This window comes from Channa argus, chromosome 3 (assembly GCF_033026475.1).
Source record: "Channa argus isolate prfri chromosome 3, Channa argus male v1.0, whole genome shotgun sequence".
NCBI lineage: Eukaryota > Metazoa > Chordata > Actinopteri > Anabantiformes > Channidae > Channa > Channa argus.
In genome coordinates, this window is record NC_090199.1 from 23163388 (window position 1) to 23307566 (window position 144179).

The window sequence follows — 144179 nt, forward strand, 5'->3', positions numbered from 1 at the left end:
AAAGTGGATAGGAGAGGTGCAGTGAGCCTGTTGTGTGCCCTGTTACAAAAATGTTCCAGTGGAGTGATTCAAAATAAAGTGTTGTGTGGGGCGGCAAGTTGGAGAGATTCACCCTTGAGCCATCTCCTGGTTCCATCTTTTGTGGGCACAGGAACGTGAACACTGACCGCAGCCTGGAGGAAGTTTAAGAAGACTGGGCTGGGAGGTGGCACATATCTGGGTGGAACCTCCGAGGACACGTCCACAACGTCCTTCAGTCCTCTAATCTATGTGTACACACGTATACACACAGACACGCACACACAAATGAACTGGCTCCAATCTTCTCTCTTTCCGCACCATCTTGTCTCCCTCTTCCAGGAAATGTGTGGTGTTGTGTTATGATCGATGGGTTGCATTCAGAAGCGGAGCAGCCCCCTCTGTTTGTTTGTCTCTGTTTCGCATGGCTGCGGAATGACAGCTGGGACCGGAGCATGGTTTTGAGTTGGTCTGGCAAGGAAATTTGGGCTCCTCTGGTTTTTGTTCCAACAAAGGAAAGAGATGGGAGTTTCTGAGTGTCCTTAGATATAAATATCCTTTGGTAAACCATATTCACTCTTGGCATTTGAGAAATGTTTAATATTGCAAGTCACTACTACTGTATACATCAGATATATAAGCTTTGCAAATGTGTGTGTGTGTGTGTGTGTGTGTGTGTGTGTGTGTGTGTGCGTGTGTGTGTGTGTGTGTGTGTGTGTGCGTGTGCGTGTGTTTGATTAGGTTGTTTGCCATCAGATGGCTTCGGCTTGATGGACAGAATTGTGAGTTTAGCCTTTCAGTGCTTTAATTGCTCATCTGTATGTTTAATCTTCTTGTATGTATAGATCCAGATATATTGGAATTTATGCTCTGTATGTGCACTGGCAAAGTTCAAAAAGTGAGTAATAGGCAAAACACACAGACACTCACTCACAAACACACACACACAATGAGAATGGTCTTATCTGCATTCGTCGGATAATAAATTCTGTTTTTGTAGCCAAAAAATGAAATACAAGCATTTTCTGTTCATGACTGACAAGGATTCATTGATTCACTAATTATCATTATCATGGCTTGCTGCACTGGAAATGAACCAAAACTACACTAATAAAACCCCACACTGCAAACACAATACAACAGCTAATCTTACTAAAACATTTCCTGTTTAATCTGGTTCCAGAGGAAGTTTAGTCTGTCTAGTTTTTGAGGCAAAAGGGTAAATGTGAGAAATAGGTGCTTTTGTTTATTTGTTTGTTTGTTTGTTTAATTTTTGATATTTAGACTTCTGTCAAAGTTGACCACAAAGAACCATCTATGGAGGAATGATTAACTTCACATCTTCAAGTTGCTGTATTTGGTGGTGTTTGGTCAATGTGCCCATCTGTTATTGTGAAGCTACAATGCAGTATGTAATGTTTTACACAGTTTTACCAAAGATACTACTCATTCCTGATCCTCTCACTCTCCAAGATCTTGTTAAACAAACTAGTCAAAAACTCTACTGCCACCTCTCCTAGACACTTCCATACCTCCACAGGTATGTCATCAGGACCAACTGCCTTTCCACTCTTCATCCTCTTCAACATCCTCCTCACTTCACTCTTACTCTACAATCTTTGCTACTTCCTGCTCCACACCAGTCACCTCTTCTACTCTTTGTTCTCTTTCATTTTCCTCAGTCATCACCTCTTCAAAGTTCTCCTTCCATCTTCCCATCACACTCCTGCCACCTGTCAATACATTTCCATCCTTATCTTTAATCACTCTAACCTGCTGCACATCCTTCCCACCTCTCTTTGTCTGGCCAACCTGTACAAATCCACCTCCCCCTCCTTACTGTTCAACCTAGCATACAAGTCCTCATATGCTCTTTGTTTCACCTTATGCTGCATCTCCCTGTACTCCTGTCTACTCTCTTCAGTCCTCTCAGTGTCCCACTTCTTAGCTAACCTCTTTCCCTGTATACACTCCTGAACTTCCTCGTTCCACCACCAAGTCTCCTTGTCCACTTCCCTCTTTCCTGATGACACCCTGAGTACCCTCCTACCTGTCTCCCTGATCAAATTAGCTGTAGTGGTCCAGTCATCTGGAAGCACCTCCAGACCACCCAGAGTCTGTCTCAGCTCCCTGAAAACTACACAACAGTCTTCCTTTTTCAACTTCCACCACTTCGTCCTCTGCTCTGCCTTTGTCCTCTTCATCTTCCTCACCACCACAGTCATTTTACACAACACCAACCTATGTTGTCTGGCTACACTCTCCCCTACCAATACTTTACAGTCACTGATCTCTTTCAGATTACAACATCTACACTAGTTGTCGTCCACCTGAGTGCTTCTACCTCCGCTCTTGTACGTTACCCTATGTTCCTGCCTCTTCTGGAAGAAAGTGTTCACTACAGCCATTTACATCCTCTTTGCAAAGTCAACCACCATCTGTCCTTCTGCGTTCCTGTCCTGAAGAAAAAAACTGCCCATCACATTCTCATCACCTCTGTTCCCTCCACCAACATGTCCATAGAAATTTGCACCAATCACCACTCTCTCACCTCTGGGGATGCTCTGCATCACTTCATCTAACTCACTCCAGAATTTATTCTTCTCTTTTAACTCACATCCTACCTGTGGAGCATGACCACTAACAACAGTGAACATCACACTTTGCATTTTCACCTTCATTCCCCCCTGAATGTATCCTTCAGACTCACCAACCTGTCTGATACTCTTTTCACCTCTAGAACATTCCTCACAAACTCCTTTTTTAGGATAACTCCTACACAATTTCTCTTCCTGTCTGACCCATGGTAAAACAACTTGAACCCTGCTCCTAAGCTTCTAGTCTTGCTACCTTTCCACCTGGTCTTGTGGACACACAGTATGTCCACCTTCCTTCTCTGCATCATGTCAACCAAGTCTCTAGCCTTCCCTGTCATAGTCACAACATTCAAAGTCCCTACTGTCAGTCCTTCACTCTTAGCTTTCCTCTTCTCTCTGTGCCTACGAAAACGCCTTCCTCCTCTCCTCCTTCGACCAACAATTGCCCAATTTCCACTGGCACACTGTGGGTCAACAGCACCAGTGGAGGTCATTCTTAACCCGGGCCACGACCGATCTGGTATGAAAGTCATGATTCACATGTTTAATTTTGCATGTGTTTTACGTCGGATGCCCTACCTGACACAACCCCCTGTATTTATCCAGACTTGTGACTGACACACAAAGAAAAAGAAAGAAAATCCCATTTACTGAAGTATTCACCGTCTTTGATTAATACTTTGTTAAAGAACCTTTACCAACAATAACAGCCTCAAGTCTTTTTGAGTATGATGCTATAAGCTAACACACCTATTTTGGGCAGTTACTCTCATTCTTCTTTGAAGTACCTCTCAAGCTCCATCAGGTTGGATCGGGAGCATCTGTGCAAAGCAATTTTCAGATCTCTTCAGAGATGTTCAATTGGGTTCAAGTCTGGGTTCTGGCTGGGCCACTCAAGGACATTTACATAGTTGTCCTGTAGCCACTCTATTGTTATCTTGGCTGTGTGCTTAGGGCTGTTGTCCTGTTGAAGGATGAACTGTCGCCCCAGAGGTCAAAAGCGCTCTGGAACAGGTTTTCATCAAGGATGTCTCTGTACATTGCTACATTCGTCTTTCCCTTGATCCTGACTAGTCTCCCAGTTCCTGCCGCTGAAAAACATCCCCACATCATGATGCTGCCACCACCATGCTTTACTGTAGGGATGGTATTGGCCTGGTTTCCCTCAGACGTGACACTTGGCATTCAGGCCAAAGAGTTCAATCTGTGTTTCCTCAGACCAGAGAATTTTGTTTCTCATGGTCTGAGAGAATATAACACCTTTTTCCAATAAAAATAAGTTGCATCAACATAAACATAACCATCCATGATCAAGTTCCCTTGAAAAATGTAATTGCATTTTCAGTTGAATTGCATGGGAACATAATTTTCACAAATTGCCTAGAAGACATACTGTACGGTAATTAGTCCCCTTCTAAAGACAGTTGCTGTGTGGGAATGTAGAGATTGACTAATGTAATTTGCAGTGTTCTGTGTTAGTGTTCTTCTACTATTATACAGTTAAAAGAGTTGTTTGTTCAAATACACGGTTAGCATTCATTATCTACAGCTAACCTGAATGGTTCATCCTGTAGCTGTGGCCACAAACAATCCTGCAGCCAAGTCGTGTCCAGCTTTGAGGTCAATCTGATCACAAAACGGTGTTTAAGCCTGTGTATGAGGATACTTTGGAACTATCTTGAAGCACTCATTCAACTTGTTTTAATTATTAGCAGCATTTGATTTGATTTAATAAAATAGAATTTTGCACTATGAAATGATTCAAAAAATAATAATAATAAAATAATAAAACACAAAAATCAGGCTTCTACACAACAACATACAGCAGCCTCATACATTCTCACCACCACCACCGCCACCATGTTGTATGGAGACATCAAAGGATTCTTCAGAGGAAAAGTTATGAAGTTGGTTAAAATTGTACAGCTGCACACAGTTGTTGTATCATCATATCATCATCCTCATGAAACATACACACATCAATTCTGGCCATGGTAAAAAAAAAAAAAACATGGCTTCACACAGCTTTCAGGGATCCTCCTGTCAGATCACATATGAAAGGTACAACTTAACACACTAACATCAAACACTGAGGTTTTAGAATAAATAACAAATTATAAACAATATTTACATAGTACAGCATATATACATTATACAAGTGGTACATATTTACATGTTTATCCACATTCCTTATTACAGTGCCTATAAAAATCAACATGGTTTGATTTAATTTTGATAGATGGAACTGAAATATTATTTGATATACAGTATAATTGGTGTGAAAAATAGTTGTTATTTTGTGTTGGTAAAGAGTGTTTTGGTCAATATGTCCAAAATATGTACTTCATTTCTGAGTGTTCATCAGAAATCTACAAAGTAAATATGAAAGCACCAGTAATCATCCCTTCAATGTCTTCACATCAATATTCTTTAAAAAATATTTTGATATGATTTTATTTATATCACCCAGCCATAATTTATAAATAATAACAGACTTTATTTCTATTCAACCTCTACTTTCAAACTAACGTGTTTTTCAGGTGATTCTTTGTGATTACTCCAGAAAGAGGGATTAAAGCCAGCCATGGAAGGACAGGAAGAGTTGTTGAACAATCTGTCACAGTCTTCCCCAATGTGCCCAAGCTTCTGACGAACCTCACAGACTGTGAATAGAACTTAATTGAATAGAACTTCACACCAACACAACCACAGTTAGATCCAAATTTTTGTTCTAGTTCATATGTTCTTGTTCCCCTGCCTATTAAATACTGTATGCTATGCTTCACGTCAATGCGGTTATTTATGCTGTAGAACACTGAAGAAATTTGTTTACGTAAACCAGAAGGCAATATGTTCGCTTGTCCCTGGACAGGAGTTTTCTTAAATACAGTGTATTGTATATTAAACAGTCAGCGGAGTCTTGAACAAACACTTGGTCAAATCTAATCTGAAAAGACTTGGAGTTTTGTCTTTATGATAAAAGTAACCTGTTTAAGTTCATTTACAAATGCTTGCTGTGAATAACTATGTTGAGCAAAGAAGGTTGCCCTAGTTTGAAGGGATGATGTGTCTTTCCAGTGTTTTGTAAAAATGTATTGTATTATAGTGATTTGTTGAGGCACTTTTTTACATAAAGCATTATTTAACTGCGATCAGCTAAATTTTACACCATTTAGACAAAAGAAGAAGAAAAAAAAACCCAAGAAAAATAATTCAATTCTTTCATATTTTGCAGTTTGCGCAAAAGTTTCAAAATCTCTTCTTTAATGGGTTGGACTGATGTTATTTCTACATCCCACTGATAAATTGCGTATTTTGTAATAAAAAAGACTTAAACTGGCAAGATACAGTATATCAATCACCCAAGCTAGTGAACTATCACTGAGCAAACTGTTTTACATAAATATAAATTAATTAAGTAATTACGTTTTTTAGTTGGTGCTGCCTTTCAAAACGAAATGCTGGTTTACATAATTGATTTTCATGTTCTCTTCTTTTCCATATAATTTTTTCATTGCTTGCTCTAGTACTGTACAGTATATGTTGTAAAGAACACAGTAAAATTGCTACGCAAGGTTACAGGAAAGACAAAATGTCATTAACGCTGTCAGTTAAAAAACACATGGTACCGTGTTTGGATTGTTAACAATATTGTTTATTGTTTATCATCGTATTTACAATAAAGTACTACACTATACTGTGTACAGTACATGGTAATATAACAGTATTGCTGTAGAAAAAATGGTAATACTGGTAACCATGCTGTCAATAATCTACTCTCTACTACTACTATAATCAAGAAAAAAACTTGTACATGAGGTTATTACAGTAAAAAACTATGAAAGATAACTGAGAACTGGTTGCCCTCTGTTTTACTGTTCATCTGCATGACAATTGTACAACACAAATATTTACTCACATTTTATGTACATTCATATTCTATATATATAAATCCCACATTTGTGTAAGAATGTAACAATAAGCACATGTTAAATAAACATGAGCACGGATAAACACATGCACAAATAGAGTTTTTTAATAGCCTATATAGACACACAGGTATAAATAGAATTGACTGACAGTCATTATTATCACTGTACCAGCGGCTGCTCCTCCGTAAGGATAAAGAGCACATATTCACACTCACATCCAGCTCACTAATATGGACACAAGCATACCGATTACACCCACAAAACAAACATGCTTGAGCAGAACATAAACATGTATAAACACAAAAAGGCCCCCACACACCTATAAAGTGTGAATGTGCCTTTTCCACTGACACACACACACACACACACACACACACACACACACACCTGTATTTGCAAATAAATTGTCACTCTCTTGAGACTCTCATATATGAATACTTACACCAGTAACAGAGTTGCCTGGGGTTTTTCTGTGCACCTTTCCTCTTAACATTGATGTTCTCTTCAATTCCCACACATCTGCTTAACACGTGTAGCCCTGAGCACTCACTTCCGCCTGACAAGAGAAAAAGGAGAGATAAAAAGAGAGGGAGAAAAGAACTGGGGGAAGAAGTGTCTCTAGAGACGGAGTCTGATTGGCATTCACAAGCACAGCTTCCAGTCCTTGTGCCCAGCATCCCTTCGAGCTCTGATAGGCCTTCACAAGGTATTGAGACATGGACCAGGAGTCATTCGATGTGCCTTTGGGTTATCCTCTATTTTTCTAGGAAACGGGAAAGTTTTAAGGTGGTTTGTTAAGTTTTGGCGTAGCATGAAGTTCACTTTAGTTTAGTTTAGTTGGATTGTAGTTTTTTTTGTCCTTTTTTTCAGCTTATCCTGTGAGTTCAGGGTCGCCACAGCGGATCATTGTCCACATGTTGATTTGGCACAGTTTTTTCAGTGCCTTGCCCAGAGACACACTGACATATAGTCGGGACCGAACCACTGACCCTGTGGTCCATGGACGACTGGCTACAGCCACCACAACTAGTGAAGAAAATTGTTAAATTACTATATATATATAAAAATCCTCACTGTATCCTAAGTGCAAGATTTCCAAGACTTGCACAGTCCCACTGATGAATGCCATCTCTGTGGTGTGTGGGTGTAGTTGGAGCAAGCACTAGTGATGTAGTTGAGTGAAAAGTCTGAATATGTGGATGAATTTAATTCTAGTCAAATGCTTGTGAAGAAATTTGCTGGTATACTTAAATAAATTGTTAAATTGTTAAATGAGCACCCTTCTAATTTATTCTGTGGGATAAATAAGAAGGATAATTCACCCCTGGACAGAGCCAAGATATAGATCAATGTGCGGATAGTTTTGCTTTTCTCATACTTTTTGCCAGAAAACAAACAAGGGTGCTTCACCAATTTCGAACTTGTTGAACTTTTCCACCAATAACTATTTGAAAAAGCAAACGTGCATTAAAAGCCATATGAGGTACAATCAGTTTTTAGTAGTACTGAGTTTATTATTATTTTTTACACTGAAAAAACTCATGTCTTAGCCATGAGTATCTAAATTAATTTCCCTTTATCTATATAGACTATTTTCACACAATAAAACCAGCGTGTCTGTTGAACAGCACTCTGAGACATATTTATTTAATCCCTGGGAGACATTGCAGACCTTAACAAGAAAACAAGGGCAAATATTTTTTTTTTCTGCTCACAGACAGAGAACCAGTTGGAAATGTCTTTGGTTACAGGAAGAACAAACCCTGAGTATTTCTCTCACTGTATATGTGTATGTGCTTGTGTTTGTGTGTCTGTACAGAAGGGGGTGTTATTGGTGAGGGCAGAAAATCAAAGGAAAGAGAAAAACAATACAGGCTATTCTCTCCATTCCCTCCCTTGGTGATTTTCAGAGACAGTCTTCTCTGCATGTGATACACCACCTTCTCTTAATATTTTCTCTCTTTATTTTTTTATCATTTCCTCTGTATTGTATTTTTGTACTCTTTGTGCTGTCTGTACCATGTTTCCACAGTTCTCTTTCCCTCGCTGTCAGTCTCAGTCCCTTTAGAGAAAACGACTGAAACTGTCTCCCCTTACTCAGGGTTTGCAGCATGTAAGAGAATGCTGCTTGTTCCTGTAACTCAAAACGGCGCCTAAATGAACAGAAATTAAAAGTGACATCCCCCCAACACACACGTGCAGGCTAAACACACACATCTTTTTCAGTGTTTTCAGAGCATCCATATTCCTGTCATGGCCAGCTTGCAACAACACATCTTGGGATACCACCACTTCACTCCCAGCTCGGATAAACTGTGCTTGTCATCTTGTAATTTATCCTTAGTTCCTCTCTCTTTTATATCGGACTTGGACTGAATCATTACTTCATCTGACTTCATCAGTGGGGTGTGACTTTTGAGACTGTCCTCTTGTGAAATGTCGGAATGTTGGAATATAGTTTGTAATGGATGCCAAAAAACAACCAACAGATACATTTGGGCAACATCTAGTAGCTGTAGTGAATGTCAGACTGTCACGTAATATTTAGACTCTCCGTTTGTCAGGTTGTGATGGTGAAGGGGTCACAAGGCACAGTTTGAAACAACTATTATAGTTCTTGTTGCAATGAGTCACATGATGGATCATGCAAGTCATGTGACACATCACAACTTTTTTACTACCGACTAATAATTTTGTGCCTAACTCTGAATCTAACACTGCTTATGCACAATTTATAAGAAATGTTCTGGATTGTTTAAAAAACGAGTGTGAAACTGTTTGGCATTTCGGCTCTACGAAACATTACCTGCCATTTTGTTGCTAAAAGCGCTGCAATTTCAACAGACAGTTGCCTTCATGTTGGCGCTATCTCAACAAATGCTTCATTGGGCCATATGAGATGGAAAGGCCAAATGACCTATAGGGGCATAAAGGATGGAGGACAGGTTAGAGTTTAAAAATAAGGGAATAGGAGGAGGAAGAGTGAGTCCTCATGGACAGACCGGTTCCTGCCCAGCTATTTGTGGCTACCATTAGCCCAGCTCATGAAGCCTCACTGGTTTCACACTACATTTCCCTTCATTCACTTTAACGCTCCATTGGCTCTTAGAAAGAAAAGGGTGGGGTGTAATTGCATTTTGAGTGATGTTTGTGTCATTACCTTGCTTCAAAGTCAGCGACAACAACAATTTAGCAAGTTACGCTCAGCCTGCCTTAAAAGCCGCAGCTGGCAATTTCCAGTGACGATGGTCTCCATATAAAGACAATAAAGACTGTGGGTTTCAGGAGTCACTTTCAGCAGTCATCACCCATCTTCTCAAGCAAAATCTTACTTCACTGTAAGGAAAAATTAACTGTAATGATACAGCAGTTAATGGGCAGATTTATTTATACATTTTTTATAAAATTGTAAAACAGTTTTTGAAAACATAGATGGAAACAGCACCAAAACATCAGGGAGGTGTGACTGATATCTGAGAATGGCCATTACTAGAATGTATCCAAGCTGCTGCATCAGAGTTCAGTATAATCTACATATGTAGACGCACTGATCGCAACAGTAGTTCAAACTAATGTCCAATTCATGACTACACCAGGACTACTGAGTTGTCAAACTGGTTCAGTTTGAGGTTAAAACCTTCCCAATCATGATCATCAATGATACAGAAAGAGGTCTCACTTGTTTTCACTACCACTGTTCATGCTGGCCGCGTGGATACTTTTCCAAAAGTCTTTTCAATGGAAATGGTGGAGGACAAAGTCTTTTTCTGTGCAAATATGTATTCAGATGTGTATTTAAAGCTAAAAATTCAACTGAAAAGCATGCAGTGTTTATTAAATCAAGTGGGCATCTTCCAGTCTTTTTAGTATCACATTCTTGGTTGAACTGCAGTGGAAGGAAAGGAATAGAACAAAAAAAGTAATTTTGTAATGACCACTGAGTAAATACCCACTTAGTGTGACCAGTTTGGATGTCGGAAACCTTTTAGGTCTCCGGATAAATGTTTTAATACACTTTTGCACAGATAGACGATTGGGTAGAGGCAGAATTTTTATTTTAGCACATGCTAATGTAGGGGAGATGTCTATTTCCTGTTTTACACACGTTGACCTCTGGCTATTAATAGCCATCTCTCATTCAATTATCTAGATGAGTACACATGATGCCCAGCCATTTAAATGATGGGGTCGAAAGGGCACAAATTTGGAATTAAATTGAATTGTTTTCTTTTGGGTATTGACAGTTTAAGTACACAACCGTGGAAATATTTAAATCCCAAGTTCACATGACAGTATTTTGGTGGAGGTTTTCTTCATTTACCAAATTATTTCCGCACATTTCACCATGTGAAGTTTGCTCATGTTCCTTAATTTGTGTGTTCACTGCACTATTCATAAAAAGTGCGAAATTGTGCTGAGCTGTTAGTTATTCTTACAGTTGTAAAGGCTCTGTGCTGTAATCTTCTGATTATACTTGAATTTCGCATGTGACAGCAGAATGCCTTTAATCTATTCTGCTTGAATGTTGCACTTGTCCCACATAATTGTTATCATTTGGCTTGTTGTTACAATGGTGACATTTAAATCTGAGCTTCTTCTACTAATGCTGGTGTTATAGATGCTTCTGATGTTAAAATGTGATTTGCATTTGGCACAATGCGATACACAAGATTTTAACTGCTATGTCCTCTTATCAGTTGCATAAACACAGCTGTTGTTTGTTTACGTTCACAAATGCGTACAAGTGCCAATTGTTCCTTAGTTTCAGATTGAAATTATCATAAAATCATGTGCTCAATATCAACTCCAAAAAGCTGTGGAGACCTGAACAGAACTAGTCTCCCGTTTGTCAAAATTAATGAGTCATTTGCCAAGTTGCTCAGTACGACTGAGTCATCACATTCCAACCCAAAACACAGCTTTGGTTTAACCCTTCAGAAATATCTTCTCTTTTTTCGTTTGTTGCCAAGTTGCACGGACATGCATCTTCCGGCGCCATGGTAACCTGGCACTACACCTTACAGCCAGTATCCAGGTGCTCATACTACGTTGCCGCGCATGTGTATCAGTCTGCAACATATGTATGCAAACGCACGTGGGTACACTTCTACTGTTTGAGCATGGTTTTGCTGTTCTTTAAATGCTAATCTGCTCAGACAACAGGACCAGCCGTGTCTAGGGGCTTTAGGCTAAGGACAGAAGGACCTTGACAGCAATGGATCTGTGTGAGTGTAAGGCTGCCTACCCCCACACTGAGTGGCCGTTCTTCTTCTCTCCGCTTGGCTGTCAAGACAATTATGATCGCACCCTTAACTGAGAATTACAGTAGATAAATAAGGCTCTGGGGAGACGAATGCCTAAAATGTAGACAGCTATCTAAAGTGCACGCTCAGAAACGAGGAAGTCAGATTTGTTTTTGAAATAAAAAGACAGATAAAAGGCAAGGAATAAAAACTGCTTGAGTGACAGGATGGAGAGCAACATGGCAGCACGACAGGAGCAAAGAGACAGTAGAGGTGAAGATAAAAAGAGAGAGGGCGAGATAGGGGCAGCCAGTTGTGTTTCTGGAGGGAGTCTGTGATTGCTGGCAGTTGAACAGCACGTGAAGCATCTGGTCAGTTCGTGCTATTTGCTATATTGGCCTTAAAGCACTGCTGAGATGAAAGTCTCCCATGACAACAACCCACACACACACACACATGCACACCTCCATATGTCGCTCTCTTAGGTCATGCAACTGAACTCCCGTGGCTAAAAGGCAACTCCAATTATCACATAATAGATCTTTGCCCTGTTGCTGGAACAGAGCCACCTGGATATCACATGAACCAAACTTCTTCTCCTTCAGGTTTGCTACACAAAGAAAGAAAAGAGCAGGTGAGGGAGAGCGGGCAGAATAAAAAAAAAAAGAAAACAGGGAAAAAGCGGGGTCAGTCTAATATTAGCAGTCCACATGGTGCAGAAATTACATGCATCAAGTATAATAGCTCTCATTCATCACAGTGCTCGGTGTGGAAGACCAGCCTTATGCACGCAGCCCTCTTTGCCTAAGACATATTGCTCGTTGTCATTGTGAGGGGCACTTCACAGATTAGATTCATCACTGACTTCATCAAGTGCGCAAAGAAAACAAATTGGCCGAAAATGTACAATGTTTGTCATTAGTTGACACGTGGCCTATTTCCCATCCCGTCTTGTCACGCCCTAATTTGAAGAATCGACACAGCAGGCCGCAGCTCAATGCAAAGAAATGGAACAGCGCTGCTCAGCTGAGCGCGCGCTGACTTGTATCCATACAAACAAATCAATAAGTGGTCCACGCTGTTGCATTATCGGGTGGAAAAGTTAACCACCAGCACCAACAGCAGTGGGGAGCTGTGAGGTGGAGGAGGACGAGGAGGAAACACACCAATATGTTTTCCCAATTCATTTGAGAGTAAGTACTTACACCAGCAACTTATCGATTGAGGACAGGTTGGGTGGAAACCATTAGGGCTTTAATGCTGAATTCAGCAGGGCTCTCTGTGCAGGGTTCTGCCAAAATAACAGTTACGTCATTAAAGTTTGACCCCAGCGCCATTTGAAGTTCACTCCAAACTTCAGACGAACTGAAAATTGATGTGATATTTCATTCCTGTGTTCAAAAGCATGTTCCTTACCAAGGTTGTGCTTAGTATGACTATCAAGAGGGAGGACAGAAAGACAAGCCATCTGTTGTACAGTTTTTTATTTCTCCATTTGATTTCATATAATCACCAAAAACATTTATCCTGGCATGACTCCGATTTTAACATCAGCACAGATTTTAATAGATTGTTTCTCTACACAAAGGCCCAAGAAGTACTTGTTAAAAGCAGCAAAGCTCGCCCATAATATTCAAATTAGAAAACTTGAATTTTGAATGAAGTTCCGTGCTGCGCAGCTGTGATCTAAGTGTGGTAATGGCTGCCATTTGTGATGTCGCAGCCTCTGTAGCAGAGGTCGCTGCTAATCAGCCAAACCAGCAGGGGCACATAATCTTTCTCACCTACGCAGCTGAAAGTTGGGCTGCTCTGAGGGCTTCTGTGGCTGGCACATATATTTCTCAGGCTCTCTCTCCCTCATTATCTACTTCTTTCCCCTTGCACTCCTTTTTTTTTTTCTTTTTTATAAACACAGTCTCAAATCATGCTGGTGTTACTATTTTTACCTATCAAGGTTGCTCGTTCACAGAGGACTGTGGGCAGCAGCGAGGAAAAGAAATGTTAACTGAGATCGAAGATGCAGACAAGCTACTTCTGTTACACCTGCCCTCAGAGCAAAGGCCCTGGGGGTTGAAAGGAGCACCCCCCACAACCCCCACCACCACCACCACCACCACCACCACCCCAGATGGCATAGAGAGAGATGGATGCTGCTGCAGTCCAGGCGATAGGCAAACTTTTAACCTTAAAGGCCGATGAAAAAGAATCCGTCTGGAGCTGAGCAAGAGCAATGGAAATCGAGGGCTAAATCTGGGTTGTGTGGTGTCGTTTAGGGAGGAAAAGTTGAACCTTTGAAAAGTCAAAAAGGAAAAAAAAACTGTGAAGCGACAGAGACAGGTGTCTACCCTCTAACCAAGTTAATGCCATCTGGTGGCATAATTTGAGCTAATGATTGCTTTGGATTTGTTTTATCCAACTTTGAGTTTGTGTTACCTTTTACTTAACCAGACTAACCGCGCCCCCCTGCCACCCAGTCTTTGTCGCAGCAAGAATTCATTCAGCTCCATGCTGTTTTGGAATCATACTTTGTGCTACTGTGGTATTGAATTTCATTATGTTATGTGGTTTTCCTATTACTTTGTCCACGCTGAGCATTATAAATAGCACCTGCAGAGTTTTTTTACAGTCAGAGAAATATGCGTATTTGCTATCAGATGAGACAGCTAGCTTATCCTAGCATGTGGAAAACAGCTAGTCTTAACCAGTTCGAAAGACACAACAGTCCACCTACCACAACCTCCACTAAGGAGCTAGGATGTATGAAATCCAATATCTTCCTATTTACATGGAGGTCACGCACAGGGCATTTGATATAATCCACTGGCTTCCGTGTCATATGAATAACTCAGAGGAGATGCTCAGAGGAGACAAGCAGGTCTCAATTCACAAAAAGTCATTTTCTGTCAGTCAGACATAGAAACCCATTCAAACCCATTTAACTGTTGACATTATGTGTAGTCAGCACAATAAGCAGGAGGCAAAGATTCTGACAAAGATAAATTATTCAACACTTTAATGAATGCGCACAGGGTAGATTTGCTCTGTAAAATGGCATGTCCCTGGGAGAGGAAGTTGACTGAGTGACTCAGGACAAACGAAATAGCTATAAGGTCACAGAATGTCAATATTAATAGATGTAAAGCTACTGAGAGCTGCACTGTTCCCCAGAGGTTAACGCTACTGACAGGTTACATGACATGACATCCATATAGTCTGGCTCAGAGAGAGGAAGGCAGGATTTAAAGGTGCCCTCTTCCTGTGGTGTTAGTCCATCATGGTGACAACCAAGGACCACAGCCAATTACATCCCCAACAGACAAAATAAGTATTGACAGACAAGCTGCTAGATGTTCAGATCTCATCTAAATCATAAACTGCATATTCTCATTTTCCAAAATGTTTTTGGGGCATGTTAGTGGCTCTGGCCCCTTACAAAACTGTACCATGGTATTACGATGTAATAGATGTCAAATAGATCCCAAATCCTCATAGAAATTTGACTAAATTCCTTAGCTAGTTAATTTCTAGAAATGCAAAAGCAATGAAATTATTTCGTCTGATCATGCCAAGTACTTTTGTGTAACTTACTCCCACAATCATTTCTAGTACCATGAATATGACGAAAACACAGCACATTCCTTCTGTACATTTAAATGCATCCATTAAATGAAAAGGTGTACAATGTCGGATTGACAGTCCACACTTTTGTCCAGACTGCTATAACATTTTGTAGAGGCATCAATGGTTCCCAGAGGTTGTGTTCTACTCTTTGATATTGTCTCTGAAACCACTGTAATTGAAAACTGTAAAATTTTAGTGACAGTCTCTTCATGTATTTCATGGATTGTAATAAAATTTGGTGAAGACATTCAGGTTGCAAATGAGATGATTTATATAAAAATGTATTGTCCTCTATCATTTTCTTTTAGTGAGAATTTTTGTTAGCCCAACTTATATTATTGTTGTTGTTGTTATTATTATTATTATTATTATTATTATTATTATTATTATTATTATTATTATTATTATTATTATTATTATTATTATTATTATTATTATTATATAGTATTACTATTTTTCCAAAAAGGTTTAAATCTATGTTTTATTCATAAAATGGAAAAAAAAATGACTGAACAGACATACTTTTTTTGTAGAAATCACTGCATGGGCTCAGGAACACAGTTTGCACAGTTCAATTCAATTTAATTCAACTTTATTTATATAGCGCCAATTCACAACAAAGTCATCTCAAGGCACTTTACAGAATAAAGTTGCATCCACAATTTATTTTTTTTCTGTCCATTCGGCTTCTCCAGTGAGTTCAGGGTCCCCACAGCGGATCATTGTCCGCATGTTGATTTGCCAAATCACTGCATCCAATGCAAATAAATAAACATATACATATAAACAAGATCAAGAAACCCACTGCTGTCTCTTAGACTTAGTTTGTTTAAAATAGATCGTGGTAAAGTGGGACACGAGTCCAAAGGGACCATCTGACTTGTTAAGAGCACACAGTTCAAAAGCTGTTATCGGTGATGTTGATTGGGTGGATTTAGCACACAATATGTGTAACTTGCACATCTGTGAAGCCACTAATGATGCTGAACGACATATGTGCAGGTTCTGAAGCCACATCCAGGTGAAGTCTGTCTCACCAACACAATACCAAACATGTTGCAACAGGAAATTGAAAAAAACATTTCACACTGAGGCGATTAAAACCATTAAAAGAACAAATTTTATTAAAAAAAGACACTTTGAAATACAAGGACAACATGATGGATGGGATTTAAATTACAAGTAGACCATCAAGTATGCTGAAGCAAATTCAGGTGAAATTTTTATTGGTTTAGTTGTGAAAAATGATCCACATACCCACTGTGAACTGGATTAAAACCACTGACCAGGGCAGGTTATGTTAAAATCACCCCATCTCCCCTAGAGAAATGGATCGTGCACAAGAGGAGCTTCAGACTTGTTTTTCCCTTAACTCTCAAACAGAGCTGTGAGAAAGAAATACAACAGAAAACTACGCCTGACGATTGGCATGTGGGAAACCAACCAAGGGATTTCAGTGAAATCGTCTGGTCTGAGTTGCTGCTGTCAACACTAACAACACCATGAGTTGCTGCGCTACGTGCTGGCTTTTTCACTAAGGTAGGAAAGAGCAAGAAAAAAACAATTACTTATCAAAACAGAAGACTGAATCACTCCATTAAACACCACAGTCTCTAACGCAGGTCTGTTAAATTTCATTCCACATTTCCCTTTATTTTTAAAGTGACACTTTCTCTTGACTGTTGTAAGTAAGCACAAATGTTAAATGTGAGTAGGTATATTATTTTACTGTTCATGTCCCATTTCCCACTGACTGAGCATGTCCAAATGATGAGATCAGTGGAATTTGATTTGCTTCCTATTGTCCTTAATGCATGACAAGACTAAACTCGCTGATGTATTTGCAGTCAAGCCTCATTAAATTTTTTGAAATGAGCACAGATTACATATGATTGCATTTAATTAAATCGTGTGAATAGGGCTTGAACTAGAAATGTCCTTTTCTTTTAAAGGCCACAAATCGAATTCTTCTTTACTACCGCTCTTATAACCTGCTAACGTCTGTTCATTATTCAGAAGTCATAAGCCTGCTGCTGCTTCCAGAAATCTGTTTTTTGAATAACACATGTAGTAATTTACTATTTAATAAAGCCCCTATAATTTCATGGGAAATCATTTCTGTACCAGCTCTTTTCAGCTGGGATTGGACGTGGCATCATTTTTTGTTTGTGCTCTCATTCAGTATTAACTTTCCCAGAGTTTTTTTTGTGGGCACTGGACGCTTTCCAACGGTGTGAAATAGAATACAGTTAAAAATATATAAAAACACACATCCCAAATCCTCACAGGTGGACAGAAACATAAACAAAAGAAACTGAAACACTAACCCCTTTATTTCTGTCAAAGTGTATTTTTTCATAACAACACAGGTCTAACACAATTGCTTAAGCATTATGTCCTACAACAGAAAAACACAAATGGTTTATCATTTTTGCTGGTGGATTCCTCTGTGGGGACTGTGCCACATACAGAAGATCTAAGCAAACCTCTTTTGTATGTGGCAGCATCAGTAGGAAAACACCTAAATTACACTGTGCTGTTTTTTAAGTGTGTATCGCGAGCTTAAAACAACAACAATAAAGTCAGCAAAAAAATTTCAGTTGACTTAAAAATTCTGCCTTTTTGCAAGCACATCTGCGGCTTTTGTTGCTTAGCAACAAAAAGATTTGGACCAGTAAAAATTATGTTATAGCATGAAGTTGACAGTGGGTTTTGAAGAGGACACTAGGACCCAGAATGGTTGCTATTGTGTTTAAATTACAGGAAAGGTGTGTAAAACTCTTTCATACAACAAATATAAAAATCCGTCCCTTTCAAACGACACATTTGCACTCAGATGTGGAAATATGTCTCCAGGCCTTTTACCAGTTTGCAACTTTACAAAACACATGGGGGCTAAAGCACTGCCTTGTTGAAACGCTCTTTCGGCTGACTTGATTTTTTTCTTATCCATTTGCCCTTTTGAAGCTCAAGCTGCTTCTGTTGTACTGGATGGTCCGTTTTCCTTGGTGGCGATTTCAGCTCTGTACCTGATAAGAAGTGCTGTGTTCCTCTAGGATAAGCGGTTTGATGTGAGAAAAGCTCAGTATCCTGGAATACATCCATTTCCATTTCAGTGAACACACTCACATTCACGCACATGTGCACACGTGCCAGTTTAAGCTGACATGGAGCCTCTGCACAGAATAGGATAACTACAGATCACCACGCTCAACTACCCAATGGACCTATTCCAACAGCTCCCTGACATCACCGTGCTAACGGCACTGTCACATCAAGGATGTGTTATATACTGTATTTGTACCCAATGCCCAGGTACAGTAGCTAATGTTGTGAATGGACAATAACTTTTCCGGTCAAAAAACAAGCGAAGGAGGTTTGCACTACTGTCACTAGGCGTTTGACTCTTCAGGGCTGTGACATTTTCAGTCTTCGATAGAGGCAGAGGAGATTACTTGTGCTGGGGCCTTTTTATAGAACAGCTTAAACACTGAGAAAGTTTCGAGCAGCTCTTTGCAGTCACACAAAAACTCAACAAATCTTTCTCCCTTCTTGTGCCTACAGTAGCATCAGCCATATTCAAACCACATCTGCTGCTTTAGTCTCTTGTCATATCGCAGCAGGAGAAAAAAGGCTCCCTCTGGTCTCCTGTGGCATCGCTGTCAAGGACACCTGTCTGCTGCTGTGTTTCTCCGTGTTCTACTGCGTTCCAGTCGGCACGCTTACATAAAACACTGAATGCATGAGCGTGTCCTACTGCAGGACGCCTAAGGCTTCACCAGTCATGTTGTGCAGCACCCACCTGAGTTCCTCTCCCTCGTGTCCCCGACTCATTCCACCAGCTGGCTGCTCATCTTTCTCTCCCTCCACCTCTCTGTTATTTGTACATCAGAGGACACCAGGGTGTCTCGTGCTTGTTTAAGTTTCCAATCGAGTTACTCTGGTCAGTCGATGTGTGTGCGTCTGTCTCTCTGAGTGACAAAGAGGTCGGCTATAATTAAAATCAGCATTTGTTGCTGCGGGGAATGGTAACCATCTTCGTGGCGACGGTCGGCCCACTCAGTCCCCTAAGCAACAGAGCTGCAGCTAATGAGAGGGGGAAGACATGGCTCTGCTGCCAGAGGAGGATGTGCTCTCCGTCTCATTTTATTTTTCCTTTTCTGCTTTTAATCTCTTTACACTGAGCTTAGAAATGCTTTTGTTTTTCTCCTGTCTTCTTCTGACTCACTCATTGCCTCTTTTGCTCTTTACTAATTTAGTAATCCAATAGGCATCTTTGCCATGCTTTATGATTTCTATTCTCTCTCCCATTTTCTAACTTCACCCCTACTTTCCAATCATATCTATTTTTGTCTTTTAACCGCTCTTCATCTCACTCTTCTTTCATTCGGCTCTCACTTATGACAGCCCGTGCATCTTCTTACCTCTTTCTCATCGCTCGCATAATTAACACCTTTACATTTCATTCCTTTGCAGCCTCTCTCTCCTGCCCCACACTTTCCTTGATGAAGTAAGAATTAACATTTATAAGATGCTCTAATATCTTTGCAGCGTCTATGAAGACATTTTGGAATTCATTGCAACATGTAATGTGTCTATGTGCTGCAGCCTTATCTCTGTAGCGTTGGCTCTGTTTGCCTGCAGAAATACCACCATGTTAATAATTTGTGCCGCAATTGAAATTCTAAAATACTTTAAGCAAACTGTATGATGAGAATACAGATTAAACACTTAAGCATGGATGACAGAATACTTAAGCGACTCTTCTTTGTGATAAGTGGTGCAATCCAGCAGCATTGTAGTCCTGCCTAGATGGATGATTGCCTGTAGAATAGGTGACATGAACAAATTGTTCCTCCTCATTTTGCTAAACTTTGGATGGACATATTCGATAGCTTCTTGTTCCAGCTCTTTGCAAGGGGAGCCGTGCTCAGGGATAAGCTTAACAAACAGCTAGGCTGAAAATGAACAGCTATTGTAAAGAGCCCACATGTAATTCTGCAAATGCCAGGAATGTCTAATTGCCTCGTCGATTTAAGAACCACAAGGTCAGCGGCTCGCACTCTGAGAGAAATATCTTCCTTTGTCTCCTATAGAGCTGTTGTTTTGGGCTTTGCATAATATGCTTTGTCTATGTGTCAGTCAAGGCATTCCTGAAGATGAAAACCACAGTGTGGGGCTCAAAATGATAACTTCTTTTTCTGTGTTCAACAGCCACTACAATATATAATTCACTCTTCAATCCAGGGCTTATTATATGCAAAACTTTGTCTGTTGTCAAAATTTGCATCTAGTAATTTTCTTGTTTTCCTCCCTCAATTATCTTATTTTGCCCTTCATTCAACATCTAACCAGACATCAATTTGTCAGAGAGCTATAGCCAGAGTCTGTGTCAGGTCTACAATCATATTTATTCACCTCAGTGGTTTGTTGCTCTGAAACAAAGACAAAAAAGCAAAAACGACTTTGCCTATGATACAGACATGATACTGTCAATATGCTTCTTCAACATTATTAAATAAAGACTGAATCAGCCCATACAGCACTTTTACCCTTTTATATGAGAGAAACTAAATTAATTCATACGTTTTCATCTGCAGTCAATTCAAACCTTTTAAACTTGGTTTAAAAAAAACTTTTTGTCAAATAACAGTCACTTATTCTATCTTCAGCTTTTTTACTTCCCGTATTCAACACCACAGAGTAAACATGATAAATGTTAGAAGTAGGCAGTTTATTTTTTTCTATTCTTTCCAGTGCATAGAGTCTGATGTAACTGTCTCTTGTGTGTCACATCTTGGTAAATGAAAAACACTCTCCACACAGTACAGTGGCTCTTAATAAAAGCTAAAAGTTCTCATTTGAATATGTCACGGGCAACTGTAACCTTAACATCAAACCGAGTTGTCTGTTTTGAGTGATTAGCTGAACCAGTGTTACGGTTAATGGAGCTTTAACACCAGGAGGCTCAATACCTTCAGATCAATGACTCACGTCTCACAGTTGTCACTCAGGGTACGGAGGGCTACAGCTTTCGTATCGAGTAAGTCTGGAAAGCTTTACCAATAAGTATTTTAGGTAAACAACGACTAAATGATAGCTGGAAATAAACAAAATCATCAAACTCTGATGTTCTACTAAGCTGTTTTTGAGCCTCTTTCAGCTTGTTACGGGTTTAATCAACCTCATATAGCGCAGCAAAGAAGGTTGTTCATCCATCAGTCCTGGGACTCCAACTGTTCAATCCCTGTGTCATCCTGGCCATATGATGTTAGCAGCTAAAGACACAACTAAATGTTGATGCTTATGTCTACTACATATGAAAATGTTTGCTATGACCTTTTCCATGTTTTTTTTAACTGCCACTATATCAACCATTACAATTACTTGCACATAACTAACCTGATCCCCTTTTACAGTACACTGGCCATTCAGGGCTAATTTACTGCACTAAAACACTGCCTCCTCATTTTGTACTAACGGTAACATTAATCGGTGGGTGTCATCGTTGACCCGCATTTAAGCCAATGTCAACAAGATGTCAACAGCAGATTCGTTTAGTCCTCTTTTTTGCAAGATGGGCCTCCACGGATTTAACTCTTATAGTTCATCCTGGTCTCATCACTTCACCAGATGAACAGTGAACACACATTTGAAGGTCCACATTTAACTTAAAGCACGATTCATCTGACCAGGCCACCTTTCTTTTTCCAATGATCCCTTGTTCAGTTCTGATGCTCACGTATCAATTGTAGGTGCTTTTGGCATTGGACATGAGTCAGCATGGGCACCCTGAGCAGTCTGCAGCTAAGCAACCCCATACGCAACAACCTGAATGTACTGTGTGTTTTAACACCTTTCTTTTGGAACCAGCAATAACGTTTTCAGCAATTTGAGCTACCGTAGCTCTTCTATTGCATCGGACTACACAGGTGAGCCTTCACTTCCCACGTTCATCAATGAGCTCTGAGAGGCTATGAACCTTGGGCCAGTTTACTGTCTTTCCTTCCCTGGATTCATTTTGTAGATCCTGACCACTGCAGACTGAGAACATCCCACAAGTGCTGCAGTTTCGGAGTTGCGCATACCAAGTTATCAAGCAATAATAATTTGGCCCTTGTCAAAGTCGCTCAAATCCTTATGCTTGCCATTGTTCTCTGCTTCCAACACATTAACTTCATGCACAATGTATCTCAGCCAATTCCAGTTGACATTCTAACAAGATAATCAATGTTATTCAATTAACCTGTATTTGGTCATAATGTTATGGCTGATCGGTGTATTTCCAGTATGTTATATGTCAGGGAGGATGTCGAATTAAACACTGGGGTCTGGTACCTGTGCAAAATTAACATTGAACCACTTTAGGACAATGTTTTTTTTTTTAGTTTGATGTAAATAGCCAAAGGGTCAGCTGAGCACCAATAAAGTGGATTGTCTTTATTAAAATGGATGTGCTTGCTTAGTGAAACCAGGTTATTCAGGTAACATGTGCATGTAAACAAAGCCAATTGTACTGCTTGTTCCTCAGCCCCAAGAGGCCAAAAGACAAAAACTTAAGAAAAAACAAAAACAAACATCTATGTGTGCGGCTTGCAATGTCTTTGAAAACATACAGCAGGTATATTAATAGTAACTGGCACACTCAGGACAACTAGTCCTTGAAAGGAGACAGCAACATGTAGTAACTTACTAAATTGACAGGCCCTTGTTTAATACAGTTGCATTATTGCAGAGAACATGACTGGGAAATCTGAATGGATAGATATGGAAGAAAACTCTGTGTGGTACAGCCTCTATTTCTCCTATTTCTCCTCTCAGTTTGACACCATCTATGTCAAACTGAGAGATGCATTTGTCCTAAGTTCATCCCCACATTTAACCACCAACAACTGAACTGATCCCACATCAGTTCACTTACGGGTGATAGAATTACACGATCAGCTGATTTGCTATAAGGACACAGATTTTGAACGTGAAAAAAGAAAACAAAGGGAAACTGTTACAATCAAATCTACCTGATCCTTAGTGTCATTTATGTCATTATTTTTCCAAACAGCTATTTTAATGCTGACCCAAAAAAAATGATTATCATGTGTTTATATCACAGTGTAAACTCTCCTATGTTTCAAGCTATTGGAAACTATGAAACACTGGATATTACAAGTGATGAGTGGGCTTTCAGAGGTGTGTACTAAACCGTGATGAATGGTGTGATGCAGCCGTGACACATAACCTTTGGAGGCCTGTGATTGGCTGACTCAGTCTTTGAGGGAGAGCATTTTTGGTAGACATCCTAATTGTTTAACACTCTGGAGTCAGTGCTGTTAGTATTTGACTCACAGATTTTTATTTAGCTTTACATTTACTTCACCTCAAAGTGCCTAAGCCCTACTTATGAGTCAAAATTAGAGATTATTTTAAAATGGGCCCAGGTCTCATGCCTGGCAACACAATTTTCTTCCTACTAGCAAAACTAAAATTACCTTCAGTGTAGGTGAAGTGTTGGGCTCTGTATCTGGCACAGAAGCGTTTCCATCTTTGTTACTCATGGTGTTTGCATGTCAATAGAGCTCAGGGAGCGTACTTAACAAGCATCTCTGAATCACTCTGAAAGTTTGATTGGACTAAAAATATTCCCACCTCAGTGTAGAACTCGAGAGTTATTTATGAAGCTTCCTAAACAAACTCTCGGGAAGTGATAGACTGTCTTTTTGAGTATGAGTGGCATCGTCATTTTTCGACGTCTTGACGTTTTTCTTACTAATTATCACGTGAAGTCAAAACTAACAGATTTACATACATACAATATATGCAGAATTTCATGCAAGCGCTTACTAAGTGTTTCAACTCTTCACATTGAATCATTGACAATGTGGGCTCATTTTTTGCTACAGAAATGATGTTATGTGAACCATTCAGTGACAAATCCAAGGAGACCACCATTTTGAGTAGCATCTTTTTTAATCATGTTAAGTGGAAGAGAAATGATTGAATGTGTGTGCCGATGGAGCTCCAAGGTGCAATAAACCCAATCACAGCTATGAGGGAGCCAAATCATCCCTGTTGCAGATATATTTCCTTGTTACCAATTGAGTCTAAATTGCAATAATTTGCTTTCTCTAGAGCAGACATAGAATTGTTGGGTAATTACAATATCAGTCAAAAGAGATTGTAATCCAATCAATAACTTCAAAAGGTATAGCTGGTGGTTTGCTATGTTTTCAGTTCAAAGGTCATATTCAAAACACTCCAGTTCTAGACTATAAGCAACACTGTCATGTCTCTGGATCCACAGCCTGATCGAGCTTCTTCATCTGTGCCATGGACCCCCAACAGTGAGCCACACAACAGACCTGGGTTGACATGTTTCCTCACTATAAAAAAAAAATCTTCTTTTCTTATTTGTTGAATAAGAGCTTGAGAAGCAAGTGAAGAAGCAATGTATTATGGGCTGTTGCTCACTCTCTCCCTTTTAATGCATCTCTGTTGATATTTCTCTTTTAAATACTCAAACGAGTGGGAGCCTATAGATCCATCACAGCCAACAGTCTCAGTAGCAGATATTGTGAGTTTGTTGAAGAACTGTTATGTGTGTATTTTGTGCTAGAAGAGCAGCATGAACAGAGCTCTGGTCACGCACAAGAACACTGTTGACTCTTTCTTATTGCAGAAACTGTGAAAGAGTGATGTTTTTTATTAATATTTGGAGCTTTTCTATGAAAAAAGAAAGATGTTTTTGTAATGCAACAACATGTCGCCTGGTGCAGCGAAGTGTTTTTGATCATTTTGTCTCAACATTGTGGGCCTTTAGCACAGAAAAATAAGCTAAAGCAAGTTGTGGATTCAGTGAGCAAGTATTGTTGATTTTAGTCTATGTTTGGTATATTTTGACAATAACAAAATTCTATATAGCCACTGGCCCTAAAGACAATTCCTCTAAATAAGTGTGAGCTAGTAGGTGTGAATGGTTGACTATCTGTGTATTTAAACTTATGAGTATCATATGATACAAAAATATTTGGAATTACAAATTGATACGTGGCCAGGTGACTACAGTACCTATTCTTTAAATGAATAGGCTACAGAAATCCCAAATTGCCATATTGCCATATATTTTTCATAGTTTTTAACATTAGAGGTTTTACCAATGCTTTTTAAATTATATTATCCTGACAAAACAACTATTGTCATAACAACATACATACATTGTTGGAATAATTCAAAATATACACTAGAATGTTATCAACTGTGCTTTTCCTATAATGACAATTCAAAATGTCTGCAGTTAAAAATATGTCTATTGGAGAATATATGACCTTTACTGGTAAAGAAATGTAAATTATGTACATGAGGTACTCGCAAAGCAGTAAAGGCTGATAAATATGGGTCAAGGCATTATTGAGTAAAAAATCGGAGTAATGATCAGTGTCGCATATTGGCTAAAAAGACCCCCCTAACCCCCAATTATCGGCTATGTTCAACTGTCTTCAGGCACTGCAGTTAATTCTTACCAGCACAGCTGTAACATACCTCCTGGGAAGCTGGAAGAAAAAGTGAATTTTCTTGCTGGACCCCAGCTGGGATTCATCAGGTGGGGTCGTAAAATGGGATCATCTTTCCATAACTTAGAGGGACCTTACAAAGTTCTACTTCTATATATATATATAAATTAGTTAAAAGGTGCCAGAGGCAAACATATATAAGGGGTCACAAGGTTTCTAGCTGCACCCCTGGTGGGATCAGTAAAGGCCTAACAATAGGCTTCTGCTGTTCTCTATAAGGTCACGGTAATATTGATAATAATTGGATAAGATGAAATGTTTGACCACAATTTCTCTCGCACTAGGCTCCAGCAGCCTGGAGCATCTTATGTGTCACCACACGGTGGCCCTGTGTCTCTCCCTCTCGATGCTCCTCCTCGCCTGCGCCAGCGTAAATCTCAGCCTCCCTCCCTCCCTCCCTCTTCCTCCTCCTCCACCTCCTCGTCCTCCCTCTACTTCCACTCCGTCCTCCCGTCGCGCTGCGCAGAGCCACAGACGGTCCTCCAGCTCCGTGCAGCCCGGTGCGAAGATGGTCGGCGGCTTGTGTGCTCGCAGGTTGGCCCGCCGGTCGCGGTCCGCCCTGATAGCAGCCCTCACGGTGCTGCTGGTGCAGACGCTGATTGTGTGGAACTTCAGCAGCCTCGACTCCGGCGAGGACAGAGAAAACGGAGGCTCCAACGTGCGGGAGAAGAGGGACCGGGTCGCGGGCAACAAAGCGGCTGGCAGCGACTATTTCCAACACGGGGTCCAGCAGCAGCGGCAGCATCATCCTCCGCCTGGGAGGGGGACGTCTCGAAACATACAGCAGCCGGTAAGACACAGACGCTGCCGATATGTTGATATGGTTCTGAAACCCGGAGGGGTAGACAAGCAGGTCAAAGCATCTCCACATTGCGCTTTGGGGAGACAATCAGACGGCAGGGCCTCGAAATGAATGAGTGTTTGCTTGTTGGGAAACGAGCAGATGTGTGAAGCCAGATAGATGCAACCGATCCCCTCCGATGGTGGGAGACGGGCATCCTCAGCTGAACGCTGGCTTAGGGCAGCAGCCACATTGCGCCGTGTGGGTGAACGCACTCCAAACCAGACTCCAGTTCAAAACAGTGAGGCTGAGTTGAAGATTTGAACTCAGCGCGTAGTTCGTTCCGGGGCATAGCATGGCAGGGCACATCCTTTCGTTAGACAGCCGCGGAGGAGCTGCCTGAAGAGCAGAGTCACCGACTGGGGTCGTAGCCCAACGTTATACCTGTCACGGTCTGTTTGGTATTTTAAGTCAAGTACAGCAGCTGCATGGCTCAGCAGCACTGTCAGTGTAAGGCCAAATTGAAACATAACCCAATTTGCAGAGTTGTTTCTGATGAGCGTACACAGATTAGAGGCTACTGCTGTTCGTGAAAAGGCAAACAGTTTTATTGGCAGTGACAACTTGAAACACTGAGGTCAAGATAGATATGATTGTGGAGCCAAAGCAAACATGCAGACGTGCATAATGAACAAATTGAAGATGAGAGTCTGTGGAACTGTGCCCATTCAACAGAAGTTAATACCCAGCTTTGCTCATGAAAATTAAAAAATTGCCTCCATAATCCATCCAAATGTTTATTTTCCGGACTCCACTCAGTGCTTCCTGTACCCTGGAGGCTAAAACACCGAGCAGGTCTTGTGCTTGTGCGCAGGGCTTTCCACACAGCATGTGATTAATTTTCACAACCTGATGTCTGGAATTAAATTCTCGAAAATTGAGCCCCTTGTTCGCATGGTCTCTGAAGCAGTTAGGCTGCCCTGAAGAAATTGGATGCAGTTGTTCCTGGCAAGCATGCAGCACTTTTTTCCCTTCATAAAGCTGCCTGCCATTCAACTATAGTCTACTCTTCAGCCACCATGCAACCAGCAGATAACCGGCTTTGATGTACTGCGATACACTGTGGCCTCTGCTGCACAGTCGGTCACTTGGAGCCATGCACTGTATCATCTGTCTCCTCTGCAGATTTTACAGTGACTCACTGGTTTCATCTGGTTGGACTATTTGTCCCACCTGCTGGCACCTACAAAGTCATGCCAAGGACAAGCCTTAAGTGAGTCAGTAATTAATTTTTGACAGTTGGAGAATCCTCTAAAAAAAAAAAAAAAAACAGTCCTGCAGGGACACGTAACTGTGCTGCTCATTAGTGAGTTTACATCATAGGCCTTCAGAGTATTGCTGTGTTTCATTGTATTGAATTACTGTAATACTCCTAAAAATCATCATTTATGAATGCCATAATTGGAACCGTGGGTTACAACCTATTCACGCTGCATCAACAACCATTTGTCCAGTGTGATTCACTATAAAGACACACAGTGGAGCTGCACTCGTGACCTTTTAGAGAAGGGCTTTCATTCCCATCGCCTCGAGGCACTTCACACAGCTGTATGTCAGTCAGTCCACCAGCTCGTAGGCTTACTGCCTGTCAGATTGTCGACTCACTCTCTGCAGTTCTGTGGCCCCTGGACTCTTAACATTTAACCGGTCGCCCTAGGCCACATGCATCCTAAACTGGTTAATCACTTCATTTTCATTTTTTGTCTCCCCTTGTGGATGGTGTGTGTGTGCGCGCACACAATAGCAGCATTTGAATGTGGTGACTCGTGCTAGATGGAAACATTTTGCACAGCTATAGATGTGTCATCCCAACAGGCAAGAGCTACAGTTGCCATTAATGGTTGTCTCCTGTTGTGTTTCGTAAGGGAAATGCTGCTAGAGAGCACAGACGGTTTCTTCTCTAGTCCAACACACATCACAGCTTGTTGGATATAATTGCATTTATAACAATATTTTAGCAGCGAGGAATAAGTCATTTCACACTGACTGTGCCTACCTGTTGCAGATTCGCATCAGAAATGTCTAAATGTGTCTAAATAGTGCCTCTTGTTTTGCCTGATATTGGTTTATTACAGGAGATAGCATCACAATTAATATTAATAGGTTCTTATTATGGCAGCCCTAGTGATGGATGTGAAAACTGTTAATGTGCCAGAAAGAAACCATCAGCAGGAGACTTGGGTAAAGCTTTGAAAAGCGTCTGCCTCCAGGCTCCACATCTGGTCGTCAGCATTTTTTTTCCATCTGCCTTGGTAGCCATATGCTGTCCCGATCCCCATGTGCCCGTCGGGAGCCGAGCTCACACATGTTGTAAAGAGTTTCCCTGTTAGTCATCGTCATACATGTAACATTAGCTCTGATGTACACTTTCCAATGTGGCTCGATTTCGTAGTAGTTTCCTATGGCACAGATGGCATCGCAAACCATCTAAAAATGCCTGTTTTACTACCCAGCAATACACATATGACAAGCATAACCACAAAATATTATACATTATATTTCATTATGAAGATGTTCGCCACAGTGGTAAAACTGGTTTTGCTGCAGTCATAATTTCAACAAAGGAAGAGCAAGCAGATATTTTACTGGATTGTTTTGTAAAAAGTGGAAGACTGTCTCCCATCAGCTCTGTGGGGGTTCCCGTGTATCTATAAATAGCTTGATTTAAATTTTCTTATGCAGTTTTTTTAATGTGCTCCTTACTGTATTATCACATACATGTTACTTTTACTGCAATCAAAGTCTCCGAAGCTGTTTTTAAGACTTGAAAGACAAAAAATAAAGTCTCCAGATGTTTGGCCAAAGTTGATTTAAAGACCTGTTGGGGTTAACATGAAAAGTACTGAAAATTATGAGGAAATATTATGATGGGATGATTGTTTAAATTGTAATTACACAAGTAATGATGAACTCTAAATATGTTTTGCATTTGGGAGCTTTGCTGCAGTTCATTGTTGCTACCAGTCTATTCTCCAACCTCCAACCACAACCACAATGTGATTCATCCCACTGTGGTGCTGATCACAGTGCTGACTCACACACACACACACACACACACACACACACACACAGACACACACACACACACAGACACAGACAGACTCACACACCGGAACTCACACAAACACCAGAAATGATGCATGTTCGTAGATGCAAGAAAGCAGCTCTACAGAAATACGCCCCCGTGCATATTTATAGTTACCCGCACACTCACATACACGTAAAATATGAAACTTTTTTCTAATTTCCTTTTTTTAACTTTGTATATACTGTAGCGCTGCAACATCGGCTGTGAAGAGTGAGGCGTAAAGTAAGGTGCTAACAAAGCAGCTGCAGTTTGTGTGGGTGTGTTTTATGTATTAGGACGGCTGTAATTTTTTATAAATAAAAGTAAAAATTCAAGTTTATAATAATCTGTTTACATTATTAACGGCCTTTTTGTGAGAAAGTTTACTAGCTTTAAAGAAATGAAACCACATGTTGGCAACAAGAATAAGCTTGGATTCTGAAAATGCACATGCACATGGTCTGTGCCTTGTATTCAAGTGAGGGACTTTCAGAAAGCGTCTCTAAGCTTAGGCTAAAATTGTCTTTTTTTTCCTTTTGCAAACTGGTCCAAACTAGCAGGCTAACACAAATGAAACACTGCTTTGGATATAACTATTAGCCTTGCTGAATGGAAGTAATGATGGATTTAAGATAGATAAATTCCGTTCAATTTTCAATTCCACTTTATTTTTATAGTGCCAATTCACAACAAAGTCATCTCAAGGCACTTTACAGAATAATGTCAAGACTATAAAAATGTATAGAGAGAACCCAACAATTCCCCCTTGAGCAAGGCCTAGGCAACCATTCTACCTTTGGAAATTCTGGGAACCACAAGTAGGCCTGCATTCTGAGATCTAAGTGGTCTACTGGAATGATACGGTGCTATGAGGTCTTCCATATATGATGGAGCCTGACCGTTCAGAGCTTTATATGTAAGAAGCAGGGTTTTAAGTTCTATTCTAAATTTAATGGGAAGCCAATCGAGAGAAGCTAGTGAAGGTGAAATATGATCTCTCTTGCTAATTCCAGTCAGCACTCTTGCTGCAGCATTTTGGATTAATTGCAGGTTCTTTAGGGAGTTACTGGGGCATCCTGAAAGTAGGGAATTACAGTAGTCCAACCTAGATATAACAAATGCATGGACTAGTTTTTCGGCATCACTTTGAGACAGGATGCTCCTAATTTTGGCAATGTTCCGTAGGTGGAAGAAGGCTGTTCTAGAGATTTGTCTTATATGTGAGGAAAAGGACAAATACTGGTCAAACATAACTTCAAGGTTCCTTGCAGTAATTCTGGAGGCCAGACTTATGCCATCTAGAGTGATGATATGGTTGGACATCATATTTCTGAGATTTTTGGGCCCAAATACTATGACTTCAATTTTGTCTGAGTTTAGAAGTAAAAAATTGTGGGACATATAGGCCTATATGTCTTGTAGGCATGCTTGAAGCTCGATTAACTGATTCTTTTCATCTGGTTCCATAGATAAATATAGATGAGTATCATCAATATAGCAATGGAGATTTATGGAGTGTTTCCTAAGAATGTTACCTAAAGGAGACATATATAAAGTAAGAAGTATTGGTCCTAACACAGAGCCTTGTGGAACTCCATAGCTAACCTTTGTGTGCATGGAGGATTCATCATTAACATGAACAAATTGAAGTCTATCTGGTGAGTTCTTTCTCTAATAGCTACAATTTTACTTATAAAGAAAGTCATTGCTGCTCAGAGTTAAGGGAATAATAGGCTCAACAGAACTATGGCTTTTAGTCAGCCTGGCTACAGTGCTGAACAGAAACTGGGGGTTGTTCTTGTTTTCTTCTATTAATGATCATTTTAAAGAGCTTTTTTGTACATTTTTAAACTGTTTTTCCAGGCTCAATAAGATTCTTCTAAATTTCTGGAACGCCACTTCCTTTCTAACTTTGCCTGTTTTAAGCCTCTTCTGTTTTACTGCCATCTTTTTCAGAGGGGCAACACTATCAAGCATTGTATTGTATTGTAAATGTACAGTAGGACTGACAGTAGTGTTTGCTTGACACAGAATTGCTTAGGACTAAGGTTAACAACATAGGAAATTGGTGAAATTGTTTTCTTAATACGATAATTGTTTTGTTGTTGCAGTGCACTGAGCTCTTTGGGCCACCATACTTTAACCAAGTGTGTTGTGCTTCATTTGATTAAGGTCTCATTTATTTAAACTTGATTTATGACACTGACAGGCTCTCCTATGTATTGTATATAACAAAGGAGTACTTTACTCTGTGGGGGGATGTTTTTAATGAGAAATATTTGCAAGGCCGTCGCTCCCATATTTTATCTCCGGAAAGTCTTTTTATTCACTTTGTAACAAAACAGCCTTTCTCACCCATCCCGCATGTTTCAGAATCACTTCCTTCTCACATTACGTTCCTGGCAGTGACGCTTGTTCCAGTGCCATTTCTTGTGCCAGTGAGTGTCACTGCTGGTTTTTGCATCATAGCAAAGCCACTTTAGCGCTGGTAATTGGCAGTTTAATTGGCACTCCCCTAAAGAAACTCGTCCTAGAATGTGAGCAATCCTCCTTTAAACAGAGCTTTGAACATACATAATTACAATGCAGAGACACCCGGAAGATACACTGTGTGATTTAAAATTTCCAACATCCCAATCATTACATCAATAAAGTGTTACTCTGTAAAACCTGTAATGAGAGAAAAGTAAAGTACAGCCAGCCTGTCGGTCCATCCATCTGTCACAGTGATTTTGCACGTAGAGAGCTTCTTTTTTCTTCTTTTCAAGTGCCGTTAGTCTCGGAGAGAGGTGGGAACATATTCAGATCTGAGGGAAGAAGTACACACCTCAGACTTAAAAGAGACATGTCGAAAACCCGAGATACTTTGATGTAGAAGTATAATTTGTACACACAACACCATCCTTCTTCAGAACATGCAAAGCAAAATCATTTTATCATCATCGTAATACAGTTTGCAGTTAAAAACCCCGTCCTGTTATTTCACTAAGCTGATCCTGCTCATGTGCAAAATATCACTGTCAGTGTGGAATCCTAAAACTTCACACTACCTTGCCGGAAAGTTTGAGCATCCATGGCAGCTTAGACATCACAACACAGACACATCCCTGCTAAACACTCCTTCTAGCACAGGTGCTGAATGTACTGGAGGCCTCTACAGTGTGGCCTCCATGTAATCCGTTTACAGCAGAGGCAGCAATCGTACTCTGACTTTGTGTGAAGGAGGAATAGCCATTCAACTGTTCAACAGGTGTCATCATGTTAGAAATACTACACATGCACTCGTGGGAACAGAGAACACACTAGCATGACTCACACAGACCTGTCAATTATTTTGACTCTTGCTTAGGGGATGAGAGTAGAGCACGTTCCATTATCCTATTATGTTTAATAGGGCAACGGGATAACTGCATCATCAAGTTAATAGTGAATAGTGTGTTGAACATCAGCTCGATGTGAACAGCATTTTACAGAGGAGTAGCTCAGCAAGATGCAGATGTAGGGGAGTTTTCCTGACCTGACCGATCATTCACTGTTAGCTATCATAACGTAACACTTTTTGATACTCATTACTGCAGATGCAAGTTTATTTACCGTAATATTATATTCAGGTCCTGTCTGGAAGGCAGCAGTATGCTTTACAAATAAATGGTCTGCACTTATATAGCACTTTTCTACCTATTGGCACTCGAAGCACTTTACACTGATTCTTATTCACCCATTCACACACACAGTGATGGGGGAGCTGATATGCAGCTGGCCAACACTCACCAGTAACTAATCAGCAACTTGCTCAAGGACACTTCGACAGGAGCCAGGGATTGAACCAACAACTGCAGGATTGTCGGACGACCGCTCTAACTTCCTGCACCACTGTCTAAACAGTTACTTAAATGTGAGGATTTGCTGCTTTGCTCTGTTGCTCTTCAATTTCACAGTGTTTTGGTTGGGTTGGGTGAAATTCAACAAACACATCATGATCATTTTTTCAAATCAGTTGATATTGATAGATTTCACATAGTTACGTTAGGTCATTATATTTTACTAGAAGGTGCTGACAATCCCTTCTGTATTGAAACTAATTTGATTCATGTCTCCACCGTTGGTTTCTGACAAAATTTACAAATCACAAATGGATGGTTCACGTCTTATTTGGGGTCAGGGTCTTTTTTGACTATACTTTTAGTGAATGACTTGCATGTCTTAAATGGGCTGCAATATTCAGAACTTAGTATCCTTTCTTTTCCTTTTTAGACTGTGTTTATGCCTCTGTGTGCTTTGTGTTCACCTTTGAGTCACATCTGTAAAACTGCAAAATCAAAGACCGCAACTATAGTTCAGCTCTATTCTGTGGACTCTATTCACACAAACCTCACCATTATGACCAATTAAAGCTGCATCACTCTGTGTCAACACCCACTACACATTCAAATACAAAGTACACGAACACACACAAAACCATCAGCAACACTTCAGCCTAGCCTCCCTCTGTGAGACAGCCTGCCTCGCTCACCCCAAATCTTACCTTCATCCTCCCATCATCCTCAGCTGCCGTTACAAATGGTTTCATTCCGCAACACATTAATAACGCATCATCCAGATAAATGAAGCTATATAATACCTAGTGCTGCCAATAATCCCATAGGTAAGAGGCTTAAGAGACAGCCCTGAGAGAGAGACAGAGAGAGAGAGAGAGACATAAAGAAAGAGATTCGAAGACAAGGCTGGGACCGGGTGAGGAGGGGTGTGAATGAGTTTAATGAGGTAGGTTATCTATGTTGATATTTAGCGCAGTGTTAACATGCATTCAAGGCTTTGTGGTTGTCTGTCACCATTACTGAGTGGTAGTTTCAGGGTTCTAACTTTAAACAGATCTCTGCCAGCTGCCAACTACTTGAATCGCATAGCGCTGCGTTAGCTACAATCACTTTGAACGTCTCTGTAATAAGTAATTTTTAAATATTCACTTATTGCGGTGTTTTTAATTTTAAAACCACTGCTGCCGTCTCAGTGGTGGCTTTATGCATCTTCTATGCAGTGGTCCAGGGGGGCTGTGATATCACAGTGATGGACAGAAAGAGACAGGACAACCTGAAAATGAGGCCCAGGTCTCGAGGAGGTGGGAGAGAAAAGGTTGATGGCCAAACTGCTGGTCATTATGAAAAACACCTTCCACCCCCTACACACCACCCTAAGTGCCCTGAGCAGCACCTTCAGTGACAGGCTGCTCCACCTGCAGAGTGTGAAGGAGTTCTTAGGGCAGGTCCTTTGTCCTGCTGTCATCCGACTCCACAGTCTCCATCACTGTTGTAGTCTCGAGATTTTTGTATTTTATTCTTTTTTTTTTCTTAGATTTTTACTGCAACCCATGAATGTCTCCCCTGGGGGATAAAGTGTTAGCTTAGTCATATAATTTGATCCATTACTTGGTCTTTTGCTATAAAGGTTGAAAGATTCAATCTTAAAACATGGAGGAATAATAAGAATCCCGATGTGTCTCACAACTGAGACTCTTGTTTTGTCTGGGTATTTTTACTTATAATAAAAAAGTGACCTTATGACTGCTGGAACCACCTCTGAAAGTAGCCTTAGTCAATGAAAAACTGTATTTAAAGCTTCTGAAAGCTTTTTCTCAGTCAGCTTCTTGCCCCAAACATAGTTGTCTACATGAACACATGAATAATCCATGAATAATCTCATAAAGAAAGAACATCTTTTGTGAGATTTCTGTGTTTTTTTTTTGTTTGTTTTGTTTTGTTTTAATCCTTGCCTTTCCTACAGGTTTTCCAAACCTCCAATTTGTTTTTCTTTCTTTAGTTTAGTCTTATTATAAAAATTCATATTGGTCGATATTGATGGTAATCACAGTAGTAGTAGTAGTAGTAGTCGTTATTCCTCATTTAAAGATGCTGACTAGCCTTTCTGAGTCAAGGGACGTTGCTACTGTTGTTGGTTTAGCATATGCTATAGAATTCTTCTGTTGGTGGTGTTTTTATTTAAGGTATTCTGAGTTTTCTGAGTGAAGAAAGTTTTCTTCCTCCAAATCAACGTGTGAGCTTGGCCTTCAATTATGCTTGTTCTATTTGTATCTTCGGTGTGAGATATTTGTATAGCGCTATTTAGTCAATATCATGATATGACAAACTTTTTTCTTTAAGAGAAATAATTGATGACATAGAAGAAGTTCAATGGCCCTTTTTATACATAAACCCTAATGTATTGGTGTTCAGCTGGCCAGCTTTAAGGTGCCTCTATACACTAAATTAGAAAACGCCGCCTTAAAGGCATTTCAGTGTTCATTTCACACATGTGCTGGCTCACTGGTTTCAGCAGTGTGACCTTTAACACAAACGTTTGCATCTCTTTTATTTAGAAATGGCAAAAGGAGTAAAGTAAAGATAAATCATGCACTACATAATGTGAACCTAAACCTAATCAAATGAAATAATAAAACTATGAAAATATTAGTATATTAGTAAAAATATTTTAGTGCAGAAGTTTGCATCCCTCTCGATAAATAACTATAGCTTTAATTAATTATTAATGAAGGTAGATTTGTACAAGCTCAGTGTGCATTGAATATTATGATAATGAAAAATCTTTGTTATTTTTTTCTTTCAAAATAAGGGTATGCAAATTTTTGCACTCACTCGTGCAACATACACCGTTTATATATGTAATTTCCACAGTGGTTGAGCCATGATGTGCTTTTACTATTTTTCAGAATTTCCAACTTGATTCACATTCAGCAAACAAACAACATGACCTTAGATAATGGTCACATATTCAGTTTGCTGCAATAGTGTGCAGAGGTAACTGGTTCCTGGACAGATGTCCAGGTAATAATAACCCTGTCACAAATGACTAGTTGAGCTATGTCTGCCACCTTCTTTGGGTGTGTTCATCTATTCATGTGTACTTCACAGCAGCGGCTACACAATCCATGACAACTTTACTTGAGTCAAAATAATGTGAGAAATGCGGTTTGTCCTCCAGGATACTTTGGACGATCCCTCAGGGAAAACAACCCTGGTAGCTGGTATCACAACAAAACATCATTGAATGTTCATGCTCCTTCTCCCCAAATTCCCGACACTGCCTCGGGTCATTTGCACAGGGTTAATCTCAGAGGTGGTGTGAATCACCTCAGCTCTGACATTACCTTTTGAGGCAGCCTAAAGGAGAATAAACCATGACATTCCACACCAGTATGGTACCATTTGAACAGAATCCAGCCTACTGGATCTTGATCTAAACCAAGTCACAATATCTTAACCTGATTTAGACCTGTCTTCTAATCTTTGTTTCACAAATCCACCAACTTCATGCAGTCACAGCACAAAAAAGCTTTAGTTTGTCTAAAAGGCTTGAAGGTAATAAATTCTAATTAAATTTGAAAAAAAGACTCCCAAGCCATTTCTTAGCCCTTTCTTCATAATTTTCCAATTTCTTATGATGACTCACAAATGTATTTTTTGAATAAATAAATAAATTTGATAAAACATGACAATAACCGCAGTTGAGATAAAAACACTGCTGACATTTATAGCCAGCAGAGCTGACAATAATTTGTAAAATTTAGAGTTGTATTTTGTAGGGAGGTCATGTGGTTGCTGTAATGGAATGTGAGTGAATTTTCTTTTCGTGGTGCAGGCTGCCAAGCTGGGAAGATACAAGATGAGAAGCCACAGTAGCTTATTCCCATTAGTTCAGAATGCATGTAGTGGCAGTCACATCTCCTTTTAGTTTCTGATCTTTCAGCAGTCATGGTGGCTACCGTATCTACAGCATCTACAATTTAGCCCCTGCAGCATTCACCCTGAAGAGACTTATATATGGGAACATTACATATTGTGAAGTGTGTTTGTCTCTGAACCATAATGACCACATCGCACTGAAAAACACTTGACAGCCTTGTCATAGAGGAAGCATACGGCAGATTGCCCACTTCACTGAAATCAGAGCAGTGCTGCTGCACTGACATGGAACACACCGATCTACATGTAACACACAGATGCACATGAACATGTAATCACACGCACACAGACTAATGACACTGAACATGAGCTCCTGCCTCGCTATCTTCTCCTCAGCACACCATACACTAATCCGCATGTATTGTGTAATTCTAATAAGACAGGGGGGTTGGAGACAGACAGAGAAAAGACTCGGTGGCAGTATGGTGAAGACACAGCTGGGTCGAGATAGGGGGTGATCCGGCCTGTCAGGGAAAGCTTTTGTCCCTCCAGACCTGTGGAGCAAGAGGAGAGGAACTGACAGCAGTGATTTTATTCCTCTTCCTCATTCTCCTCCTCCTCCTTTTTTCTGGAGCCAATGCCAACATCCCAGAAGACTTGTCTCCATCTGTGATTAAGACAGAATGTAAGAGTATAAAGAAAGAAAGAGCAATGGACACAGGCAGAGAATGAAAGACACATATGAAAGACAGAAAAAAGATTGAGGAAGGCATGTCTTCTGGAAAAAAGAAAAGATAAACGTCTCATCCCTTCTACAAATCCGACGTGGAGTCAAATCCCAGCATAATCCTCACAGGATCCTGGTTTGGTTTGAAGGCTTGTTAGTGGAGCCTGGTCCCCAGCTGGCGCAGACTCTGTGGTCGGAGACCATTTCTGGAAACTAACCTCCAAGTGGCCTCCATGCGTGCAGGCGTCAGGTCTGTAATTTTCCCCTTTGTTGGTGAAGTTTAGGATTTGATGTTAGCGGATGCCAAGTCACTGATGACGCTTGGTTTATCGAGCATCTCTACAATGAAGGCCTCATTCCGGATTATACAGGGTTAGGGAATCTCTCCACTAATCCCAGTTCTCTATTAACACGGGTGAGTCCACTGATTTAATTATTCACCCTGATGGATATTTGTTTCCGATACATATTTATTTGTACACATCTGGATCACATTTTAAAAATCTGTCTCTTCTCACGCACTGATTTGCCAAGCTGAACAGCAAATGAGACAGCAAATGAGGATGAAAGGTGCCAACAGGGGTCCGGCTGGAGCTGAAGGTGCAGGACTAAATGCAAACACTAAGCTGATGGATGCTCACCAACTATCGTCTTAGTGTGTCACGGCAATAGGATCAACGTTATTTGGAAAAAAGAGATTTCTTTTTAGAAAAATAGGCTTTTTCAAGTAACAAATTAAAGCTGTATCTAGAATTACTGCCACAATCCATGTATTTATGTCCAGAGCAGTATTCCAGTCAGCTCAGTGATGTTTGTGCCAGATGTAAAGAAATTCCCTCTTGGCATTCCTGATATTTTTTTAACTAGAAGAGGGCAGATGTGAGGTCTGATAGCTTTGAGCACCAAAATGTAAACAGCTCCTCCTCAGGTTGAAGTGGATGTCTATGCCGAAACTGAAGTCGAATTGAGATGTTGCTTTCACAAAAGCGTGAGAGATGGACAACATGAAAACACAATAGAAGTAGAAAGTAGGCTGAAAAACCAAAACAGTGTGGCTGGAAGATGCTAGTTGAGGGTCTAAAAAATGAGCAGCGTACTTTCTCAACTGCCTAAAAGGATGGAAACATTAGGATTTAGAAGTAAATATCTACTGTGACAACAACTAAACATGGTAGCATTTTATACCCATTACGACACTGTACATTTTACGTGAAAGACTTACGGTTTGGGTTTATGGTCAAGGTCATGCTGAATAATCCCTCATTGTGAGGTCAGTCAAGCAGATCAGCGAAGGCTCCCTTTGCCTTGGGGCAGCCGCTGTACGGAAAGACAGACTGGAGACAGCCAGGATGTACTAGTTAGGCATACAAGCTTACACAAACACACATACACACACATACACACTTCCCGACACTCTTCAGCTAACCTCTGTGCTAAAGTCACACACCTACAGAATGCATAAAATCATAAAATACTCTCCTTCCTGCATCACACAAAACACTCACCCACACAGTCACAAACACACAGAAATGTGTGCATGGACACAAAGGCCTCTATCTCTCTGCCCCTTTCCATCTTGGCTCATGCACAACACACACTTTGAAAGTAAATAAAATTATAAAACACTCCGCACTCCACATGAATAGTCGCTCTTCAGTATTCATGTTAAACCACCAGGACCCAGCCGGAGAGCTCGTACTCATTACTGAACAGGTGTTTTCTGCATCAGCAGTGCATTTAGATCCTGTCTGTCCCTCCTGCCTGACACCACTCTGCTGAATGCCTCCAGTGTTGAGCACGCGCTGTCTTAAAGCAGATGCCTGCATTAATACCATTATGCTTGTACCCTTCGCCTCCACTACGTCCTCATCCTCTTCATCTCTGCATGCTCCAACTCCACGTTTCCCCGGTTGTCCTCTCCTGCCTTCTCTTCTTCCCCCGTTTTGAGTGGGGATGTGTCACCGCATATCTGAGTAGTTCACTGGTCCTCCAAGACGCCACAGGCCTCCCAAATCAGCTTCAATGAGGAGCCCTGCAGAGGCTGTCGCTGCCGGGGAGAAATTGCGCTGTAATTGAGCTGCGTGATAATAATACGTTCTTCTCTCTGATTTCCTACCAGCGGTGAATCATCAACACCATCATCATCGTGCCATCACATCAGCAACGCTCCACACACGCTTCCATGCTCCCTCCGCTGGAGCTGACCTGCTCTTTTGCTCTGTTTTCGCTCTCTCTCTCTTTTCTTGTTAGTTGTGCTCATTCCACTTATTTGAATCACATTTCCTCTCTCTTTCACTTTTTTCCCAGCCCATCCCCGCCACTACTTGCTCCTCTCATCTGTCTCCAGCCATCCTTCCCATTTCCGTTCCATTTCACTGGACAGCGTGCCTCAGAGGTACACAGAAATTACAATGTACAACAAAAAAATAAAAAAAACGTATGTGTTAGTGCACAGAGAAGGGGGCTGGTGAAGAGGGGGCAGAGGAAGAGAAGGTAATTAGGATGGGTGATTGTGTGAGCACAATGTGAAATGCTTTTTTGCTACTTAAGGCAGTCATGCTTGCATGATAGGAAAACGGGGGCGCTTGAACATTTTTTGTGCTACAGTTCACTTTTTTATACAATTATATGAACCCCTAATGTTTAATTCCTAGGTCCTTTTTCTTTCTTACTTATGTCGATCCTGTTGCAAAACTCCCTGACATTTGTGCACCCCTATGTAAAACTTTTACTGGACACGCGAAAGCGTGAAACAACTGAGACAGAGCAGGTCAATCAAATCAAACTCAGATGTAAAGAGAAAAGGAGGTTAAAGGAAAGTGAAGGCTTGCCAAGATGGATTTTAGACTATGGTGTGTGTGTGTGTGTGTGTGCATGTGTGTGTGAGCTATAGCAGGAAGAGAGTTTACACACAGCTTTCATAACATTAACCATCCTCCAGAGAATTGCCTTTCCATAGAAAAGCACCATTAGGAAAATCATTGACTGCTTATTGGTGTCAGCACTCTATTTCTGTGTGTGTGTGCGTGTGTGTGAGCTCAGACAAAGAACAATACATCTCTTTTTTCTCTCTCTCCCCTTTAAATAGCAAGTCTAGCTTTCAGAAGAGGGTTAGGCCTTTTTTTATTTTTTATTTTTTGGCTTCTCTCTTTGTCCTCAACTTTCCCCTCTTAACTGCTGCAAGTGAAATCCGTTTTTCTCCCGCAAATAGGCCTACAACAATCTTTTTATGTAACTCTCAGTTTATCCACTGGAAAGATGAATATGTCTTTTTTCACAGAGGGCCAAGTAGATCTCACGGCACTCCTCCAGTAACTTTCATACATTTTTCATGGTGCTGTGAGGTTATCTCTGGACAAGGCTTGGCTGCTTCTGTTTGGCTGAAATGTGAGTACGCCATACACCACAATTCTACATGCAAAGAAAAAGTAGCGAGTAGCTGGTGCACAAAGTGTATGGATGTAATTTAGCGTGTGAGCCATATATATAGTGTGCAGACATAATTGTCTTAACTGTTGAGAAAGAGACTTGGTCAGGGCAATTATAATTCAGCCAGGGCACGTCTGCTTGCTTAGCTCTCAGTCTATTTGCCTAAAAGACACAAATGACTGCAATTTAACAGCAATAGAGGAGGGCTGTAATGAGTCAGTAACTATTTGCCTTATGTGAGCATGTTGCTCTAAGGTGGGCAGAGTAATCAAAGGAATAGCACTATATTGGTCTGTATTCTCCTTCGTATTGTGTCCAGTGGAAACAATGGAGATTAATGAGCACAGGTTTTATTATCTTTTCAAAATGATTCTGCTACTTTTTTGTTTGTTTGTTTTTTCTGTCTGTTTCCTTTAACAGTTCTGATATAGCCTGCCTTTATGCTGCTGAAATGATTTCATTCAAGAAAGTAATAATGGAGCCAGGTGTTTAGAAACAGCAGGACTAACTGTAAAGCTCCACATACAGCTTAGTTATTGTCCGTTTGAATGCATGCTGGTAAACCTAAAAACATATACAAGTTCATCCATTCTGCTTCTGATCAAATCAAATTAACGGAATTTGTTGGGAACCTGTTTTAGTAATTGAATGAATAAGAATAAATATTATAACACAAGCAAACATTGGTTATTCTTGTTCACTGTATTACTGCACCATGTTTGAAACCAATTATGTTTCCTTGATTTATGCATGAACACGCAAAAGAGTACAGATAAAGGAGTTCACGTGCCACAGTGTGTCCACGATAGGATTTGAGCCTGAGAGTTTCTTATTGACCTTGGACACTAGCAACTGTGTGACAAATGACAAAATAGTCTCAGCTCAAGATTTACTTACTTGTTTTAAAGCTTTTGACCGTGTCCAATACCAGATTTCATCACGGAACCGCATTCCAACCATCCATTGCTCCGTCTGTTAATTTCTAACATGTTTAGTGTTGCAGTATTGCATATTTTTCCTAAAGGAGCCATAAACCCCAAACTAGTGTCTTGTACTGTACAAACAATACACTGAGTTTGTCAATATATGTCATCCATACAAAAAATGTTTTTTAACGCAATTCATTTTGAGCACAAAAGCACTTGTTTCCCCTTTTTTGTCATATCCGCATATTTTGATCAGCCAAAACTTCCCAAATTAGTACAACATGGACCTGATTTAACTTCTCTAAAGCTCGATGTTAAATTATCTATTATTATTCTACCGTTCCCTGACATCTCCTACCCTGGCAAAAACAATGAATAATTGATTGATCATTAATTTTTTATATCAAGATTTCACAAGCAGAAATTTCTGTAACTTCTCTAACTATATGTAACAAAGATTGTTATACAATATCAGTTTGACTGGTTGTGGCCTTTATCTTTTTGAGGGAAAGGTATGAGATTAACGTAAAATGCAAAGCACCTTTTTGTGCCATGACAAACACCCACACTAACAACTGAAAGTAACATGCTGCCCTTAATGCTTTCTCTGCTACAGACTCGATGTAGGTTGTATTATGAGTATATCAAATATATGCATGTAAATATTAAAACCAACAGCATTTATGAAAATATTACAAAGGATAAACATCTACATAAATACACATGACTCCGAAAAATTCAATAACATGCAAATCAGCAATTGCGTCTGCCTCCATGCCTCTGCTACCCCAATATTTACTTATTCTAGAGCTTTCAACCATATCACTTGATCCTCATAAGCAGATGGAGTTTGCTCATTTCACACATGGAATAGTAGATATTCAATCTTTCCAACATGCTGAGCTCATCTGCTACGAAGGATTGTGTGGTGATGGTAAAAAGCTCAAGATTAGGAAAGCAAGTAGATCTTGAGTTGAAATTGTTTTGTCAACAGGATATGAACATGTGCCAGCCCATAAACAGGTCAAATCAAAGCCACAGTAATAACCAGGACACTAGTCTGCCTGTAAACATATTTGGTATGAGCTAGTGTGCCCATGAAGCTGTAAATATGCAGAACCACAGGCATCACCATGGAGACGCAGCTTAGCCACAACTCCTTGTTTTCTTCTGCCATGTGTGTTAGTATACACCAGTGACACCAAAGCAAATTCCTGTACATGTATTGAAATTTTTAAATTTTGAATGTGAACATAATCGCTGTGAGAACCCGTCCAGTGGTGTAAATGCTGAATGCAATACAGTGAGAGATTTGCCTAAGATCCGACTGATTCCAGCAGTGCCAACTCTGTCGGACATGTGCACTGCGTACTGTATCATATCATGCTCAGCAGTCTGGTACAATGTTATGTTATTTATGTTTAATGGATGAAGGTTTGCGAGTTTACAATGGCCTGTGGCTGTATATACACTCTTTGTATGTGTATTGAAATGGGGTAGGGTGAGGCGATATGTGCACGCTGCATTGAACATCAAACGTCAGGGATAGTGATATGCCCCTGTATGTGTGTGTGTGTGTGTGTGTGTGTGTGTGTGTGTGTGTGTGTGTGTGTGTACTGCGTTGTGCTCCACATGGCGTCTTAGCCTGCGGCGGACCTGATGATTCAGAGGACACAGGCTGCATGATGTGCACTGTCTTTGACCCTTCTCTAGAGCAGCTGTTAATGTAAAGCTGCAGCTGCGTGTTTGTTTGTGTAGATGTGTTATGATGGGAGAGGGCCGTGCAAACGAGGCTCAAGATGTACATTTGTCATATACTTGTCACCATAAGTGCGCAATGGTTGTAAATGATTTTGTACGTGCATCTTTGTGTGTGTTTCATAACAGTGTAAAACTGTGTGTATTTAGCGGCTCCCCTGTCACCCCAGGCCCTCTGCGATCTTGCCAGTACCCCGCTTAGGCTCCTGGGGGACCCAGAGGATTTTTGCTGGGTTACGGTGACAAATTGATGCTGCCGGCCTGGGTAACTGCTCCTTCTGTGGCTGGCACTGGCCATAACGTACTCTGAATACCAAAGCGATGGCTATGAGTAGTTGTCTCTGTCTCTTTGTTTCTTACTAACACACAGATAAACAATGTGACATCACTGGGCAAACACAGAATTTCAAATGGGCCCAGCTTGAGGGGGAAAAAAGCCCAAAATCCAGCCTAAAATCTGGATCAAAAACCTAATCCTCAACTCTGGGGGATCTGATCTAAGTCACTGCAGGGTTTGGCTAATGGCCATTGATTCATTCCTCATTGCCCTCTCTCTCTCTCCCTCCCTGATTTTTCTCTCTAGCTCATGATCCCAAATTTTGGACAGCTGTTTCACGCTGAAAAGGGGGGAAAGTAGCTTTAATTTTGCCAATAATGCCTCAGTCTGTGCATCTGCTATGCCGGAGCGATTAGCGCAGCAGAAGCTGTCTTTACTATGGTGACAAGACCATATGGTTTCCGTATGTACTAGTAAGCATTAGGCTTGATCTGTCACTTTGTATTAGAATTTGTTTTACATACAATCATATAATCTTTCCCAGAATGCAGAGTGAGTATGCAAAGTGAGTGGGTTTGATTGAGGTACGTGTGTGTTCATGATGGTCCGGATGACTTGTGCTGGAGGTCAGAATGCATTCGAAAAAACAAAAGACATTAATCGTGTGTTTGGGAGAATATTAGTTAGTGATTTGGTGAATTTGTGTCCGATTGCATTTCCAGTGCTTTATTTGCAAACCACTAAACACTTACACACAAAGGAGACTTTGCATTCACATTATGTCTGCACTCAGTGAACCATAGCTCTCCCCGTACTCCACAGTGAAGGTACTACTTCTCGCTGCATCACACACTCTCACAGAGGAGGCTCTGTGCGGCTCTTTAACAGTTTCCTCTCAGACTGAGGGAGTTTAGCCTCAGCCTGGTTTCAGTTTACTATACAGTGCAGCACTGTAGCCAACTAGCTGTGCCTTCAGCTTCCGAGACCTCAGCTGTACCAATAATCAGCTATAGCCTCCACCACTTGCCAAGGCTAACCACATAATTACTGCACTCAACTGGTCAAATGTCTACGCAATGCAGCGCAGAAGAGTGATCCTGCAGTCGCACAGAGCTGTTCAGTCAAACCCTCAAACACATGAGACTACAAGGCTATAGCTCCTCATGGCTCTTACTGTTGCGTGGGGAAGATAAGCCACTTTCTCAGCTTATCTTGCTCAGAAGGTCATGGATTAGTAATCCTTGGGCATTGTAGCTCTGACTCTTTCCTATGGATCGGTATCGACCACATTCAACAAACCAGTATGGCAAAAAGAACTGCAAAAAAATCTGACTGGTGGTGGTCAGGCTGTGGTGGAACAGGATCTTCCAGGCATTCCTCTGGAGGACTGGAGAGTCACTCTGTCTGTAAATTAGAGCAGGGGTAAGAGCAGCTACACTGATGACCCTAATGAACACATTTTGAGGTGTGTGACAGTAACAGGTATGTTCCAGAGTGTCTGAGCCATTTCGAGGAAGCACACTGTATGTGAGTGGATGGCAGAATTTCCCCTGTCTGCATTCTTTCCCCAGAACTGGGAAAGAATAAGCCGGCAAAGCCCAGGGTAGAAATACCTAAACCAAACGTCTCTTGGTTCACAGGTTTATGAAACATTGGGAGTTCCCTAGCTTTACCTTTTTCCTGCATTGTGCATCAGAGAGTAACAGCGGACTATTCAAAAATGAGAGAGCTAAAAGAACTGGATTAGTGCCTCATCTAATTAAATCATTTCTTTCTTTTGCATCTCTTAGCTTGATTAAATTTGTCTCCGCTCGAGCAGGGTTTGGAAATCACAACAGAATTGTTATAGGGTTAGATGTACTTGTACTGGCTGGACCATCTGGCCATGTCAATATATTTTTCTTTTTTCTTTTGGCTCTATATTTTTGTTTCCATTTGTTGTCACTTATCTAGGGCTTTTCTTTAGTATGGATTTATTATGTCTGGCCTGCAGGCCAAAAATATTTCATTTGCTATCAACGAAGTCAAAGAAAACAAGCAAATATAGACACACGTTAAGCTAAAATCAACAATGAAGTAATGATCACATTTCCTGCAGAACCGTGTTCTTTAGACTAACTTCATTTATTGATTAAACATTATAGCTCTACACCCAGTGTGAACCCAAAAACTGGATAACTTGTGTACCTGTTCTGCGGTTTGTTCTGTGATTATATGGAACTATGTGCAATAAATGGCCATTTCGATGCCTTAGAAATGTTGCATGGTCAGTTTGTTCCTTTGATGACAGCCTTCTTCACCTCCTTTCCATTCAGCTTTGAATTAGTTTGGTCGACGTTCCTGGCACGGTGTTTGGAAAAGATTATCTTCAACAACTGGTGCATTCAAAGACCATTGGTTGAATCTCCTTTGAATTGATGTTGCACTAGAACACATGACAAACACCAGAAGTGATACTGTCTGTAAGTGACGCTATAAAACATAACAAATGCGTAGTACAGCCAGTAATACTTCTCAAAAGCTACAGTGGCTACATGTTCAAAGATCAAGTAGCTGACAGTCAACTGTGTGTGTGTCAGGAACGTACAGCTACTGACTGACTGTAAAGGAGAATTGCAACCAGAACCCAAAAACCTCGGCCGTGTGTTACATCCCTTGAGCAAAGCACTTAAGTCATAGTAAATGTCCTGCTGTGGCAATAGAAAATGTGTAAAAGATTTTTGCCTTGTCAGACCCTTTGTAGAAAAGTAATTTCCTCTTGTTTCCATTGAGGTTGGAGATAAGCCAGGACACCCTGCACACTGCGGAACAACTTACAGATTAAACACACCTTTTGTTACGAAAAAGAACAAACCCTCTCATATTGCTCTCCAAATGTACAACAAAAACATGACTCTAAACCCACAGGTAATGCACACACTGACCTCACTAAACATATTGCACAGGTGCACGCAAACACAGTACAGACATTTTTCAGCAGATATCAGCTGCGACATCTTCATACACAAAATTTGGCAGGAGCACTTCACTTGTTTTTGAACAAATCTTTAAATTTTTTCTACCACAGAGACACTGAAAAGATTGTTTCTCTATTTAAATTGCTCATTTATTTAATTCCACAGCTCTATTATGTATACCTCTGCAGTATTTCCTTTTGGCAGCAGGATTTGGTCATAAAGACCGCCGTGCATCATTAGTAAGATAACGCGTAGAGCGAAACTGACAAGTGCCAAAAGAAAAAAAGAAACAGAGGAAATGAGAGACGAAGGAGGCAAAATGACAAACATGATGTAATAAAAAAAAGTTTTTTCGGAATAACGCTGCGTGGGAGGAGATTTGGAGTGACCTAATTAAAATGTTGGAATCCTGAGAGAAATAAATTAAGAAAATGTCAGTTAGGCTGAGCCGGAGGAGGGGAGATTAGGAGGCGCGAGCTCAAATGCTCTCTGATTTCTGCTCGTCTTCTCTTTTATCATTTCTGCATGCGAACACCGGTCTTTGACAACAACAAAGCGAGTTGGTGTTGCCCAAGTATTAACCATTCGGCTATATGTAGAGCTTTTGCAGACACACGTAAAAAGTAAAAAAAAAAAAAAAACAGTGTGGCAGGTTGAAAAAGTTATGAACTTTAAAAAAGGATGAACAGGCTTTAGCTTGTGTGACACAGCAAATGTTCTGTTCTTCAAACTTGAGGGAACTGTGAAATGAAAATGGAAATCTGAGAATGAAAAGGAAAAAGGGAGACGGGAAGCTGCAGAGCTTTTTTTTTTTTTTTTAAAGTAGTCCCACCTTGCAGTCTAAGCAGCTTAAGGTTTTCACATCAGCACTGTACAGGAGCACTGTGAAAGCCACCATTCTATTAGCAACATGTAGCTAGCATCTTCGCTGACCCCCTCTCCCCTCCCCTGCCTCTCAGGTGTCCCAGATACATTCCCCCTGTGGGGCAGCTCCATATGTGCCCAACATGTTTCTACTGGGCTGGGCAAGATGGGAGCATACGGATGCTGTCGAACTGCATGCAGCGTGCATTAGAGCAGATAACAGCGATGATAATGTGTCGATTGTCAACACAGAGGAGAACAAAAGTGGGATGAACAGTGAGAGGGAGCTGAGCGGGAAGGAGGAGGAGGGGAAAGAAGGTAGGAGAGGGTTGAAAGGACAGCTGGTACCAAGATTGGTGTTAGTTAAGGATGACTAAGTGACATGTTGACAAAAGACAGATAAGAGACTCTGTGGCTCTGTGGAACAAAAATGAAAACGGCAAGAATCAGCAAGACTCTTATCCCAGCGTGCTCCAGTAAAGTACAAGATCTTTGATTCCGCATCCCTTTGAAGTGATCCGTGAAAATAACACCATGTGACATGCACGACTTTTTCTAATGGATGAAAAAAAAAAGCACACAGTCTGATGCGGCATGCCTTCTATAGAGGCCTTGTAGTCTGCATTGATTTGCAGATCCACTGCATTTTCCATGTGCTTTCACAGCATCACACCAGTGCGCCTACCCCCTCCACACTGTTTGTGCAAGAAACACTGACTTTACTTTCAATTACAATCAGTTCAGAAAGTTCAGTTTCATCAGTTTTAACAATGAAACTCTGCACTGAAAAGAGCATGCTAATCTACTGGACAATAATCAGTTTAAATGAACAGCAGTTTCATTTGTACTTCTCAGTGAGCTGAAATGACATTTAATTGCCCCCCACCACAACCACCCCAGTGCTTGGGTGCCACACTCCAGCACTCAGACCCACATTGTGTAATCCAAGTGTGTTGTGTTTGTCCTGAAGGGGCCCATTTCCACGCTGCACTTCACTACAAAATAAAAAAAAAAGAAAAAAGTGGGGGAACAAAGGTCATTTGTTTCAATATAGAAAGAGATACTTATAACAAAAGAGGATGTTTTCTCTCAATTCCTGGCAAAACCTTGCAGCAGGCTAGGAGAGGCTTTACATAATTTCTGTCATCATTCCTTATCCTCTCCCGAGGACAGTTAGGTGTGTGGTGCTCTGCTGTCCTGTGCAATACCACGCCGCAGCGGGTCTGTGTCGCTGGTTATTGGTGATAGTGTAGCAATAGCTGTGGGGCTACACTCCACTAAAGCTGTCACGCCTGTAATAAACAGCAGATTTCAGTGTAAAGGAGCTCATCTTCTGAAGTGCGAGCCTAAAAGACAGAAAGAGATGGAAGACTAAAGTTTAATGTAACAGTGTGGTATCTTACGGGTCTGACTGACTACTGTGGCTTCAGCTGCTCAAGATGTTTCCAGCTTCCTGTTTTCATTTGCTTTCATTTTGCCAATTAAATCAAAACTGTACAACTTCAGCAAGCAATAGCATGAGACTGGAAATCCATCCACTCTGCTCCCTGCGTGTCTACAGGTATAAACCGGTAAAATCTTAGACTTTTTAATACCACCGTAAATTAAATTTAAGCCCAAAGTTATAATGAGAATACGAGATTGACAACATACTCTCTCAGGTGAAGGCGCTGACGTCAGCTCAAAATGAACAGAGAGACAAAATGACAATAGCCTTAAACCACAACAAATTACAGTTATTCTCAAACCATTTGTCGTTAAACTTGCATTTTCACGTTTCCATATACTATAGTTAGCAATGCCTTTATTTAATGATGCAGTGTGTACCACGAATCCTAATTCTTTCTTTTCTTCCATTTCCTACTAAAAAGCATTTACCATCAGATGTGAATTTGAGACAAGTTGATACCTTTCATTAATAAAAGTGTATTTAAGTCATTTTAAGACCTGTGCTTCACCCAACCTTCACCTTCTTCTATAATCTGCTATGATCTGCACAGCCCTTCAGGTTTTAGAGATTATCGTATTAGACTAAATAAGAATGCTGCAAAACTGACTAATCCTGCAGAAATAATTAGACTGGTTTGAATGGTGAGCCTCACTTTTAATAGTGAATATCTGTGAATATTCTGTGAGATTGACCTCACACGAGACATCGATAGCAAATCAAGTCATTACATATTAAGCAACACATTCCAACAGAGAAACTCATTTACAGAAAGTGTTTTGTAGAAGACTACATTTTTTAAATTCCGACTGATCCTTCCAGGTCAGATTATCAAGACTTTGTGTTTAGTGGTAAATAGCAAATGTTAGCATCCTAGCTGTTAATGTGCATAAGGCTTGTACTGTACTGTACAATCTCAACGGCTCCTTTAAGGAAACAAGATTTAAAAAGGCACAAGACGGGAAATTTGTCACGCTTAACAGCGTTGGAAAGGTTGACAAATGGAAGAAGAGAGAAAAAGACCAACTGTGATACGAGTGGATTTTTTAATGCACCTAGAGGTTGGAGAGTATTCTGACGAGGCCCTGGTTGTCACCCTATAACACTCCAACTGCTAAAAAAAAGTAAAAGTAAAAGTAAAATGCCCTCTTATATGTGAAGCATTAATGAAATGTCATGATTAATCAGAGTTACTGGTGCTTTATTAATTAAATAACTTTCTGAGGTGATTCTGACCACTTCAAGTGCTGATAGGGGAAACAGACAAGCATTTACATTTTATTTAGCTGAAGGTCCACTCTGAGGAGACTCAGCAGTGTTTGAGATGCTGTTCTCTAGTTTCTCTTCCTTTTCCAACTTTTCCAACAAAGTAATTTTTAAAATAATTTTTCCTCGTTTGAGCAATCCTCTGCTTCGTTTTTTCTTCTTTTGTACATCTGGTATCTCATTTTCTTCTGTTTCCCTATTCTTTTTTTTTTCCTGCTTTTACTTTCACACAGTAGCTCTGTCACCTCAGCATTTCTTTCATTGTGTGTCTCTACAGCGCCCAGGTCGTGTGTTTGTGTGTGTGTGTGTGTGTCTGCGTGCTTATGTGTGTTTCTTTTCCTAGTGACATTTCTGTGCCAGGTGTGACAAATGGCAGGCAGAGAGGAAACATTTATTCCCTGTGGTGAGCTTAATTAGCCTATCAGCTAAGCTTTGGCACCAGCTTGTTTTGAAAACCACACACACACACACACACACACAGTCATATGTACACACGGTTATTCTCAAGTAAGAATCTACCAACAAGTATACACTCTCGCAGGCACACGCAACAGACAAATCACTTCAGTACATGAACTGCATAGATAATTGGACAGTGCAATTAAATGATGTCTAAATCACAGCTCCAATCCTTATTTTTCTTCTCTAGTTTTACATGCAGAGGGACTCAGCTGTAGCCATCCTCATCGTTTCCCTATTAAAAGGTTAAATCATTTGCAAATTATGGCTCTCTACTAGCAGTTAGCATATGGTGGGAGTGGAGAGGCCACACAAAGCCAGCAAGAAGGACTAGAGTAGAGACAGTGAAGACATAGCATGTGTGTCTTTAGAGATGGAGTCCTGGTGTCCAGTAATTCTGCAGCCAAGCTAGATGGCTGTAAAAAACTGCTGCTAATTAGACACACACATGAATACACACACACACATACACAAGCGAATAAATGTGCTTTCAACTGAATGAGTGCTGTCTGAGTGCCTTTCTTTGTCTCTTCTCCCCTCAATCTGTGGACAAATTACAGACATTATTGGCTGCAAAAGCGACTCCCTGTCTACCTCCGTCTTTTTCTCTTTCACGCTGAGCCCGAGCCATGGCATGTCCCCGCACACTGCAGCTGCAGTGAAAGAAATGAAAGCCAAAAAAGTTGCTGATGTGTCTCGCTGCTAAGCACTGGGTTTCTGGCCTTTGATGCCAGCCAGGTGGTGGAGGGGATATTAAGGTGCCCTTTAAGGACACAGATGGGGGAGGTGAACATTGTAATTTGACCAGATTGAGTTGCAATTTGTTTTGGGTGCGGCCTGGTCCGGCAGCCCCGCTGGCAGCACATTGCTTTTGATGTTGGGGGAAAAAGGTTTGGTAGGATTTTAGAGAGACTCCACGCTGTTCTGAGGTGGGATTAGTGTTGGCAAGTCAACAATAGGAAGAGGAGCAGATGCTTTGAAATTCAGAAGTAGATGGAGGGTTTGCTTGTGAATGGCGGATGATAAAGTTAGGATTGAAGTATGGCTCGCATTTGATAGATTCATTTTGGTGATGGCAACCAAGACAGCGTGTGAAGGTGAGAAGAAGGTATGTCATGTCCACACACTCGCCACCACTAGCTCGCAAGCTGTTGTAACAGAAGGTGTGCACTCATACACTTACCCAGTCAAACAAGAGTTCAAATTTAACATGTGGGCCACTGGTTAATGAAGTCAATCCACTTTGTCCAGTCAGGGGTTGGCATTAGTCAAAAGCCATTTGTTGGCTTCTAGGAGATTAGAAGTCATGATAGAGTGAGGGAGGAAAAAAAGACACACAGCTCTCATGCTTCTTTGGTCGAGGTGAGTGGAAACAGCTCATAGGTCCCCACCGGGACATGCACCACTGTTTTCACCCATAAGTAAGAAAAATACATACAGATTGTGAGACACTCCAGCAGCATGGCTACAGGGATGGTAAAGATGTTCAGTTGGGTCAGTCCACCCAGTTCACCCAGACTGAAGTATTTCAACAGCTACTGGATGGATTGGTATGAACCATTCTACATCTTGACATTCCTAGTTCTCAGTAGATCTGCTGAGTTTCTCTATAAATGGCCACTTAAATGCTAAAGTCTCTCTTGCGCCATCATGAGCAAGACACGCATGAGTCAAATATCTTGATAATTGGTGAATGGAGTGTAATGAAATTTTGCACAGATATGCATGTTCCCAAAAGAAATTATTACTTCACTGATCCTAAGACATTTCCTACTTATAATCCTATAATTATTCCTATAAGTTTCCATCTGGTCAATATACTGGTGCATGATTAAATACTTACATGATTGAAATATTAAAAAGCTTTTTAAATCAAAAGCCCCTTTAATGGTCTTTTCATTCAGACAAAATTAAGTACTATAGGGAGTGTGTAACACCTTGTGAACGATAGACTTGCATCTAAATCATCCAATATGATGTTAACAACTTAGCCATAGAGGGTTTTTTTTATTTTTTTGATGGGATAACAAGAGCAGTGTTGGGAAAACTGGAGGTAACAGGTGCCAAATTAACTGGGGTCAAGCAGGGAAATCTCTGGCCGTGTCTTTCCAAACAGGATTAGGGTAAATCAATAGCTCCTTTGACAAATACAGTTACGGTAATTATTGCAACAGAGGAAACAATTCTGTCACAGAGGGGCTAAAGACTCCTAGTTGCAACAAGGAAAACAGCTTAAAGTCTAAAATCTCCTTTCTAGCTCAGGCTCTGCTGTGCTGGACATTGGGACCTTCCATCATTTAGAGGTTTTAATGATCTGGGTGTCAGACCAAAAGATCGTATCAGTCGCCTCTCCACTCCTTATTGCCAGCTTAGGTGCTTAGCTCCTCACCTTCACTTTCCCTCCCGCTTTCCCTGTTTTGCTGTGATCTTTATCTCTGTCTTTCCATCACACAGATAATACTTTTGTGACTTTAGAAAGTTATCAACTACATTCCTCTAAAACTGTAGATTATAGGAGGTTTTTATTTTTTTTTTATAGTGGTGGCCAGTCTCACTGCGTGAACCAACAAGTATGCAACAGCTGCTTGACAGAAAAATCCTTAGTTGCCTGCATTTGTTGTTTAAATGCAAATCACATGATACGACTTACGAATAAACTGATTATAATCATTTGGAAATTTTTTAACTGCTCAGTATGCAGAAAGCTTTAAGTGAATGAAAATGCAACAACTGGACCATTCACGCTTTTGAAAAAGTAATTTTTACTGTGTTTCTGCTTCAGTAAACATTTGTGCTGCACCCTGACAGACTTTCACCACCCGGTTCCCAAATGTCTTCACAGGCTTCTTCTGATTCCTGCGACACACCCTCATTTCTCGTCTCAGTCTGACAGACAAGAAGTGATTATAAGGCTGTGACCAGAGTCAAAATGCTCCTATAGAAATAAGTAGAGTCCTGAAGGGGTCAGTGGTTACACCTTTATGATTTATACATCTATCTATACAACACCTCCTTATGTAACCCTGTCCTGGCCTGGTGCCTGTACAGTTCTCAAGTAAACTGAGGAAAACTGACCAGGTTATGTCAAACATGACCTACAAGATACTTGGATGAGTACAGCATGAAGTGGCCTTTGCTGCCGTTGGAAGATATGTGGACAGCAGATGAGATTTGAATTGTTGAGTGCAGTACCCTGAATGGCTCTGAAGGAGCCTGCCTTGACCCCCTGTTGTATGATTATGACATCTTGCCTGTCTATATTTTCCTTATCATCAAGTATATAATGTTTAATATGAGCCAGTTTGTTTGAAGCATCTCATTAAAAGGTCTTATTAAAAAGCACAGCTGTGTGGAGTAAGCAAAAAAATACACATGTAGGTATTCAGAATTCATTTTTGTCACTTCTAATGTATCCATAAATTGAATATTAGATATTTATGAGGACATCTGGTGCCTCCGAACTGAGACCTCTACATTAAGTCACCCATCCTGAACCCTCAGTCTGATCACAGAAGCTAAACAGTGAATCTCACAGAAACTTTAAAGCCTTTTCCTCCTTCTTAGCACAGGCTCTCTGAATCTCATCTAACCTAAAGCTAAATGTTTTTTCTTTTCTGTGTGCTCCTTACTAACTCTTTTCAGTCTGTAGCTTTCTAGGCTTACTAACCTGCAGCTGTCTGTGCAGTTGAGCTCACAGGTGACACATAAGCCTCAGGTGATAATTATTGGAGCTCTTTCCCACCCTTTCATCTTGTTTTTCACCCCGCCATCAGTCTAGCGCTGGTCAGAAATTCATTTCCTCTGCAGGTGTAAAAAGAGCAGATAGGGTTCTAACCTCTGTGCACAGTACGTGTTCTTTGCTCCTGTTGTTAGAGTGACACAGGTCAGTGACAATTTATGTCATTTGCAAAATTGTGTTCCCAGAAAAATGGATTTTGTTATTACCTTTGCCAGATGTAGTCAGGTGGTGTTACTTTTCAGGGATGAAGTCTGTTTGACAATATCAATGAGAGGGAGAAGATGTTTGACATGAGCCTAATTTAAATCCATGTTGACATATACGTAGTGCATGTGAGTCACCAGCTGTACCAGGACATCACAACATATGTATAAATGTAATTAACAGCTGACACCATGACTACAGAGCTTAAATAGATTGGACCTAGTGTTCTGTGTCTGCTACACTGGTTAGAATGGTTTACCTGCATGTCTTTAGTTTGGCTAATATGTTGTTTAAATTGTTTAAATTTAATGGAGATGAGAAGAGAAGAATAGGAAGAATGGACCCTACCTGCAGGAAATTAAATCAAAGCAGCAATCATAATATTTGGAAAACCTTATAATGATAAATGCATGAAGAGTTTTCCAGTGTCTGATCTGGAATTTTCTGAATCACAACTCACTCAAAATCTCAAAAGATGGTGCCTGGGTCCCACAACAGTTAAGTGGTGTAAGGTCCAGCTCACATTCTGTTTAGGCTAAATGTATAATTAAACAAATTAATGTCATACTATGAGTTGTTATATATAGCTTTGGGTTAAAAGGAAAAACATTTTCTGTTGTTTTTTTCAGTATTCACAATATCTATTCTTACCATTTTCTTATCCATTTAGACAGAACTCTGACGTGGGTTTAACTCACCTGGATGGGTCAGCAACCCCCCTTCATCTTTCTGTCGACCAGAGTTAAACACAGTTTGGACGCTGTCTGGCATTTGTAAATTAGTGTTGCTATCAGGAATATAAATTAATTTATACCAGAATTTACAGTAAATGCCATTTCATCGACCCACAGAAAATAAAGGCCAGAGACAAGGAGAGAGAGAGAAATAATGCATACGTGGGCAATCGAGAGAGTCAACACGCAACTCTTATCTTGTAAATTATTCAAAGTAATGCTCATAGTTTGAAACCACACTGCTGACCAGAGTCTGTGCTGAAAAGGAGAAGCAGGGTTGCAGCTGTCTTTAATGTGTTGCAAAAGTGCTTTAAGTAGACTGGGTCTGCAGTCTGAAGTGGTGTTAGAAACCTCGAGTTTGACAGTTCATTTTTTACCTTGGAAACAGCTGACAAAACAAGCGCGACTCAGGGTCAACTCACTTCAGACCATGTTGCACAGTCTTCACCAGCAGTTTGAGCTTGTTCAGTAAAATGTAGATGTTTTAAATTTCTATGATCTTGAACAGTTGTAGGATCTCTCGCCTGTGTTTGAAAAAATGTAATCAACAACACAAGATACAGGTGACTGTTTGTGTTGTTTTGCATCTTTTACTCTGCTCGTCCATTGTGCAGGCTTGGTCGACATACTATGGATTCTTTATGGCTGCTTTCCACTTTAAAGTTTTCACTTCAGTAATTGAGAGAAATACCCAACTAAAATACAAAAGTGTAAAGATTTTTTTAGGCAATCTGGTCAGCATAGATTATTATTCTATTCTTATTTCACTTCTCTAAAATATCTTTAGCTTCTGGTGGCTTGTCCGGCAGAATTTGTGCTTCCATTGTAAAAGTGAAACTAAAAGATTGCACCAGATGAGTTACAACTCATTAGCATGCTTCACTTAAGCAAGAGCAACTGAGTTATACACGCACATGCAAAGACCCTCTTTTTCACTCACCCTACATAACAACCATACGGAATGTGAACGAGTGGATCTACCACAAACTTAGAGCTTGTCATTTTTTGCTTTGCTGTAACCTAAAAAAGCTGAGCGACGCCAACCTCTGCGTTGGGGTCACAGTGGGGTTATGCTGTGTCGCCGATATGTCACGCAGATGCCTGGAATCTCAGCTATGTTCCTTTACACACTCACTTCAGATTTTACATCAGACACTCACATGTCGTTCCCACCAGCCCATTCATGCAGAAGAAAGAAAAGGGATGGGGGCTTTTCCTGTCTGGGGCTTCTTCCCCCTCCTCACTCCATCTGTTGTTTACCTTTCCTTTCCCACTTCTCTACTGTTTCTCTCGGTCTTTATCTTGATATATCTCCTACACCTTCATCTAGTTTTAATCTCACAATCGTAAAAAGTTTGTGAAGCGCTCTTTATCTGCACCACAGATATTCACACAAATGCTCATGAATGTACCTTCCGGTCTTGCTGTAGGATCCCTCTGTACTATCTGATTATTTTGCCTCAATGCACAGGAGGCACGGTTGCAATGTCGATCAGCAGAGGCCCATGATGTCACTGAGGAATCGCCATCATCTCACAGTGCACAGGGATGCAGCCCCTCCCCCCGCTCTTTTTTCTTCCCATCACATGGTGAATGGAATTGCATGGCTGTGCAGCTCAATCACTGTCAAGTGCAAAGAAAAGGGGTCTCTTGTGCAAAATTTCATGATTCACAATTGATTAAATAGGGGTGTCATTTCATGGCTGAACAGGGAGGTGTGTGGAGAGAAGAGAAGTGGGGGGGGGCTGTGAGGCTTTTTCATGCCTTTGTGGGGTATGGCTCCGAAATCGCCTGATGGGCCTCATTCAGAGCTGGAGATGTAAAGTTCTGGGTTTTATTCCCAGAGGAAAAGAGAGCGGTGGGGGAAAGGGACACAGCAGGAGAATTGCCAGTATCTCCTCATGGCTTGTTAAAGGGCTTTCGTGCCCTTGAGAGCTACAGACCTACTATACTGTATATACCCAGTATGAGTTAGATTCCTGTTGTCATCTGGAAACCCCAGGGTTCACCGAGTGGGGAAGTGTGTGAAGACAGAGGACAGAAAGTTGTCTAGAGAAGAAAAGATGTTTTTGAAGGAGCAAGTGGGCATAAATCATTTGTCTGCTCTCAACAAAAGGATATTGACTGTAGTAGTAATGTGGTAAGAAAGCCATATTTCTACACTGCATTGTGGGCGCTGTATTGTGTTGCAAACCACAAATTGTTACCAACAAGGTTTCTTGACTCCAACCTTTGCTCTGAACTGTGCCTTGGTCAGAAGCAGTGTAAATGATTCAGGTGCAGACTCCAGTTTTAGCCTTTTAATGTTAATAAACACAATCTACCTTATTACTCCTAAAACAGAAATAAGAGTAATGTCAAAACCTAATCTATCTATCTTTTCTATTTTTTTAACATACGTTGCACCGTATGAGCCGATTCTGCGACTCCTTGTATTGCGGCCGATGAAATGCATATGCACAACATTTTAATTCCTTTTTTCTTTCATTGTTTTAAATTTTTCCCTTTATTTTACCAGGAAGGCCCTTGAGATTGGATCTCTTTTGCGAGGGAGACCTGGCCAGGAGGCTCAATAAGTGCATCAATAACAACAGCACAGAAATTGGGCATCGTGAATGAAACAACAATATAAATGTACAGTACACTTTCATTTAAGAATAGCATGTTTCTGTGAGTTTATGTTTTAAAAGATTCCTAAATTCATCCAGGATAATGAGTCTAGGAAGTTGTAGAGAATTCTGAATATGGTTCAAGGACCATGGAGCAGAATAGAAGAAGGCTGCTCTGCCAAGTTCCATGTCAATTCTGGGGACTTTGTACATCATTCACGGGGAAGAGCGAGAATTACACATACTGCAAACTGGGAACAACCAACTGCATAGATATGAGGGTAAACCAACTAAACCGACGATGTTGTCTCCTAAGGGTCATTGAGGGCAAGAGGACTAGAGAGCAAAGAACACAGTGACGGGGTATTAAAGCTGAGTTTATGATAAACCGTAAAGCGCCTTGATGATTGATGACAGCCGAGCGAGCTCTAGTAAAAGTCATACATTTGTTTTGCATTAAGGACGAACTAATTCAGTTAGTGATGACTGGAGCTGTTCAAAAGCAGATTGAAGCTCATTGACAGCATGGCAAAAAAGAGGAAGCAGTTGAGTAAATGACTGTATCATCTGCAGAAACAGGGGTTTTTACACTCTTCAGGTTTTTCCCAATGTCATTAATAAAAACAGGAAATAAGACAGGGGCCAAAACACTACCTTGAGGGACCCCATTACAAAATGTCATAAAATATGACTGATGTCCATCTTCAGCAACACATAGGGTCTTATCTGTAAGGACATTTCTGAACCACTGAATGGTCAGATTTAACTTGCCAATACCTTTGAGTCTGTTGAGCAGTACTCCATGGTTAGCACAAATCAAAATGGAGAAGCACGATGTTTCTTCTGGTCTAATGCATTATATAGATGTTATTAAGCACAGACACAGTTGCAGTTATGGTGCTATATCCATCCCTAAAGCCTGACTAGGTTTCATTCAGAGTACTATTGTTTAACAAGTACTGTTTAAACTGTAAATTTATTTGAGATTCAAATAATTTAGCTAAAACTGGCAATTTTGAGATGGGGCGATGGCCGGTTGCCGGTTGGGTCCCCGCCTTTAAAAAGAGATACAACATAGGCTGATTTCCATATTTTTGGGATGACATTTGCTTGGAGACTCAGATTGCGGAGTTGAGAAGACACCAAAGAGAGTGGACAATATTTACACGGTTCTACCGTTTCTCCAGAGTGGAGAAACACGTCAATGGTGTCATGGGAGTGGTGTGTCAGCCTCACGTGGGTGTTTTTTTATAGCTTTTTGGACAACAATGAAGGTCTATGGCAGCAATGAACAAGGGAATCTCTTTATTTTTTCAAGTGAGAAAGATTTCTTTTACTGAAATTCTGTAAGGAATAAATAATTGCTTAAACTAGGGGGGATACCATCATGACTCGATGGCCAAGCTCACGCTCTTGTTTACTCATTTTCAACTCTCTATGTTGACACTGAAGAGAGAGTTGTAAATTGAGGCCGTAAACATGAATTGCTCAACATTTTGCATCCTCGCTGAACTAAAGACTTGCACAACTGCAAGCTTTGTTTCAAACCATGTTAAAATTATTGCGAGAAATATCTTTTTTAAGACAAACATTTTAGAATGTACACAGCTTTTTAATGAAAGAAAGCCATGCTAAATTTTGGCCGTGTTAAGCAGATGTCTGACACAGTAATGAACATTCATAAAGTAGAATTCAAATTTTCGAGAATGCGTTTTAAGTGATGCAATTTGTATGGAACAGAAGAAAATCGTGGTCGGAACGGAAGTGCAAATTGCACTTTCAGAGCTGTTTCCTTACAGTTCTTTGTACTGTACATAAATAAGGGACCCTGCCTGGCTTCTGTTGCCTGCACAGCAGGGAAATCATATAGTACTCCACGGACACACACACACATACACACAGTCCCTAGGATAAATGTGACTTTTACTAAGCCAGTATCACAAATGACTGGCTGTGAGTGTGCAGAATTGTGTGTGCAAGCCATAGTGTGTTACAGACAGAGAAAAGGTTGCAGGTGTGTCTGTGTGTGAGTGTGTGTGTGAGTGAGTGAGTGAGTGAGTGCTGGGTAATCCATCTATGTAAGCTGCTGGGATGCAGAGTACAGATTTTTAAGGGGAGAAACCGAACCAAACCTCGTGAGATTCCGGCAGGCCAGCTTCACTCTTGCCACATGCTTTGGGGATTTCAGCTCTAACATTGTTCTCACCGTGAGTTTCCTTGTTGTTGATACACCCTTTCAATAAATCTTCGAGGTTATTTGAGGTCATCTCTCAACTGGGTTTCTCCTTAATGTACTTTAGGGGCAAGCTTCAGAATGGACTAATCTTTATATCAAAACATTTATTGTATTTCCTTATTTATCCACTGTAGCCTTCACTTCAGTTCATTTCCACAACAGTGAGCAGATTTGAAATTTAATTAAGCACATTAAGTGACTCATTTACATTTCAAGCATTTATCTGATGTTCATATCCAGAGTGACATATAGCAAGTGCAATAGATAAATTAGCTTGAATTCCTGGATTTCAAAATTTAATGGACAAGAGTGTAAAAGTAGAATACTAATGTATAATAGAAGATTAGGTGTTAGGGACCAGGAAGAACTAAGACTTTTTTTCGTTTGCAAAGCAGGAGAATGCCAATTAAAATAAAATTGGCTGTGAGAAGCATGTAGAGAAGCGGCACTGTACAAAAACGATATGTCAAAGACAGCCATAAACTCCCTGTGAAAAATATAATACACATTTTTTTATTATTATTCCTATTAAAACTGGATTTTATCAATACCTCTAGATCGCTTTTTTAATATTGCTACACAATAATTTTCTATTCAGGAGCCCAAAAAAGTAAGTTTATACAATTCGCAAACCACAGTAAAAGTTGTTAATAGACGTAGGCAAAGAGATTAAACCTACTTTTCAGAGCTAATATAAATTGACTTTCAGTCACCAATTGTTACCATACAAGCTTTAGCCAATATTGAATATGAATAAATATTCTTGGGTTATATCAACCTGGGTAATAGACTCAGGTAATAGTGTAAAATACACACATAAGCCACAACAATAATACCACCTGGTGTTTTTAGGATTGAGGTGGACAAGGGTCTGCATGAGAACAATTATTGCTTTTTGTGATCGACATGGTGCATTACATCATCGGCGGTATCATATTTGTGGCTGATTGATGCAGACATAGCCTTTACGTTGATACTGGCGTGTAAATATGGAGAGCAAAAAATAAAGAGAATATACAGGAGACCTTCATCAAGTACAGTTTGTACACACCCACCCAGACCTCATAAGAAGTGTAATCATCAAAAATATCACCTGTGTTGGTTTACAGTGAGTGTGTAAGACCTACATTTAGGTGGCCTGGTAGCTCAGTGGGTAGAGCAGCAGGATGGGAGGCAGAAGTCAGTGGCATCAAATCCCAGCCTACCTGCCAGATGTGTTAACCCCCCGCCCCCCAAGGGGATGGGTTAAGTGCAGAGGACAAATTTAATTGTAACATATGTGCTCAATGACAATAAAGGTTGTTCTTCTAATATTGTATCTTTAATGTAGGACATTTTAGATGAGGCTGTGAGTTTTAGATGAGGCTTTGACCATCAGGAAACATCTATGCTCTGTGTGGGCTGAGTGTTATGTTTACAGAAGAGCTATTGAGAGAGATTGCAGAAATAATCCAATGGAAGAAAAAGTATTTTTTAATTCCTCTGTGGCCTTGTAAAAACTCCTTGGATACTCCTCTACTGTTAATAAGTTTCATCTTTGTGGTTTTCCTGCAGAGATTTACTGTCATTTTTGAGGAAGAGGAGGACGCCTTGTATCTTCAAGTTTTTGTGTCCTTGCCCAGTAGAAATCCATGCATGCAAATATAGACATTGAAGTCATACAAATGCAACAGAGGAATATCCATCAGAAAGAAGTGGAAATTTAACAGCGATTTGTGAATTCACCTCTAGCCTCTGGTCTTTGTGAATACCCATGAGTTTTAACCCCAGGATTATTGTCTGTGGAAGACTCTGATCTTTTTCGGTGGTTTCCACCCACAAGTAGCTGATTGCAGTCATTTGTCTGTTCAAGGAGATTCCCAGAGGAGAGGTGTTTTTTCATATTTTTCTTTCTTTTCTCAGATAATGCATCCTTTTTCCAAATTTCATTTCCCAAACTGAAAGCTGTTAAGTCATTTTCAGCTGTTCTCACTGTCTGTCTCTGCTTGTAAGCCATTTGCGCACACACAAACACACACTCCCTTTTCACCACGTTCGCTCCAGGGCTTGTTGCAAGGCACACAACAAGAGGCTTCCGTGCATACCAAACCCAGACTGCTCAGTCAGAGCTGAGTGCATGCACACACACACACACACACGCACACACACACACATGCATAGTTACTTTACATGTGACCAGCATTCCTTTAGATTTAGCCTTTGGAAAAGAAGGTATTGAAAGAATTGACCAAAGAAGATATAAAGAAAATGAGCAGCATTAAACAGAAAACCTTTGAAGGAGGAACCCAAGTACTGTGTCACTTGTTAAATCCTGTTGTTTGCATTAAAAATATGCCTCCATGTATCATCTTTACTTGTATTTCTTTACTTAGTTCCTACATGAATGTTCTTATTAATTAATTTCAAGGTAAGAATGATGGATATCTAAACTGTTCATCCTAGAGCTTAGAGAAAAGAGCAGCTGTTCTTGCCCCCAACTCTACAGCTGCCAAGCTACAATAAGGAAGACTTCTCAGAAGTCACTAATCATTTAGGTCGTCCCCGCTCTACCCCTGGCTCATTTCTCCTGGAGGTGTCCTGAGGTGCTAGAGCAGCTGTGAACTAAAGCCTGTCGGAGTATCAGTCTCTCGTGTCATGCCAGACACCATATCTTAGGGATTCAGACCAATTAATTAATCTGATCTTGTTAGGCACATGGCAGGCAGGTTGTAACCGTATCTGGCCTGCATGCTGCTGAGGGGACTCAAAACCTACATAAACTCACATAGTATATAGGCTTTACAGTATTTCATAAATGATAGCATATGTTTATGTATATTGTGGTACTGTTATGTGCATGCTGTCCATACATCACTTTGTGATGACAGACTGATGCCACGAGCATCCGCTTATCTCAGCTCAGCCCCACAGGAGTTATGTGTCTTTAGGGAAGCACCTGAATGGGTAGGCTAAGACTGACACAATATGTGCTGCTACTACCTTGCTCTCTGCCACATCTACCTTGGGACTGCAACAGTAAATGATGGCATTAGGGAGGTGGGGAGGGGGCGGAGCAGATGAACTGTTTCCTTCCTAGAGCGACGGATGATATGTGGGAGGGGGGGAGACAGGGGTAAGGCTGGACAGGTGCTGAGAGAGAGATATGTGCTTTTTTTTCTCTGCTGCACAGGAGATTGGGTGGAATTGTAAGAACGGAAAAGAGAGAAAAGGGACAGGTGAAATATTTTCCCCTGTGGCAGAGGAAGTGAGGGAAAGTGGAAAGGGCCAGCTCTGTGTTGAGGAATGGACTAAACCATTCCCAGAGGGGTGCTGACAGCCCCAGCCCCACAGGCCTCTCACTAAATGTACCTACTAGTGATGGATGACTTTAACGTTTACCCCCTCTGCTTTTTCCTCGCTCCTCAGTAGAGCTTAGTGTGCTCAATGTGTGTGTGTGTGTGAGTGTGTGTGTGGTTGTGCACACAGCAAACACAACCCACATCAGGCAATTTTTGACTCGGCCTTCCAATACTCCCAGGGAGTAGAAAACATATCCCTTGCAACAATCGATAGCTACCCCCAGCTCCCAGCTCCATCTGCAGTCCAATGCAGCCCCAGTCTCCAGTGGCTGTCACTACTATTAATTCTGTGCCCCACCACTTCCTGCTTCGAGCCCAGTGTCTGAGAATAAAGACCAAGACAGCTACTGGAGTCCTTTGCTCACAGGAGGAGAGGGAGGAGGCGATATAAGAGGCCACAGTGTGAAAATTGTTTATCTAGAGGAATCTCCTCGGCGCCAGTTTACAAATACTACTCATTTCCACTTCAGGGCTGCATGGGGTTACTCTCGTCTCACTCTTGTCTATTAATTTGCAATATCTCTGTAATTCTTTTGTCCCCCACATCCCCTCCCCTCCCAAAGGAAATTAAATTATAGCCAGTTGGGTTGAATGGAAAGTATTTTCAACACAACAGTATCATGCCTACGTGACTGCTTGTTTGATCCACCAGTTGATGAAAATTAATCATTTATTAAGCAAATGTGACAAACGCTTGCTGGATTCGGCCTGTCAACTGTGAGGATTTGATGTCTTGGCCGATTGTGAGTTTCGTGTTTTTAGGGAAAGACACATGTAAACTTTTTTCTGACTTACTGAGCTGTTTGACTTGGCTACTTAATAACTGCAGTTGCACCTGGATCAGGTGAGCATTAGCTTTGCAGCATTAGCTTTTTTTTTTATGTAAAAAGGGCCTAGGCATAAAACCATGTATATTTTGGATACTATGAATGCTACGCTCCTCCTCAAACTCTTTTTTTCTTCATCAATAAAGCTGTTATCAGTTATCATTTGGTCTGTTAAATGTACTAACAATGTTCGTTACAACTCCCCAAATTTCCTGTTTTCTCCAATAAATTATCCAAAATCTAACATTGAGCAGCCAAATGTTGTGCACTTGTAGCTTGTACTAGTCTTGTCTGAAGCTATATTTACAATAATAAAATTAAAACTAACACACTTCCAGCTGATATTGTTAAATGCCTCAGCTGAATCTGGCTTCTCAGCAATGACTTGTTCTTCTGTGTCTCACTGCAAACATGGAACATGCGAGTTCTGTTAGCTGACGACAACGATCTGTCTGCCTCACTGTTAGCTCTGCTCTCATCACGTTTGATCACACGTGTTTCTATGAGATAGGCAACCAAACTGTAGTGCTCGGAAATCGTTTAGTATAAATGTGGTGTTGCATCTTGACTGAATCATCTGGTGTGTGCATTCTGTTATAGACAGTCATTTTCTTACTCCTATTAGGTGAATCTCTTGTCTGAGTTTGTCTTTATTCCCTGAGCAACAGCATAGTTTTTTTGTGACATGACTGTTTTAACCTTAGTTAATTGAGAATGAGATATGGGTGATGATAAATTGCATGTAATGTAGAAGATACTGGGAGAGAAACAGACACAGTTCTTCTTTGTGGTAAAGGCTGCAGACATGTTCTCTTTTTCCTTTGCTTGTCTCTGTAACAACAAAAACACAGCACTGACAGCGTGGTGTCTTTGCTCGCTTAAATGCTGTGGAGACCTTCAATTTCCGTATGCAATGAGCTCACTTCTGCAGAAGAATAGTTCAACTCAAAACTCTCTCGTTCTGTTCCCTCATCCTGTTGATTTCCTTGACAATTTTTTAAGATTCAAACTGTAAAAATGCAATAAATCTGTCATTATATCTGTGGTATCCCAGTGGCAGTAGAAGTACCTACCTGTTTCTCCAGGGCAAACACACACTCATTCTACTTTACTTGCTTTCCATCCTAAACACACACACACATACTCAATCCACAAGCAGCAAGCATATACAAACATAATTGTGAATGCACACAGCCTCGTTTTACCTCTGCAAACATCCAGTGACTTGCAGTGCATGGATTAGTCTCCTAAAGAATTCCCTTTGAAACTTGGCAAGTAGGGATTTCTTTTTAGGTGATCACTGGCCTAAGCAGCTGTTACACGCAGGATTAGCAGGTTCTGCCATTCAGAAACCGTGGTCTGTTTAAACTGGCACAGACAAGAAAGCAGAGAAAGACAAAGAAATTTGGCGAAGGGGAAAGATAGGTGGTAGGAAGGCAGGAGCTCAGAGAAGAAGTTGAGATTAAGTAAAGGAGAGAGGGGAGAAAAGGAGGTGCAGGAGATATTAAAAGGGGCGATGAAAGAAGGAGAGTGGGATATGGAAAAGAGGTGAAAGAAGCAAAATGCTAAAAGGTATCCAGCATTGTGAGAATCAGACCTCTGCCAAGGGAGCAGCTTAAAAGAGCTGACAATGAGAATATTGTTCTACCCTCTGTTTTTTGTTCAGCATTTATTTCTTGTTTCACTTCTATAATATCATCCCCCTCCTGTCTCTCCGAGTGTGAAAGTGTGTCAGCCAGCCACCTTTGTAATTGTGCTAGTACAAGGTGTTTACAGAGAGGAGAGGTTGATGGGCTGATAACAGGCCTGGCTTTAGGGGTGGAAAGACATGTCCATGCTGAGCGCTTGGCTCACAATAGCACCTTAGTTGCTTCCCTTGTGTCTCTTACCTCTCCTGTTTTCATTCTATTTCACATACACATATTATACTGAGCCCCCCACCCCTTTCCTCTCCTCGTTTCTGTTGTCTGGTAAATGGAGAAACACATCAGGGACTCATGTTGTTATAAGCTCTATCCTTTCCTCAGCTGCTGTTTGTCATTCCATCTGCACCCCCCTCTGCTTCTTCGCCTCCGCCTCTCCTCTCCTGTATCTAGCAAGGTGTGCAACAGCGGCATGGCAGCCAAGGAGCTTTCTTGCTCTCCCGTTTGATGCATCGCGGCACATTTCACTGGAAAAAGCCAGAGCTCCCTGCGAGCACAAATCAGGCCTCGTGTCAGCGTTCCTTCGCCTCATGCTCCCCACTTTCGCTCATTACTCCTTTTTCCTCCTTCTGCTCTCCTCTATGCCCTGTCTTTCGTTTGCAGCCTATTCTGCTGGAAAGATAGTCAAATTGCACATTCAGGCGCTCTCACACACCCTCTATCTTATATATGCAGACACGAGTGCAACACACCACAAAACTACAGTTTCTTCACATTCTAATGTGGCTCCTGTGAAAAAAGTAATTGTACACATGCAGGCGCACAAACAGACATAGCACACAAACTCACAGTCATATTCTAGCCTTTTATCCTTTCTTGGTAATCTGTTTACAGAGTGCTGGGCCCATTTGAGGCAGAATTTAATTGAAACCGGGGCTAATCTAATGGTGTCACGGAGCGGCAGAGCCTCCGGCCCCGCATCACCTCCGGTTAGGTTGAACCTTGTCGTCCCAACACAATACCTTGCTACTTCATTTCATGCCTCATGGTTCAATGCAGCGCTGCCCACTCATACGTGCCACATTGATTGTTAACTCCAACATTTGATATGCACCATGCTCACTCTATTCTGATCGTGTTTTCTTTGTTTACGCCCTCCCCCCCCTCAACTTTATCCTCACCCCTTCCATATACCCAAAACTTCCCTCGTCTTTCTCCCCTTGTTCCCACTCTCTGCTGCAGGACGGATATTACTCCCACCGGCCGAAGGAGAAAAGTAGAGTGGACAGCAACAATGAGAACTCGGTGCCCAAAGACTTTGAGAACATAGACAATAGTAACTTTGGTGCACGCTCGCAACCACACCGCCAGCCTGTCCGCACCACTAGCAGCAAGCAGCAGCGAGAACATCTGCAGGAGAAGGCCCATGCCCAACAGCAGGCTTGGCGGGAAAACTCCCCCAACCTGAGCCGCAGCTCAAATGAAGTGCTGCCTGTAGGTCACCAGCTGCCGGCGGTCGGCAACAACGTCTCCTACCCAGGTGGTGCGGGAGTGTCACGGCAGCACTCTCGTACCTCACAGCCCCAGCAGGCCCAGTCACAACACAGACACCAGCGCCTTCACAAGAGGTCGGTGACTGCAGCACCCCTGGAAGTGACCTATGACCAGCCACCCAAGTGCGAGATCAGTGGGAAGGAAGCCATTTCGGCTCTCTCCAGAGCCAAGAGCAAGGAGTGCCGGCAGCAGATCGCAGAGGTGTACTGCAGGCACAAGGAGGGGCAGTTAATGCCTGAGAAGGTCACTCGCTACTGCCCTCTTGAGGGTGAGTCCATCATTATCCTTTTATTAACTGATTATTTAATCTTAGTTCATTCAAGAGGTTATGCCTGAGGAGATAGAGCAGTCACTTTGTACTTGTTTCTCAGTAAATTGGCCAAAATCAAGTCAGAGTGGAAACATTTGATTTTAAGACTGTTTGTCATTCTCTGTAAAGCCACGTGTTGCGTAATGTCTAATTCCATAACACTATGGATTTTCAAATCAAGTATTCTCCATAACACCACATTATATAAGCAACTGTCAACATTAAAATTCAGGAAAACAACACTGTGTACATTACCATACGTTGAGAGTGTTCACTGGATCTGTGTGCACACATCATCGCACTTTTTCTAGATTTTAAAATGTAGGATTAATTCAGACAGTAATGTTCATTGAATGAATCCACTTTAAAAGCCTGTAGTGCTCCATTAGATCACCTCAAAGAATGTTCACCTCAAATTATTTTTAAAAATGCTCCAAATAAATCTAAAATCAGGGAATCAGTAAGCCAACCAAGTGTTTTTGTTTGATTCAATATTACTGGTTTGCTTACTAAAAGCACAAAACCCACCCTCCTTGAAATAATGCTAAAAACTTGTCAGTGTCCTTTCTTGGTGTTATTTGAGATTTTTCACAGGAAAAAAGAAAAATTGCAAAAAGTGCAAGGAGTCTTCTCTGACCATCTGGGCTTTAGTGCATGGTAAAATATTCCGTTGTTGAGATGGCAATTCTTGTCAAAGGCAAGAAATGTCTTTTTGCTGATGTGTAATTGGTGGAGTAAATTGTTGGAGAAAATTGGGATGCTGCTTGTATTCTTTACAAATTGGTATCCAATTCTCATTTGTTTTGTTTTGTCAAGCTGACCACGGAACACAGGTTGTCTTTTATTTTTCTTAAACTCGCACACACACACAGACACACACACATACATGCACACACACACACACCACACACTGTTTTTCTAAGGAATTAATGGACATCTGCAGTCTGGTTGTGGATTCTGTAAACAAAATCTGTTGTGGCTGCAGCCATCGGTGAGCAGCACGCATCAGCAACCATGTTTAAGTGAACGGTACATACACGAACATGCATTTGCACACATGGGAGTATACCAAATAAAGTTTGGGCAGCAGGGGAGGAGAAGAAAGCCATTACACATCCTGCCTGTTCTAGTCAGATATCTTCCTGTGTTGTTAGAACTGGAGGAAGCATGGTGACTTGGCAACTTTTCTGCATTCCCCTTCCCAAGAGCAGGAGTATCGTTGTCTGTGCCTAAGCTGCTGTCATCTCACACAGCAACTCACCGTCCCATTCAAACTGACAGTTTGATCAAAAGAGACAAAGAAATTGAAAAGGGCTTTCCCCTGGTGGCTGGCCTGTAACAACACGACAGCTAAATTAAATCACTTTTCTTTCATTCTCTCTGTCTGCCTGCATGCTGCCTACTAATGTGTTATCTCTTTTCTTTCTCCCCTCCCTCCTCTGTTCTCCGTCCCAACTCAAGTCCAGAACTTGTTAGCAGAAAATTGTCCAATTTGATTTGATCAGTATTCTGTCCTTGAGGCCCTAGTTAGATTAGCAATTGTGTTCACGCTGGTATTAGCATCCCTGAATACAGGAGGAACACACGTTCAATCTCTCTCCAATGTGCTAACTTGGCTAATATGGGCTGTGTTGCTCCAGCAGGGATCTAAGCTGGCAGTCAGCGACCTTGTACCCATGTAGCATGAACCTAATGGCTTTGTATACAAGCCATGCTTAAAGCCGCAATATATAACTCAATTTTTACCAGAAAACAGCTAAAAAAGTCTCTAGATGATGTCACATGCTAATTTGCATATTAATATTAATAAGTAACTACTGTAGAAAAAAAAATCAAGGTAAAAAATGACATAAAAAATTATCTACCTACTGTAGCTATAGGGGATTATTAGGCAAACATAATATCATTAGTGTTGTAAATGCAAACATTGGAATTATCTCACACTACTAAACATTCTGTGTTTTGAGAAATTTAAATAAACCTAAATAGTCAAGTAAAATTGTTTTATTTTGCCAGGTGAAACTATGAGAATCAGTAATTGGCCCATTGACATCTCATTCATGTTCTTTTTGGTGTCTGATGGGTCAACTGAATGTTCTGCACACACACATACACACACACGCATACACACAAACACACACACGCACACACACACACACACAGACTGCACTTAGGAAACCTAGTTACTGGAAATCTGCAGAGAGTAAATTTAGCAGAAGAGTAATCTGATTTGTCATCCAACTCTGACTTCCTGGTGTGCAGAGTTTAACTGTATAGTGACGGAAAACGCTGCTTTCTGACTTTTCTTTTGTGTGTGCGTGTGTGTGTGTGTGCGTGTCTTCGTGTTGCAGCAGACAGGCAGTACAGGGGGAGATAAAAGAGGAACTGTCTGACTTTTAAAAATCTGCAGGGGACAATGACTTATTCACACACTTAAAAGTAACATTGTCTGTACGACTTAAGGTGGACTTTGTTTTAAAAATGAGGCAGCATCACCCTGTTAATGGTAAATGGTCTCCACTTACTATAGCACTTTATTGGTACCCAGAGCACTGCTTCTCATTCACCTATTCACACTCACACACACACACTGATGGGGAGCTGCGATGGAATGGCTCAACCTTGGCATTGGTGGATGACTGCTCGACCCCGAGTGTAAGATTCACCTCGATCTCTCCTTTTATTCAGCCTTTCACTCAGCTGCGTGTTCCAGTCTTCAGCCTTTTGTTATTCACATGCACAGTTGGAGAAATTCAATTAGAAACCTGGTTACGCATGTAGATGGCAATAAAACACAGTGTTCTCTGACAACCTGGGGAAATAAGGTTTCCCTAATCTCCCACCCGAATTTCAGAAATCAGGTATCCTGTTTACATGACAGTCAAGAAATCAGTAACGTGGTTACTTAAGTCTCTGTAAAAACGCTGACAGAGTCAAGGAGACTCACACAGAAGAGAACGTTCACGAATGAGTTTTAGCCACTATCCTCGTGAAAAATATTTAATGGTGGTCAAATAAAAAAAGTCACTAGATTTGTTGCTATGGTGCTTTTTAGCTTCTTTCAGCTCATTGATTTAGTTTTCAGGCCTCTTATTATCATGTCAAAAAAAAAAAGTGTGTACATTCCACATTGGTCATTTGCACTGAGGCTACAGTTGTACAATTAAGAAATTCAGAGAGAGAGTTCATTCTAACAGTGTACTGGCTGCAAAGTATGTTTACTGAACTGAAACAGTTAAGTGTTTGCTCCAAGTTAATTGTGGTGCTAATACATCTGTCACTGAACATTTGAAAGGTAATAACGTGTCCATTTCCACGTAGGAAAAAAAATCCCTTGTTTCATATTTTAAGGAAATTAAATCTGTTGTATTCATAGAAATCAAACTACCGTACTACTCTACTATTGCTATAATTTATATGTCTGCAAACCTGGCTCTGTGGATAGTTTCAAGGATCTGACACCATCCCCGAGACATTTCCAAATGCAATTTGGTACAAGCCCTTTAGGTTATAGCTCAGTTCTTGTTCTAACCTCTCATGAGCAGTTAAGACGGAAGGTGGGTAAGAGCCTGAAGTTACACGAGATGATGAAGAAGAGAGTGGGGTGATAGCAGATGAGGGAAAGGCAGTTTAAAAGATTGATGGTGATGGGAAGGATGATGAAGAGTGATGAGTTCAAGCGGCGAGCTTCTGCTTTTTTTCTTTTGGCATCTAGGCCTGCGGTCTCTTCGGGTGCAGATCTGTTTAGAAATACTACCCATGAAGCTCTTCTGCAGATAGGCACTCTTGCTCAACAAAACTGACAGTAAAATTTAAGTTACGTCACACAGACACACACGCACACACACACACACACACACACACACACAGCAGTGCTCATTAGTTCAGCTAGCTAGAATAGCTGAAGCTCTCAAAGTGCTTTGTGAAGTGACCGGCCAGTTATCCATGTGCAAAGCAAACTAGTAAACCTTCTTAGCTGGCCACCAATTACCGTTCACTCTGATATAGTCCACAGCAGATTTCTCCTGAGATTTCACACACTAACACACTCACACACACACACAGCGAGAGAGAGAAACAAGAAATAAAGATGAGTGACTGACAGGAGCCATGGTCAATTGGAGCCATGGGAGCATGTCATTAACCTCCCCCCTTTAAAGAAGCTGTGTTGGACACAAACCCCTAAATTTGAATGAAGGAGATTAGCCAAACAGGAAAGAGCCTTCTCATCTCCTCCCTGTCAACTCAAAAAGATAAGACAAGTCAGACACTTGCCCTTAAATTTTGTTTTGAGTAATTGCATGTCTTCAGGCTCACATGAGGAGAGGAGCCAACATGGGCTGTTTTCTTTCTTTCTTTTTTCTTTCGTTTTTTTTGGGAAAACCCTCAGGGGAATAAACAGCCCACACCCCAGTATTCCCCCGGCTTTCTCTGCTACTGTCTACAGACAGGCTCCTGGGAGCTGAAGTCCCAAATTATAGTCATTAATCTCCTTAAGGCACATTCTGTGAACAAACATGTCTCATAAGCTGCATGTGCACATTTAGTATAATAACAGAAGATTTCTAAACAAACAATATCTGTGATAATGTTAGGGGGATTTGGCGGAAGTGCTCAGAGGAAGTTTTTTTTTTTTTTTCTGGGTTTAACGAGCAAGTCTTTGTTGCAATTGAGTGGTTAAGGGTGGTACATAACCACATGACGAGCTAGGAGGTTTCCAGCAGTTGTCCGGAGATGATTGGAATAGCATCATTTGACAGGCCACGACCAGGATGGTGTTTGCCCGCCTGCCTATTGTGTGAAAACCAAGAAATCTTCTGGGAGTTAAGACTTATAGAAATGATGGCAAACTGTTAACCCATTCTCCAGCCCCGAACGCCTTAGAGGAATTGCCTATAGCATTCCTCTTTAAAGGAGGATAGTAGTTACAGTCAGTGGAGCGTCTGGTTGAAATTGTATTATTTCCAATTCAATCAGATAAGAAAATGGATGACTAACTTGTGTTTTTTGTTCCACACCAAGGCTGACATAGCTCTTTTGCATTTTTGCTTGTATTTATTCATTTATAGCACAGCAATATTTTTTTTTGCTGTACATAATTGTAACAAATGTGGCCTCCTGAGAAAAATGTATTAAAGAGACATTTTGGGGCTCAAAGGGAAGCGACTGATGTTACACAAGTACCTGTAAATTTCTTTAAGTACATAATAGTTTTATTTTAATCCTATTGTTTTTCTCTCAGAGAGCATCAATATTGGCAATAATAAAACAGTTCCCTCAGATTAAACACGTGTAACACCCACTGAATAGTGACATAGCAGTTGATTATTATGAATATATTAATCACTAGTCAAATGTCTACTTCTGCGTTGCTCAGCAACAATGTTGTTTAGCTATATCAGTGTTTTTAATAAAAGAATAACATTTAATTATCATCAATAACTATATTCATTATGCGTTCTCATTTGCTTTCTTTGTCCCCTGAATATATTTATAGGTGCTCACTATCCTATAATGACTACAGCTGTTTGTGCAGCATCCCACAGCTTATCAAATAAATAACAGATTTGATTTTGTAATCAGACATGCAAAACAACCCTTGATTATATTACTGATAAAGAGTCCCTGCATGAAAAATTTATATTCACATTTGCAAGCATGAATGGCTGAATGAAACACGTTTGTTTTTCTGCATGTACAGGTAAAGCCAATGTAAACGTCCAGTGGGATGAGGACTCTGCTGAGAGCTTTCCACTGAAACCAGTGAGAATAGCATTTGTCCTGGTGGTGCATGGGCGAGCCTCTCGACAGTTTCAGCGCCTCTTCAAAGCCATCTATCACATTTCGCACTACTACTACATACATGTCGATCAGGTGAGGCACGGAGATCCTGATGTGTTGCGTCAGCCAAGCCTTTTAAAATGTAGTGCCTCAATTGGAAGTGTTGATCAAACTGCATTTAATTTGTCATATTCGCTTTGTTTTAATTTGTTTGATGACTCTCTTTGTTTCAGCGCTCTAACTACCTACACAGGCAGGTGCAGACTTTGGCTGCCCAGTATCCCAATGTGAGGGTGACACCTTGGCGCATGGCCACTATCTGGGGAGGTGCCAGTCTCCTGACCATGTATCTTCGCAGCATGGCTGACCTGCTGGCCATGAGGGACTGGAGCTGGGATTTCTTCATCAACCTCAGTGCTGCAGACTACCCCATCAGGTAACAGAGAGGTGCCTCACACCATAGGGAGTTCATTAAAGGAGGCTTACGAAGCCCCAAGGGGGGAGGGGGGGGTATCCAATATAGGTGACAAATCTGTGCATTGGACATGATTTTCTGTTTAAGAAGGCAGTCACCATGTGAGCACGACAACAATAGACCACTTTTAGCTGATATGGAAAAAATTCAATACACAGTGGTCTGGGCTTCTGTGGTTAACTGTGAGCTTTAAATACAGAGTCACTCCAAACCAAACAGATCAATGAGGTAGAACCTCTGCTACTCTCAAATACTATTCGTTCACGTCTCCTCTTCCAAGTCCCTGCTTCTTTGCTTGCTCTCCATTGAATGGGTTACGTACATGGGTGAACTGATTACAATTTAATTGCCCAGGGTCAATACCTATTGACTTTCCAAGCCTGTTGTGTACTGTACAGGCCAAAAGTCATCTCTCTACTAGAAGACATCCCCTCTTAAGAGGCTGTAAAAGGTAATTAAAAGCCACAAAGTCTTTGTGAACTCTGTATGAAGTAATGCAAATAGCCTATTGAAGAAGAATCTTCATGACTTGCCCTTTTTATGTGAGTTTACAGTCCTTCTGGGACTTCAGGGTCTGCTGGGTTTTTGATGTAGCTCTGCAGCAGCCAATTAAAATCTTCCTATTAGGGAGAGAGTTATCTCTTTGCGCAGCCAGATGTCCACCAGTTGAATTTAGACAAGCTATAATAGCCACTGGGTAATAAGAAGCTGGAGCTGATGTCTCCACAGCTGGAGCCAGGATGCTGGGGCAGAAGTAGGAGTTGGTCATAGACCAGTTCAGCTGTTGTATTGTTTAGTTGTTTTCAGCATATCGATGCACACACAGTCTCTGCATGAGTTTGTGTTTCTGCACCAGTGTCTGCACAGTTAGGTGTAACTCAGTACCTGTCTGTGGACATGTGTGTGTTTATATAGGTCCTGTCTGTCTGTCCCTAAGTGCATGATTAAATATATTTGCATGGGCGTGCAGCAAGGCGTGTTTTCCTACCATCTTTTGCCTTTTCATTTGCATGAGGGTGACATTGTTGAGAGAAGGGCTGACAGTGGAGGTTTTAAGCCCCATCTGTTGGGAAACGAAACAATTGATGGAGCACAAATGACAGCGAGAGGCGAGGGCGCGAGAATAAGCAGTTAGGGAAGGGGAATGTGGGAAAACTGCATGTTCTGGATCCATGCAATATGAAAATATGTAAATTGTACTCTTGTATCTTTGCTTAGCAAGTCCACTTTTAACCACAGCTTGTTTTATTTTTGTTTTTTTTTTGACCAAGTCTGGGAACTGCATACTTGCATACATACTAACTTGAACTTGCAAATGAGGCCCTCGAAAGTGCCAGGACCAAGTTCAAGCCCATGTGAGAAGGAGCTACTTGAGTATCCTCAGGCAAGAAACTGAAACCCATTCAGCTGTTTTGTTGATGACAATTCTTTATGATCTCTTTGGGATGGTATCAGGCAAAAAAGAGATATTCTCCCTGAGAAATAAAAACATGGGCACCATCATTAGCGACTAGCACAAAAAAAACCTGTTGGCAGCAGCAGAAGCCTCACTGTTGTCAGATGAAAAAGCCCTGTGGTAGCATGTATTATCCTTTGTGTTTGCCACCTGTATTTGTCAGTTCTTTAAAAATAATAGCAAATTGTCTTTATATTGATCAAATTCATTTTATCAAGAAAAAGTGTCCAAAATTTGCAAGTATTTTTGGTTAGGGACATGTTCCAAATGGTATTCAACTTTGTTTTGTGATTGTACTGTGATAGTGCAGTCAGGAATGTGGGGAGGGGGGTTAGGGAGTTGTTATCAGTGGGACTGGAGACAAGCATTATTTTCCCACTAATTCTTGGATAATGTCTGTCCTGCCGCATGGATGAGTCTCAAAGGCAAACCTTCACACCAGCAGAGGGGCTGTATGTCCAGGGGGGAGATATACTGTGTTTGTGTGTGAGTGTGTGAGGCCAGAGGATGATTTATACGCTTGCTTTGTCAGAGAGTACAACCCTCTTTCCCAGCTTTTATCTACACATTTCCTTTGCTTTTTCCTCTTTCTTTTTTTTCTTTAAAGCCCCTTTCACAGACTTTACAGCAGCTTTTAAGAAGTCGGAGCTTTGTGAGACAATGACTGGCTGCAGGCGTCATATCTCTTAATCTTTGTCATCTGTGCTTCGGGAAAGTGTCGCTTCTCATATTTTAGTTTTGTTTCATAAGTGATAGGTGTCATTTCCTGCTGTGAAAAACGCCTTTATAACACATTAGAACTAAGCCAGCTCATTTGAAAATGTAATTCTCCAAACTTTTAAAATTAAAAAAGTTGTTGAAAAGCTAGTTACAGAACTTTTTGTAGGTTTTTCCAGGGCAGAAATGATGGAAGTATGACCCATCGTTCATTTCTTTGAGTGTTAGAGTGTGGGTTCATAATCTGACAGCCATGGCATTCAACTCTTCCCTGCTGGAATTACATATTTTTAGGCTTTGGTATAAAAAAGGGCACATTGTTAATTTAACAGTAAGGTAGTGCAAGTGAGACTGTGGCATAATGATGAAGTTTAATTGGATGTGATATTGAAAGGGTGCTCATTTATGATTATCAGGTAGGGTTGAAACCCAGCAGCTAGTGTGTTCATGTGTGTGTGTGGGTGTGTGTGTCTGTGACTACCACTGTGAGACAGAGCAGCAGCCACAGGGCTGACAGTAAGCAAACCAGACCCAGTGGACAGGGTGACCACTCAGGTGGCAAATGTTGAGCTTGACATGAATTCCCTCAGCTCTGTGTGTGTGCGTGTCTACGTGCCTGCAAGCAAGTCTGTGTCTTACTATGCTTACTAGTGGATACACAGTGTGTTTGTGTGTGCGTGTGTGTGTGTACTGTGGGGGGGTGGAGGGTAAAGTCAAGCCAGAAAAGACAGCGTGTGTCTGTACAGCCATCATCAGTTAGGCTTTATGGCTCAGGACCTCCTAAGATAAGCCCCCCAGGCTGTGAAATTGCTCCTTTAAGAGAAAATGACATTAATATGCACTTGTCCCTCCCCCCGCTGATCCTTGAGCTTTTTACCAGAGCCTCGCTCCTCTATTAGAAAGACAAGCCAAGGCATCATGAAAGGCTCCACCACAGATGAAATGTTAGAGCCATTGACTGGGGCATAGCCTGCAGAGCAAAGCTTTTAGCCTGTCTGGCCTGTGCATGAGGGAGTCGACTGCTCTACAATGTGAGATCAGCATGAAGTCATTCATCAAAATCATGGATAGCACAATCTTTTGTATAATCCTAAATAGTTTTAACGGTCTGGAGGGCCTCGGGGACAGACATTGAGAGCTACTGGGGTCTGTGATTGATCATGTGACTTAAAGCCAATGAAAAAGTGCTTCCCTTAAACATTAGTTAAAGGGGCGCCCACCCCCGCTCTAAAAATATGTTGTTCCTTACTGTGACTTGGACATATGTGCAGAGTCTGGTATTATAACATGGTTGGCTACTTATATTGGCCTGTGCTCACAGAGCTTATTCTGAGCGAGCATAACATTTGTGTATGTCCGGTGTTGAGCTCTGTCCTCGGCCACAAGAAGCACAGAGAAAGTGAACCAAATAAAAAGACATTTATTTGGTTTATATTTATATTAATAATTTTCTGGATACATGTTGTACCTTAAGCATGGACTGAAAACTGAATGCTCCACCTTTAGCTTGGTGGTACCTTATGTTTCCAAGTCAAAAGTCAATCTTTTCTTCCATTTTAGGACCAATAACCAGCTGGTGGCCTTCCTGTCCAAATACAGAGACATGAACTTCATCAAGTCCCATGGCAGAGACAATGCCAGGTGAGATTTTGAAATGTCATTTTAATCTCCCCACCACACCCGCCCTTTCTCTAACTCTGTGGCTAGTTCCCACTGTTCTGTGTTACTCACAAACCCACGCAGCTGCACCTATGCACACACACAGCGCACTCCTGCCAGCACGGCATGATCATAATACAATTAGCTCCCATCTGTAGCTTCATTAATTAACCTTCTCGGCAGGGTGAGCTTGCGAGGTCACTACCGGAATGCCTGTCTTTGCTGCCACCCTCAGCTCTGCCCCATCGCGCCCCAGTGGCAAAACCAGCCATCACCCAACAGTGTGCGAAAAATACCCCAAAAATACACATGGAGAAAAAAAAAAACAAACTCCCAGCAAGGATGGATGACTCAGCATGACTCAGCTGTACCTTTTTGTGTTTCCCGTCACAGTATTTTATTCAGTGCTGCTTGATGAGCGTGTTGTTGTTTCAGATTTTATCCAGTATTAACAACAACAATGATTTTGGTAATTCACCAGTATATGCATATGTTTGGATGGTTTAGAAAATACACGACTCCCAATTTCTAAAATGTAGATGTAAATGTGTATGTGCAAGTGGCTGTAAGCCACAAGGTCAGTACCTCAACACTTTGTCACCGTTCACAGAACCGAGGGGACAATTTGACCAAACTGACCTCAATTTGACTCTCTCCATCTAACACCCCATACATTCACAGGAGTAACACCATCCATTATGTATGTGGGCTGTCACGCTTTTTACCGTTGATTAAACTGTGTAGTGACAAGTGCATGTGACAAATTTGTCAAGTCACTTTAGATCAAGGATAGGAGGCAAATGCCGCTGTATTGCAAAGGAATGAAAGGTTTGAATGCACACATTCTGTCTTTACAGTTGAGCTTTCTGCATAATCACTTGTACATATTTTCCTTATATGGTTTGCTCTATTTTTAATCACGAGAACAATTTTCGGATAAAAATCAATTAAACATATTTTCATCCATATTTAATTGCATCCACTCACTTAAGTGTTGTATTTCTCGCTGAAAGAGAACAGTGTTCCCTGCACTTAACAGTCAACAGGGGCCTCTTGTGATGAGCACTGCTCAGAAACTGTTCTGTTTATAGAAGGTACAAAAAGAAAATCTGGGAGGAAAATACAAATGAGCTGCTGATCATGCACACGGTTAAAAAAAATCATGAGGAACCACAGAAGGCTTGTTTGTACGTGAATGTTTTTTAACGTGATTTCACTATTTTTGGAATTGAAAATACGCAGTTCAAACTTTATACCTGTGTGGGGGTGTTTGTCAGGTTCATCCGTAAGCAGGGACTGGATCGCCTGTTCTATGAGTGCGACACCCACATGTGGAGGCTGGGGGACCGTAAAATCCCAGAAGGCATCAGCGTGGATGGCGGTTCTGACTGGTTCCTTCTCAACCGTGTGTTCGTGGAATATGTCATCAACTCCAAGGACGACCTGGTCACCAACATGAAGCGTTTCTACGCCTACACTTTGTTGCCTGCTGAGGTAACACACAGAACCACACAGCCGCTTTCACTTGTTCAGATGTTTCCTAATCTTTGACTGACAGCTAAGCACTGCTTTGTACTTACATTGCATCTGTTAAAGAAGCTGCATTTACTGTTTCCTTTTCTGTGGTGTGTTAGATGTGCACGGGAAAAAAGAACTTGAAAGTGACATTAAATTACGAAGTGAAGGGGGGATATCAAGGGTCTCCAAGGGTATACAAGGATGGGATGAGAATTGAATATCTGTGGGGAAATTGGACGCTTATTATGAGCTCCTGTGAATCTCCATTCTCTGCTGCTACTATATTTCCTTTTGTGAATTGGACAGTGTAAAAATAAAATGTATACAGCTTTCTAATTTTCTCTTTTTCTCCCTGCCCTCCCCCACCTCCCTTTCCTGTTTCCCATTTTTTCATATTTTCCCAGTCGTTCTTCCACACAGTGCTGGAAAACAGCGCCCACTGTGAGAGCATGGTGGATAACAACTTGCGCATCACCAACTGGAACCGTAAACTGGGCTGTAAGTGCCAGTACAAGCACATTGTGGACTGGTGTGGATGCTCCCCCAATGATTTCAAGCCCGCAGACTTTCACCGCTTCCAGGTAAAAATAAGACTATAATTTGGACAAATTCCCTTTCTACTTGCAGCCTTTCACAGCGTGATTGAACAACTAAAACTCTAAAATTGCATTTTACAAAAAGGAGTTATCACGTACAAGGCAAATGCTGGAGGCAGTGAAGTAAATTGCAGCATCCAGTCATAAAGGCAGAGATGAAATGAGGGAATGTATTGGTACATAAGGTACATCAGAAAAAATGTCTAAACAGCAAAATATATAGCAAGATCTACAGACAAAGGTTGCACAGAAGAACACAAATGAAATCAACATTCACTTAAGCCAACATTCACTTTAACATTCACTTACAGTAAAGGTTCGTCACCAAAACTCAAATGTCAGTAAATGTAAGATGATTTAACTAAAACTAATTTAAAATCTTTAAGAAGAAGTTACCGAGATAGGTGCATTTCTGTCATTGACAGTCTTTGAGGAAAGGTAAAGTAAAATTATTGTGAATTTTAGTTTTCACAATGTCAGAAAATTACTTTTAACAGTGTAATGAATACAGCTCCTTGCTTTAGCAGAAGTCCTCCAGATTAAAGGCCAGGTCCTGAAGCAGACGACAACAAATAAACCCTTAAAGGAACCAAAATAAAAATGAAAAGAATACATCCCTTTGACGGATGCTTCCAGCACACACACCTCAGTACGTCATGGGAAATCAGTAGCAGTCAGTGTCTAAATTCTCTGCCCTCAAGTTCTGTCCTCTCAGACCATCCAGCCTGTTCCCACAGCTTTCACAGTCAATATGTGAAAAATTACGTCTTGATTTCTATGACCCTGAAATGAAAAAAATGTATAGTAATTAGATCCTCTTTGCCTTGGATGTAAGTGGGAGAAAAGGGTTAGTTAGCTTTTCAAAATGAAAGTGAATGAGTGGCTGTGACTCCAGGACCCCAGAGAAAATCAGTATCAGAGTTAGACTTTTAATGTGCCCCTAAAAAAGTGAAGTGGTACAAAGTGAAAATGTTCTACCACCGTTAAATATCACTTCAACTCTTTTTTTTTAAGTGCTGTGAGTCACTTCATCTCTCCTGTCCTTCACGTACCAGTCGCACTGACCTCAGTTTTCCCATTGCCAGGCCCGTCTGCCGTCTGTCTCGCCTCAGTCTCTGGCAGTTCAGTGCCAACACATTACCACAGCACCTTGGCACTGCCGCTGGGCCTGGTTGGCACCCTAGTATCAGTGAAGTCCAACCCTGGGAAAAAAGCAGCCTTTCCAGAAGCCAGCCAGGCCTCGGTATTAATAGGACTTAATATCCCATTGAGTGCATGATCCCAGTTTCCCTTTGAACTTTCAGCGGAAAGACGATATAGACGAGTAAAGTAGAGTCGAATTTGGTTTGCAGATGAGAGGAATAATTCAAGGTATGACTGTTTAGTTTCCCACATAGTGATTTTGAAGTGCTCTAACCATGTGAAGGGTTATTCTGAAGAGAAAGTGAGGCGATGTGCTTTTTATCGAAGTGCATTATTGCTTTGTAATGTGTTTCAGAATTAGGTGCATTCAAGAAGTATGTTGGAAAGATGTCTTGATATGACCTCTTTGTGGAAATGTGAAAAAACACAAGATTTTGGAATGTGCAAACACTAAACCCGGTTCATTTGAAATATGTAATCTCTGCAGGTTAATGCAATTTTTGGTACAGTGTGAAGCCACATCAACATCCCACAGTCGTTGCTCCAGCATGAGAAAAAGCTGAACTGGTAGAAATGAACCACAGCTTTATAAGGTGTATGATTTTTTTTATTTTTTTTATTAGGCAGCACTGAGGTGTTTGATGCTGAGTAACTATCGGTAAATAGTTTTGTGTCTGGGAATGAAAACATATCTCTGTGCACAGGCCAAGCTGTGGAGGTGGCAGGTTTCATGATGTACCAACAACGACAGAAGCAGCAGTGTTTTCGGAATAGAAGAAGTGAGAAAGACATGGATGGAGTTTAAGCATCCAGACAGTGACAAATACATAGACCTCTTGAGAAAAGAGCCGATGAATAGATGGATAAATACAGTGAAAGACAGTTCAGTTCACATGCACAAGTCTATGAGGAGTGTTATGCCTCCTTTCATAGTCAAGTACCTCAAGTACCAAGTACCTCAGCCACTGCACAAAACTCATTAATATTTGCATTGTTTTTACAAGTTATTTACTTTCTTTGTATTTTTTCTTTTATTTAATATTTTTATTTTACTTGTATCTGAGGTATCAGTTACAAACCCTGACTAGCCAGTCAGGTTTTGGCTTTTTTCATTCACATAGGAAAATAAACAGTATGTTTCCTCCTCCTGTAAGACACATATTTAGCATTGGTAATTGAAATATTACATTGATTACATTCCCATGAGTAGCCATAACAATGACTAACAGTGATTCATGGGAACTCCCAAGATTCCCAAGCATTTGTGCTCATAAAACCTTAAAATTAAGCCATGTCGGGTTGTGATCCCTGTGTTTTATATTCTTTGTTTTATTAGAATAATTTTTAAAGCCCTTGAGAAAAACATTTATCTGGTGAATAAAAAATGTGACTATTAGAAGAAGAAATGCTAATATTAGATGTCTGAAAAGCGAGTCCATTTTACAGTCAAGAAAAAGGAAATTAGCTAGCTGCTACTGACACCAAACACACAAAAATATTACTTCTGAGTATGTGTCAGTGTTTATTTTTAACCATTTTCTTTGTTTTTTACCTCACAACCTCTCAAAATGTTTTGTGACCCCTTGAGACTTGACCCCCAGGTTGGGAACCACTGACACGGGCCTACAGGCCTTTTGTTCTGACTGAGCAAGAGATAAAGAGAGAGTCATTTTCTGTTATTTATGCAAGATTTACATCATTTTTATCTGCTAACTTCTCCACCTTCTCTTTCTTCCCTGCTCGCACATCGCATTTGTTCCCCTGCCGCCATCCTGGCATGCCACCATTTCTTAATCTTCTTTTTTTTTTCTTCTCCTTATCTCATTCCTCCCTGCCTTGCTGTTCTTTTCCCCCCTCCCCAACACCCCCTGCATTCCCTCTGCAGCAAACTGCACGGCCCACCTTCTTTGCCAGAAAGTTTGAAGCAAGCGTGAACCAGGAGATAGTAAACCAGCTGGACACCTACTTGTTTGGACCGTTTCCCCAAGGGACTCCAGCGCTGAACTCCTACTGGGAGAATGTGTACGATGAGCCAGACGGCCTCGCCAGCCTGCCGGATACGCAGCTCACCTACTACCACTCCTTCTCACGACTGGGCTTAGCGCGGGCCGCCGCCTCACTGCAGGGCAACCCAAGGGATCACAGCTGCAGGTTTGTTTGGGAAACACATGCAGGTTCACCTATGCACATTATTATTATTGTTTTGCTCTGTTCTTCCTCACCACACACCTGCACTTACGTCCACAGGTGCAGTTTGTTTTTTCCTCTCTAAAGTCAGCCACACCTGTGTTAGCATGAGAAACCACAAAATGCATAAAAACCTTTTGTAGCTCTGTTGGTCCATCGTCTCTGTCTGGGGTCACATGTCATGGAAATAGGATAACAATGAATTGTTCCAATGAGCAGCAATGAACTCTGGGTAATGCTCTTCATTTTGTAACATGATATTAAGCTCTGTCAATTTATCCCTGTGATAATGAAGCTGTAGGTCATAGCACTGAAAGCGTGCCCTCTAGGCAAGTGTATTATCAGTGGAAATGCCTGAATTCCACAGTATTGCGTACATAAGTGCTAGAAATGAAAAGGAAAAAGCACAATAATGACTTGTAAGGGCCAAATGGGACATTTCAGCTTCATCTACCAGGAGATTTCACAGCATGTATTTTCAGCAGCATTTGGGTTAGCTTTTCTTTAGTTTGCTTGCTTAACAATGAAACAGAGACATCAAGTGATTAAAAACTGTGATAAATTAAATAGGCAGCAGCAGAAGTGTAAATTGCTCATTTGCATGTATGTGACAAAAGCTCCATCTTACCTCAAAACGAAAGACAAAGCAAACACACCGGCAACAGCAAAAAAAACATTAAGATGTAAGATTATGTTCATCTAAATGACATCTAAAAACATTAAGTTGATGTTCGCCCACCTGACACAGGATAGCTCCATTCAAATTGAACACAGCATGGAGGAAAGCAGTTGTTTCAACAATATTTGAAGACACACTGTGATGTGATCTACTGCTGTTTTCATTGGTCGTCATCCAAGCTGCCAGTTCATATTGTTCCACACGGGAAAGTCGGGCAAATCCTCAGGTAAACTGGCTGATAGCATTCACTCACACAAAACCAATTGCCTCAGATCAGCTGAGATGGTATGGCAGGACGTCATCCCCCAGCTCACCCACCCTGCTGCTGCTGCTGCTTTGTGGGTGTTCTGTAAAGCTCTGTGGGTATAGCCGAGCAGAAAAAGGAAGCATGTTTCCATCTGTCAAACCTCTAATCCGACTATTGGCCGCAGCTGTTTCTAGTCATGCACTGCATCTGTTAAAACAGAGAGTGGGAGCAGCAGACCAAGGAAAAGGTTTTTACATACAGGACTCGTGTGTTCATGTGTGTATTTGCACATGGGAGAGACAAAGAAACTGGGTGTCTCCAAGTCTCCGTCACTGCCAGGAAATGAGCCTCTGAGAAAATGCATTTACAGGAAAACAAGCAAACCCAGTTTTTAATGTTTACAAATTAAGATTTTAAATGGTTTGAAGGTCAAAGGTCACAAAGCAGGAAAACGTTTAGTACTGTTACTGTGTGTGTGTGTGTGTGTGTGTGTGTGCGTGTGTGTGTGTGTGTGTGTGTGTGTGTGTGTGTGTGTGACTGTGAGACTTTCGGTTTAAGTTCAGACGAATTTCATGAGCTGTCCCAGCTTTTATATTCCATTTTAAACAATAAATTGAATATTTTTCCCTCTTTCTTTCTGTAGTGAGCAGTAAGTCATCAGAATAAGTGACAAGCAGATATGACCTATTGGTTTAGGATTGCTGGTCAGATAAAATTGTAAGAGATTTTACCTCAGTGTTTTCTGGCATCTTTTTCTGACCTATTAATCTGTGATTTATAATGAAAATTATCCCCAGTGCAGCCCATAATTAGCTTTACCTTCATGATTTTCACCTGATTTTCTTTAAAAAATAAATAAATACAAAAAAAAAAAAAAAACAACAGGAAACAAAATACCTGCTGATCACTTAAAAGCAAAATCACAAGTTTATTCCACATAACTGTTTTGAAGGTATTTCCCACACATTTAAAAACTCTTCATCAAGACTATCCTTCTGGATTAAAAATTATTCATTCTGCGGCACATTAACTGCGCAATAATAATTTACAGAAGGTGGGACACAGCCGCAATGAGGCATTGTTCAGTTTAGGCTGAACAAAACAACATGACCTCGAGAGTTTCTCTTAATTCAGCCACAATTGTATTCAAAATAATAGAATACACAATGTTTGTTGCATGACTACACAAGACCAGAGCCATATTATTTGTTTCTTGTTTTAATAATGAAGCTCAGTAATTAAAACCAATTAGGCAATTGCTTTCATGTCCAAAATAGCAGATGAGTCCTAATGTAGCAGTGTATGTTGAAATCTAACCTTGGTGTCATGTCTTAAGTCTGCCCTTATATGGCTGTGTGTAGCCTCACATTGTGCATGCATTTAGAATTCAGATGTGCTACCAACAGATGGATGGGTCAGACTCAGTGTGAGACTGGAGCAACGGAGAGGAAAAGGCCACAGAGAGGGATTTGGCTCTTTTAGCAGCGCGCTGTGACTCCACTGGAGAGACTATGGAGTTCCTGAATGGAGCTTCTGTGCAGGCTACGCCCGAGCCCTTCTCACTGCCTCATACACTGGCAACCACGTCCCTTTCGGGATGGGGAGAAGCCAGGATGAAAAATGGAGCGGAAAAGGCTGATGGAAGAATAGAGAAGAAGAGAAAGGCAGAAAGGAAACACAGGGAGAGGGAGCAGGAGAGGCGGGAGTGTGCACTGCTATCCTTGTGGGTGTAAATATTTGCTGTTCTGCTTGTCAGGGTAGCATTTACCGGGACGGGTTGACTCCTGGTCGTATAGTGGAATACTGATGAGGCCCTGGGCACTGGGGAACCTGAAAAGAGTGTGAGAGTGTTAATTTGTGTGTGCGTGTGTGTGTATGTGTGTGTGTTCAGAGCTCTGACTAATCTGAATCTGCTGCCAAAACAAGTCTAAGGAAGCAGAAGAGACAAAGGGTGAGAAATCTGGGCAAGAAGGAGATTACATAGAGCAGCTGTGGAGTGTTCCCCAGCAGCGCACACCCTGGTCCCTTTTTGTTTTACCAGAAGTCACTCGGGCCGGCTGCCCCGAGGGCTGGCCCCTGCCACGTATGAAGCAACACACGAACAAACAACAGACTAATCAGAGGGGTGACACCTTCATTCGGCTTCAGCTGACTGGATGTCCCAGTTCAACTTAGTTCCCCAGTTTGTTTAGTTTGTGTGTGTGTGTGTTAAGACTTTCGGTTTAAGTTCAGACGAATTTTATGAGCTGTCCCAGCTGTGTGTGTGTCTTTGTGTGTGTGTTCTGTAATTTTCTGTAGCTTCTGTAGCTTTTCGTATGTCTTCCTGAACATTCCTCTCACTTCAGAACCAGAGCACATGTTGAACCAACCTAAAATATATAAAGTAACAATTACCATAAAATAAGTTTGTTATTTGTTTGTTAAGTTAGTTAAGTACTCAGAGGTAGTATTACCGAAATTAAGCGTTCACCATATCCTTACTTATAATCGATCTACTGTAGTAGTCATGTGTGAGCTTAAAGAAATTGTGTACGTTGCATAGCAACCAGCAACCAGCAACCAATACTTAAGTAACAGCAGGGTTGACACATGTCGTTGAACAGTTGACTTTCCGTTAAAGGCCACTGAATTAATTTGGGGCGTACAGTATCACACAGTCAAAGAGCACAGTTACTTCCCACTAACCTTCACTGCAAGCATATATTAGCATCCATCCACATTACCATGTCCAAGGCCGGTCCCTTTCCACGTGTTATCCAGATTAATCTAGATATTCTTCTCCTCTTACACTGTTGGCCCTAAAAGGCGGCACAGCAGGTGGGTCAGTAGGTATCAGGTTTGCTAATGGACTCAATGTTCTGCCAGGTACTTCCCCATGGGCCACCCGGTGTCGGTGCATCTCTACTTCCAGTCGGACCAGTTCCAGGGCTACCTGGTGAAGCACCATGCCACTAACTTGGCAACAAGCAAGCTGGAGACTATGGAGACATGGGTTGCACCCAAGAAGAGCTTCAAGCTAAGCACCCCTCCCACCAGCACATTCAGCAGGTTGCAGTTCGCTGAGGTGAGTCAGCACACAGACTTGCACGGGGAAGCATCTCTTTTTAATATACATTTAAGGTGCTTATTTGGCCTAAGTGACAAAACAGTCAGTCTGCCATTGCCAGTGTCATGAAATTGAGTTCCATTAAGCCCCTAAGCATCACACGGGAAATGCATACCTGTTTAGCATATAATTACAGGTGAGATATAAGGCTTTTTACAATGGTGACCTTGCACCGATCATCCACAGCACCGCCTGGTGGGTTTCATGTTGGTGGACGGGTCGGCATGGGTAAAAGGTGTCAGGACGCATCAGGGCATTACAGCTTGCTGATAACCTCTGACCAGTTAGAGCGCCCATGCTACCCCCTATTCACCCCCAAATTAAAGCCACCAGGTAACATTAATGCTGTAGGCGATCAGTGTATAATAATTGCTATGGCGACCTTGCCAAGACCCATAGCACTGAATCTCCACACAATTAAACTGCTGCATGTAATGGCCTTGTAAAATGTAAATTGATTGAATTCATCCAAGTTTATAGGGATGAGCGCTTCGTGTGCTGCTTATTTGTTGTTTCCTAATAGAAAGTTTTCTCACCTTCACACTGGAATGCTTCCCTTGATTGTCTTGTTATGTTAATCTGTGTTTCTGTTTACCACAACGCCTGTTTAGGATACAGCCGCTCACTGTGAAGTGACAGCCACAAAGTGTCTCTTTAAAAGGACAAAATTAACAGAGTGAATGTAAATTGATCTTTTTTTTTCTTTCGTTTAAAGTGTATGATTCGGTGCTTTGGAGGATGCACAAATGTCAATAGCTTTGTGACGGGAGTTTGTTTGCTTTGATTTTGCCTGTGGACCACACTCAAAACACCTAGACACACCTCAGCCCAGTTTGACCTCTTTCAACAACCTTAAAGTGAACTCATGAGACCCAGACACTCAGTCGTCATGTGGCTCTCTCTCCCTAATCTCTGTTTGTGAGTTTAGCTCATGAATCCATGAGTGACAGAGTAGGGATGGGAGCTGTGGCTTTTATCTGGATGCTCAGCCTAAGAAAGCATTCACTGTCTGGCACTGTGCAGTGTCTGTCAGTCAGTCAGTTTGTCCATCTGTCATTCATAACACGAACATAAAGAGCTTAAATAAGACTGCATGGCGTAGCAGCAGTAGCTCGGTGCTTCTTGTCAACTTAGCAGATATGACCCATTATACTACAGCTATACGCTGGGGTTTGCTAGATAAACCATATGGTTGGCTTAACAATGTGTTCGTTGTCCTCCTTTAGATAAAAGACAGATATGTCTTTCCTTTCACTCCGCTACCACCACCTCCCATCTGCCTTTATAGGCGTTTTTACAGCATTATTTAGTATAGAACACTTAAAGCGCTCACAGTTAAAATTCGTTTTTCGCCTCAAGTCAGACTTGACATTGAGGTACTATATTAAAGTTGTGTTGATCAAATCTCACAGAGTAAAATGACTGACTTTGACTGATGGTTTTAGTCTGTGATACAATATGTATAAAATATCCTGGGAGAGAGTAGAGAGGGCTTGTGTGGTTCCAAAATCAATTGTAAAATACCCCAGGTGTCTCTTAGAGAGCAGGTATGATGAAAAACAAAGAAAAAATTAGCTCTGGGTTGGATTAAGGTGATGACAGGGGCCCCGCTGTACTGTCAAAGTATTGAACTTTTTTCTTCAAGGTGTTTTTAAGTTATTCAAAATGTGTAATCTCACTCTAAGAGAGAAGCCTCATTGAAGCTGCTCCCACTGTGACATCACACTGAAACACAAGGATAAGATCGCCCTCACCCTTCCCCCAACTCCCCGTCTTGCGCTATCCTAAGAGCATGCATACTTCTGTAAAAAGTTTGTACTGCAGAAGAGCAAGGCAGGATTTTGGAAGTCTGTTGTAAACATTATCTAGCCAACAAACTTATAAATTTTCTTTTAGCTGAAGAATGCAATGCAATGTTCACTAAAGTTAGTTACCTATGGTTACCTGCTGTATCTCCTGCGCATTCAAGATAGATGTGTGTATCAAGATAAATTATGCAAGTAAATTTTATGTTATTATCTTCTTGAGTGGACCGATTCAAGAGAATCTGGGCTTTAATATCTGGGCTGTGGATTTAGAGAAAACGAAACAATTTGAGTGTCATAGACACTATTTATAAAAATTATTATTTAGCTGTTTAATCTGTTTTTAAAACAGATTAAAACAGCTTTTTTAAACTCAAGGTGTTTAAACAGATTTTAAACACCTTGTGCCATGCATAGTTAGATGTCAAAGCTATGCTAGCTAGTTACAGTATATTATTATAATTATCAGTAGATTAACCCTCTGGAGGCGATAGACGTCCCTGCATGTCCAAATCACACTCTCTATTTAAGATAAAGTAACAGGAAAATGAGGCGCTGCATGTCAAAAAGTGCAGATGTCAATCTCTATGGCAGAATGAATGGTATCGAAAGGCCAAGTAAAACCAGAGTTATGATAAATGGTTTGAGTGTGTTCGATTGCGTAAATTAGGATCTATCTAGTGATGTTTTGTCTCGAATATACTCAGCTTTATTTATTAATTTATTTTGCTCAAACTCGAAGTCCCTCATGTTATATCCGCTGATGTCAAACTCAGTAAAAAGTGTGGATTTAGTTCCAATTTGTTGTTATGGTATATCAAAATAAATAAATAACACACAGGTAAAGTGAGGTGAGGTGAGGTGCTAAGAAAATTACACCAGCTATTGGCAGGTTTAATCCTATGGGGCAGCAATGGCTCAGTTGGTAGAGTGGCTTACCGACCATAGGGTAGGAGGTTTGTTCCCCACTGTTCCCGATTACATGTCGAAGTGTCCCTGAACAAGACACTGAACCCCTAACAGCCCATCCCCATCCCCAGCCATGCAGTGCCGGTCTGAAGCCCTGCTTGCCTCAGGAAGGGAATCCGACGTGCCAAACTATGTCATATCAACACGCAGACAAATGATCTGCTGTGGCGACCCTGAACTCAAGGGATAAGGCGAAAGAAAAAAATGGCAGTGTTAATCCTCTGGAGTCCAGGGTATATGTAGTAGTTTTTGAGTACTTTTGATCTCACCTTTATATTTCACCTTAAAACTGTTTCCAGTTGGTGTATGTTTTTTTCATTTTGACATAATGTATTAAGACATTGAAACTAAAACCACACAAGAAACAGATATTGTGTTCCAGCAAAAGAAAAAGTAAAGGAATTTCAATTTAAAAAAGGTGACAATGTTCAAGATGAAGCCTTGCTAGATGCATCCTAATTTGTGTAATTGAACACAAATGAACCTTTTATAAAACTCTGGTTTTACTTGGCCTATTGACACCATTCAAAAACTGCTACAGAGTTTGACATCTGCACTTTTGACATGCACAAAATCAAGCATCTGCAGAGTCTCCCTGCTACGATATCTTAAGGAGAGAGGGTGAGTTGGATGTACCAGTGTGTCACTCAACTCTAATGAAAAGGTATAAATTTGGGGAATTAGGCTTATTTACTTTCTTGTTAAAAGTTAGATGAAAAATCGACACTGTGAAGTCCACCAAGCTAATGTTGTTTGTCTTATCAAGCTTAGTACAAAATCTGGAAACAGGAAGATGCTAACTAGCATTAATAAAGAAAGAGTAGTAACTCAAAACTGCACTTATTCTCAGTTGTTTCCAGTTGTTGTGCTGAGCCATTACTGCTGGCAGTAGCATTTTTTTTATCGTATAAACATGAGAATGATATCTACTTATTTCAATCTAGGCAAGAAAGCAAACTAAGTATCGTTTTAACACAAAGTGTTCTGTTCTCGGTCTTGAGCACTCCCTGTTCCCCACCCTTCCTTCAGCCATTGCTGCACAATGTATCTTTATTAGCAAAGCTCCCTCTGCAGTGTAAACAGTGCCCCAGGGGAGTCCTCTGGTGCTGCTGCTGAACACCTGGGTTTGATTACCCTCACAAAAAGTGCCATTAATGAGCCTCCGAACGGAGCCTCAAGGGGCATTTTTGCCCTACGGTTTTTCAGCAGGGCCAGATGTAGACTGGGACTGTCCATGCTGCTGCCTGATCAAACTGACCTATCGTCTTAAATGTAGGTGTCAGACTGTGGGCGCCGACAAGTCGGGGACACGGAGGAAAGGTTTGCGGGGTCGGCAGGTTAGAAGAAGAAATGTAATAGAGGTGGGTTACGAAGTGGGAGCATTTCGTGTTTTATGTCATGTAGGGAATTGAGGATGATACAAATAAAATGGGTCAAAGCAAAGTAATTAGATTGATGTACAGTAGTGGATGTGCTCACTGTGGATTAGACAGTAGGAGATACTTCTGTTTCAAATAACAAGGGTTAAATCTGCTGAAATTAAAGGTGATTAAAGGTTGCTGTGAGGTTGCAAGAACAGCATTAGTTACCAACCAAAGTAAAGCTTTAAGGTGGTCGTTTGGCTTTATGGTGCATGGGGCTTAAGCCAAAGCTAATTGGGTAGAAGCAGCAAGGGACAGGTTGATTTTAAAGGTCATCGTGAGCTATAGACTGAGGGTGAAATGGGCCACAAGTTAATCCAAGTTTGACCTAGTTTTATACTGGAAGAAATTCTTGTCACTGGCCGCTTTATCTGTTAGCAGCAGGTCTACTTTGACTTGAATCCCTGAGAGGTCGGTACCTTATTCACTTAAAAAACTGATGTGAATGTTGTTGAAATGTTCTAACTGATCTGAAGGCAACTTTGTGTATTTGTCAGTATAATGTCTAATAGGTACCTATAGCTATTCTACTCTTCTGTGGTGCCTTCTTTTACCCAGTATCATTGTTTTAACTGTTGTACATATTGAGCAATGGTCATAAGCCTGTAAAAAATTTAAATACCTTTTAAGCCGTACAGTGGTTGTGTCGGTGCAGATAAACTGTGGTCAAGAACAAGAAGAAGGTCTCAGGGGTCCCACAGCATGTGAACATTGTCAGAATCTTCCTCTCACAACTCTGCCTTTAGTCAGCCGTCTGCAGGCTCTGTCCCAGTGGATTACAGTGAGGTTCCTCTGTCAATACTACCTTCATTTCTTTCTGGGGCTTAGAACAAGAGTGCTGCCAATCAATTGGGGATGTAGTGTGTGTGCCGGCGAGTCAGCCTTGAATAAAGTAATGAGCTACAGAGGTGCCAGACGAGAGAGTTCATTAGTAATTTAAAGAGAAAAGACCCAAGGTCCAAGAGGCAGGGATGGCAGAGGTGAGTCCAATAATTAAGACGAAAGTGAGGTTTCTTTTGCGTTTGGCCAAGACAAACACACACTCTGTCTTTGTGTGTCTCATTTATGCAAGTTGTGTCTATTTATACTGTACATCGCAATCTCAACCCTCAAAGGATGCAATACAGAGTCAGTTCCAGTCAGCCATTGATTGTCCAGCAGGGTGAGGCTGTGTTAATCACCTACCACTGGAGGGCTGAGCACTTCCTAAAACCACCATCACTCTCACATTTCTGCCAACACCCTGGACAGCTTTCACCATCAGTTCATGTGTGTGCGTGTTGCCTCCCCCTCCAATTACTCTCTCATTTTGCATACCACATGGTTTTGCAATTGCTGCAATCCAACACGCACATGCACACACGCACACGCGCATGCGCACACACACCCAGACACACACACATACACACAGAGATTACATGTCTTCAGTTACAGTTTTGATCGCAGTGAAGACAAAAAGGGCAGTTATCTCATTTATGTACCTTTACAATTTTATTTCTCTATCTGTTCTCTCGTTTATGTTTTATTTAATTTCAATTTACAATTGCAGGGTGGTAGGATCAATATTGGCAAAAGATGACAACTTTTTTCTCTCAAAAGACTGTGGACACTGTCTGCATGTACCCAGTGTCTTCCTTTGTCTTTGTCTTTTTTCTCTACTGTGGTTACTGTTTTGGACAAATAGTTTTCACACACTGGATTGTGCTGTTCGTTGCCTTCTATCTCACTATTTCTAAAAAAAATGTTAGAGAGCAAACATGGATGCATTTAATCTTCACCCTTAGGGGATTTTCTGGAGTTGGAGTCTATGCAGCTTCCACTGCCTGCCTTTCATTGTCTTTGTTATAGATATACTCAGACTAAAACATGCAGAAGGAAACAATCAGGCTTGTCAGCTTCTGCATATTATTACGTTATACACTGGTTCTGCTGCAGTGTGGTGAAGTTGGTTGAAATTGCATGCTGTAGATTGTTTCCCATGATAACTGTAGAGATATTGGTTAATAGTGTGGTCAAATTGTGACACATATTAATTAATAATTATTATTATTATTATTTATGAACAATCTTTGCTGTAGTAGGAGTAAATTTATAAACACTTATCTCGTTTCGCCTTTGCTTCTCTCTTCGTTTAAGTCTTTACTCCATTTTTTCACTCACTCTTCTTTTCCACATTCTTCTCTCCACTGTCAGATCGGTACAGAGTGGGATGCTAAAGAACGCATATTCAGAAACTTTGGCGGCCTTATGGGGCCCATGGATGAGACAGTGGGAATGCAGAAGTGGAGCAAAGGGCCCAACGTTACCGTCACAGTCGTGTGGATCGACCCCACCAACGTCATCGCAGCGACCTATGACATTCTGATCGATTCCAGCGCAGAGTTCACCCACTATCACCCGCCACTTAACCAGCCTCTGCGACCTGGAGTGTGGAGTGTCCGCATCCTGCACCACTGGAGTCCTGTGGCTGAGATGAGGTTCCTTATTGCCCCGTTGGCCTATAACAAGCACCAGCCCATACGACAAGGTGAGAAGGAGCTCCTGTCCTTGTCATGTGCCTAACTTGTAACCAGCATGCACTTTTGCATGCTATTTGTTTTAATTTTACTATGACAGAAAATTACTATTCATTGTTATTTGTACAGACAGCATTGCTAGATTCATTGCACAGTTGTGCATTATCAGGATTTAATCATTTATCAAGAAGCACCTAAGGTGTTAAGTCTCTTTCTGTGTTACTCTAAATGCCAAATACTTCACTACACATCAGCCTGCACTGAACAGAGACATAACAGAATTGAATAAACAGCACGTAAAGCTTTGGCTCTTTGTCGAAACTGCACCACATAAAGGTTGGATGACCAGTCTTGATTCTTGCATCTTTATATCATCAAATATAACCAGTGGGGGAAAGTACCTCAGTATAAAGAGCTATAAAGAGATGGACCAAAACATTCTGACCACTCACAGATGACATTAATAAAGTGTCCTTGTCATGGTTCAGGATATGCTAAACAGTAAGTAAATAAGTTTTCATAGTTAACGTGGTGAATGTGGGACCGTGGGCAAGTATTAAAACCTGAGTATAAGGGCTGTTGGACAGGTGACAGGGTAGGACTGTCTCTGAGTCGTTCAGATTTGTTGGTGAGCTCCTGGTCAGCAGTGATGTCCTACAGAGGATAGACTGTGAAAAGGTGTTGGGGGTGTACTGGAACAAGTCTAATCCATATATACTTCTCCTTGCAGCTTGCAAGACTTAAAGGATCTGGTGCTTAAGCCTTGGCGCCAGCTACCACAGGGCACTATTAGAGCTTTTGTATGTTTCAGCAGGTTAAGGAGGTTTAAGTAGCACACGAAAGACCATATTCAGACAGTGTTTTAGTGTTTTGTTGTTGTTTTAACTTTTTTTAAAAATCTATGGATGTGGGACAGTTTAACCTGTGTCAATAGAAGTCATGTGGTTTAATGAATTTTCTAAAAGGAGAAAGAAGAAAATTATTTTCTTGATTCTAGATCATTAGTCTTACACGTACTCAGAGGCAACTGTTTAGGGCTCCAGACCAGTAGGGGGCTGCCAAGGGCTGCCAAATGTTAAACCAATGGACAGAACTTCCATTGGTATCGCTTTGTTTCATTTGCCCACTTTGACATTAAACACAAGCTAACTTAGCTAACTGAGTTAGCAGAGCAGCCTGATGTGTCCACCTTTGCTGGAGTCAAAGTGGGGACACCAGAAGTCAACTTGTTAGTTTAGCTATCAGTCTGCAAATGATCAGCTAACTCGGACAAGTCTTTTTTCTCTAGTAAGCTCATGAAAGCCGTGTCCGACTAAGCTAACTGTCAACCTATGAATGCTAAGTTAGGAAATTTAGATGCAAAGCAATTTGGACAAGTATACATTATTGTGCTATGTGCAGTGTGGTGTGTGTTTTATGGTATTTTCCATATCTTAAGCACAGTGGATTTATGATTTATACATTTTTGCTTAGGGCCCCAACCGACTCCAGGATCTCCACTGCATGTAGTGTATATAAAATGAAAGCACGTGGAGGTTATGTTGACGTAAACTTAGTTTCCACTTTCACTATTTTTTTATTTTTTTATTTTTACCAGTTTCGGTGTTTCAAAATGTTTGCAGACACAGTAACAAACAGAAAAGTCTTTTCTAATAAGGCCTCTAGGCTTTCTGCTTTCTGCAGACCCTGGTTGTTTGTCATCAAGTCCCCTCTAATAACCCAGCAAGATGCTCATACATACTAAACAGAGTGTTAAACAACAGCGCACTTAACCCTCCAAAAACACTGACACAATTAAATCATTCAGCCAGATTGGTAAGAGCTAAGAATGCTTTGTTCTAGGCCAGTTTGCAACGGAAGTCACATGAGAGTTGAGACGCTAGTTTCAGCATAATCACGTCTTTCTCCGTTTAATAATCTCACTGAGCCATTTTAATGATGGAGAGAAACAACAAATAAAGTTCCAGCTTTTGTCTTTAACCTGAGCCTCTGTGGTTCTGTTGTGTGAGCATACGGGTTAAATATTCATTACAAGTTTATGGGTGTTTAGGTCCATTTGCAATATGCAAATATGGTTTAGCTTTATGTATGTTTGGAGAAAAGGTGAAAAATGTCCTGGTGCTAATTGAATGGAAACCCCTGTTTTGTAATCATTTGTATTCCCTGCAGTGTTACAGCTCAGGCATAAGATTAGTGGCAAATAAATACAAAATCCATTAGTGGTGCTTCGTAACATTGATTGCAGGGTTGCTGTGTTAGAATGCGTTGGTAAGTTGTTTACATTTATCTTAAAAACAAATTAAAATTAAAGGTCGAATCCGATTTTTGTTTCACGTGAGTTATATTATTGCATAACATTTTGCGTTTTTTAACTTACGGATCAAACAACGGATCAAACTATAGCCCCATTTTAATCCTGTGCTTGCATACTTTAAATCCGTAAACATTTTTTATACAATCAGTTAAACACGCAGCTTTATTTGTTTTACTTTTTATGTTATTCAGTCAAATGCGACAAACACAGAAGTGCTTCTTCTCTTTGTCGCTAATGTCATGTTGTACATTAAACATGTTCGTATAGTATGAAAGGAAACTTGTGCGCATTGGGCAAGCACTAGTGAAAACATTAAATTTGCGTTAAGATCTTTTAGGATTAAAGTTTGAAGTAGGTTTAGTTTTGAATAAGAGGTTAGGATTTGGCACTTACTGTGGTTGTGATGGTTAAAGTGTTCGGGTAAGAAGCAGGGGAATGCATTATGTAAATGAGTGCCCTCTCAACTATAGAAAGCACAACTATGTGTGTGTCTGTGTTGTAATATGTGGTTTTGTCTTGTTCCGTCCACCCGTCTATAATTTACTGCCTTATCTGGCACCAGGTTTCCCTCCTACAAGCAATGCCAGTAAAACATTATGACGTGGCCTTCCACCCTTACTGGGAAGAGCAAACACATGCATACATGTGTGCTACACATTTTTATACACAAAGGCAAAATTCTACACAAACTACAAAGAAGCAGGACTTCATAACACACGGTGCTACCACAAAACTTGCTGGCATGAGTTGAACTTCGCCCTGCCTGGTTGGAACACCTCATGTCTGACAACATATTTCTGTCACCGGTGCATGAAAAGTGCTGATGCCTGCTAACATCTGGGCGAGAGGGAGTTTGTGTTCAGCAGCCACACTTAGAAAGGCATGGCTAGCATCCCAGTTAGACAGCCGGCGAGGAATTTACAGCTTCAGTGCAGCTCAGGGTGGGGAAGGAGTTTGAAGGAGAAGTTATGTCTCTGTTTCTGTCGTCCTGCAGAGCTTGATCGTCATGGGAAAAAAAGAATAAGGGCACGTCTGAGTGTTTCTGACCATTTGCAAAGGCAGTGGTTTTGACACACCACATCAAAGAACTGGGGTTAGGGAGTCCACTCATAGAAGTCAATCTGAGCAAATTAGCATCCAGTTTATGCTGTTTATGAATGATAATGATAACACATCACGTTCTCTGGCCTATCTGCTTTGATATTTTTAAATTCATGCCTCTCTTCTTTGCCTTTAACAAACCCCTTTCTCTATATGGCCACTGGCTATCTCTCTCTGCACATTCTCTTCTCTCTCTCTCTCTTTCTCTCTCTCTCTCTCTTCCTTCACATTTCTCCAGAGGATACACTGAAGCTCCACAACGGGCCAACGAAAAACAGCTACATGGAGCAGAGTTTCCACGGCCTCAACCCAGTGCTCAACATCCCTGTCAGCTTGGGCTACGTGGAGCAGGCCAAGAGGAACGCTGCCCTGACAGGCCTGGAGCTGGAGCACTGGTTAGACAGCCTGGTGGGCGAGCTGTGGGAAGCGGCCGATGTCTGTGCTGTGGGGCCAACCGCCTGCCCTGTCATGCAAGCCTGCTCCAAGAACCCATGGAGCTCTCTGAGCCCAGATCCCAAATCCCACCTGGGAGCTCCACGTGCAGAAGGGCGCATCAGGTAGCAGCGAGGCCTCCAGCTGGACCGGAGGCCAGGGAACAGGAGAGTCACTGTCGATTTTTATTTATTTAAGAGAATGGCTGTAGGTGAGAGGAGAGACAGTGTTCTTCTTCCATCTTGGGAGGAGAAGGAAGGAAACAAAAAAGTGGATTGTTTTGGAAGGTTGGTGAGGGGTGCCTGGACAGAAATCGAGAAGAATGATTTTCAGATCCTCCAACCGGGTTCCTCCATTTAGGGGATTATGCTGGCTTAGCTATTCCAGTTTCTCAGTGTATTTATTTTTCTTCTCATGGCTGAGTTTTACTGTGATCAAACGTTTGCAATTTTTGAGCATTTATTTTGCTGCTGAATGAATTTTATGAAGTCAGCTTTTAAAGCCCAGCACAGGCCACAGTGGTCATGGGAGTAGCAGATGAAGTTCTGCTGTGATAAGGCCTTAGCTGTCAGATATACGTGAGGAGGTAGCCTGGTACTGAATTTGACATGCCTCCTTAAAGTTTATGCCAGTACTACCAAAACAAGAAGAAAACAAAGCGTTCAGATGCAACCAAACAGCTTGAAAAAGATTATTTTGACTCACGCAGCATAGTTAAAGCATAGTTAAAAGCAAATTTCCCACTTCCCCACACAGAAACTTTGAACAACAAATATTTTAGCATCATTAAAGCCAATTACTTTAGACCTCTTGAGCTTCTGATAGCTCAGTGACTCAGTTTGGTAATCGGCAGAATAAATCAGTAAGAGCAGCACAACTCAGTTCAGTTCAGTGCCTGATCAGGATGTGGAACCGTTGTGGCAGTGCTGCTGCAGTCACATTTCATACATATGGATAAAACGGAAATGCATTTAAAAGAGGCCTTCTCAGAATAACTACAAGCGTTTGGATTCTAATAGAAATTTAATGTAGACCATTTAGTGTTCTAAATTCATAAATGCCTCATTTTTGATTGTTGTACAATAGCATTTTAGGACTTAACATTTGCATTGTGTTGTTTTCCACAATAAAACCCAGATGTCATGACAGGCAGACCACAAAGAGAGAATTGTTTTGTCTGGGGTTTGGTTTTCTTACCAAACTGCCTTAAACTTTACCTTAAAATCCTCATTCTTGTTTTTCGGTGTCAGTTTGTTTTTTACTTTCTTCCAGTCATTAAGGACAGTTTATGTTGTACATAATTAATATCAAAACTTGTGTGAATGAGGGGAGGGTGAGTCCATGAGTCGCTATTTATTTATGAGCTTATATTAATACTGATAATTTTAGTCAGTGACTAAATACCTGCAACGCTGCCTTGGCAGCATGAATAATATTTTTTTGTAAGAAAAGCCGCCTTTATTTACAAAGGCCAACACCCCAAACTTATACTGTACCTTTTTATGGCCCACACCTGTGTGTTAGTCAGTGTTGTCCTGTCTGAATAGATCTTCTTGTCTTGGTTTTTTTACATGGCTGTTTGCCAAGTGCATCACAAGAGACACAAGAGCCACCCTGACGTGAGGTCAGAGGTCAGCTACCTAAAACCTCATCGAACAGAGAAGGCAAACAAAACCACTCCTCACCACGAACACATCGAACAACGTCTAGATTCAAGGAGAAACTGTGCTTTTTTGGTGTTTTATGCTTCCTGTCAGTTTCAGAATGATAGTGAGTGGTAGTGATCTTCATGCTGTGACAATAATGTACAAATTCAAGTGAATATTATATTGTGTCTTGATTGCAAAATGCATAATGTATTAGATCGAGTCTACTGCACCTTTTAAACCGTGTCTACATTTGAAGTACCTTTTCTGCCACCAAGACGATATCCGGACATTTGAGATGAATTAATTCCACTGAGGGTAGCAATGTCCCACCACGCATCCTGAACAAGAGGGCCATATATTTGTTTTACTTTGAAGTAAATTGAAGTTTCATCCCAACCCAATTAGGAGATCAATTTGTGATTGTCAACATTGTTTAGCCATCACACGAGCTACGTAAGTGAGTGTTAATTAAGAGACATTACTGTTCATTAATGGTCACCTTGCCTCTCTGTCAGATGTGTCTATTACCTGCTGTCCCTCCTTCCTTCTCAATTCTACACTGTTTCGGGGGTTGGGTTGTACAATACAAGACAATTGTGTCTCCACTGGCTGGCTTCTGCTACTGGCATCTTTTATCTTTTAGTGCCGCCATGCTCTGCACAATTACTTTACTCAGTACATATTATTATGTAAGCTCAATGACAGTTTTGGGAAAAGGTAAATTAAATAAATGTAACCAGTCAGTGTGAAAGTCCTATTTTGTAACAAAATGATTAACAAATGAAGAAGATGTACATAGGTATTTTGTATTGAAATATTGTACATGTAAATACAGATGTGGTAAAATTACATTGAACTATTAAGAGTTTTTGATGTGTCTTTAATTGGGCACAATGAGTGAATCGATGGTGTTTATTGATCAAAGTACATAACCTGTTTCTGTGTTTTGGACAGCTGTGACAAAAGAAAAATGTCCTATATGCCTCTCAGAGAAAATCACATGCCAGATTGTTGTTGTTCTTGCTGGAATGTATTGTTGAGCAACTGTTGCACAAATTTCTCTGACTGACGTTTCCCCCGTTATTTTATTCTGGGGAGGTTCTGTGTGCCTTAGCTGAATTTTAGAAACTTCTCTGTCCATTAAAAAAAAAAAAGCCTTTTTTTTTTTTTTTTTGTTATTTGTTTTGACACTATGTGAAGAATACCATGAGTCCATTGAGTGATTCACTGGTACTGCAACACCAAAAAGATGTCTGCTGTTGTATATATCATCAGGCCTTCTGTCTATATCAGGTTTTTTTTTTTCTTCCCTTTGCGAGATTTGTTTTGTTGTACTTGACTGGCTTGTTTTACTTTTCTGATTCTTTTTTGGAAATAAAATTCTATGAAAACTGTGGACTGTGTGCTATAGCAGTAATATACTATAGAGCATACTGTGGCTAATACCAAACACAGTGTCTGCTGAAACATCTTTCTACCATTACTCTGTTGTTGCTTTTTAAATACATGTTATTTTTAAGTATAGCCCACGTCCATTTAAGGAGGCATAACAATGCATTTAATGCTGTATATTTTTATTCACTCCTTGGGATCATTATGTGTTATTCTTATTAAATCATTTTAATTTAGGGATATTTTTATCAGATGTTATTTGTGCAAATAAAACTGTTTCAAATCATCATAACCTAAATCAGTCTTGCAAAGAAGACACTTATCAAAATGTGATGTTTAAAGTATTCTATTCTATAAAAGTTGCATTAATTAAAATGTTTTAAGTTGATCAGATGATGACAATGCAACCTGAAGTTGATCACCTGTTGAAATAAACCTCAGCACTGCAAAGCATTGTAGCATCTTTTAGCACTTTTGTGGTTTTACATTTTGCCGCTTTAACATTTTCGTGTCATTTTCTCTCAGCATTTTCAGATACAGGGGGCAGCAAAACATATCTGATAAATAACCAGCTCAGACCTTTGCACACTGGCAAAGTTAGCAATCAGTGAATTATGGTGCATTAGGAAGCTGAACATTCCAATATTTCCTTCAGGAGTTAGTGGAAGGCAATTTGAAGACATTCATTCCCCCATGTTTTTTGGATGCGTATATCAACTTTTTGCCAACAGCAAAACAACTTTATTAGGTGATAATGTGTTTCCAGCTCTTTGCAACCATTTTATTATCATTGTCATTATTATTAAAACACCTCTAATAATAATGACAACAACATTAATGCATGGAAACAATTGCAGTCGGAAATCATTTGGCGTTTTAACCATCACTTCATGCCTTAAGTATTTTTCTCAGTCAAACTGAAGTAGCTAAGTTGTTAACTGTGGGTACAGCAAGTTGTTCCCATGTGTTTTCCACCCATTTATCTGCAACAATTGTCCTCTCGCAGAGATTCTCACCCAACACCCACGTCATAGCAGAGCTCTTAAATGTGTAGCTGGAGGGAATATTAACTGTGTGTGTGTAAGTTTCATTTCAATTCCATTGTTGTGAGGACATTTTGGCTGGTCTTTGTAGTGTTAAAAAAGATTTTGGGGTGTTGGTTTTAGGTTAAGGTTAGAATTTGGTTGAGGTGAGGGATAGCTGTTCAAATGTGTGTGTGTGTGTGTGTGTGTGTGTGTGTGTGTGTGTGTGTGTGTGTGTGTGTGTGTGTGTGTGTGTGTGTTACCTATAGCCTTTCTCACACAAGCCACTACTGTTAGGAGTTTGACAGCCTCATAAACACTTAGACATTTGGCCTAATTAATCCTCTTCTACTCTGACATATGTTTACGTGTGTGCGCATGTGTACATTTGTTTCTTGGGTTAGAAAGTGTTTGCACCACTAAGTGAGAAAGCAAAACGTGTACCGTGCAGGGCTTACATGTAGATGGAGGTGCACTGTCAAGACAGATGTGAAGAGCAATGAAGCAGGTTTGTGCTGCTGAATTCTCATGCAGCAGGATGAGCTGTTCGTGTACAATGTGAAGCACTAAAAGCTATTCTGCTGATGCTGGGAGGAAATGACTCAGATTAATGACAGATAAACACTGTGGTGATCATTTTCAGCTTTTAACTCTAGCTCACTGACACACATGCTGCTTGATTAATTAGCACCCCTGAAATGGAGAGAGACTATAATAACAGTGATAGTAGGGTTCTTCCTCTCACTACGGTAACGTGGCCATCTCCACATGGAGAGCATGTTTGTTGCCAGTGAATATATTATCTCTCAAGAAAAGAAATAGAAAAACACTTTCTGATTATTAACCTTCACATTTTTACAGTATACCTGCATTACACCAAATACATCAAATAGAAATACTGGGTAAAACCTATGCTTTGACTTTATATACAATTAAAGCTTAAAAAAAACAATGAATTTACCTGATTAACAAAGAAGGAATATGAGTCCTTGAGAACTCTGACAGTGTATATTTTGTTATTGGCAACAAACCCTTTAAAAAAGACCAAATCATAGTAGATCCTACTAAAAAAAAAGTGTTGATTGTGTTGGTCAAACCTGATCTTATTCCTGATTTGAAAGAACTCCACTGTTGTCTAAAAATATTAAAAACACATAATTGAATCACACTGTTGCAATGGATGATATGATTCTTCATAGCCTCTCTATGTAATAGTTGTAACTACTATTATAATAGTTATATCATACATGATAAAGTATAATGATTATAATAAAGTTAGAATGTAGTGCTGTGCAACTGAAAATAGTCCCCAACAACTCATTCAGATTTTTGGTTATATTCTTTTCATAGGATTTGTTGACAACAACTGATTATGTATCACCAGCATTAGTTTCTCTGTAAGGAGCCCTTCAGAGACCCCTAATGTTTCTAAATGGCATTATAAATGTGTGCTTTCAGAATTTCAGTTAGGATTGTGATAGTCAGTGTCTGAATTCTTTAATATTTTTTAGATTAAATTACAATATGGTATTATATGGGTCTAAATTAAATTAGTCTACACTGGATTAGAGTTATAAACTCTGCTGAGCGAGATTATCTCCTCTCTCCTTTCTCTTTACTTTCCTGGTGTTATCTATCTTTGTCCCAATTATTGCCCCTGTGTCTTCCTGTATAAATTACAAAAACAATTCATACATTTGAGCATGTGTACGTCACCGTCTTCCTTTTCAGAATACTAAAAAAATATCAGATGTCAGAAACATTACAAACTCCCTTCTCCTGTAGCCTGCACTTCTAAGATACAGAGGATCACAATTTCATGCCCCAGCCAACAAAAATGTTGTACAGTCAAACTTTATCTTTAAAACAAGTCAGCAACTTCAGGGTGGGCTGAATGTAAAATATCAAAGACTCATAACAATTGCAAATTGTATTTTCTGGCCAAAACCAAGAACAAACTTGTTTTGTAACATTGATTGTTCAGCATTCTGTAAAATTACTTTGAGTTCATAATGAAAAAAATTAGTTGAATATAATTTCACAGAGAAAGTGTCTCAAACTGAAAGCTATTATGTTTTATGTGGACTAATGTTCACCAACCCCAAATACAAAGCTGAATGTAAAAATGAAATGTGTAAGAGTTTGCTACAAAAAAAGGTCTTTTTCCAGTATTGTTTTGAATATAGTCCAAACATTTTGCTCTGCTTGGTGTCCAGTCAATAGAAGACATCAAGTGTTCTAGTGTGACTCAGCACGCCGACACACGGATGGCAGATTTTGGTTTTGTTTTCCCATCAGTAAAGGGTTAATCACCCCTTAATCCAAACCAAGATCACAAGGTGCACAGAACACGTGGAAACGTGGAAAACCTCACTAACAGTATGCTTGTAGTTTATAAAATTTATTTCTTTAGAACTAAACTATAGCATCTGCCACCATTTTAAAACCAATTTCTAACGAGAATACGATCATTTGAAAACCATTTTAAACCTATTGCTAATCTTAAATAGTACACAGACGACTAAATAAAAGCTAATTGCTTTAATGTTGACAGTAACTTTTTTCGCCATCCTTGTTTGATAAGACTCCAGCTGCTCAACAGTTTGGGTCATCTTTTGTCATATTTTTCTCCTCATAATAGGCTCCAAACATTTTCAGTGGGTTACGGGTCTGGACTGCACTATTCTAATATGGAGCCGTGATGTTAGGGGGGGGGGGTTTGGATGTGGTGTAGTCTGGATGGCAGCGTACGTTGCTCCAAAACTTGTATAATTCTGGATTAATAGTACCTTCACAGATGTGCAAGTTAGGCATGAACAGTTTCAGACCCCCTGCAGTCTGACACTACAATCGTTTGAATTCATGCATTTCTCATTAATCTATACACTCAGTACCCATACTGACAAAGTGAAACCAGAATTTTAGAAATGTCTGTAAATTTAATACATTCAAAAAATGGAATATCACATGTACATAAGTATTCAGGCCCTTTACAACAACACTTAATATTTAGCTCAGGTGCCTCTCATTTCTCTTGCTGAGCTGAGATGTTTCTACACCTTGACTGGAGTCTAATTTACATGTGGTAAATAACATCGATTGGACATGATTTGGGAAGGCCCACACCTCTCTATAGAAGACCCCACAGCTGACCATGCATTGAACATTTATTGTACTTGCTTCTCAACTTAGCCAATAAGGGTTCAATTGTACATACGAGTTTAAGTACAGTAATCTCACTAGCACATACGCAAACAGCTTCGTCAAACAAGTTTCTCAAAGTATGGCTGAACTCACAGAACTCACTGAACTCGGTAAGAAACCGTGTCCACCACAGCGACACACTGAACCTTTTTCTTCTACCTTGTTGAGGTCCATACCACCTTGTAGTCAGTTCCTCTGCTCGTGGGAGCCTTTGTTTCCTTGACGACTGGATAACGCGCTTAAAAGGTAAACTACAAAGACAACCATCAAAGGCAAAGTATCAAAGCTAAAGGATGTCACTAATGACATCATCAGTACACAGAAACATAACACAACACACAATTCAGTACAGTTCACAATACACAATACATACTACATAAAACAAAAACTGCGGAAACCCTTGGTTGGCTCATACAACAACTAATGATAGTTGTGGGGGTGTTTGTCAGCTTCTGGGACTGGGAGACCGGTGAGGGTTGAAGGAAATTTGAATGAAGTAAAGTAGAGAGATTTGCTAAATATGATCCTGTTTCACAGCGCTCAGGACCTCATACTCACCTTACAACATTGCAACATTCCTAAGCACACAGACAAGACAACACCGGAGTGGCTAAGGGACAACTCTGTAAATGTCCTAGAGTGGCCCAGTCAGAGCCCTTAATTAAACCCTATTGAACATCTCTGGAGAGACCTGAAAACGGCTGTCCACCAACAGTGCCCATCCAAAGCTTGTTGCATCCTACCAAAAAAAAATTTGAGACTATATTTGGTTCCGCAAGTGCTTCAATAAAGTACTGAATATTTATGTAAATGTTTTATATCAGTTTTTTTACAGACATTTCTAGACATTTCTAAAATTCTGGTTTCAATTTGTCATTATATGGTACTGAGAGTAGATAAATGAAATAAACATGATTTCAAACAACTGGAGTATCAGGCCAGAACGTATCAAATTTGAAAAAAGTGAAGCGGGTCTGAAAACTGAACTGAAAGTGAAACTGAAACTGTCAGCATCACAGATGATGGCTTTTGAGCTGCCAGTGATACTAAATCCTGATACCGCTCCATTTTTTTAGCATGAAGAGTGCGGCATCCATGATTTCCAAAAAGAATTTACAATTTTAGCTTTCCAATTCACCTCAGGCCACTTTGAACAAGATGGGCTCAGATACTTTGGCATCGTGTCTGGATGTTATTTGGTTGGGTTTTTTTTGCACTACACTGTTTTTTTGCACTTTTACTTGTATTAATGGATGTAGAGACAACCTGTGTTCACAGATAAAGTCATTCCCACTGATGCCCATTCAGTGATTTTACCTACAGAAAGGGTTTTTGGCCATGTCCCTTCCATTCAATGATTTCTTTGGATTCTCTGAATGTTTTAATAATATTACGAACTGTAGATAATGAAATTCCCCATTTCTTTGCAATTTTACATTGAGAATAATAATTCTAAAGTCAAACAAAAACACACCTCATTCTTACGTCTGAAAGATTCAGCTTCTCTGCAGTGCTCAGCATTTATATCCAACCATTGACCTAACGAGGTCAACTGTTGCCATTTCACACTATTAGTTGTGATAGTTGTGAGATGTTGTGTGGGAAATGACCCAGCGTTTTTATTGCTGTTGTTTTATTGCTCGTTTAATTTGTATTACACTTTCCAGTCTTTGGTTTCTAAGACATATTGCTACTATCAAATTCAAGGCAAATAGTTTTAACATTTGCTGTGGTGTCTTTGTATTGTTTACAATAAAAACAAACAAAATTTCAAATGTTTTGAAAAATCGTTGCATTCTCTTCTCAATTACACTTCACACAACATACTAACTTTTCTGGCAATGTTTGTGCAATATTTAATAAAACAATACAGTGTCCAACTGATTTCCAAAACGATTCAGCATTTTGAAGAATGAATATTTTTTTAGAAACAAATGGTCGTGAGGGTGTGAGTCAAGTATTGGGAGATGGAAGAATGTAACATGGGATTTGGTTTTTATGTTGTATTTGTTGAGAGGAACAACAATAGAGAGAGTAACGTCAGCTTTGTCTACACTACGATGCCTTCTGTAACACATCTACAAGAAGTAGTCAGAGTAAATCCAATATATAGAGGACACAGGTACCTTAACAAAATTGTAATATCACTTCCTGGTAAAATTCAGAAGTCATTTCCATCATTTCAGTCTTTAACGGTCCCCTTCTGTCACATATACTCTAAAGCATTTTACGGTGACAGAGATTTTTCATCCCTTTTCCTGGGACACTATTAATGCATCCGAAGGCCTGAAATTCCTTCACTTTGAAGAATTTGTGACAGCTCAGGAGCCGTACATGTATTCTTTTATCCGCTACATTGAATATGCTATGAGTTTCACTGTTAAGCTTTACTGAAACAATTCCTCCCTGCAACTTTCAGCAACACTATGAAAAAATGTTGTTTCCTTGTGACTTTTCAAAATCTACACTGGTGCAAGTGAAACACTTAAGCTGAGATGAGAATTGATGCGAAACCGTGGGTTCGGGGAAGTACCATTTGAATCCACTATCAGAAGCCACTAAAAGATTTAAACAAAATGGAAATGGTTAGACCTTGAGTACAAGCTGGCTGGTAATGACACTTATCTCTGCTATCTTCTTTCCAGTGGACAGAATAATGACATCATCTTTCAGTACCAGCATGCTGCCGCTACTCTTTAGCTTTGCATCTGCCGAACGTGAGAAAAAGGTCCTTAACAGTCCGATCTGATATGAAAGCCCCTCGACACCGCACAGCTCCAAATTATACTGCCAATGCAATACATTTCCAGCCAGGCAGAAGAAAGAAAGTACATGCTTGTGAGCTAGACTGGGTGCTAAATATTTCAATAATAGCTCACAGACAGTGAGGAAGCGAGCAAGAGATGCAGCAGAGCTTGGTGCTAGGTGCTGTGGGAGCAATAGCGTGGACTGACAGGTTGGTGCTGGTGTTACATGAGAAGGCGTCTGAAAACATCAGCAACACCAGGAACGTTAAGAGAGAGGAAAGGGCCAAGTCCACGTGACCCCTTGATCAGAGAGGCTTGGAGAAGGTATCTGTTGAGCTTTCACTTACGCACCAGCTGCCACAAGGTGCACGTGAGTGTACAAATGGGCAGGAAGAGATGAGCTTTTACTCTCACAGACAACATGGCTACAGGCAAGCATGTCCAGCTGAGAGTAATGTTCACGCACTGTTCATAAATGTATGTATACAGGCGAAGAATGTGGAGTGTCTGCAGAGATCTGCTGTACACCAAGCAGACGTGAGAAAACAGCACAGAAGCTTTACGAATGCTGGACAAATGTCCCATTTGCTTTAAAAAAGGAAAAAAATACAAGCAATTGTTGTAGATGTTGGCTGGTTCAGTGTTAGTCATACATTTTGAAAGTCATGAAAACTAGTGGGGAAACCAGCATGGACACACAAGCACACAAGTTTATTTCCCCTGTATCCCCATCCTTAATCTAGAGCCAGCTAAGTGTGTACCAAAAAGTTCAATGGTGCGATAGGGGTCATTAGTCTCAAATACCAATCAAGTTGTAGAATGATGATTAAAACATTCATATTTGTGCACATACTGTTACATTAACAAGAATGTAAGGACGCTGTGCATCATTGTGCTGTGCTTTACTTTTAAGATCTGTTAATGCCAAAGTGGGAAAGATTACTCTAAGGACTGGACAGAGTTTCATAAACCTGATACTCCAGTAGCACACAACCAATTACACCATGTTTCCAACCAGTTATAGCTGCTCAAATATGCAAGTTACCTAGCTTACTGCCTGGTGTCTTATGCATAGTGAACATCCCATTCATCGTTTGATGTTTGAATATAATGATTATGCCTTGTATGATACGAAACTCAGTGGCTAATTGTGAATTTGGTAAAATAATGCCCCACTGGATCCAAACTGTTTGCACATGCACAAAGATTCCATAAGACAATACTGCTGTGCAGAGTGTGTAAGTTATTCATAAATGGCTCATTTCTAATGGAAGTCAGGGCTACAGCCAGTTTTGCAGCAGTTGACTCCATGGAAACAGCAACCCTATATCTAATCGGGCTAATAAAATCAAAGCTTGATAAAGGAGAAGTGGTTGGTGCTGTATTCTTAGATTTGCATAAAGCAAAGTCAGTCATGACGTTTTCTCTAAGTGTGCTATGGAATGTGTTCTTATTTATCAAATATGCTGCGGTGTGTTAAAATACACTATGGACAGTCTACCAGCATAAAGTGTAGAATAGCTGTTCCTCAAGGATCATTGTAAGGTCCCCAGCTGTTGAGTCTGTATATTAACAATCTTTCACGACAGCATCTGTGGGGCAGATGTGTGCTAATGACACTGTTTTATAAACACATACAAAAACCTGAGCTGGCAGCTGAAAAGTTAAGCACTGCCGTGGAAAGGACAGCAGAATTGCTTGGTCAAACGTCTCCTAGTCACTGAACCTCAACAAGACAAAGGGATTGTTCTTTTAAATTCAATAAAACAGCCGCCAGACATGACTGTCCTCATCTGGGATCAAACAATTGAAATGGTTAATGACTTAGGAAAATTTGTTAAAATGATCATAACCATTGTGAACAATTTGGTAATTTCAAGTTAGAAACTGCTTATTGATGCAGTTTAGACAATTATATATGCAATGCTCCTTTCCCACATGTCCTATTGTATTATATTTTGGGGCAAGGCAAGTCGTACAACATTTAGAGTCTTCATAGAAACAAACGCTAAAAAGTCTGGATAAAAAACAATGCAGTATCATCACTGTAAAATACTGGAAAAACATAATTTATATGTAAATTATAATAATATAATAATTACAATAAGCTCCTTCAGAAGATATCATCTGAGCTCCTAATGATGTGTGGTTTGGGTGATGTCATCTGGATGTCTTTTTCAGCCAGAAGCAGAGAAATATTTTATTATAACGAAGTCAGAGGGAAATTCTGCTTCTTAAAAACGGAAAAACGTGGAAAAAGGACATACATGTAGATTTTGTCCTAAAACCAAAAACACATATTCACAAAGCCCACACACACACTTGAATTAACATATTCACTTTCAGCGTTTCAGAGTCTAAGGTCGATTTTAAAATGCTGATCAGCTTTGTGTCTGAGTTAAAAGTGGAAAGTGGAAATAAATCAGGTAGGAAAGCAAAGGGAAGGACGCACAGAGATGGAGACAGAGAGAGACAGGGAAGAAGTATGTGGAGAGTGAAGCAACTGAGAAAGAGACAGAGACAAGGAGACAGCTCCCAGCAGAACTCTAAAACAACAGCGTGTCTTGCTGACGGATGATACACATAGGCCGGCTGGCCAGCCATGCGAGCAACCCATTCCCTCCTGAACAACCTGTCACAGAACAGGATCCACAGCTGCAGTGCACGAGAGGAGATGAAAGGGAAGGGAAGAGATGGGAGATGCAAGAAGGGAGGAGATGGCATGATATGATGATCACTTTGAAAGAAAGTCAAAAGGGAGGGAGAGAAAGTGAATCGGAGAGGAGAATTCAAAAGGGCAGTTGAATTGACTTTCTCAAAATATTCTATACATATGTATATATGTATACAAAGAAAGAACATAAAAGAAGGCGGAGGATAGAATTTCTGATGTTTTTCATTTCTGATCAGCTATTTAGCTTTGGGATGCTCAACATTTCCAAACTGTGTGAATATTTACATTTTTTTTCTTTTTTTGTTTTTTCAGAAAAAGCATGTGAGGACATAGTTGCCTGAGAGGTCAAGCCGTTCTCAGTGCCGTTTTACTGCAGAGATAGGTAGAGTCAGGCTGACATTTAAAAGACAAAACAACATCAGTGTTTTGTTTAAGGAGCGTGTTCTTTAATGACCTGCCTGGTTTAGGGAAAAGGTTGAAAAAAAATAACAATAAAAATACGTCATGGATTTAATTTCTTTCCAGAGTGCACTCCTGCAAAGCTAGGAAACCTCCTGACTGGCATAACAAGAAAAATTACACATAAGTGAAGGCAATAACCTTTTGTTTGTGATCGGATCAACCCATTAAACCGCCTGATTCATCAGGTCCATGCAGCTTCCTCTCCAAAGTTTTCCTTACTGCGCTGCGGCCGGAGGGATGGAGGGATAGATCTCTTAAATGTCATGAAGACTGATGGTGGGTGTGTTAAAGTGTGGTGACATTACTGCCTCTGTTCTCCCTCTTCCTAAGTCAGGCTTGTCTGCCTTCTGCACTGACATTTCGCCGGCCGTGTTTACGTGGGACTCGCCGGCCAAAATGTCACTCTGAGATTTATGGCTGTGAACACCGCCTGGTGGAGTGGAGAGAAGGTGTGTGTAACCAGGTAGAGAAAGAGGGGGGGAGAACAAATGGATCTGAGCATTCATTGGCTCTGTGTCTTTATGATTTCCTTTTTTAACTTACATCTCCTCCTCTTTCCCTTTATATCCACTGTCATCTCCTCTGTACTGTGAAATTCTTTTCTCCTCCAATCTGCCTTTTTTGTCCACAAAAACTGATTATCTCCTAGTGTTTCAGCTTCTCTTTTCTCTGCTCTTCTGCCTTTTACCTCAAGGCTGGTAATATTCTACATATATTTTTGTTATTGTAAAGACACCACAATGTGTTCATCTTTCTTACTTTCTAAGTTCTCTACTCTGCCCTAATTTCATTTGGACTTTCTGGAGCTGTACAATAACCTATAAAAAAGGTCACAAATACATGGCACACAAATTCTATAAGAAACGGAAATAAGAAAAAAAAGAAGATCACACATTTTCTTTTTTGTGAATAGTGAGGATGTGAGATTGTGCTCTGTTTTTTTAATGTCCTTTCACATATCGTATTGATTCCACAGGAACCCTAAGCCATGTTGCCATGTAACGCAAAGGGACAACACAGAGGGACAATGAGAACAGGCTGAATCGGCATCGGACCTGCTACCGCCATTTAATTAAATGTATGTTTCCAAGATAAAAAACTAAGTTATTGGTTTAAATACAATTTTTTATTTGAAAACTTACTTTGAATTGTATTAAAATAATAATGTAAATGTATACACAGCAACTTAATTTTTGGATTCATTTATGTACAATCAAATTTAAGGTTTTGGTAACTTAATAAAATTGACATAACTTAATTTTGTTCTATCTTCAAGATAGAACAAGATTCTGCAAGATTTTACCTTCTCTATTCTGTCAACTTACACAAACAAAGTAACTGTGAGATACAGGCCCTGCTGTACATGGCACATATATATATATATATATATATATATATATATATATAGAGAGAGAGAGAGAGAGAGAGAGAGAGAGAGAGAGGAGAGATGGTCTTCTATATATATATCTATATATATATATCTATATATATAGATATATATATATATCTATATATATAGAAGACCATCTCTCTTCTCCTCTCATCCAGCAATTGTCACCACTGTATGTCATTAACTCTGTGTGTTCTCTCCCGTAGTTGTCTTTGTCCTCCTCTGTCCCCCTCTCTCTGTCCCTTTCTGCAGGTGTCCCCCGGCTTTGAAACTGTGTGTCTTCCAGCGTGAAGCTACTGATCCTACCAATCTGCCAGATGTTTTGTTGTTGCTTTTGTTGCTCTGTTCTTTTCTCTCTCCCCTTTCCACTCACCCCAACCGGTCGAGGCAGATGGCCGTCCACCCTGAGCCTGGTTCTGCTGGAGGTTTCTTCCGTTAAAGGGAGTTTTTCCTCTCCACTGTTGCCTATGGCTTGCTCCAGGGGGAATTGTTGGGTTCTCTTTATATATCTTTATAATCTTGACTTTATTCTGTAAAGTGCCCTGAGATGACTTTGTTGTGAATTGGCGCTATCTAAATAAAGTTGAATTGGAATTGAATTGAATTGAATATATATATATATATATATATATATATATATATATAGTAGACATTTTGAAAGTGAGAATAATTAGCTTTCGGTTGTCCTACTACACAGTGCTGGTTGTATTTAGCCCTGTAAACTGACCACCCTTGTCTTGTGTCAGTGTATTAGATTATTAGAATGCCCTTTGTGAAATTTGGTAAGGCTTTGTATTTGTACAGGGGTGGGGAAAAAGTGTTAGAGCTTTTTCTTCTACGGAGAAACTAATTGGAAAAATGATTTCGATCAACTGAATATTTATGAGTAGTCAACCTAAAAACATTTGTTTTTAAGGCCAGTAATTAAGTGGATGGTAAATAAAAATGCATTTATGTCGAGGAGAAATGCTACTCCATGCAATGTAGTTTGTTGCTTCCTCTTAATTTCACCAGACGTTGTTAAAAAGTCAAAAATCTTGACAAAAACTGTGTTCATTAATTTATTGAAGCAAAATACTAGTTTTTATCAGTATATGTGATGTATAGCACGCATTATTTTGTCCAAAGCCGCCTTCACTCAAAGAGTGTGATGGCCTTACCTTACCAAGCCCACATTGTTTTTCACGTGCAAACCAAACCTGAACGCTCGGGTACCGTCCGGTCCTTTCAGGATCCACCCTCCAGGTCTATGTAAGCTACTTTTCTATGTGGATGGGACGCGTAGGTTTCTTTACAGAAAAATCCTGGTTCGTTTCAAAATTGTTACATAAAACTGCTGAGATATCACCCCATACACTTCCCTTAACTGGAACAAAACATGCATATCTGACAACCCCAACTAGTTGGCCATTGCTATCTGTTTTCGTAGTAGGAAAATATCTTCACTAGCTTATTTTTTCATTTTAAAACAAATATCCTTTGGTCACAAAGTACACAGACCTACTTGCAGGGCTAAACTACTGTAACTGATGAGCTAACATTAGACAGTCATAATACTATTATGAGATTCTTGCAATTTTCTCTACAGTCAGCACTTTACTCACCCTGGAATTTGTTCTTGGGATTGTAAATAAATTGTAAATAAATGTATCTTTTTTTTTTTTATCTTATTATGTTTCTTTGTTTTTCACTTGTCTTTTCTACTTTTTTTGGGGGGGGGGGGGGGGTTATGATTCAGCTTCTTAGCGCCATCTTGACAAAAAAATAAATAAAGCAAGAGCTCACATTCACAATGCAACTTCATGATTTGCTTTCCATACTATTTCCCCTCTCGTTAAATGGCCCTCTAATAATATTCAATCAAAAGAGAACAGTCAGAGGGTAAAATCTGACTGAATGTGGGGGTTGAAAAGGAAGAACTTCTTTCCTTGGTTCATTGCCACAGATGTGGACCACATTGGTCTGCGTGGTGATTTCCTGTGGGACACGGAGTCGTATCTGAAGGGCATTGTTTTTTCTTCATCTATAGGTTGTATGAAAAACGTCCTCCATGCCACATGTGACCCACATCCTAATATAAAGAGGAACAACGGCCGCAACCTAGTGTGTCGCACCATTAGAAGTTGTCTTTGCTCCAATACAATGCAGCTAACTGCTGAAGCCTCGTCAGACCAGCATCATATCCTCTTCCATCCCTGTGAGCTTTCTCCTCCCTCTTGTCTTCCCTGACTCTTCCTCCCTGGCTCTACCAGTCTTTCATTCCTGCCTGTTCTCCAGGCTCACAGGCCCAGTCAGTCATGATGAATGTGGAACAGGGCCCAGCCCAGGCTCCTGCCATTACCCCATGACAATTTATTACCCTTTATCTGTCGGCACAATTAACCCAGGCCCAGGAAATAGGGACTTATCAGTCCTTCATTACCAGGACCTGCCCATGTCCCCATCCCTCACTGTCACCTGATGCGCACACACACACACACACCTCAGTCTGTGTGGGCTTTCAGTTTCTCTTTCTGTATATGGCTCACTGCTTCTCATACAATCGTACCAATAGACTCTCCTTTACACACACACACACACACACACACACATTTGTTTGACCTTTCTCCCTTTTGTGTGTACTTTGGTTCTATTTCACTCATTCTGACCCTCTTTAATTTTTGAACTAAGACGATGGGCACCCAGAGTGAGTCAGTCTCCTCCTCTGTTTTTATGACTTGTTACGTTTAGACATAATTGGCATGAACCAGAGAAGAAAAAAGTTCTCAGTGTGGACAGTTTGCACTGGTACTGCAATTCTTGTGAAATGTGCTGATGACATGTTCTGAAGAGAGACATGGAGACGCTGCTACTGAAAACAGATGTTGACAGCGGTGGAATCAGACTGTCTAAGAGTCAGGGGCAAAATCTGCAGAGGACAATAATCCATAACTGGACAAAAGGCAACATCAAGTTATCATGTAGAGATTTCTTACAGGTCACGTTATCATGTCTGCTCAACAGCAGGGGCAATGTAGAGGACACGTTTGCGTTATTTGTTTCCCCTTGTGGGCAGCGGGGGGAAGGTCCCTCTCCACTTTCCCCCATGAGTCTGCCTATGGATGTTGATGTGAAACACTGGAACATGAGTGAACAGAATATGTGATAAAAATGAGCCACCAAATTGGAGAGAGAGAGAGATAATTTTCACAAAGCTATAGCATGACTGAATTCTTTCTTATTGATAAAGTATATTGTGCAAATATCTGGTATGTAAAATATTTTCTCAAGGGACCTCTGCAGTCATGAGTTAACTTGGTTACCGATACATTCTTGATTTTTGACAGGTCAAAAATAACTACAATGAAGTAATTATATTATAAGGCCCTGAAAACTTTGTATTTTATTTTGAAATGTAATATTATTTAATATGCAACAATCAATAGGCATTAAAATTTGGGAAACTTTATCATCTTTAACTGTCATTGGGATCTTAACAGGCAAAAGTTTTTAATGCCAACATTATAACATTTGTGTTAAATGGCCTCTAATCTTGGCTGTCAGTTAATGATTTCAATATATGCCATTGTTGAAAGATGTATTAATTATTTGTAACTAGGAAACCTATAGAGCCATTATAAAAAGAGATTATAAAAAGTCTAGTAAAACCTTTGACTCTTACATTTATAGTACTATAATATGACCATGATAAACCGGCAGAGTTGTATTAAGCATGGTGGAGCTTTGCAGAGAATAGCAGAGTAGCAAAGTAGAGAGAGGAAGAGCTCAGTGGAGCAATTTATGTTGCCCAAATACCTTTTAGCACCTAAAATTGTGGGATCTATAATCAAATAATTAATCCAACATTTTTTATCATAGCATTAAATTAAAATGGACTCTCTGCACTTTCAGCACATCTTAATTGTTTCATTTCCAAACCATTGTGGTAGCATGCAGAGCAAAAATTAGGAAAAGTGTGTCATGGTCCTAACTGTACGTCACAATATTATGTACAGAAATCTATTTCATATGTGTATCCATATTATAATGGTACATTGCTCATGGCTGTATGTGGCACAATCTGTCGGACATCCTTTGTATGAATGATGATGATAGGATTAATCTGTCCACATTATCCATGCATGTCAAGGGTATCGCCTCCTAGTGTGCATTAGGCAAAGCCCACAATGGACAGCACAGACCAGACCAGGTTGCTATTCAGCCCTATTCAAAGCTAATCAGTTCTAGTCTGTGAGTGATTGCCATTGGCAGCCACAACTGGCTACTGCTGACATTTTAGACTGCACTGCTGCTGCAATGCAAAATGGAGGAAAAGTATAAAAGCCACAGTCAATCAGGTCCAAGGTGAGCCAGCTCTCCTGGAGTCAGCACCCCAGCCAGGCTTCGCTGAAAGCCCCCGGCCTCTGCAGTCAAATAAACTGCTCCTTGTAAATATTATAAGAGTATGGAGTTGACTAATGAATGCAGGCCCTGTCCAGTTTGCCAAGAGCAGGGATGATGACAGCCAGGCAGGCTTAACAAAACAGACATTTAGGAGAGCTGTTATGTATTTGTGTGTGTGGGTGTGCGCTTGGGTGGTGTTCTTCATTTGCAGCCTTACAAGCTTATGTATTGTGCAAAAAGTACATTTATGTGTCACATGAACAAGATATGGTCGGTAATTGATAAAAATGACTTTTTCATTATTTTGACATCATCCTTTCCTGTCATGGTCCACTTTGTATTTCTGCTAGTCACTCACCTCTGTCCTCTGAGTAACAGATCTCCCCCTTCAGTTGGTTTGTTCCACCTGCCTGTCCTCGTTATCAGCTTCAACTGTTGCCAACCATTTTGTCTCTCTCCTCTATTTAAGCTTCAGCCAGAGCTCACTCAGTGCCAGATTGTCTATTCATACTCTGTTGACTTCCCCAACCATTTGCTTGTGCCTGAACCAGATCCATACCTCCCCCAAGTTGGTAACTTTGCCTGTTTGTCAGCCTGATTTGACTAAATTTCTGTCAGATTTTTTATTTAGTCTCTGCCCTGTCTGCTCTGTCAAGTTTCCTCTCTGATACCTGACCTCTTCTGAGAGAATATCACTCTTGACAAAGACCTTGTACTCACTTACTCTGTCTCTCCCAGAGAACTCCCAGTCTCGCCTGCTTTTAAAACCTGGGGACACCAGATCCCCTTCAGTCTCCTTGTCACATTTACCTGCAGAAAATAATCCAAAATGTATCTTTTACAAATAATATCTTCAAACCATATCTAGTGTCTGAGTTTTTAGGTCTTTAGCTGCTAAACTGTTACGGTATACTGTGGGCAGACATGGACCCCAGATGGTACCAGTAATTTCCAGCCTCAATTACTGCCACAGGCTGCTGCAATACAGTTACTGGCATCAACTGAAATACTTTCTGGTCTTACGACGTTACCTAACAGATTCAGAGAATTATTATTGAACAATCCTGGAATGCCTGAACCTTGCTGCTAAAAGGATGTGTTGTACAATAAGGGTGAGGGTACTGGTGAGCTAAACCCTGTCTACCTCTATCTCCTCACGACTATTAATCCAAGCTCAAATTATGAAGAAACAATCTCAATATGTCAGTTTTTGTGGATTCACGAGGAGATGTTGACACAAACTACACTCCACACCCCTGCCAGTACACACCCTTAATCCCCTCCACTGAGTCATAGAGCAGGGTGAACCCATGTCTTCATGTCTTGTAACCATCACAAGTAAATCATTCCTAGCGCTATCTATGCCACCTATCATTTTATCCTTAAACATACCTGATTGTGCAAATACAATCTGCACATCCAGTTGTCAAGTGGTAAGATAATGGGGCGGAGCACTCGCTCCCTTTCTTCGAGCTTAAGATCTGCTGCTCTTCCTACAGTAGGCTCGAGGATGGAAATTCTAAGAATGACTTCCCTGACCTGTCTGCCATATTGGGCTGCATTCCTTTCACCAACTCAAAACCTTCGCCACTGCTCCCATTTTGACTTTGCTGACCCAACTAGACAGCTTGCAGGGATGGTGGATCCCTTCTACACTTGTGGTGGGACAGCTTTGTCCCAGTGGTCCACCAATGACATTCCACTCCTTGTGCGTTTTTTTCCTGATGAGTACATCAGCTGAAATGATCTGTGACACTGGGAACGAAGTTATTGGCACTTAAGCTGGCCAAGAGTTTAATTCCAGCTTGCTGGGTATTGTTTTTTTTTAAAGATTTAAATTTACTCTTTTTACTCTTCTTTTTATCCAAGCAACAAGGATGGCAATTCGATGCCCTTTCCCACCATTATAGCAAAGAGAAAAAAGAGTCAGGCACCAGAGTTCATCCTGCCACCTACTGCATGCCTCAGAGTAGCCCGCTTGGAGGTCAAAAGAAAGGTACCCGACTCTTTTTATGGTGTCTTCCATTCACTTTAAAGTCCTGGGCAGAGTTGAAAACTGATGTAAACTTTTGCTCAAAATTTCAATTTCAGAGAAATGGGCAAACAGAGAGGCTCAGGAGCTGGAGACCAGACTGCATTGCCTATGTTTTCATGATCTCTCAGTCTTGCATGGTTTGAGCATGCTCATAACACTCTACCTTCTTCTGCTACGGGAGTGTTCACTTTCCAGGCCACATATTGTTACAAGCCACCACTGTTGTCTTATCAGAAATCTGAAGTTGCTGTCTTATCTGCACTGGCCTTTGTTAGGAGCTAACTGCAGACTGTCAGCAGGTCTAGCTTATTTTACACGGCAAAGGGTATGACTATCCCCCTCTGATGTGCAATTGCGTATTGGGTGTGGGGATCTCGTTTTGTTTTCCTGTGACTAAGCTGATCGGTTCAGTGGCTGTGCGCCTGAAGATTCCTCGCTTTCTTGGCATCCACGCTATTTTTCATATTTCCAAGGTGACACCTGTTGTAGAGTCTCCACTGATTAAATGACATTTTGAATCTGGATTGTGGTTCCGTCTTACTCCTCATGTACGTCCGTCAGCATACTGGGCATGCTCTTGTCCTCCTGTCCTAAGTCCTCACCATTCACTGCTGTAGATCTCACTTGTCATTTTGCACCTTCCCGACTTCCCCACATCAAATATGTAATAGTAAGTTCAACAGCTATTCTACATGTTGGGACATGCTGCAGTTGTCACACCACACCCACATAAGAATATCTCTCTTGAGAAGACAATGTACATTTGTATTTACTTGCTCTTGGTCGCCCCAAGGGAACTCTTAGTCTCCCCTGTTCGTACTACTCAGGGGTCCCAGATCCTTTCCAGTCACCTTGTCAGATTCACCTGTAGAAAATAACCCACATGTTCCCTACTTCACCTCCCATAGACTCCCAAACTCCTCATTACACCTTCTACAATAAAATAGCTTCCAAACCTTATGTGGCAATCGAGCTTTTACGTCCTGACCTGCTGAACTTTTGCAATATCCTCCATACATCTGTAAATCTCGAATACATCTTTTTCCAATAGAAAATATTAATGATGACTGTCTGTGTATGTAGTCATACATTAGAGGTGCATACAGTATCTAAATCCATTTTGACAATAACACATTTCTACACAGGGCTGGTGGCGAGCTGACTGAAAGGCCTGGGGTCTGTGTGGGAGCCGACAGAAGCAAAGTCACTGGAAGCAAAGAACGATCAGAAAAGCAAGAATCCTGCTGCTAACTGATAATAGCATAAACAAATAGCTCCGGTTATACATTCCTCTTAGCGCTGCACCATATTTTTGACTGTATGTGGTTTACAAAATGAACACGGCACATATTCCACATGTTGCAAAGAGCCTACACATGCTAAAATTCACCTGACCAGATTTCTCGCCTTAAAGAAATCAGTTTAAAAGAAATGGTATTACACAGTTAACCTCTTTCTCTCCGTAGGCTGCTGACAGAGACAAACATTGATCATAAGAGAGGAGGCAGTCAGTCATTTCGGATCAAAGGATGGAGCAAGGAGCACATTCAAGTCCTGGTGTAAAAGCTTGCTATGCTAACATTGATATTTCCTCACTGATAGAGGTTGAAGTGTATAGGTATATACAGTATATATATATATATATATATATATATATATATATATATATATATATGTAGTGACATGTGATATATAGACCATATGTCACTATGAAACGTGCGGTATAAACATGAAATCCTCTGTGGGAAAAGCCTTTATAATAAAAGACTATTCCGATCTATACAGCTTTGAAATCTGGTGTCTTGACAAAAACAACAGCAAAAAAAAAAAGCTTGTAAGTCCTTCTCCCAGAGGCGCACCGCTAAAACAGCAACAGCTTGTGTGATGCTTGGTTGTCTTGCCAGGAGAAGAGAAGGTAGCAGGCATCAAGGAGTGCTGGAGGCAACATGCCCAAACAAACGTCCACTGGCAGGCGGCATTTTCTTTACAACTGACAAACTGCATCTTTAAGCAAAGATTAGCTTAAGGATTACAGGGCTGGGTGCTTTTAGCTTCTTGAGAGTGCTCAATCTCTTTCCTCAGAGAGTTATCCTCCCTCCCTTTTTACTCATCCTTTATACTCATTAAACACAATGGAGATGTGTGATAGAGCAGGAAGGGAGAGAGGGGGAGAAAGACAGAGGGAAAGGGTGAAAGAGAGAGAGAATTAGATTCTCTGACACCCCGCTAATTGAGCGATCTCCTTTCTGCTCGGCCCAGCCTGCCAAGTTTTAATTAGCAGCTAATCAAATCAATATGGAGGCTGCCAAGCGAAGAGGAAGGCACCTAGAATGGGAGGTGGGCGGGTGGGGGTGGGGGGGTTGCCTGGATCACAGCATTCTCTGACCTTTGCACCTGAAAGTAGCTTTTTTTATAGTTATTATTGATGCGGGTTAGAGGGGTTGATGGTGTGTAATTCACTTTTTGCGAGAAGAATGAAACAATTCTGAATCTACTAATGACATCTGCTATCACCCAGCTGCCTCATAAAGACACTTAAACAGTGAAAAATGCTCTTTCACATGCAAACATAAATACCAAGGGGATTCTTATATGAATGAGGAATCAAAAAAGAATGTGTGTAGGCACGCACATCTGCTCCAGATACACACATTTTTCTTAATCCAGTTTTACATGACTTGATAACACATGCCCACACACACGCCTTCTGCCGTGCATGAGACACGTCTGCCCCTTAACAAATCCTTAAAAGGTGTTAATTACAGACAAGCTCATGTGATTTTTTTTTGTGCCATCTTCAGAGAGATCCACATAAGGTGGAGATGAGAGACAAAGCCACTTCTGTGTCCTCATCTGCCTCATGAAGCTGTCAACACATCATGACTTTGCCTGGAGGCGTCCAGCTGGGTCTGACATCTTCCAGAGGCCTTGGGGCCCCCTTTTCCTCAGCTGCTACATCTTTCTGTCTGTGTCAGATGCAAACATAAACACATAAGCAGTGACACACGCTAAGATAATAATACATAAATGATCATACATTCATGTGTGCACCATAACACTATCGTTACAGTTCTAGTGAGTGGAGATATCTTGTCACATGGCCCCTCGTACCTCGCTGTAAATTGTCATTCAAAAATTTTATAATTTTATAGTAAACTTAAGTTTTAGTTTGTCTTTACCTTTAATGACCTTTAATGTTATTAAATTATTAAAACAACAATCGTAGAGATAAAGCTTTCTAAATATTGCTCTTTTTTCTAATTTAAAGAGAACTTTAATGGTGGAAACTTGCTGTCTGTCGTAATAAGCGTAGAAATTAGGACAGAAATGTTTATTTTCACCATAATGAAAACAATGTGAACCAGGACAAATGTTAGTGCTCAATGTAGTCCATACCCCCCTGCACTTAAAATGTATCAGGTGCAGCAATGGAGCAGCTTTGGGTGACAATTTTGTCCTGACTCTAGTACAATGTGTCTCAGGAAAAGGCAAATTCATGTCATTAACTGCAGACCTCTTTTCTTAGTTTGAAGAAAAAACTCTCAGATGGACTAAGATCATTTTGTGATCCTCAAGTTTACAGAACTACCATGAGTGTAGCCTGGGATTTAAACGATAGACCATTCAAGTGTAGCTGACATAGAGTTTTGAGTTCACATGACTACATAACCCGTTTAAGTCCATTAAATTCAAAATCAACAAAACTAGACTTTGGTTTACTAAACATGTACTGTTTAACAAACACTTCGTTTTGTGAGAAGAATGAACTGCGTTTTTCGCAGTTCATTGTTGATGTTACATTTTACGGCCATTCTTTGACTTAAAGTTATTAGTTAGTTTATAGTGCACTAGTGTTCTTCACTCAGATCAAAAACTTAATAATAATTGCCATTACTAGCCAGTGATATTTGTCTCTGAAGCCAACAAAAGGTGAATGATGTAATTGACTAGTGATGTCATTTTTATAATGTCTTATAGGCTTTTAGAGGACATTGGAGGTCATATTTCACAAGCGCTCTAATTGAAGAATATTTCCATGAATAGACTGTGCAGCAGACCTGTGTCTCACCAAGTGGTTGTTTATTATATAGACTCAATTCATATGTATCCACCAATCGCCACACTGGTATCAAAGCATCTTTGGACACCAAACTCAAGCTCACTGTAAGTAATTCATCTTCAATAAACATCAAATGTAACAATAACAGTTGCTGTATACAGAGCATGCCAAAAAAATCAACCCACAGCAGATCTTTCTAAAGTGAAAATAAGATAGTGTGGTAATATAAAAGAGCCAAACTGAAAGAATTATGTCTGTCATTGCCTTTCAACACAATATTGTACTTGTTGTAAGGGTTTTATTCTGTAATGACCCTGAATCTTTAGATTGCTTGGAGGAATGTTGAAACTATTAACATGTTTGGTAAAATAAAACCCTTGGCTTTTTCAAAGCTTGTGTGTTTCAATAGGTATTTTTATAATTGTTGTAAATTAAATGCTTACGTTCAGGGGCACAGTGAAAAAAAACATTTTATTTCTGAGACCCAGCGAATGCACAACATTAAAGAGGATGATTCACCAACTGCAAATAATAAACTGACTTGGATGTTGGCAGATGGGATTCTGAAGCTGTGACTGCACAGAAAATGTCAATCACGTATATGATGCAAAAAGAAGCCGAGTATTTGCAGAAAATGCAAGGAACAGCTTTTAGACAACTCATGTAGATTTCTTTTATACAGAAAAATTAATACAACGATACTCCTAGTTAGGTGAGTGTATATCCTAATATTTATTTATGTAACAAACGCAAAAGGTGAGAGATATGGGTGGTTGTGAACAGTGGTTTTTGTGCCTGTTGTCTACTATGGTCAGTTTGTCCACCACAGAGTCATGTAGGGATGAAGCTTTTTTTGTAGCTCAACCAGCAAGTCAGCGTCTTTCTGGTTCCATTTTTCCACTGGCATTTGGATTACTGGGCAAAATAAGCTCAGTAACAATCAATTTATGATGCACATTTTGTTCTGCGAGATAATCTGCAGAGATGTACAGCACTTTTATGATTTTTGAAGCTTAGATACAATCACCAGGAGTAAAAAGCTAAACCTCCATCCATCTATTTGTAATTTGATTAAGTGCACAAGATCCTTTCTTCTTATACACTAGTGTCCTGCAGTGTTTGGGGTAATACGATATCAAAATACAGTGCATTGAGAAAGTTTTTAGACCCATCTTTACTTTTTAAAATGTTGTTATGTTGGAGCCTGACACTACAGTTGGTAATTTTTTTATGGTAATTGATGTATACTCAGTACCCAATACTGACAAGTGAACACAGAATTTTTAAAAATGTCTGTAAATTTAGTAAAAAGTAAAAAGTTGAAATATCATGTGTACATAAGTATTCAGACCCTTTGCTAAGGACTTTATTGAAGCACCTTTGGCAGTAATTACAGCCTTAAGTCTTTTTGGGTATGATACAACAAGCTTTGCACACGTATATTTTCTGACATTCTTCTTTGCATAACTCACTTGGTTGGAAGGTGACTGTCTGTGGACAGCCATTTTCAGGTCTCTCAGAAGTGTTCAAGTCAGGGCTTTGGCTGGGCCACTCTAGGACATTCACAGAGTTGTCCGTAAGACACTGTGTTATCAGGATCAGGATTGTTGTCTGGTTTACCTTTAGCTATTTAGCAGATGCTTTCATCCAAAGCTACTTACACGTGAGGTACAAGTCAAGCAAAAATCTAAGTCAAGGAGAAAAACATCACAGCAAAGTCCTGTCAATAAAGTCTTCCAAGTGCAAGAAAGAACAGAAAGGAGTTGTGTTTTTTTAAAATAGATTTGAGTGCAAAGTTGTCACAAGGTAAAGCTTTCTGTCCATCTGAGGTCCTGAGTGACGATATCTCTGCAGCTGCTTCTGAAAAACAACCCCACAGCATGAGGCTGCCACCACCTTTCTTTACTGTGGGTACGTTGGTATTGAACAGGTGATGAGCGGTGCCTGGTTTCCTGCAGACATAACGTTAATACCATCATCAGACCACCGAATCATGTTCCGCACTGTTTGACAGTCCAAGTGCTTTCATGTGTTGTGCACTGAGTAGAGGCAAAGGAGCTCGGGACCTCAGTCAGAGTAACCATCGGGTTCTTGTTCAGCTCTCTTAAGCTTGTTTAACATATGAACTCTGGACATTGTCTGGAGAAATCAGCCCCGGATTTTGCCGCCGCAGCAGGATGCAAAGTAGTAAAAGTTGGAGCGGGTAAACACTGCTTTTTAAAAGAGCTAAGGTGGCTTGTCAAAGCTCAAAATTAGTGCAAGTGGGGTATTTACTGGTGAATATTATGTCACAAAGTAAAATATTAAAATCTATACATTGTGTTAACTACAGACCTTATTTTAGACTGTAGGACTGTACAGTGTAAGGACTGTAGTGGTCTAGACTGCAATAGCAACAACTATTGGAGGATTGACAAACAAGTTGTATTAGGCTGGCACTTTGGTGATTCCCTGATAGCTCCTTTAGTGCCACAGTGGAGCTCAGGTCTGTAGTGTTGACCAAAATATCTCTACAACTGTTGGACGAGTTGCACAAAAATGGAAAAAAAAAACAAAAACAAAAAAAACCCAACATGCTCCCCACAAAAATAATTAATTGGAAAAAAAAAAACCTTGGGAAGGTTTGTGCCAAGCAGACTTCTGCAGGACGAAGACTATTTTATACATTACAGAATTTTCTGGGCATGTTTTGTCAAAAGTGCAACACGCTCAGTTCAATAGGAAGTAGATATCTTAAAACATTCTCACTTTTAATCACACAAGCAAAAGCACGTTAGTTAAGTGTCAGCAAGCTAAACTAAGATCGAGATCATGTTGAATATTGTACCTGCTAAACATCTGCATGTTCATGTTAAAAGCATGTTACCCTTTAGCCTGCTGGGCTGCGGATGCTCAGTCTTGTTGTAACCCAAACCATCATAATTTCTTTATTTCTACCAAGCTGGAGCAGATCAGAAACCGGTCACATGTATCACATTTGTAATAGAGGAAGCAGTATCCTACTAAAAGGCCCATCAGACCAGAAAATATTCACATGGATCATTTTAGAAAGGTGAGGAAAGCCATTCCTCACATGCCTGTTGTGTATTTTGTTATGTAGTACTTGTCAGGTGTACTAAAATATTATGTAATGTGTTATGCTGATGATTTTACTTTCAGCGACATTACTCACTCCTTATTAATTATGTATGCTTTGATTGACTGTGGGACACATACACCATCTCACATAAGAGGCCAAACTGCACCGTAATGCTCAAGGTGATCTATAGCAGACAAATGAGAGGCCTAATCAATGCCAGCAGCTTTTCACGGCCACCTCTGGGCCTCGCTGTTATTATATGTACATTAGCAGCTTGTGTTCATTGCCTGCTAATTAACCGTTACTTAACTTCCAGTGAGTGGGGGGTGGGGGGGGGTGGGGCGCCTGCGTTGCTTACCTGGACAAGGTAACATCTCCACAGCACACAGCAACAGCTGCAGTGGGATTCCCACCTGAGCCACCTAAGAAGAGACCCGGAGGAGCGCGATGCCCTTGAGGACAGCCAGGGACTGCGGGGCAAAATGGATTGCTGCATTCACGGCCATAAATTCACCGCTTCCTAACTATCTCATTCATCATATGCACACCAGACTCTTCTGCAACGCGAATACAGCAACACACACCTCCCACCCACCACCCCTCCTTCCCCTGGTGCGCCCTAGTAAATAAGGCATACAGACAGAGATAGGGCAGAGAGTGAAAAGCATGAGATATGTGTATCAGTGAAATGACCATATGACAATGCACAGCCCTCTATTTCTCCTTGGAATTTATAAATTCATCCATATTTGGTGGGAGACAGCAGTCCTCCTCTCTCTTCCCCACTAAAGATACATTTTTATATCTTCTTCTCAGCAGGTCACCATGTATTGCAGAATATCCTCGGGTCTTTGTAGATACGGCATCTGTCGGAGCCGTGCTCTGGGTGGTGGGCAAAATCACATGGCTGGGAGTAGAAGTGCAATGCAGAATATGATCTCATGCAGCACCAGTGTGCAAAGATAAACAAGACATGTTTGTGTTGGTGCAGACGCTGCCTTGCCTGAGACTGTGTAACCTTATAGACTCAAATGGCTTTCGTGTTGTTGTTCACACGGACACAGAAGAGTATTGTGTGCTTCGGATTGTGGTTTCCGATCGTCTCACTATAAATGCCGATTCATTGCCCCACAACATGGTGTTGATTAAAGTTTCAGCAATCATTTTCCATTTATGACATCATTAGTTAAGAAAGAAAAAAGGTATTTATTGATTCATTCTTGTAAGATCTTGTCGATGAGTCCGATTTAATATCCAAAAGACTTTGTTCGCCTGTTTCTGAATCTTAATATTAAAATCAAATTGCATATATAATTGTCTAAAGTCGAAATTTGCTTCAACTCACTTTTTAACATCCTCCTTCACTTTTCTAATCATCTTTGTGTTTCTCCCTCATTTCATTCTGACCTGCTAAGTGATTTATGGTGCTAGACGACAATGTAGATTTTTCTCTTTTGACTGAATCCACGTTTCATACTTTTTACTGTTATTCCAATATTAATTCTGTTATCTCGGAATCAATCATAATTAGTCTAGCTGCTTGCCAACCAGCCTGGCCTGAATGCAGTATGAGGACCGGACCAGAGGATGCAAAAATATATTTCTACTGCCCTCAAGTGTTCAATGGAGGAATTAGAAGTGGAAAGGAAGCAGCAAACGTTCAAACATTAGACCTCACTGAGACCATTTCTTACCCACTTCACAGCGGGACGTGGTGGCTCTGTGAAAACTGATGCCATAGCAAGAGGCTAATAAGTTTCCAGCCTTTGATGGTCAGTCTCTCACTTTTCTCCCATAATAGATGTGATGTTTGCACAAGGACCTCACTGTCAACTGTAAAATGTTTTCTCCCTGCCAGGAATTTGAAGCATTGACTCGCTTTGTTCAGGCTCCATCGTCATCACACTGGGAAAGAACACTGAGAGACAAAACCATTTCACAGTGCACTCATTTCTAGGCCAAAGGCACTAATAGAATTTTACTCGAGGCGGTGGAGGTTTTTGTCTGGAGAAATAAGAGTCAGTGTGTAGAAGAAAAATCAATGTGGATAGGGCAGCAATATTTCAGCACTGCAAGAGACACGCAACAAAATATTTCCCGTTCCCTCCACATTTTGACACTTGTAGACTGAAATGTTTGCTTTAATAGATTTTTTTAAATAATAAAAGAAAAACAACACAACAACAGAACCCCTTGCTTTTAGTGAAGTGTATCAAGATCAGTTTTGACACAAATACATTTTAAAGGATCACGTTACCTAAGTACATATTAAAACCTTTGGGGGGATTTTTTACTGCCCCTTACAGTCCTTACAGTCGTGTGATGTTGATTTCCAGGCTATTTGACCTGGTTTAAGAGAGAATTTGCTTCACAAAGGACATCCGATCATTAAAAAAAAAAAATTGAGTCAGTAATTTTCCTCTTTTCAGCAATTTGCAGAGAGTAATTTCCCAACTCTTTGCTTAGTGTAAATTCAGTTTGTGTGCTAATGACAATATTATACATGTGACTGTTATCCTAGAGTTCTTTTCAGTCTCACGTGTTCAACAGAGACTGTCTTCTGCCTCTGGCCTGCTCTATCAAAGTGGGAGAGACCACAGACTTTTTGTTTTGGTATTAATGTATTCTATTTGTTTTGAGAGCTGCACATCTCCTCTCGTTCACAGCAAAGCTACAAACCCTTCAGGGAGTTCTCGGGGATCCAGCTGACATATGGTAAGAACTGGGGAAACGTGTTGGAGGCAGCCTGGCTGTAGGCCGTGACTCTTGCGCGTATGGTGGCATGATGTCTTCAAACAGTTACCATGTCACAGACACTGAGTGATTTGGATGAAGGGCTTTTCTGATCTGAACTTCAGGCGTTTTCTTCCTGAAGCCTTCCTGAATTTTCAGATTGAGACATTCTCAGGAGTTTTCTCTGATGTCGTGAGGACATGTTCCATTTAGAGCTGCTACCACTAAATCTCAAACTAAATCGCTTTAGTAGTAAAAATTGTGTTTTTAATTAAACAGTTACACCTATTGTGGGCTAATAAAACATGGAGGATGCCTTAAAATTATCGATGAAGGTCCTTTTGAGCTCTTTATTAAATTAATAATTAAATTAATTAAATTATTTAAACTGTTACATAAAAAAACTATTTATGTACTGACAGGTGGTCAATTCATAACAATTCATCATAGTGTATTAGTCAATTAAATTTTTATTTTAAAAATGATATCTGTGAACAGTAACTATAACTATGACTATAACTATAGCTATCAAATAAATGTAGTGACGTAAAGGTACAATATTTTCCTCTGAAGTACAAATACTGCAAAATTCAACTGAAGGTCAGTACTTAAGTAAATGTACCTCCATGTTACCATCACTGAATTTTGGAGTTGTGTTTTTTCAGACCATGGGAGCTACATTTTACATTTTACAACACTAGTTAACCAGGGTTGGTTCAGCTATTTTCAGACTCGACGTGTTAAATTTGTCGTTATGGACAAAACTCTACCAACTTGTATCTATGACTAAATCTTGAGTACATGTGTATTTAAAAATCAAATCCAAACAATTGGTAATTACACTAAAACTTTGTGTATCTCGACCAAACTGCCGCAGTGAGACTCTCCAAATGCCTCAGGCAGCATGAATAATATCCAGAGCCTCACAGGCTTTTAGTCCAGAGTGATTCTGCTACCTGAATTAATGCAGTGAGCACCAGAGCCGACTGGGTTGGGGTCCTGAGTGGTCTCAGCAGCAAGTGCTTACAGCTACGGTGAGGCCTGATGGGAAACATAATTCACCGGCACTGCTTGAAGCTAAACTTTGTTACACAGTAATCAAGCGAGTTCGAAACTGTATTTAAAGGTGCAGTACTTTTCATATACGGCTGACAAATGCCCTGTAGGTGGGAAGTGAAAGCTTCAGTGAATGTGGAAACTTGGAAATCAACAAAAGGCTATTTCCTATTTCCCCCAGTTCTTTATTTATTATGTATCGATGTGGACTTAACAAACAGAGAAGTAGAAAGTGGTTGACTTAGGACCAGCAGTTTTTGGCCTATGACCAGCTAACTTCTGAAGCAGAATCTAATATTACTTTGTTTTTGGTGTGTGGAATTTTAGATATACCAGAACTACTCTGACAAAATCAAAAACCAAGCAAAATCATAAAAAAAAAAAAAAGGTGACCTTATGTCCTATGTGAAGTAGCTTTTCATACTTTCTTAAACTAATTACATCTCTCCGCTTGATATTTTAAAGTTTTTTTAATGACATTTTGAGTCACAAATGTATTTTAAGATTGGGTGACATGGTAGTGTTGATGAGCCTTAAGGCATTAAAGTATATAGCTTTTTATACTTTTGAAAGGGCGTGTAAATGCCACTATCCTAAGCTCAGCAGAAATTAGTTTTTAAAAGCTGATTTTCACAAATTTCTCTCCAGGGGAGCATCTTTCTCCTGGAGCCTGACAGCATTTCTGGTGCAGTGCTCTTTCAGAGATACTAATTTTAAGACTTTTCTGCTTTGATAAAAGGTTAAAAGTGAAAAATACAGAAAAGAGGGGGTGTTAAAGGTTTTCAGGGTTCCTGGTATATTTCAAAATTATTACACAGCCAGTGTATTCAATCACCTTTGTGTGGATTTGCTCTTTTGAAGAATCAGTTGTGTGCTAATTTAGTTTTTTTTAACCAGTCTGTTTACAGTCAGTTTGCTTTGTTCTGTGCTGCCGATACAGTCGACCCCCGATGTTTTCATGTCTAAAGGCTCACTGCTAACGGCCATGAAGCCGTACAGCTTCTCTGAACCTTTCAGAGCTTGGTATGCTGGCTGGTTTTTAAAACAGCAGCAGCATATGAGATTTTTTTTTCCCTTTACAAGGCAGCGTTTAAATGCTTTAAAGCCTTGAGGGACAAAGTCCGCCCGTGTGCTCTTACACCACAAGGAGCACTTGGACAGAGCTGTTGCATTAGCAGGCTGTTACCTTTCCTCTTCAGAGTCTAACGGGAGGTCGGCAGCAAGACTTCAAAGAGGCTTGGGACAAGACAAAATACATGGAGGAGCCCTTACAAAGGTCACACCAGTGAGACGATTGCTGGGCCCGAAAACTAGGTTTTTTTTTTTACAAGCTGGAAGATATGTAGCAGCAATGCAACAGCTCTTAATGGACAGGGAGGGGGACATGGGGGAGCACAAGTTCTGCACACTGTCATGTAGCATTTGTGGATGTGGTTATATCTGGTGATGGCCCATGTCACATCACAAGTCAACAGTTTCTGTAATGGTGTGCTGAGCCAAGATGCATCAACAGTCTTTTGAACACTTTCTTTTAACAGCTGCAGTTCAAAGGTTGACTCGGTAATATCACACTGACGGTTCGACACACATTCAGAGGTTAAACTAGCTGAAATAAGACTTGTTTACTTATTTTTCTACAATCAGGTGAACTGCAGTGGCCACAGAAGAAGTTCCTCCAGTCAAACGAACCCCCCATGTTAAACGCACTGCTTCCATCATATTTTGTTTGAACATTTGCAATTACAATCTGGCCTCCGACACTGTCCTACCTCATTTTTTTGGTGCCAAGGGTCAAATACAAATGCTAGGGTGATTGTGTTTTTACTGTTAAAGACCTTAAATTATAGCAGTTTAGTACTGAATGTAGGATCAGCCAAAACCCTGGCAGCTTTTAAATTATGGCTTAGGACATTTTTATTGGCTACTAATAAATAGTGGAGTCTGACCCTTTTTTTTGAATTATGGTTTCATGACCTGCCTTTTTATTTTGTAGTAATGACCCTATTTTTCTGCTAGTTTGTTTTTCTCTGTGTAAAGTACCTTGATCACACATGGATTTAAAGTGGTATATAAGTGTATTTTTTTCCCTCCATTGTTCTGTCTCTGCAGCTTATCGTCTTGCCTTCCAACTCAAAATACTTCATTTACCGGTTTTAGGACATCTCCAAATTCTTTTTACTTGCTGTATAACCTACCCCGGGTTTGTGGTTTAGCAGTGAATGAAAACATACGTTCTGTTATGTCAGGGGTCGTGTCATAAGATACCTATGACCTTTAGAGTGCTTTTGTGGTTTAATAGTTTTGCAGTCAGTTCAGTTGCAAGTTTTTTTTAATACAGCTAAACTACATTCATATTTAGCGGCAAACTCTTTTCTCTAGGCTTTTTCTCCAAGTTTGCTGCACCATAATCAAGTCATTAGCATAGACTATAATTAAATACTGCTTAAAACTATGAATTTAATAAAATGAAGGCCAGTCTGGTTAGAAACTGTTACCACCAAATTGTCTGTTTGCAGGCCCAACATTTTTTAATGTAATGATCAGGTCTCTAAGCTTTGTGAAGCTTCATCCACACACACTAACAAGAGGCCATTTCTCTTCAGACACCTCGTATAAAATAAATCAAGAGCACACTTCCACTTTTCTCTGGTTGTTTTTTTATTTGCAGTTCTTTACATCTTAGAAAAAGAATCCAAGGATTTTGCCTCCTGTGTGTTTCCGTCTGGCCTCTTCATGGTCCATGATGCCAGCTGAAGTGGTCAGCACAATGTATCTGTGGAAACAAGTCAAATTTATCACTCACTTTGTAAGATGAATTCATCACGCTATAAATGTTGATGACAACACTAATTTAAAAAGTGAATGATATTTTTCCCACATGGTCACAGTCTCAAAATGTTTCGTATTTATGATCCCCATTTAACACCAGGTTAGCGAGAATGAAAGGAAACCAGCAATGTTGTTTGGCTTAGAGAGTGGAACTGAAGAAAAGACAGGAGGCAGAGCTGGAGGTAGCAGAGCTTAAGATGTTGAGGTTCTCTTTGGGAGTGACGAGGATGGACAGGATCAGGAATGAGAAGGAGATAAAGTCAGAAAGGCCAGATTGAGGTGGTTTGGACATGTTCAGAGGAGGAACTGTGATATATCGGTAGAAGGATGCTGAGGTTGGAGCTGCCAGGCAGGAGGTCTAGAGGAAGACCAAAGAGGAGATGTATGGATGTAGTGAGAGAGGACATGAAGTTAGTTGGTGTGAGAGAAGAGGATGCAGAGGACAAGGTTAGATGGAGGCACATGTTTTGCTGTGGCGATCCCTGAAAGGGAACAGCCCAAAGGAAAGGAAGAGGAGATTTAACACCAAGTTAGATTCATTGTGTCTGTAGATTACAGTGCACAAAGCACAATTTAATGTACCATAACCACAGTATAATGGAATGTAGACTAGTACAACTGTCATGTACAGTATGCACACAAATTCCTTTAATGAAACAAACTGCCGGCCAGCTGGTTAAACTGTGTGCATAGCAAACGGAAAAGCTTTGGTTTAAGCAGATAAAGTCAAAAGCAGGAAGTTTAACCCTGAACTACAATAATAATATATGGAGTATAAAACTGAGGGCTATTCCAACATGCCAATAAACAAGTCAAAAAAGAATGTGAGAATTCTTAAACATTGCACTAATCGTCAAGAGGGTCTGGTTACCTGGTCCTCTCCCTGATACATCATGCAAAAACATTTAAATCAGTAATTTCAGCCTCAGCGGCCCCCTGTGATAATGAGCTTCAGCACAGCTCGTGACCTTTACATGCCATTCCCACTGCTACAGCAAGAAAAAAAACACACCCTTTATAAAGTGCATAGTAAAGACTTTAGAGGACTGCAACACTCCTAATTCTGCATTTGACCATCGCTCATCCCAAAGAGAAAATCATCCAACCAAATACTTGCATTAAAAAAGCAACTCTACAAGGGAACAGAAGCCTTGTTAAAATAAGCAAATAGGTCAAAAATATATTGATAAATGGTCAATATCTGAGCAACATGTGATTGAACTCTGCACACACACAAACACACAAAAACAAAATCATACTACCAACATGTTCATACAACAGGCCATTTCACAGAAAAAATAAATAAATAAAAAACCAGCTAACCATTTTTAAGGTTTATGAATTTTAGCCTCCTTGAATTAAAGTGATATAAGTCACACATGAGTGCCACATTAACTTGTTTTGAATAAATTGACAAATACAGAAAAAAATGACAAGCACTGTGTTGGAGAGTAGAATCTGTCACCAGTTGTATTTTATATCATTCTGTTTTTGAGGAGCAGAAAGCCCGAGATCATTTGTGGACAGCTTCAGTAAAGATCATGGCCATCATATTTATGGTCAGGCTGTACCTGCAGCCTGCTATGAGTTAGTGACCATGTCACACAACTAATCAAAATAAGCATGAATACAGGGTATCTGTAAAGTGCTGAGCTGAGATCTTTTACGATATTACTATGGATTTTTTTTTAAACACATAAATTTTATCTATACATCTCTCTCTCACACACACCACCTGTGTGTTGAAGTCACCTGTGACTTGAATGTCTTAGACTAATATAGTCTAAGACATTCAAGTCGAAACACTGATATGACCAGTCTACAGTCAGACAACCTGTTGTTACAATGTTTTTGAATTAAATACAATAGGAGCTTAAAAAGACAATATTTTACTGTAGTGGGCTCAGCCCAGATTGATTTTACACAGCGCTATACGTACAAAAAGCCGAGTACATTTTCAAAAGTAAGTTCGCTGTCAGACATGGTCTACTCAACCGATTACAGCACTACGATACACTTGGACCTCATGTAACTTTCTTAAACTGAAGCACCAGAATAAATTCCCTACATGCCGAAGTCACGTTTATAGATAAAACTACTATAGTACTTCCTGTAACCCTGTCACCCATTTTGCTCAATCATATATTACCTCTACCTCTTTATTATTATCCATCTTATTACATCAAGGCCACATTTCTCAGACCAGCTGTTTTTAAAATGCGAACACGCTCCTCACGTTGCAAAGTCAGAATGAGTCTACTCCACCAACCGAACCACTGACCCTACAGTCAATAAGTGGCCTCTACCAACTGAGCCACTCTGGCCCCATTCATAATTTGCTAATGTCTAACATAAAATAAGATTTATTCCCTGAAGACTTTTGGGTTTGTCTATAGCACAGCATCATACCTAAATCATTTAGTTACTTCCTATATCCCATCAACTTCAAAATAAAATTCAAGACAAAGGATCTATGGATACCCTATAATTTAAGGCATTTTGTGCCGTTAAAAAGATGCCGTTGTCCAGGTACAAGTATTCAATGCACCTCACAAACCTAATGTATAAAGAATTCCCTTTATTTAACAGTACTAAAGGGTCAGGCAAGGCATATATCACAACTGTCAAGTTGAGGACTCAAATCCCTGCAGTAATCCACTGTTTAACCTAAGACTGGAGACCACTTGTATGTTTACCATGAGCAAGTTTTCATTTCTACTTAACTGCAACATACATTACTGTGACTTTCCATATTCAAATCTGTACAGTACAGAATCATTAAGTGTGATACTTACCCAAACTGTCTTGAAGGTAGCAGATTGTTCTGCCACTTCTCCAGGTCCTTAAGTTGGAGATCAAAACGAGGACTAATCACACCACACTAAAACACACACACAAAAGACAAAGCAAAACAATGTTAAAATATATTATGCGTGTGAAATGTGTAAAACACCATCAGATTATCATCTTGCAAAAGACATAAAATATCACCAAGTGAACCCCACTGACAATTCATCTAATGAAAGCATTTTTATGCCAAAAAGTAGCTCAAACATATTTCATGTTTTGAAAATGAAGAAACTTATGGTGGTAACCAATGAGGTGGCTCATTATAGACTGTACCTTGTTCAGCCTGCCTGTGAGATTGACAACGATTTTTCCAGCTCTGTGGTCATCAATGATCTCAAACTCACCAATGTAACCTGCAGGGACAAACAAGAATATAAATTCCTAGCATGTTGACATAATACATTGCAAGGCTAAGACCAATCCAAGGGATACCCCACGTTCAAATGCTCATGATGACCTTACATTTAACAGCTGGGCACAGACAGTTACAGCTTTAATATTCAAACACCTTTATTGATCCCATAGGGAAATTGTGTTGCAGCTGCTCTCCATGTAAAAAATAGAAAAGAAAGGGAAAAAAAACCTCCTTCAAACGAAGAACAGAAAGTACAAGTACAAACTACTGATCAATAAGTAAGAAAAAAAACTAAACTAGAGGAGTAAACATAAATGAAATAAAGACAATACTGTCCATTTGACCATTTAGTCCCCCTCCTGTTAACAGAAGGGGGATGAGTTGAACAGTTTAATGGCCACTAGGAGAAAGGGTCTCCTGTGAGGTTCTGTGGAGCACTTGACTGTGATCAGTCTCTGGCTGAAAGTGCTCCTCTGTGCAGCCATCATGCAGTGGAGAGGGTGGGAGAAATTGTCCAGGAACAAGAGGAGTTTGGACAATATTCTCCTCTCAGCCACAACATGCATGTCCAGCTTCTCCCCCAGAACAGAACCAGGTTTCCTTATTAATTTGTCCAGTCTGTTACTGTCTGTCACCTTCATATTGCTGCCCCAGCAAACCACAGCATAGAAGTTGGAGCTGGCTACTACGGATTCATAAACTGACTCAAAAGGTTGATGTTGACCTCAAGTCTCCTTAAAAAAAACAATAATATACAGCCTGCTCTGTAGCATAGCATCACCACTGTAATATGGCCAAAGTAATTAACAGAATAACAAAACAGCCACTCACCGTGCTTCATCATGACGGTAAGGAAGCGCACAATAACCTTGGAGCAGGGCCTGATGAGGACCTGGCGTTTCCCACGCTTCTCAGCATTGTTGATGCTTTTCAGAGCATCTGCCAGAACATTCATGCGCACCATGATGCCTGTAGGCAGAAGAACATTAGATGTTTAATGAATCATGAAGGCCTAACTGTAACAAACTACGCTGTGGATAATATAACTCTAGGAGGTGACTTCCTATCATGTATCATCGCCATATACTTCGCTAAGCTCAAGAAGCGAAAGCTGGTAATTCTTTATAACAGCATAACGCTACTTTGAGACAAAATCTTAACCGACGAAATAAAGGTGGCGACTACATCGTTCAGCAAGCAAATTCTAACTAGCACTGATTATTTCGCTAAGCATCCATTTATAGCAAATAGATGACACTTTAGCCAACGTTAACACGTTATGCTGTGAAAAACATTTCTAATACCAATATTGTTTTACTTGCAGCAGATAACGTTGCATTTCTATTAACGCAGCAATGGAATAAAGCATGGTCCCTCTTCGGCACACAGAATAGCTACCTAGCCTAGCAGACTACATTAGCAAAGCACCTTATTGCACTAACGTCCAGTGGTTGAAGCGTGTGCATTCCGCACACAGTGTGTTTCACAACGGGACACGAAATTAGCTTACACGTTTTTATTTGTTAAACACGAAGTGACATGTATGCGGCCGTGAAACGAACACTTTCAATGCGCCTTAAACGCACCGATTCCCTGGGCCAGGCTGGGAGACAACTAAAGGACATTTCTAGCTCAAATATGAGTCGCTTGTTTAACTTTTAGTAACGATACTTATCCCAAACGATTACTATGAATTTTCGCTTCAAGATGATCATATAAATAGGATATTTAACATTCAGATGCTTTAGATACTTGTAAGATTGGGGATGGGAGAGTAAAGAGACATCTTACCGGTTCTGCAATATGGCGGAAAGAGGAAGTAGAAAAAACCTGCAATGCAACATGGGAAAGACTCAAAGACTTTTCAAACTGAGATGACCTACACCATCAATATATTAAACCACGATATTACCTTATATCATTTTTTATAAGCTCTGCACCTTAGCTATAACGTCATAAACAAAATAAAGTAGAATTTGTAACGTGGCTTCAATTTGTTCAGCAATGGTTTCAATGACTGACTTTGTTTGTTTGTTTTATTCACTGTTACAATGTCTAAAATGAACTTGGTCAAATCAATGTATTCATCAAAATTGTAAAAAAAAACTTACTCTTGCAAAAAGGTGTAATTATTAAATACACTCAGACGCTGCGTGGAAATTAAAGCAGCACCATCTAGTGTTAAGGATGAATAATTGCACCCTGACCAATGTTTTTCTTTTTTTTTTTCTTTTTTTTTTTCTTAACACTTTAATGAACATTCCAAAATTACAACCACTCGAAGAGGTTGAAATAGAGAACACAAAAATAATACAGAGCAAAAAAGGAAGAAAAAGAAAACACTAATGGGGTGTAGCAGAATAAAATGAAATAACACAGAGGGTGTGTCTTTTCTCTGTTTGCAACAAAGCTATTTGCAACAACAACAATATGATAATTCCCCATAAGGATAACTATGTTAACCATGTCTGAAACAGATGTACTCAAATTGTTAATATAAAACAAAGTGTTACAGATATCAAAAAGAGGGATATCAACTATCTTAAGCGGTAATCAATTCTTTATTGATTAGGTTTAGCGTCTTTAGGGTCTAGTCACATGAAAAAAAAACATGTTCCAGTGTTTAATCATCTGCATGAGAAAAGGTATATGGGTCTACTTCAAATTTAGGTCTTTTCTGAACTCTGCGACTGGGTAGATGTTCTGGGTTATTTCAAAGTGATTTACTTTGATCTTTGGAAAATAGGCCATTTAATACATTTAGCATGTGCTTTTTCCATCAGAGATCTATTGTCCACATTATGGACTAGTGTATACACACCTGTGTTATATTCACTAATACACAGTGCAAATTTTGTATTGCATTTACTGTCATTCAGTTTCCAATCTTTGATGATTACATTTGGTATTGTATTATACTAACTGTGTCACTGCCAACTCTTTTAAAAGTGTTTTTTGATATTGTTAGAACAACACCTTCCCCCTTGGTATCTCTTAACTCACTATCATCAAGCCTATGTAATATCAACCTGATGTGATTGTGTATGTTCCTACCGTTCACAAAGGTAGACTGGCATTCATCCACTATTCATGATGACCCTTCATTTAGTTAGTTCATTTAGTCCTTTATCATTAAAAGTAACAAAAGTAGTCAAGAAGTGTATATAAAAAAATATAATAAAATCATGATAACTTCTTCATTACCTTTGGGCTGTTTCCTTTCAGGGGTCGCCACAGCGAATCATGTGCCTCCATCTAACTCTGTCCTCTGCATCCTCTTCTCTCACACCAACTAACTTCATGTCCTCTCTCACTACATCCATAAATTTCCTAAAATTATGAAAACTTATCATGTGCAAAAGCTTGCATCTTTGTTTCATTCTTTTTTGCCATTTCAAAAATAAGAGGGGTACTATCTTTTGCCCATTACTGTTTTCTCTACAATTAGTTGGCTTGACCATAACTAATTGGTGGATTTGTTAGAAACCAGAAGAAATTAAAGGATTTCACTCCAACAACTTTCCAGCATAAGACTCAATAAACTGAACACTTCTCTGTTTCGCACTACACATTATCAGAGGAAGAAGAGCAGACTATGACCTCACCTGTTTTGGAACTCAAGGTGGATGAAACATTTTTTAAACGTTTGTTAGGATGTAGCCAACTGTAGATTAGAGATTATGAATTTTCCAAAAGCACAAATCTTGCACTGTCCCAGTTGCTTACAGAAAACAGAAGACGTCTAGCCCCATCACAGACTCAGTCATCATTCCACATTTCAACTACTATTTCTGTTGTTACTGTTAGTTGCAGACTAGCAGACAAAGTATAGTGTATTGTACAATTCTTCCCTATGGAGTACATTTGTGTTAAAAAATAAATAAATTGGCTTAAAGATGAACAAACAGTCTTATATAATACAGAGTTTATAGTGTCAGAGCTACATTTTATTTCCTGTTTCATTATTTAAAAAAAAACTCAATACGTTATATTACCAGGAGTTGCAATTCTAGTCAAAACTACTCATCTTAGCCTTTACAGTACCCAGATGAAAGTAAAAACATACAATTCCAATAAATCTTTGAATATCTTCTAAACCTAGCACATTAAACGCGACATTTAGAGTATTATGTCCACGTGTGTCAATGGATTTAAATAATTTCCCAGCTAACAGGTGAATAAACACAGCATTGCATTTATAGAGTTTTTTTTTAATGTAGACTTCACATGCCAAACAATTTCATACGATTTTTTAATTTGATAATACATGACAACTAATTATTGGAGTAGCACAGTGAAGACACAGAAAATATTCGAATCATATATTTGTCTTACATGCATATAATATATGTTTATATATCATATAGGTGGATTATCATAGCATTACGAGCTACAGACTAAAACTAAGTATCAAAAACTCCATCAGTGTTTTTGAAAGTGTGTGTGCAAAAAAAAAAAATTGCAGTGTTTAAGTGCAGTTAATGTATCTTTGAGTTTATATGTTACGTAAGAATCAGAATTATGAATAACTGCTGTCATATGAAATGTTATTAGGCAAAAAGAGCATAAATAAGCCTTTATATAAGGCTAATTCAAATGATTAGAACTACAGCATTTGGTTCAGAAATGTTTCTTCTTTATGACTCCTGGCTACATATCAACATGTTTGTTGCAAGAGCCTCCATTTATTAAAACTATTTAACTCTACCTCCATGCTCTGAAGTTGGGTTTCAATGTTGAGTTATCAGGATAAAGGGTTGTAGAAGCTATGTCAGATAATCTGCTAAAACTCAAAGCTCTTCAACCACTAGTATTGAAACACCTTTGGTGTAGACCCAAAACTCTATTCTCTGTCCAGTAGAGGGGGAGCCATACCACTCAGACCCATATACAGTGACCTACCTACCAGCCAAGTCACCAATTTAACAAACACATGGAGCATAATGGAATGCTGAGCAGCACAAGACATAGTAACCAGATTTCTGTACTATTTCTATGGTTACAATAAAAACTGAACACTTTCTTCCTCAAGCCTTTGCTTGACTACCTCTGGTATCCACAGCTACAATTTAGCCACCATTGCTGACCATGCTGGCAAGAGAATCTCCCTCTCCCTGGGGATCCAGGCCCAGCTTCTGGAGGTCAAGGCCCATTGCTACCAGCATTTGGAGCAGGGTGAGCTCCTGCTGGGTGGCCTGGTCCACCAAGGCTGGGCAGGTGGGGTTGCACTGGGGCCACTGACAGGTGTCCACAAGTTGAAAAGGGCAACCTTTAGCAGGGGTCCTGTTGTTGCGAGTTGCCTCCAGATTCCTGTCCCAGCAATGCAGGGCGCGTGGGAGAGAAGTGCCTTTAACTTGGAAACTTACCCAGTTACTAGAAGAACAACAAGACAAAGGTCAACAATGAAACATAAATAGAGAATCAAAGGTTAAGAGTGAAAAGAAAAGGGAATGGAAAAGTTGGCAAAAGCAAAAGAGAAGGTAGAAAGACTGGGTGAAGTGTAGTCAGCCACATCATGGTCAAATCACAAGATTTGCAAACTGTTTTGGCCACTTATGACTCAATATTTTGTGCAGCAATTGTTACATTATAGAGTACCAACAGCAAAAGGACTCACAATGACCTTGGGCCATTGGCTCCACCCATCAAGAATGCTCACCCTCAATAAATACACTTAACATACCCTGACTGTGTAAATCTAGCACTTCAGTGACCCATTATTGCCCATGTGTGCAGCCCAAGATTGAGTGTGTTCAAGGGATACCGGGGGGTTAGGGAAAGTGTGAAAAGGCATTTGGTGACATGAAGAATGTGCCATGATGAAAGGGAGAGCTGAAACAGCAGCATGAGCTCACTAGGTGGAGATGACTACATGAAATGAGGGTAGCAGGCATGAAATCATTTTAAAACCACAGGAGTCAAATATAGTTACCTCTTGGTAATCAATGTGTGGGAGAGACAGGAGGGAGCAAATACAGCCCTGCAAAACATACAAACAGCAGCAGGTATATTTTCTTAGTAGAAGTTTGGGAAACCGAAAGGTATGATGGTAGTCAATTGAATAAGATGCTGAAAAACCTACGTGACTTCCCTCAGGGAGTTCTTGAGCTCACTGCCCAGGTTCTGTATGTACAGCCACTGCTCCTCAGTTAGACTCTGTCCACCCATGTAGATGTTCTCCACCCTCAGCTGCTCCTCATCAAACAGCCACTGGACTACAAACAGGGGAGCTACAAACAATAATAATAACATAAGAATCAATTTTATTTATAAAGCACTTTTCAGTTGTGGGCAAATCGCAAAGTGCTACACAAGCAGATTAAAAGCAAGAATAAAACATAAAACAACATATTAAAAAAGGTAAGGATCACATTAATATGCTTTTCTGTGTCAGTCTGTGGTGCCCTCAGGTTCTCAGGCAGAGCCTTCCAGAGCCGTGATGCAGCTGCTGAGAGAAGCTCAATCAAACATTTTAAAGCTACTCTTCACAATATTTTTTACATTAACAACACATCTGATGACTGCGTGTAATGTAAAGTGAGTTGTAAAGGCCAAAATGTAGCAAAAACAGAATGTGTATATTGAACTCATCTGGTGACTCAAAACACAATTTAAATTATTCCTAATGTTGCTCTGATAGCTGGATTATAATTAAATGACCTCAGCATTATGCCTACATGCTGGACTATCACAGCTGCCAGTATAAAGTATGTCTGTGCAAAATGCGAACAGAAACGTTTCATCTCGTTTTTGCAGTGGCTTTTCACCAACACTGGACATTTTCTCAGATTATGAGGAAATCAAACTTACAACGCTCATATTTCTGTGCACATTCCTTCTGAACATTTGTATAGCATGATAACCCAAGACCACAATAAACCATGCTAAATGTAAGTACAAGCCAGCACTCACAGGTCAATGTAGAGTATAGTTTGTGTCCAAAGAAGCACTGCCACTCCTCCCCTCTCTTATAGAGCTGGCGGCATCTATCAGGCACAACCCCATTCCATAGCCTGAGACAACAATACACTGTTTACACACAAACATTTGATGCTCAGATGCTTTTACATTCTTATTTCACCACAAAGCCAAATGAATCAGTACTCTAGAGTAAAAGACTTTATTTCCAATTCTACATCTGGCCTATGAAATGGATTCTTAATTCCAGATCTGTACAGGCTGTCAGGAAATTGTAGGTCCTTACCTGAGTCCTATCTTGATAGCATCTTCAGGTGAGCAGGAAACAGTCTCA

The 144179-nt window shown here is 40.4% G+C and overlaps 3 protein-coding genes across 3 annotated transcripts in view; 1 reads left to right on the top strand and 2 right to left on the bottom strand.

The window, feature by feature from the left end:
* Positions 1–26405: 26405 nt before the first annotated feature.
* On the top strand, positions 26406–101558 carry xylt1 (xylosyltransferase I). Its single transcript, XM_067498962.1, has 11 exons — positions 26406–26766; positions 68264–68843; positions 74587–74759; positions 74900–75102; positions 78875–78955; positions 80251–80467; positions 80896–81072; positions 84116–84381; positions 88209–88407; positions 94838–95171; positions 98814–101558. Exons 1-11 carry the CDS (start codon positions 26485–26487, stop codon positions 99134–99136), a joined length of 2835 nt encoding a protein of 944 aa, XP_067355063.1. The 5' UTR covers positions 26406–26484; the 3' UTR covers positions 99137–101558.
* A 31975-nt stretch (positions 101559–133533) lies between these two features.
* rps15a (ribosomal protein S15a) lies at positions 133534–138775 on the bottom strand. The gene is made up of 5 exons (XM_067499080.1): positions 138719–138775; positions 137759–137896; positions 136846–136925; positions 136518–136603; positions 133534–133666 (listed from the first exon to the last, which is right to left on the bottom strand). Exons 2-5 carry the CDS (start codon positions 137889–137891, stop codon positions 133573–133575), a joined length of 393 nt encoding a protein of 130 aa, XP_067355181.1. The 5' UTR covers positions 137892–137896; positions 138719–138775; the 3' UTR covers positions 133534–133572.
* A 2438-nt stretch (positions 138776–141213) lies between these two features.
* The window catches only part of notum2 (notum pectinacetylesterase 2), a 5783-nt gene continuing 2817 nt past the window's right edge, over positions 141214–144179 (bottom strand). The window contains exons 7-11 of the mRNA XM_067498532.1: positions 144132–144179; positions 143840–143940; positions 143010–143157; positions 142860–142907; positions 141214–142300 (exon numbers count right to left, since the gene is read on the bottom strand). The exon at positions 144132–144179 is cut by the window's right edge and continues 141 nt beyond it. Of these exons, the coding sequence (XP_067354633.1) occupies positions 141997–142300; positions 142860–142907; positions 143010–143157; positions 143840–143940; positions 144132–144179 (649 nt within the window). The 3' untranslated portion in view covers positions 141214–141996. The remainder of the gene's footprint in view (positions 142301–142859; positions 142908–143009; positions 143158–143839; positions 143941–144131) is intronic.

What these genes read in the sequence shown, in the direction of transcription:
- xylt1 (XM_067498962.1), top strand. Translation starts at nt 26,485, where the DNA reads ATGGTCGGCGGCTTGTGTGCTCGCAGGTTGGCCCGCCGGTCGCGGTCC. An exon ending in CTCGAAACATACAGCAGCCG is followed by an intron (nt 26,767 to 68,263) that starts GTAAGACACAGA and finishes TCTCTGCTGCAG; the next exon opens with GACGGATATTACTCCCACCG. An exon ending in CAGACTTTCACCGCTTCCAG is followed by an intron (nt 81,073 to 84,115) that starts GTAAAAATAAGA and finishes TTCCCTCTGCAG; the next exon opens with CAAACTGCACGGCCCACCTT.
- rps15a (XM_067499080.1), bottom strand. Translation starts at nt 137,891, where the DNA reads ATGGTGCGCATGAATGTTCTGGCAGATGCTCTGAAAAGCATCAACAAT. An exon ending in TACCGTCATGATGAAGCACG is followed by an intron (nt 136,926 to 137,758) that starts GTGAGTGGCTGT and finishes TTGTCCCTGCAG; the next exon opens with GTTACATTGGTGAGTTTGAG. An exon ending in TCACAGGCAGGCTGAACAAG is followed by an intron (nt 136,604 to 136,845) that starts GTACAGTCTATA and finishes TGTGTGTTTTAG; the next exon opens with TGTGGTGTGATTAGTCCTCG.